General features: G+C 35.1%; 7 protein-coding genes and 1 long non-coding RNA gene across 12 annotated transcripts; 5 read left to right on the top strand and 3 right to left on the bottom strand.

Moving 5' to 3' along the window:
- The first annotated feature begins 4,780 nt into the window (after positions 1–4,780).
- Positions 4,781–5,722, top strand: LOC127835535 (uncharacterized). Its single transcript, XM_052361971.1, has one exon. The coding sequence runs from the start codon at positions 4,781–4,783 to the stop codon at positions 5,720–5,722; it is 942 nt and encodes a 313-aa protein (XP_052217931.1).
- Positions 5,723–18,138: 12,416 nt separating this feature from the next.
- LOC127834297 (uncharacterized) lies at positions 18,139–21,978 on the top strand. The gene is made up of 2 exons (XM_052360019.1): positions 18,139–18,283; positions 20,026–21,978. Exons 1-2 carry the CDS (start codon positions 18,269–18,271, stop codon positions 21,481–21,483), a joined length of 1,473 nt encoding a protein of 490 aa, XP_052215979.1. The 5' UTR covers positions 18,139–18,268; the 3' UTR covers positions 21,484–21,978.
- A 1,597-nt stretch (positions 21,979–23,575) lies between these two features.
- LOC127835534 (uncharacterized) lies at positions 23,576–46,622 on the bottom strand. Its single transcript, XM_052361970.1, has 15 exons — positions 46,576–46,622; positions 46,227–46,376; positions 45,075–45,242; positions 43,863–44,053; positions 43,217–43,288; positions 42,468–42,537; positions 40,844–40,969; positions 32,903–32,985; positions 31,431–31,590; positions 29,674–29,732; positions 28,724–28,824; positions 27,867–27,958; positions 26,920–26,988; positions 26,006–26,150; positions 23,576–24,396 (listed from the first exon to the last, which is right to left on the bottom strand). The coding sequence occupies exons 1-15, from the start codon at positions 46,600–46,602 to the stop codon at positions 24,320–24,322; spliced, it is 1,590 nt and encodes a 529-aa protein (XP_052217930.1). The 5' UTR covers positions 46,603–46,622; the 3' UTR covers positions 23,576–24,319.
- LOC127834298 (uncharacterized) lies at positions 35,309–38,841 on the bottom strand. Its single transcript, XR_008027868.1, has 4 exons — positions 38,744–38,841; positions 38,328–38,392; positions 37,085–37,126; positions 35,309–36,670 (listed from the first exon to the last, which is right to left on the bottom strand). It is a non-coding gene; the product is annotated as an uncharacterized LOC127834298 (long non-coding RNA).
- A 7,706-nt stretch (positions 46,623–54,328) lies between the features above and the next one.
- LOC127833861 (mediator of RNA polymerase II transcription subunit 30-like) lies at positions 54,329–69,070 on the top strand. Of its 2 annotated transcripts, XM_052359343.1 has the most exons (7): positions 54,329–54,368; positions 61,425–61,615; positions 64,436–64,567; positions 64,859–65,011; positions 67,408–67,503; positions 68,284–68,416; positions 68,462–69,070. In XM_052359343.1, exons 2-6 carry the CDS (start codon positions 61,442–61,444, stop codon positions 68,380–68,382), a joined length of 654 nt encoding a protein of 217 aa, XP_052215303.1. In that variant the 5' UTR covers positions 54,329–54,368; positions 61,425–61,441; the 3' UTR covers positions 68,383–68,416; positions 68,462–69,070. The 2 variants fall into 2 exon arrangements, with proteins under 2 accessions (XP_052215303.1, XP_052215302.1); XM_052359342.1 differs by having other exon boundaries at positions 68,284–69,070.
- A 2,780-nt stretch (positions 69,071–71,850) lies between these two features.
- Positions 71,851–99,867, bottom strand: LOC127833859 (DNA excision repair protein ERCC-5-like). Of its 4 annotated transcripts, XR_008027655.1 has the most exons (16): positions 99,808–99,867; positions 97,966–98,067; positions 96,535–96,710; positions 90,577–90,785; positions 89,439–89,508; positions 86,576–86,719; positions 85,002–86,064; positions 84,041–84,632; positions 83,492–83,573; positions 82,501–82,620; positions 79,526–79,713; positions 77,056–77,318; positions 76,698–76,800; positions 75,664–75,748; positions 73,173–75,066; positions 71,851–72,843 (listed from the first exon to the last, which is right to left on the bottom strand). XR_008027655.1 is itself a non-coding variant. In XM_052359339.1 (15 exons), exons 2-15 carry the CDS (start codon positions 98,051–98,053, stop codon positions 73,315–73,317), a joined length of 4,935 nt encoding a protein of 1,644 aa, XP_052215299.1. In that variant the 5' UTR covers positions 98,054–98,067; positions 99,794–99,867; the 3' UTR covers positions 71,851–73,314. The 4 variants fall into 4 exon arrangements, 3 of the variants coding, with proteins under 3 accessions (XP_052215299.1, XP_052215297.1, XP_052215298.1); XM_052359339.1 differs by having other exon boundaries at positions 71,851–75,066; positions 99,794–99,867; XM_052359337.1 differs by having other exon boundaries at positions 71,851–75,066.
- Positions 99,868–99,883: 16 nt separating this feature from the next.
- Positions 99,884–112,860, top strand: LOC127833860 (leucine carboxyl methyltransferase 1-like). Its single transcript, XM_052359340.1, has 6 exons — positions 99,884–100,210; positions 104,074–104,257; positions 104,622–104,863; positions 105,978–106,084; positions 108,689–108,772; positions 110,789–112,860. The coding sequence occupies exons 1-6, from the start codon at positions 100,010–100,012 to the stop codon at positions 110,907–110,909; spliced, it is 939 nt and encodes a 312-aa protein (XP_052215300.1). The 5' UTR covers positions 99,884–100,009; the 3' UTR covers positions 110,910–112,860.
- Positions 112,861–115,287: 2,427 nt separating this feature from the next.
- LOC127834352 (uncharacterized) lies at positions 115,288–122,453 on the top strand. Its single transcript, XM_052360114.1, has 2 exons — positions 115,288–117,820; positions 120,921–122,453. Exon 2 carries the CDS (start codon positions 121,085–121,087, stop codon positions 122,165–122,167), a length of 1,083 nt encoding a protein of 360 aa, XP_052216074.1. The 5' UTR covers positions 115,288–117,820; positions 120,921–121,084; the 3' UTR covers positions 122,168–122,453.
- Positions 122,454–128,758: the final 6,305 nt, after the last annotated feature.

Genomic DNA, 128,758 nt, shown 5'->3' with positions numbered 1-128,758 from the left:
TTTCAATGTTGGGGATATAATTTTAATAGCAGTTTATTTTGGAGAACATAAATGACTAATTAACTTCTCAATATAGTCGCCATTTCGGTTTCTAGAAACTACAACGTTTCTTATTGGAGGATTCTCATAGAGGGCGGGACATACGTGTCTTTTCCTGTCGTATTAGCCAATCAGCGTGAATATTGGAATGTCAATATTGAAATGTCAGTCGGGAGCAAGTGCATTCACGAATATCGATGGCAGTATAAAGAGCAAAACCAGAATCCGCTTCCGAATGCCAAGAATTACAGTCGATATCGGAAACATTTGGTCAAATTTGCTACGCAAATATTCGCAGAATTGGTGAGGAACATTTTTCCAATATTCCGATGCTCGTTAAGCAAGCAATTCGAGATACAAACCATCTTAAGACGTGATTGTTTAATTAAACAGTTGTGGTGTCCAGTTGTTTGTCCATCATTAAATACAAGTATAAACAGTACTCAAATATAGTTGTCATATAGTTGTCATATCATGGGCCAAGTCTGCAATTTTTATTGACATGGGATTTAACGCAAAATATATGTATTTGTACGCCAAATATTCTTTTATTATTTCATCAAAAACAATTATTTGAAATGACGAATAATAATTGTCAATTTGATTTTTACGAAAAATGTCGTTTACCAGCTCTCAAAATTGACCATTTCACAATGCCTTTCTGTGTGCTCTATGTCGTTTGTAAAAGACCTTAACATAAACTGATTTGATTCGAAAACCGTATGATATTAATGAACACTGAAATTTATACCCAGAACTGGTCACAAGCCTCGAGTTTTTTTCTCTATTATGTTAAATTGCACTTTGCGGTCTTAATTCGGTGCAGTATTCATGCTTAGCAATATAGCACTGTCTACATGTTTGGCATATTGTAACAAAAGTAGAATTTTGGTTTTATGTGTATACCTGTGTTTTCAAAAACAAGATATATATATTGTTTAAAACAACTGGTCAATTTAATAATGGCTGACGGGAAGTTATTGGTCAATCATTAAGTTCAACTAGGTCAGCAGCTACGAAATCAACGTTCAAAAGTATGTTACAACCGTAAGTGGCCGACTTCATTTAAATTATACACAACTTACCAATTTCATCGTTAAAGGCCCATAGCTTGTAATCAAAGTACTGACAGTACTGGTGTGACGATGCTTTTGAAGAGGATAGATATAAAAGCATCAATTTAAGTTTATCTACATCACCACAATTGTGTTTGTGGGTACGAAAATTTGGGTACGAAAAAAATTTGGGTATGACCATTTTGGGTACGAAAAAAATATGCCCCAAAAAATTTGGGTACGAAAAAAAATGTGGGTACGAAAAAAAATTGGGTACGGAAAAAAAATTGGATACGAAAAAAAAATGGGTACGAAAAAAAAATTTGGTACGAAAAAAAATTGTGTATGAAAAAAATTGGGTACGTAAAATTTTGGGTACGAAAACAAATTTGGGGGTACGGGGAAGTAGTACCCGTGGGGAACTTGACCCATTCAGCGAAACTGGGAGGCGGGTTACATTCTCGATCAAATCTAAAAATAACTACATTTTGGATTTTCCCAGCGTCACAGCGTTTGAAGTGCTACCTGGCAGTTTCGTGTCTGGTTCCTGACCCGAACCTCTCGATAAATTTGAAAGAGGACGGGGACCAAGTTGCCTTTACCTTTATCAATGATAATCAGCGAGGTATGCCGATTGAGAAAATTTAGCTTACTCAATCGGACTGGCTCGATCTTTTACATAGGTCGCCATTGTCAAGAATTTTTTCATGGTATGATAACTTAGACGATCTGCTTCGCTGAAGCAGCATCGTCAAAAATGAAACAAAAGAAATATCACAAAGCGAAACAATAACAGTCGAAGCGATTTCACTGAAATTTATTGACAGTATTCACCCATATGTAATAAAGAAACAGTCTTATATTTTTAAATTTTGTTTGATTTAGTATTATTATTATGTCATAAAATTCAATATGTAATAATTTGTTTGGGTCAATACATTTTATTTTGTGATAAAATGCACAAGAAGATAACTAAAGATTAAATATATAGTCTCAAGGATTTACGGTGTTCATTATCTTTCCAAAACGTAGTCTCTTTTTCCACGCGCACATTAGGTTGCTTATCCAATGTTTAATGAAGATTTTGGACTGTGTTCAATACTTATCAATATTTTGATTGATATATTAATATTTTGATTGATAGTGTACGCGTATAAAAATGTTTGCGTCATTACAATTGTAATTTGATTTTACTTTCTTACAAAATATAGAGAAATACGAAAATGTCCAATCTTTTTGTTGATTAAACACTGCGTTGTTTTCCGTATTTTATTGCACAAAAATATAATATATATATATATATATATATATATATATATATATATATATATATATATATATATATATATATATATATATCGAGCGGCACTATGTTTGTTAAGTGATGTAATTTACATTATATTTATATAAATCGAAGATTGAAACGTCTACTTTCCCTTTAAAAACTATGATAGCCAGCCTCTGATTTGTCGACTAAATCAGAAATAGCATAATACTTGGCGTGCTCAAATCTGTATGTGTAGCGTATATTATATTTTAATTTTTGTCCTAATGAGTCCACCCACATGTGTTTATAGAAAGTCCAAAACAACATCAACTATTAACTGTTATGGATTTCAAATGAAACCTATTTCCTTAATGTGTTGTCAATTATTGTGCACACAAAATGCCATGCTTTTGTATCGTTCACTCCGAGACACTTTCCATGCAAAATAGCAAAAGAGTCCAGTAAGACGATGTTAACAGCGGTAAAATAAATACTCTTTTTTTTTAAATAACGCCCACTTTTGAAAATACATTTGATGAAATATGTGCCATACTCGAGTGGTTTTAAATTTTACACCAAATTTTACAATACGGCGCCGGAGAGAAACAATTGATATTTTATTTAAAACAACACACACACACACAATCCAAATGATAGTTTTAATGGTAATCTGAAACTTTGTATTCCTCTCAAACACGAACAATCATCTCAAAGGCAGACTCTTTTGTATTTAGTTTGTTCGCATCAGTTAAAGTGCCTTACAATACTTACATACTAATTGGCTATTTAGTGAGCTATTAATTTGATGCTTTTTGTATTTGTTTTTTAAATAAAACGTGTTGAATCCATTTAATTGCTTGACAATTGAACGCGCTCGGCGACTCGGATGACTTATAAATCTAGCGTTACATAATGAATCGTGCAAGATGAAGTTTATTGTTTCTTGTATTAAATGCCCATCTATTATATATTTAAACAAGAAAATTGATATGAAACCGCAACATATTAAAACAATTTAATTCATTATTAATATATGAATTGTCGATAAACGTAAAGTTATAGTATGCGAAAATAATTATCCAAATCCTATACGGTAAACGTACTTGATTATGAAGAACAAAATACATCAACTTAAATATAAAGTCCATAAAATATCATGTAATACATCTTAAATAGAAAAATGCATTAACACGTTGTTCGTTTCCTCTTACTCGACAGTCCGTATTTTTTGTGCCGACTGAAAACGTGTTGTTGGTATTCCGCGTTAGTTTTCGCTTATTTGTGCTAAATTCGATCTTACTCACTAAATTTACTTATAAGTTTATATATGTGTCATATAGTCACTCATATTGCAAGTCTTATGCACATGTTTATTTTTACACCTATTTTGGCAATACATTTTGGTAGTATAGTAATTGATAGTGCTGCAGCGAATCCAAAAATTCAATCGGATCTGAATTCGAATCCAAGGGCCCGGATATCGAATATTGGTTCAAATCCTAATTTGAAAGTAAAAATACGCAAAATAAATTATAATTTATATTGCTATAACCAAAATTATGATTTGAAAAACCAGAACTTATATATTTCTTATGAACAGAAAGTAATTAACTTGTATTATTATTATGAACTTTACAGCTACTAATATTTATACTACTTTAGCCGCATTAGTAGATGCACATGCAGCCGCAACAGCAGTAGTGGAAGCAGAAATAACGACATCAAAAACAAAAACAAAAACTAAGTATATCAAAAAAATGGACTTACGTTGTTCGAACAAACCTTTATACCCGGGTCCAGATTCCGCAAATTTCTCAAAGACTATCAAAATCGCACATGCACGAAAAAGTGTAAGCATTTTAACGACAAACATTAATAATAATGTCTCATATAAAACACATATGGTAGGTTCTGGTTGGTCCGTGGGTTCTTGTTGAACCGTTGTTATAGAGATCGCGTGAAATCGCTTATTCGTTCGTTCGCACGCTCTGCAGTTCGTTCCGGTAAGAAAGTTGGCACAGTTGGCGTTTGTTTTCCGGTCGAAAATGCGTCATAAACAGGTAAATATCGCAATTCACCACAATCAGTTGCATTTTTTATCAAAAACACACACTTTTTCTACCTTAATATTGTTTCTAAGTAACACAAAATCCCTTATTTATGAGTATTTATCCATATACGTCGTCTGTTGACATTTTTTTCACAAATGACGGTCTGCGCATGCGCAAAGCACTTGCTGTAAATACGCTAAACATTTTCGGAGGTAACACTCTAGTAAATGTTGCCTAATCGTTTTCTAATTAAACTTTTGTAAGGAGATGATTTTTTTTATCAATTTTAAATAAATGTTGTGTTTATTTATATTTTTCAGAAACATCCTATCAGATTGAAGATCCTGAAGCAGTATACCGCGAATACCATGCTGGCAGATTATAAAGCTGTAAAAGAAAATCACATGCCAGTAGATAGAGCAGCCTTGGCTTTTGGTGTTCCAAAACAAACATTAAGGGACAGGGTTCTGAACAAAGTGAAAATAGGAGCAAAGAGGGGAAAGGATTCCTTGTTCACATTGGGCGAAGAGGAGCTGCTGGTAAACCATATTGAAACCCTGACACAGGTGGGCTATGGTCTGAATCGAGCACAATTGAATGTTCTTGCCGGTGAACTTGCTGTAAAGCTTGGTAGGCGCAATTCAAATGCCAAGCTGAGTAATGGCTGGTACTATAACTTCTTGAAAAGATGGAATCATAGACTTAAGGTAATAAAACCAAGGGCCCTAACATCAACTCGGGCAGCAGGAGTGACGCAAGAACACATTGACAATTACTATTGTGAACTGAATGCTGTTCTTGAAAAGACTAATCTCAAGTCGAAACCACATCTGATCTACAATCTTGATGAGACTGGAATACAACCTGAACACAGGCCATCAAAAGTCATCACTGGTGTTTCGTCGAGTAAAACGCAAGCAGAAACCTCACCAAACACAGGCACCACTACCATAGTAGCCTGTGTAAATGCAGCAGGTACTGCTATACCACCCTACTATGTCTTCAAAGGGAAACGGATAAACGACAAGTTTATGAATAATGCAGCAGCTGGTGCAGCCTACACCATGTCAGACTCTGGGTGGGTGAATGGTGAAGTTCTCATGAAGTACTTCAATGAACACTTCTTGAAATTCGTACAAAGGGGATCTGGTGACAACATTGGACCCATCTTGTTGAATTATGATGGGCATTCATCACATGAGTCTCTCGACATTGTAAAGTGGGCCAGACAGCATCATGTGGTCCTTTTTGTTCTTCCACCACACAGTTCGCATGCCCTCCAACCATTGGACATAGCATGCTTCGGTTAATTCAAGGCCACATTCCACAGTGAGTGCCACTTATATATGGCAAAGGAAAGGGGTAGAATAATTACGAAGTATGAAATTGCAGAGTTGTCAGGAAAAGCCTACTTGAAGTGAATGATACCAGTCACAATACAGGCTGGATTTAGAAAAGCAGGAATATTGCCGTTTGATGCAGCCAAGGTCCCTGTTGAGATGATTTTGCCATCGCAATGATTTCCGAAGAAGATTTGCATCACAGAAGCACCGAGAATGTCAATGAAAGAACTTTTAGATAACAAAATGATTGAGACCGCCCCAAAAACAACACAAGATATAACGAAACCAAATGAATTTCGGATCAAAGACACCATGCAGAAACCAAAATTCGGGGGGGGGGGGAAGCCCATTACTGAGGACGAGGTTTTCAATCAGATGATAGATTACCAACATGAAAAAAAAGAAATTAATAAAAAAGGAAAAGACAAGCAAACAGGGCGACGGAAAGGAAAAACTGATGACCAGACACCGGCATTCAGTAAAGTACCGGTACACAAAAGAAAAATCGCTAAAGTTGTTGCTGAAGTTGTTGAAAGTGACAGTGACATGGATGATGATCCAGCCAACAACTGTTGCGTATGCAACAAGTTTTCGCCACCAGGAATGGGCAAGTGTGATGGGATAGTTTTCGTAAAATGGGCACAATGCACAGGTTGTGGACATTGGTGCCACCTTACGTTCTGTACAGAAATCAGAGTTGTAAGAAGGCACGCAGATTTCTTCTGTCCACATTGTCAGGACCGTGAATGTTGAATAACAAGGTTGTGGCCCATTCATGGTGGCGAAAAAATGCTGTAAACACAACAGTTGTTGGCTAGATCATTGGCCATAATTATGATTCTTTACTTGTAAATTCAATTTGTAAACATTCCTTTTATTAGATATGTGTTGATATTATTTATTTTGATCCAAGATTGTTTTAATAATGTTGTATACTGTTATAAAGATTAAATATTTAATGATGTTATTACTTTTTTACATATTTTATATTATGAAAGATGTGCAATTGATATAATTGTTTAACTGTCCTCTGTTAATAATATTAAATACAATGAAATTGTTTACTTTAAAAACCATGGAGTTGATTATCATTTGTTTAAAACTTCAATCAGTACTCACAGTTTACTTCTATGCTAATGGCAATCACAAGAGAATGTAACCTCCTCTGTAATGTCTATGTTAAGAGTGATTACAGCATGCAACTCTCTAAATTGGTACAGCCAATCAAAACCCACGAAACAACCGGAACCTTAGTTTAAAGCTGGCAGTTTGACACTATCAACACAATCACTTATTTTAATGTTTAAAGACGATAAACATTTGGAAAAAGCAACAAATCTTAAAGAAGAAAGGTTAATAATTATTTTCATGATGATTCATGGTCATATATTTATAAAATATTTGAGATGCAACATCTTTATTAAAATTACCCACGACTTAATCGGCATATAGCATATATGTCAGTCAGATATAATATGAATAACGAGGTATTTTAACAAGCAATAAACGCATCACACGCAATCTGCAATAAGTATCAATAAAATACTTCGTAACGACCACTTATAAGCCAGAATTAGTATGCTGATAAAACCCGAAATGCTTCCACACCTGAGGATTTTAATTGTTTAGGTGCATCGTGAATTTTCTTTTGAGCCATTTTGCACCATCGAAAACGAAAGTAGATTATGTAGTACCATGTTTTTGTCGAAAAAGTAGCGATAATCGTAACAAACTATGTTCCAGTCAGCCTTTCAAACAGAAAGCAACACTTTAACGAAAAGTATAAGGGCGAAAGATACAATTACAGCAAAGGAAAGGTTAGACTCAAATAAGATCCGGATTCGAAACCAATTTTACCAATCACGGTTAGATCCGCGAATCCTCGTTTGGATCCGCGAATCTCGGATATTTCGGATACCCGTTGCAGCCCTAGTAATTGATATACATGTTACAGTCTGTGTTCTAATACGCACGGTAAGAATGCAATCTAAGCTAATAACCTGCCCCTGCCACTATGTAAGTACGGACTAATACAAATGTTTGTAGTAAGTATCTGCAGATGTATGTTATAGGTGATATTTAGTTAAGTTATGAAGTTTATTAAAAAAAATATTAAACTATACGATGTTGTGTTGTTTTATTGTTTAACCTTTTTCTTTATATTAAGTTAATTTAAAATACAAATCACGACTTTTCTATGGGGTAATAGTTGTAGTAAGTAGTTGACTGGAAACATGAACGAAATGAGATTGTGGGCACTGTCAATGTCTCTGTACTTGAACATTACAGTAAAGATAAAATTGACCAGCTTCAGCGGAAGATCGAAGCTCTTAAAAAGAAAAGGAAGTACTAGAACCTAGATTACCAGATGCTGACGGTTTAAGGTACAGTCTTAGGCTTATTAGACAGGACGGTATGAGAGATGCAAAAGAAATCGAATTGAACATCTCGTCATTCTCAGGAGAGGTACCAGTGCCAAGGAGCGAATCGGTCATTCGAAGATTTCAAACTAGAGGTTGACAGTGTCAAAGTGATATATGCTGAACACGTTGTCAAACAAGGCATTCGAATAGCACTTAAAGGGAAAGCTAAGAAAAAGATTCTTAATGTTCGTACTGATGCTACGGTTAATGAAATTATGACAGAACTTGAAGAAAATTTCGGAAATGTCGCCAGTACCGACACATTACTATCCCGTTTTCTCATTGAAGAAAAGGAAACTGGCGTGTCCGTTGCACAGTGGGGTTTACGACTCGAAGAACTGCTCCTGTAAGTGATCAGAAAGACCAAGATCGATGAAGGAGAGAGGCGGTCAAAGCTAAGAAAAAGATTTTGAAGAGGCCTCAGGAGCGAGACATGTCACCAGGGTTCACTTCGAAAATAATTCAACTTATAAAGAACTAATAAATAAAGTACGCGAAAAGGAATTCGAGATGAAGCTGTTGCTGGACAATAAGAACAGTCATAAAATAGGGAAAGTGAGTCAACTAGTAGCTGACACAGATGTGTGTCAAAGTATCGATTTCATACAACAGCTAATGAAGAAAATAAAGAGTCTCGATCGCAAGTATGAAGACTTGAAAAAGGAGGGATATGCAGATCGGAACATGATTAATGACAGAGCTACAATTATAACATGACCTACGCTCCAGGAGTGAAATAACGTAATGCTCAATTGTGTTTATTACACAGGTGTTATTACACTAGTTATATAACTGTGAAATGACGTCATTTTTTTGACGAAATGACGTCATTATTCCAACGAATTTTTTCAGTTAAACTCTTTTACAATGTGAATAAACGGTGAAAAGAGCAAACAATAAAAAGATAATTTGTTGGTCATGTTATAAATAGAATCTTAGATTCGTGGTCATTTTGTATTGACTTTATTAAACTCGTCATCTAAATAAAGACAAAAACTCGGCAATCCTCGTTTTTATCTTTATTTAGATGACTCGTTTAATAAATTCAATACAAAACGACCACTCATGCAAGATCCTATATATACAACATGTGAATAACGACCGAGAGGGTTTCAGAGAGGCGGTTACAGAAGACGCCCCAATTGTTTTCAGAATAACGGAATGTTGACAGAGCCGATCCTACTGCCAACCCCGATTACTCGATAAGGAATCAACAAGCGTTAACGGAACATTTCAACGAACAAATGTCGCCAGTTAGGGTCAAATAGACGTACGTTTCCGGTTCGGACCCAAAATAACGAAAATGTAATTTATTTGATAGATAGTGTTCCAACGAATCCGATATTTGTATAAATGGCTTACCTACACAAGCTTTGATTGACAGAGCAGCGATGGTAACGACTGTAAGTCAATATGTCATGAACAAATGGACCCAAAGCCATTCCTCTAGAGCTTAGAAGAGTTAAAGCTATCATTCACAGGAGATAACGGAACCGAACTTTGGTATATGATATATATCGCAACAGTCCATATCAGTTTCAAATATACGAGAGGAAACATTTGGATTACCCGTTTTGGTAGTGCTCAATACGGAGTACAATATCAATGTGCCAGTCATCATCGGTACCAATGTGATACGGCATCTTCGCTCACTGCCATCAGAAAACCTATTTGAGGAATGGACAGCAGCCGTAATTGCTACGTCTCTGGCGACGAACATTTGTAGAAATACTACAACCGTACGAAACAATGACAATATCCGATGTATTTCGTAAGTAAACACAGGATTCGGCCGCTGTTACTGAGCCGTATGAGAAGGCGTCAAGTCGAATTGGTGCATGTCCACGTGTTGTCCGCCTGGACAGCCAAGGAAACACTGCCAGAGTTCCTGTCCGAATTTTCCGTATGTATAACCGGCTTCATATCGCGAAAAAAAATATTATGCTACCGATTTTAATGCGGTTTGCTTAGAAATTTGATCGGTAAGATGCCATAAAAACTGCATTTCAACAAATCAATTTAGTAAAATGAATTGACTACAGCTTTAATGATCTATTTAAATGAAGTTCACCTATCCAAAATGACATGCAATTCTTGGTATAATTTTGGGTAACTAGTTAAGGATAATGAATTCCGCAAAGATGTGTGTATTGTGCAGCTTTCTGGAAGCCTACCAATGTATAGTCGGATGTAATCCGCGTCGCTATGTCGTACCGTGACACAATCATTGTCGTAATGTCAATACATCAAGTATTCATTATACAATAGGTCATGAAGTCAATTAAATCCGTTTTCGATCCCGGCCGATTCTAAATATTGTTACTCATAGTTATGATTGAATTGTTTATTCCATACTCTCAAAATCATTCAAAGCATCATTCATCATCATCAGTATTGTTCTTGGTTATTTTACCAAGTTTCTTTTCCTTAAAGTTATAAAACAATGAAACATTAGGCATGAGCAAAAACAATTCTTCTGTCGATCATATGTCTTAAATGTGAAACGTTGATCAAAATTCGTGGCACCGTTCAGTTGAACAAGAGCTGTCTCCATCGGAAGACATATGCCCCCAGAAAACGCTTTTTTGAAACATAAACGCAGATTTCGAAACCTAAACGCGGACCCGGAGTTCAAGGTCAAGGTCAAAGGAGTAAAAAAAATTGTATGGATAGGCCTTGTCCATATACACATGCATACCAAATATGAAGGTTACATCTGAAGGGACATAGTTGCTATGAGCATTTTTCGAAACCTAAACGCAGATTTTGAAACCTAAACGCGGACCCTTAGCTCAAGGTCAAGGTCAAAGGGGTCAAACTTTATGTGCGTATGAAAAGGCCTTGTCCAAAAACACATGCATACCAAATATGAAGGTTACATCTGAAGCGACATAGAAGTTATGAGCATTTTTCAAAACCTAAACGCAAAGTGTGACGGACAGACAGACGGACGGACGGACGGACAGAAGGACAGACGGACGGACAGACGAACGGACAGTGCGATTACTATATGTCCTCTTTCAGGGGCATAACAATCTTTAGAACGTCTGCAAACTTTGCGACATCCTTCTCCAGCAATTTAACCGAGTTAGGGTCCCATCCTACATAAACTATTATATTTAAAAACCAATGCTAAAATATTAGTTTAACAAACGAACATATGAAGGGATTGGATGGTATGTCAAGGTTCATGTTAAGTGTCAAAATGACCACACATAGAAGAAAATGAAACATATTAAAATGATCAGTAACACCTAAAGTAAATAAATGAAATTTACATATGGTTTCAATAATTACATATTTTTTCGATATATGTATACATTTTCCGAAAAAACACACTCACAAATCTTAGTAATGATGTCATTATTAGCAAAATACTCCAATGTATGGTAATTCTCAAATTCATTAAAACACACACACATGAACCAAATAAAACCACCAATAGTATAGGCCAGTTATATTTAAGGTACTACTACCATTGAATTGCGTAAATAAAGCCCCACAACGACATTATGCGTATTTCAAATGAACATATCTATCCCAAGAGTCGCTTTTTTTAGTTTTTGGAAACAGTCTAAGTTTCCACTTGCATAGCATGCGATCAAGAGGAGTTATGATGTTATAAAATATATTTCCTGAAAATATATAATTTTCAGATTGTCTCAATAACAATGACACTTACATGAAATGCACTAATTCAATAGAATATTGATACATTTAAGTCTCCTCCCGATTTGATTTCATCTGTCGTCCATCTTGGTCAGCAATTTGTATTTATCCGCATATACGAATTTGTTAAATATTGCTTAAATATGATATTCATTCGATTACATAACTTTCAATTACCTCATAAACAAAATATAAATATTTAAGAAAAAAGGATCGGCAATAATGTATCAATGATCGAATTTCAAAAGAAATATTTTCCGAATACACTTCCGGCAAATAACGCCTAGCTGAACAAGTGAACATGGCAAGACAATAACAAATGCATTTTTGAAAGATGACAAGGTTTTTATAGAAAGGTAAGTGTTCACTTGGTTTTATATGTACGTGTGCCCAACATGTGTATTCATTGTGCCGATCCCACAAATAGTATTGCTAGATCGTTAATTGAAATAGTGTTCTGTCGACTTCCTTGAAACCGGATGTTTTTATGCCGCACAAATTTCGAGCAGGACATACACATGGTCGTAATTTGTTTTAAGGTAGCCAATTAGTCGTCTTTCCGAGTCTTTTATATATATATATTATAGTATACAGACCATAAATTACTTTGCATGATAATTTATTTTAGCTCGATTGCGGAACAAGTTCTTTAAACTTAGATTAATCGCTTTCAAGTCCGTTTCCTGGTGTTCTTGTACTGAGCGTGGGGGGTATGGGTGAGATTCGAACATAAGACCCGACAGCTAGTAATCCTACGGCCGCTAGTCTGACGTCGTTACTACTGGGCCACACATGTCATAAATTATTCAGCTATAGTTTGACTTTCAATTGCTATTTAAATGGGAGAGGAATATGCAATACAAGACTTTACCTTGTGAGGTACTTTAAGAGTTGAAATTATTTATGTAAGACATTTTGTGGACACAGAAAGTATTATAATTCTTAATACATAAAAGTCTTTATAATTATCTGCTGCCATTCAAAATATTACTACATGTCAACATAATTTACCGCATACACAGATAATAAGCATTTAGGTTATCCTAGTACCATATTAATTGAATAATTGATTAAACATACAATTAAATTTGATTCTTTTTTTAAATCATATTAGCAACTACTGAGATTCTTGTTGTCCATAATATTAACTCAGAAATTTAATGTGGAGAAAACTATTATAAATTACAGGCGCAGAAGAAAGAAGGCTGGCCATAGAAAACAACTGTTTCCACCAAGGTGTTCCTGCTATAACAGTGGTAGCAGATGGAGCTTGGAGCAGGAGAACACATAAACACTCATATAATGGTTTAGGTAATACTATCATATATTTGTGTATGTGCCATAATTTGATAGGTTGTTTTATTTCTTAATCCATTTCAATGCGTCAATCGATAATTTATTCTCAATGTCAGTTTAGTGTAAATTTTTATTTAAGTATATTAACAATTTTAGCCATATCTGATCTTTCAAGTAATATATGTAAAAATCCATTCACTAATATGTTTCTGTAATTAAACCTTTTTCTTAGAAATAACATTCCTATGTCATACAATACATTACCCAGAGGACCACGCTGGAAATAACTATTTTCCATAACACTTTTTGTGCTTTATTTTCGATATATAATGTTGGTTGATTGGTTGGTTAGAAATGTTTCATACAGCTGACCCGCTTAGCCTCAGTCGGTAGAGCTCAAGACTGGTGATCTCGAGGTTGGAGGTTTGATCCCCGGGGTCGGACTCTAATAGTTAAGAACAGTCTTTTAGATGAGTCTTTAATTTTTAGAGGGATAAATGAAATGAAATAAGAACATATATTTCGTACATATTGTTGAATACTGTATGATTTATTTGTATAATAATTCCGGGTTATCTGAAACTTTCTAGTGAAATAAATATATATTTATATTTAGGTGGTATTGCCAATATTATTGGACAAAGAACTGATAAAATTGTGTTCATTGGTATAAGAAACAAGTACTGTTACATATGCTCACATGCTGAAAATATCATCAAACAGTACCACATCACCAATACTTCAAGAACTGGAACTCCAATTCTCAAGCCATGGAAGCTGATATCATCCGTGAGGGATTCCGTGTGGCAGAGAAAATGCATGGGTTACGGTATATGTGGTTAGTTGGTGATGGTGATTATTCAGTGTATGCCAAAATACATGAAGAAATTCCAGTTTGGGGAATGTCATGTTCAGAAATTGGAATGTTCTCATCATGTTTGTAAGTGTCTTCGTTCCAATTTGGAAAAATTAGTGGATGGGGGCTAATCCTCATAACAAAGGTAGGAACAATCTTACAAAAGCGTTTTGAATTCGATTAGTAAGTACTGTCAGATGTGCTATCAGGATCCAAAAACGAAAATCTACATCATGCCTACATCAAGTAAGAAAAAGACATCCAAAACTCAGTCCGCCACATTTTTGGAAACCGAAACAACTGTTCAGATTGCTGTGAAGCAAAATCCCCTCCACCTATTAACCATACAACATCCTACCCTAATGATTCCACTGAACTAGATGAACCTTCTGACTTATGTATTCAAACGAATTTACTTTGGAAAGAAGGAATATCTTTAAAAGATCAGGAACTTTCAAGATATTCTTCAACACTTTCGTATTCAGATCTTATATCAGATATGTTGAGTGACATTTCAGTATTGTTAGACAGAGTTTCTAGTAAAAGTAAATCTCATTAATAATACAACAACTAATTTGGCTGAGTGTTGGATGCACATGCGCACCAAATTTGACGGAGGCAAAGTATACAACTTGTGTTATCGTGGGTCATGGCATACTAGGTTTTATGTTGTATGTTTGAGAATGAATGTCGGACCACAGTGGTCTCCCACTGTTTGGAAACAGGTGACAGACTCCTCACAAGGATGCCACTTCATCAAACTATACGAGAAAAGGGAAAAGCAATTGTCACTTTCTAATAAGTCTAAATCCCATCCACAAGCACAAGCTAATAGGTGGAAATGGAAAGTGTCTGCTGCTGACGAGAGTACATCAAAGTCTGCCAAGTCATCTTACGGAAATGAGGCCATTCAGTGAGAAGATGATATTGCTGCTCCTTTTTGAACACCAAATGTGACCAGTACGTGTCTCATCGCATAAACATCTCAAGTGATAAACGTAATGCCATTACAACCCTAACTGAAGATCAATCAAATTCTCAAGTTTGGCATCAAGAAAGAAAAAAAGGATTAACAACATCAAATTTTGGACTAATTTTGAAAAGGAAAACATCAATACCATACTTTAGGTTCATGGGAGGGATAAAATTCATTAAAACTTTGATTTGGTTTTTCTTCATTCAATGTGGTACAATATGGTCAAACTATATATCATTTTAAGGTAAAGACGAACAGAATAATATAAACATATTTTTGACAAACAATATTTTTTTGCTTTATTTATATTTTTGTTTAAAACCAATACATTTTTACACTAATTTACAAAATCTCAATCTAAAGTTAGGAAGGATATACACTACCGTAAGTTGAATAAATACAAAGCTATATACATATACAAGGTCAAGTTAGCAACATTTCACTGAAAATTATTGTCAGAAAACAACAAATGAGTTATTATTCAACTGCATTTTTTGGATAATTTTCCTAAACAAAGTTCTAAAAATAAATAAACTGAACTACTTTTTAAAAATTCAGGTATAGGTGGATAATAAGAGTCCTCATTCTATTTCAATGGCTTAACAATTTTGCTATAACCAAATGGAAAATGTTAAACCATCTCAAATTGAAAGAAATTGCAGACGACATATAAAATTGTAAAAAACAATATAAAGAAATAGGTTTGGCTGGGTAGAAATCATTGTAATAAAAGGAGATATTGCTCATCAATAACAAGATTTTATGAGTTTTGTGCAGACGACTCTAGAAATCATAGTTTTACATAGAAATACACAGCTAGGTATCATGCTTTTTCTTTCTTCCTTCCTGAACAACTACTGTCCTTGTACCGTTTTGAATAATGTGTTCCTTTTGGCAAACCGAATCTTGTTCTACATTTGTATATCGATTCCTTCTACCCATTTTGAAAGCGTGGCACTCGCTGTGCTCCGTAGAAAAAAAAAGTGCATTACAAATCGGTCGAAATCACGTGAAGTAGTAAGAAAACCTGGTATGTGTATACACATACCTGAGAAAACACATCATTATTTTGACAGTTGGGTCGCGGCTAGTAAAACAACTGTTAACATTTATCAGGAAGAGATCGCGCTTAAATGATCACACAGAGATATAATCACTTACCCCATTTCAAATATTTTCCAGCTGAAAAATTTCCCCCACACGTCTTTTTTTAGTGTATTTGTATTGTTTATCTGGAGCCGAAGTGCATCTCAAATCAATCCGACTTCCGTTGTTTTCACTTTCGTTATTAAAAACTCCGTTTAAAAGAATTATTTTTACATTTAGGTTGTTGAATTGAATTATTATTCTATATAATCAATAAAATAGTATACCGTGATGAATTGAACGGAGTTTCGTATCGATCTTTCGGTCAGTCTGTAAGCGTACTATTGTGTGCGCAATAATACAAGTACATGTGATTCGACAACAATTGTAAACATTGGTGAAATGCTTCTTACAAAGTTTTTTTTTTTTTTTTTGGGGGGGGGGGTGTTTATGAGGTCTGATCAAGCTAGTTTGCACACATCAACGGAAAGATTACAATCCAATGCATTTGTCATCGTCAACCGTTTGGAATGTCAATTAGGCGATTAGTGAGTTTTTAGCATGTTTCTTTCAATTTTATGAATCTAAAAATGGCTGCCCCCATCGTCATGAAATGACATGTGTTCGAGTTTTGATATTTCTAGATATTTATTTTTTTACTATTTAAGCGTAACTTGCCCTCATAAAAGTCGATATTATTAACTAGTTATATAATTTTGCGCCGAAATACGTTGAATAAACACCATTCAGATTTTTGAAAATAATGTCTAATTTTGTGTTAAAATCGCTTTGTATTTTGATTGATTTTGTCGATGGTATGAGATTTTGCTGCACAAAATTGGTAGCAGTTTGAAGGGAAACCATCATTTTAAGCAAATATGTAAAAAAATCAATATGGCACTCTTCGTTTAGTCAAATTTTAGTTCAATGCTAGGGGTCCCACATTTTTCAAACTGAAGCCCTGTACATGAACCTTAAAGTAGTTCCCAATTCGTTTTGTTAACTTTGGCAGTTTTTGATGTTTTTCTTTTGCATGTTTTAGGATTGTTGGTGTGTGTTATTTGGACTTTTTATTTGTAGTACCTAAAAGTAAGTGTTATGCATATATTTTGACCAAAGCAATTTGTTCTATTTGTTATTTTGATAATTATATGCATGCGCTGTAGTTTCTTCAAAAGCAACATTTTGCATCATATTTTTATTATCATTTACTGATATGTTCTACAAGTATATACGAGCCCATTGACATATAAATTGAATTAATTGCAATAATATGTATCGAAGTATTCCTATGTAAAGAATACGCCGTTTTGCACTTTACATGAACCTTAATCAGCCTTTATTAAACCTCCATATCTAATCCACGTCAAATACACACATGGAACGGCGAATCAATACATTTACAACGCATACAAATGCCAAAACGATACACCGGTGCATTTTTTGCACTAAACCATTACCTTACTGTCTCTGCTCAATACTAGGCACAGTACTTACACAAAACCGTATTTTTCAAAACGACCCTAATATAATCAAATCAATAACGTGCATAATTGATACGTATATGTTAAGAGACCTGTTTAAATTCTATTAAAGAAAGTCCAGAACCCGTCGTTAGACGATAATCTTATGGTAACAACGCCAAGTCACTAACATGGTTTTCGCTAATTCAAGACTCAGAATGGACTTATTTTAAATGTTTTATGATATGCGAAAATCATTTGTTCTTAAAGTGCAATCATTTTCTTGATAACTATATGCAAAAAAAACTGCATTTACTAAAGCTTTGAAGTATATACTATTTCCGTTTTAATACCGATTCTACTCGCCAATCTAGCAAAGAACACGGGTGCATTGCGATTGAGTAATTTTGTTACTTGCTGCGCTATTATATGTGGGGAAAATGGGAAAAACTAGAATAACATTAACATAGAATATATATTTCAGGCTTAAATAAATTTCAAATAATTTACTTAGTATACTAATTGTAGTAAGTCAACACCTAGTAAGACATCGAATTGATGGGAAAGTTGTGTGTGCATTCTTAATTTGTTCACATTTTGTGTATGGTAAAGATAAGTTGTAAACTCGACATTTGAACCCAGGTCACAAAACTGATAACGAAGATACATGGTGAAAAACAGGAACTCTGATAAAGACACCAGTATAAAGTGAGGCCATATCTTCATCACGAGGACACGAAACATATGAGGATAAACATGGTAAGTTTATATTGATTTCATAGCTTAATTAAATTATCGTCGGTCAAGTGCAATCGTTCTAGGCGTGTACAAATGTAGACAGACCCGTTATATGTTGTAAATGTAGTCTGCCTTAAAGGGGCCTTTTCACAGATTTTTGCATGTATCGAAGTTTGTCTTTAAAAGCTTAATATTGATAAATGTAAACATTGGATCTAAAAAGCTCCAGTGGAAAATCAATTATAAAATTAAAGGAAGAAAACAAGTAACCCTCAACAGGGCTCGAACCACATACCTCTGGAGTCCTGGAGTAAAAGTCTGCCGCTAAGACCACTCGGCCATCCGTGCTCATACAATGAGCGGTGTATTTTATACTTTATATAAGCAATCCTCGTAGTTTCACAAAATTTAACGACAACAACGGAACTCTCCAAATTATTCAATCGTTTCGCGTTGCACCGCTTTATAATTTTCAGGTTTTTATAAATCGTCAAAAGATGCATATAATGGCTATTTGCGAGCATGGTTAATGCTCAGTATTACTGTTTCCTCACAAATATCAAAACTAAAACGAAAATTTGCGAATCTAACACAACTTTCTTTAATTTTGTCAATTTACCGAAACGTGAATAGGTCCCTTTAATATTCAATCAAATTTAAATTGACAACGTCAGAGTGTTTCTGAAATAAAAGACGTTTATACCTACCAGAATACCATGCTTCTGTCCACAGTGGCGTTTCAAATGTGTATATTCGTTTAATCGCGATTTTAAAATGAACACAGTACGCAATTTAACGTTACCATTATACTTGAGACGGTCAATCAACCATAAAAAACACACACATATCGAAGGTAATGCTTCAATATCGAATAAATAATATAAAACACATGTGTTGGTTTTTAACGTCATTTATTAGAATCGTGTTAACTTAATAACTTGTCGACCCATGGTGTAAATTCTATTATTTTTTTACAATATACAATCAAACACTAACCGATATATAGAAGTTTTTTTAGTGAAACCTGGTCAACTGATTTGACCTCCCATTTAAACCAGGATTGTTTGTCATTTAACATCATTTGTTTATTTCATATTTGAAATGGTTTAGTGCACGAATCGTAGTAGATATTGTTCTACTATTACTTGTGATACAATTATTCAATAAAGAACTCTGTTTTCTGCATGTTTGAAATTGATGTTGATATTTAATTGCAAGATATTATTATCCTAGAGTTCCTCGTATTGTTTTATTCATAGTAGTATCGTGCTTGTTAGATTTGCTTGCGCTTGTACTATCTCTTATTAACATACATGTATGACTTGTTAAAATACATTTCAACACTGTAATTTTATTCTATTGTTCTGTAAGCCTGGCGATCAATTCAATGATAATGTCCTTACAATCCTCTGCATATTTTCGTCATACGCTTGTTTGCATGTAGGATATGCTAGTTTTTATGAATAACATCGAAGATAAACCCATTTATGCCTAGTGGACTCTCCCATCCTTCTAATTGGATCAATGTATTTACAAAATTAGGGATGTCTAGTAGATTTATTTCTATATTTAGAATATTTCTTGCCGAAATTCCTTTAAGCAAACAACGCAGACCCTGATGAGACGCCGCATCATGCGGCGTCTCATCTGGGTCTACGCTGTTTGTCAAGGCCTTTTTTCTAGACGCTAGACATAAATGGGTTCATCCATTACGAAGACAGAATGTATATACCCATTGACGACTGTCATGCGTTCTTTTTCAGGGTGCGGTAAATATGCAAACAACATGGTTACTCTTGCTAGTAATAAGCTTTTCGGCTGGTAAAACGTACGGATTTTCGGATCTCGAGAATTTCATCAGGGTAATCGGTTCATTGAACCCAAACGAGACAGTGGTGAACTATTTAAATGGGTCAGTGTTTTGGAAACAACCAAAGTCGATTCTTCAAAAACTATTCAACTACGAAGGGTACAATATAAATCGCAAAATACGGCAATCTGATGGCACATTTCTGTCATTGTCTAGAGAATTTGTTGTTTACCGCCAACCGAATACATCTGAAATTCTGCAGGTGTGGATGAATCCTATTTCCAACAACGCAAACGAGGTTTTCAACGTTGCAAACGATCCAGTGAACGCTCACATTGGAAGCGCAACGCCAGCAATGCCTGTACCGCCTTCTTTACCAAAATTTCTGGTATATAATACTGATATCGTATTGGAATACCCAAATCCTTTGCAACCGGATAACTATGCCAATTACTCGGCTGGACCCATATACGATTCCGTAGAGTTATTCGGATTCTTTTCTAATTCAACCCTTGTAAATGCATCAAAAACAGACAGCGTGCCAATGACAGGTACGTGGATGCGAAAATCACAATACTTGCCCTGGATGGTACTAGGGACAACTCCTGGGTCTTTGTTTTACACAACACTCGCTTGGAAATGTTCCGATGGTCTCCAATGCGTAGCGGATGATATCATGCAGATTATCAAGCAAAACTTCCCAAAATATCAGTATGCGCCATCTACGGAAGAAGTCCCGAATGAAACGTCGTGGACGGCTTTCAAAAAGATTATAGACCAACGCAGACTTGCCGGTCTACCGGATATTATTATTCCCCAGGTTAACGCTTCCTCCGATGTAAGAGACATGACCTACGACGTAGACCAACGTGTGTTAGACATCCTGTACAAATGGCCGATAACTGTTCGCGTCAATGGAACTGCTTGGTCGGAGATTACAGGACAGCAAGGCATCGCCTTGTTCGACGTCGGTGGTTACGTGGGAGTTGACCTCGAACCTTTGTTTGATTACAGCGGCTACCGTCTCCAGCTAGATGGCGCGTTGATCTTATACAATAGGACAACGCACGCCGTCATGCAAAACTTCCACAATCCAATCACTGGCCGAGTTAACAAGGTTAAGCCATTGGAGGTTGCGATAGACCTTATCTTTCGCAGGGATTCCTTCTTCACTGTAGACATACCCTCGTCCGAAATTGTCGGTTTGATTGGGGCTCAGTCCACGGACACCGATAATGGATGGGCAGTGAATATGTTGAACATTTTGTTTCCATGGCAGCCTGGAACTGGGAATCTCTCGTCCACATTTTATGGAACGTGGTCTTCGTTTGCATCGTGGCCTGAGTTCATGGTAATGGGAGATACGCCAGGGAATATTGTGCAAAAGCTAACGGTTACCAACGGTATGTAAAACTGTAATGCAATGATGAGAAAGTGAATCAGGAGACAGGAACCACCTACTACTGGCGTGATTTTATGAACTATTTTGTCAGACGTTTATTCGTGCTGTCTATAAAAACAGACCCATGCTTTGAATTTACTTGCGTGCAAGTCTTGTACAAGACAGTTTCTTTGAAACACTGTTTCATTTTAATATTAACGTATATCGTATATAATCGCACAGATTGTTAAGAGCTAGTACATTAAAAGGCCTCTAGACCGAAACCACAATGCTCTATATACAAAAATACTATTCGACAACCGCCGTAAACGACCCGTGCACATCAGTGCATATGACTATGAAAGTCGCCTTAAAAACGAACTGTGTGAAGTCGTGTTACCATCAGGCAATATACAAATATCAGTTATGACTTAAGTGAGCACTGTCTACACAATTATGAATAATCTTTCTCATAAAATAACAAGATATACGTTCAACTATACTAATAAATATCCCTTTTAAGTATTATTATATTTTTATTCAATTTGCGATATGATTTATATATTTGAGCCGTGCTCTGTGAAAAGGGGGTTTAATGCATGTGTCGTCCGCACAGTCCGCACAGGCTTATCAGGGACAACACTTTCCGCCTAAACTGGATTTTTGCTAAGAAGATACTTTCTTTAAACCGCAAATATCATAACAGCGGAAAGTGTCGTCTAAAGTGTGGACTTCACAGGCTAATCAGGGACCACACTTTACGCACATGCATTAAACCCCCTTTTCACAGAGCACGGCTCATTTGTTTTTGGAAACAATTTAACCTGTTCTATTGTGTGTGTGTCTAAAAACATACATACACGACACTTCTCTTTGTAATTTGGATCTTTCGGATTTAAACGACGATGATCTAACGTTAAACTCTGTACATGTATGTCTCTCAAGCTTTAAAAAAAAAATAGACCGCGCTCTGTGAAAAGGAGGTGTAATGCATGTGCGTAAAGTGTCGTCCCAGATTAGCCTGTGCAGTCTGTACATGCCAGTCAGGGATGACACTTTCCGCCTTAACTGGATTTTTGCAATGAAGAGACTTTCTTCAAATGAAAAATACCATAAAAGCGGAAACTCGCACATTCATTTTACCCCCTTTCACAGAGCAAAGCTCATATCAAAGACGCGATGTAGTTTATACTCCTTTTGGTTTCATTAATCGTGATTCAGAAAGTTACAGATCGGTGTTCTGATTTGTATCAAACTACTGAGTAGTTAAATGATAATTTAATTGAAGTTTAATCTCTTTAATTGCAATTTACTTTGAATCGTGATGCTACGATAATGCATTTAATTTAATCTTAAAACTTGATGTGAATATTTCTAGGTCAACGGTAAGGTTTGAATCTTCTTATAAACCGTCATCCCCCCCCCCCCCAATGCTTTTGTATTGACCGTCCCTAGGCGGTGACCTCGGTTTATTTATGCGGGTTTGTTATGTGTGTGTGTGTGTGTGTGTGTGTGTGTGTGTGTGTGTGTGTGTGTGTGTGTGTGTGTGTGTGTGTGTGTGTGTGTGTGTGTGTGTGTGTGTGTGTGTGTGTGTGTGTGTGTGTGTGTGTGTGTGTGCGTGCGTGCGTGCGTGCGTGCGTGCGTGCGTGCGTGCGTGCGTGCGTGCGTGCGTGCGTGCGTGCGTGCGTGCGTGCGTGCGTGCGTGCGTGCGTGCGTGCGTGCGTGCGTGCGTGCGTGCGTGCGTGTGTGTGTCTTGTTTGAGTACATGTGTTTAGTACCTCGCTTTGCTTTGCAATTAGTTTCTTGCTATTAGCCCATTTATGCCTAGCGTCTAGAAAAAAGGCCTTGGCAAACAGCGTAGACCCAGATGAGACGCCGCATGATGCGGCGTCTCATCAGGGTCTGCGCTTTTTGCTTAAAGGAATATCTAAAAGAAATATTTTTAATATAGAAATAAATATACTAGACATCCCCAATTTTGGAAATAAATTGATCCAATTTAGAAGGATGGGAGAGTCCACTAGGCATAAATGGGTTAATAAACGACCGCATCATGTAAAGATGTTTCTCTCCTGCTGGTAAAACTGAAGTTTCTTTTTATCTTTATTATCAAAGCAAGCAATACAAAATTATAAAATTATAAAATGATTGATATTGACAATTGTGTTTAATGACTTGTAAAACACTTTGATTGGCATAGATTTTTAAACAATATTTATGGAAATGGCAGTTTAAACATTGTGATTTGAAGTTCAACTGTAAATATTGCTATGACAAATATATTGAATAATGTTATTTGAAATGAAAATTAAACATTGTGATTATGAGCTATACTTTAAACGATGCGATGCATGGAATCTGAGTGACAACGACATGCAGATATTGTGATAGGGGAACGCTCTGATAACTGATTGATCTTTAATGATAGATTATCGCACTTATATACAACAAGCGCTAGTGATTGTCAAAGACAAAAACTATCTGAACAATATCTAAGCAATAGTACGGGATACAACACCGTTACATTGACCAGTTAATTTCTATTTAACCTTTTTATGCCTAGCGTCTATAAAAAAAGGCCTTGGCAAACAGCGTAGACCCAGATGAGAGGCCGCATGATGCGGCGTCTTATCAGGGTCTGCGCTGTTTGCTTACAGGAATTTCTGTAAGAAATATTCTAAATATAGAAATGCATATACTAGACATCCCTAATTTTGGAAATAAATTGATACAATTTAGAAGGATGAGAGTCCACTAGGCATAAATGGGTTAAAGGATGTGTGTGGACAAGTGTGATCGGATCTGGTTGTAAGCAACTTAACATTGTGAACAACAAACGTAGCACCGTGCTTCTTTACCATGTCTGTTACTGAATAGAACACGTTTTGGACATGTTTTTCTTCTTAACTTCCGTAAATCCCTCCTTGAATACCGCAGCTTGACCTGAAAGTAAACATCACATGTTCTCATAAACATCACACTTTGTCATAAATTGAGCCTTGTTCTGAGAAAAACTGGGCATAATGCATGTGCGTAAAGTGTCGTCCCATATTAGCATGTGCAGTCCGCACAGGCTAATCAGGGACGACACTTTCCACCCTAACTTGATTTTTCGTAAGAAGGGACTTCCTTGAAACTAAAAATACCATAAGAGCGGAAAATGTCGTCTCTGATTAGCCTGTGCGGACTGCACAGGCTAATTTGGGACGACACTTTACGCACTTGCATTAAGCCCCGTTTTCTCATAGCGCGGCTCATATCATATTCCCTCATACATACATCGCGTTTTCCAACAACAAACACATCAAGTTCCCAAGGACAGTGTCCGTATAAACCGACCCATTATAAATTTCAAGTTCAAAGAATACAATACGAACGAGGAAATATTACTTCTGAGTATGTATAGATGCATGTTATTATTCATTCGTGAGTACATTATTCTATGTGGGGAATGGTGTGATTTGAGATGTCACGTTTAAACTTAAACTCAACAATAAAGATTATTTAGAATAAAACGGTTTGAGGAATATTCTGCTTTCTAAGACTTTACTCTATGAAATGTATGTATTTGTTTCGTATTGTCTAGTGAAAGATTCTCTATTTTGAAGGTCATAAAACAATTTAATCTTGCTTTAAAATCCTGATCAAACTTTCGTGACATTTAATTTGTCTTTCAAAGTCTTATCCTATTTTCCCTTCTTACAATAACGTTTAGTAGTAAATGTATTTTAAACAACTACCCCTTGTAGAAATGTATAATACAAATGTATCCGTATGAAATTAAAACTGGTTTTGAACAAACATGTAAGCCATTATCTCCCGTTCAAAGTAATTTTCTGAACGTAAGTTTAAACAACTATCTGAATAATATATGCGACAAAGCGGTCCTTTATTCGCAATGTTCTTTAAAAAATTTAATAGAACAACGACATTTGTTCATCATATATTTTGATCTACAAAAGGCTGTCGAACAGTAACATCAGCATTTCTTTTATACTGCAAGTCAAGATGCATTGTAAACCGACAATTTTGCACATAACACTTAAAACTTAAGCTTCGCGTTTGGTGTTGAAATGTATAGGCATTAACAAGTAAATTGGTTGAGTTAAAAACATATAACTTGCTGTAATACTAGCATGTATGTACTCATGGAAGGGATTTATTTTAAACGATACCCACTCGTCAACAAACCAAATAGTTCGCTATATACTTGAACGCATCAAAGCAGACAATTATATAGCTGTTCGGCGTTAAATAATAATTTAAGGGCCCCGCTCTGTGAAAACTGGGCTTAATTCATGTGCGTAAAATGTCGTCCCAGATTAGCCTGTGAAGTCCGCTCTAATCAGCATTAACACTTTCCGCTTTTATGGAATTCTTTCGTTCAAATGAAGTCTCTACTAACCAAAAATCCAGTTTAGGCGGAGATTGTCGTCCCTGATTAGTCTGTGTGGACTGCACGGGCTAATTTGGGACAACACTTTTTGCACATACATTTAGTCCAGTTTTCCAAGAAAGCGGATTATTATATGAGGTTTGAACCAAAACGCACCATTTCGTCTGTAGATGCCGTCAATGATCAGCATGTACTCGAAAAAGTCCAGGCTGTTGTTTCCATCCCTGTCTACCTCCTCCATGGCCTCCTGAAGTTCGTGCACATTAAACTGGAATCCCAGCTTCTTCACGCAATGCACCATCTGTAAACAAGTAATGTTGTATATGTGCCGTGCTCTGTGAAAATGGGGTTAAATACATGTGCGTAAAGTGTCGTCCCAGATAAGCCTGTGCAGTCCAAACAGGCTAATCAGGGACGACACTTTCCGCCTAAACTAGATTCTTGCATAGAAGACACTTTCTTGAAACGAAAAATATCATCAAAGCGGAAAGTGTCGTCCCTGATTAGCCTGTGCGGACTGCACAGGCTAATCTGGGACGACACATAACGCACATGCCTTAAATTCCTTTTTGTACAGAGCATGACCAATATTAAATCCGATTGTGTAAACAATTACTTATTCTTAAATGAAGCTGTGAACTAGTACGTAAATTTAATTTGAATTATTAAACTAGGTTGCATTTTTTTAAATATTCTTTCAACGAATCTGTAAACATTTTTGTACTGCTGAGTTGCATATGTAATCTTAGATTTTAATGAATCTGTAAACAATTGCCCACCAAAATATGCTTTAATGCGTTAACAATAACCGGACAAAGTACGTTATCTTCACCTGAGTACGTTACAATTATGCGAACGTTGCACATATGTCAGTTTGCGCTATCTTCGTTGTTCATGTATAACATTGTTTGCCTTTGTGTTTTGTTGTATAAAGGTGAAATACTTTTAGAGTAAAATGACCATTAATTAATGTCTTTATGAACGTAAAATCATTTCGATAATACAATTAACATGTAAACACGCTAATGGTTGAAAACAACATAACGAACGTATGCAATAAATCAATTTACCTCTTCTAGATCTAACGAACCGTCTCCATTTTCATCGTATTCTTTAAATCTCTCGTACTGGTCTTTGATCTAGACAAAATATTTTTTTACCATATTTATTTAAACATGGGACTAAAAAACACCACTACCAACGAAAACATATCATAGCGAAGAATAGTAAAGTCGAGGGCGCTGTCTTAGGACAGCTATTGTTAAATTGGCAGTATACATATGTATCATAATAATTTTCAAAATATTGAATGTTTAACCCATTTATGCCTAGCGTCTTGAAAAAAGGTCTTTGCAAACTGAGTAGACCCAGATGAGACGCCGCATGATGCGGCGTCTCATCAGGACCTGCGCTGTTTGCTTAAAGGAATTTCTGTAAGAAATATTCTAAATATAGAAAAAAATATACTAGACATCCTTAATTTTGGAAATATATTGATCCAATTTGGAAGGATGGGAGAGTCCATTAGGCATAAATGGGTTAAGTATCTATATATCTGCTGATACAATGTGAAATGGGGTGTACTGGAATAACTTTGGACGTCCATCCGTCCGTCTGACTCAATTTACCCATTTATGCCTAGTGGACTCTTCCATCCTTCTAAATTGGATCAATATATTTCCAAAATTAGGGATGTCTAGTGTATTTATTTCTATATTTAGAATATTTCTTACAGATACTCATTAAAGCAAACAGCGCAGACCCTGATGAGACGCCGCGTCATGCGGCGTCTCATCTGGGTCTGAGCTGTTTGCAAAGGCCTTTTTTACGCTAGGCATAAAAGAAGTAACCAACGATTCATAAATGGAAAAAGAACACGTTACATACATTCTGATTCATCAGTTCGAAGCTGAAAAAATATATATAGGAAAATATATAAAAACAATAAAAAAGAAATATATTGAAAAGAAAAACATCAGATGTAAATCAACATATAATTAAACTACTCAACACTTACAAACGCTGGCGACATGAATGGGAAGTACTTCAGCGGATTTATTGAGTGAAGACGTTTGGTACTTGGATCTATCAAAACAGGGTTCTTAGATTCTGAAAGAAAAATACTTTAATATGTATGAACGAGTTTAGTTTGCAATACACCTGAGAGAAAACTTTGAAAACATGCCTCAATGTTAGTCATGAAATATATTGGGCAAGTAAGATAAGGCAATACATATATAAGATTTCATACAGAATATTGCAAACAATAAACGTACATAATAAATGTGAATGCTATAAACTAGTTCAACAATGCGCAAGTCCGCGTCATTTCCTGTATGCCACGCGTCAGTAAAACTTAACATTTTTGATCGACGTCGCAGAATATCAACTGAAACGAAATGAATGCATAAATACACCTACAACAAATTGTGGCGTTTCTGGTGATATGTCCTGTTTATATCGTACATGAAATGTACACATTGTTCTGATTGTCGACAATATTTACAAAGCTGTCGTACGTTCTTCTTTACAGCAATCACGGCAATATATTGACAATACGTGCGCCTATACATGAGGTATATTGAAATGAAGCGTCACAATTACGTTACTTGCTTGGCCACGTAAATCTTAGATACGTATTGTGACGCATTTGTAGTCCCTTAGAAAGTTAAATTTAATTAAGACCTTTCTTAATAGATTCAAATTTTTAAGGCTTCATTTCCAACCCTTAGATACTGATGAGCAGCAAACAGCATAAAACCTGAACAGACTGCGAGTTACTCGCAGGCTGTTCTGGTTTTATGCTGTTTGCACATAGCCATTCATTTTCACTTTGCTTCTGGGTGGGAAAGGGTTAAACAGGTAATTCTTTACCAGGGATGTCATGAAGGTCTCGGGTTTCTATTGGCGTGTGCTCACCGGAACTGGGAATCGGCGATAGAACGGGTTTCCTGTTATCCAAATGAGAGGGCACTCTGTAATAAACAGAAGGTCTAAGTAAGATTTAATTTCATTATAATAAATATGAGTCGCGTTCTGAGAAAACTGGGCATAATACATGTGCGTAAAGTGTCGTCCCAGATTAGCCTTTGCAGTCCGCACAGGCTAATCAGGCACGACACTTTCCGCCTAAATTGGATTTTTGCTAAGAAGAGACTTCATTTTAACGAAAAATGTCATAAAAGCGGAAAGTGTCGTCCATGATTAGCCTGTGCGGACTGCACAGGCTAATCTGGGACGACACTTTACGCACGTGCATTATGCCCAGTTTTCTCAGAACACGACTCATATGATTAATATATCCCTTTTCATTGTTTCCTTTAGTCTTTTAGAGGTTGATTATATTCATGTGCATATGCTTTGGGACAACTGTGAGCCTTATTACCATCGGGCGTCGGCGTCAAACTTAGTTTTGTTATCAATACCTTCACGCGGACCAATCTTGATGAAAGGTTGCATGCAGCAAGCTTGAAATACAATCAAACGTGACATAAATCGCTACCCGCTTACAACTTGAGTTGGAATACGGTACTGAACTAAAATGTTAAAAATTTAGCTTAATGTAGACATAGCTTCAGAATGCATTTGATATCAGCTGTATCAAGGTCAATGTCGCTGTTTCTAAACAATAAAAACGTGTGTCCGTTCAAAAACTCGAGTTTGTATGGAAATTATTAACAGACAATTGGTGTTTGAAGCCAACATGATGACCTTGCGTGTGATTGCAATCTGCATGTAATTCAATTAACTAATTCGGAGGTATATCGTAGCATGCGTTCAATAGTGCACGGTCTTCTTGTGAAATGTATATCGATCATACATACCTGGGAGGTATTTTAGCAGGCATTGATAAACGGCGTATTCTTTTGACTTTTATATTCTCCTGAAATGAAATATGGTTGATAGTGTTGTCACATTTAATAGAAAGGCATGCAACAAAAATCTTGAATGTTTAATGATAAGACTGGATTTGTATAAAAACCCTGTATTTTTAAGTATTTCTCTCCAGCAATTAAATTGACTAATTTAACACCTATACTCAAGTATCCATGATACATTTAGTGTGGAAGCAGTACGTTTGACGTTTGTGGACTTTCAACAACAACACTGACAGTTGTTGATTCAAATTAAGGTAGCAGCACTTGTTTGTAAAGTAAGATGGCACCACTTGTTTGTAAAGTAAGATGGCACCACTTGTTTGTAAAGTAAGATGGCAACACTTGTTTGTAAAGTAAGGTAGCACCACTTGTTTGTAAAGTAAGATGGCAACACTTGTTTGTAAAGTAAGATGGCACCACTTGTTTGTAAAGTAAAATGGCACCACTTGTTTGTAAAGTAAAATGGCACCACTTGTTTGAAAAGTAAGGTAGCACCACTTGTTTGTAAAGTAAGATGGCAACACTTGTTTGTAAAGTAAGATGGCACCACTTGTTTGTAAAGTAAGATGGCACCACTTGTTTGTAAAGTAAGATGGCAACACTTGTTTGTAAAGTAAGGTAGCACCACTTGTTTGTAAAGTAAGATGGCACCACTTGTTTGTAAAGTAAGATGGCACCACTTGTTTGTAAAGTAAGATGGCAACACTTGTTTGTAAAGTAAGGTAGCACCACTTGTTTGTAAAGTAAGATGGCACCACTTGTTTGTAAAGTAAGATGGCACCACTTGTTTGTAAAGTAAGATGGCACCACTTGTTTGTAAAGTAAGATGGCAACACTTGTTTGTAAAGTAAGGTAGCACCACTTGTTTGTAAAGTAAGATGGCACCACTTGTTTGTAAAGTAAGATGGCAACACTTGTTTGTAAAGTAAGGTAGCACCACTTGTTTGTAAAGTAAGATGGCACCACTTGTTTGTAAAGTAAGATGGCACCACTTGTTTGTAAAGTAAGATGGCACCACTTGTTTGTAAAGTAAGATGGCAACACTTGTTTGTAAAGTAAGGTAGCACCACTTGTTTGTAAAGTAAGATGGCAACACTTGTTTGTAAAGTAAGATGGCACCACTTGTTTGTAAAGTAAAATGGCACCACTTGTTTGTAAAGTAAGGTAGCACCACTTGTTTGTAAAGTGAGGTGGCACCACTTGTTTGTAAAGTGAGGTGGCACCACTTGTTTGTTGAGTGAGGTGGTACCACTTGTTTGTAAAGTGAGGTGGTACCACTTGTTTGTAAAGTGAGATGGCACCACTTAATTGTAAAGTGAGATGGCACCACTTGATTGAAAAGTGAGGTGGCGCCACTTGTTTGTTAAGTGAGGTGGCACCACTTGTTTGTATTTTATGCAACTTTAAAGAATTTATCCTACAATTCTGCTTTCATATTGATTACTTTTTATTTCACCACTTGTTTGATGTTTGAGGAACTTCACAAATTCACTCACACTTACCACATCAATATTGAGTAATTAAATTAGCAAAACCTATTTGACGCTTGTGGAACAAAAAACACACTTGGAATTGCTACGTCAATGTTGATTAAGTGATGTGGAAACATGTGTTTGACGTTTTTGGAACGTATACAAAATATTTGCATTAAACTCCCTTTTTCACAGAGCACGGTTCATATGTTTACTAGTAACCACACTCACGTCATCAGTAAACTTGTAGTGAGGTGGCAGCACTTGTTTGACAGTGTCTATACTGTTCTCTGCAATGGCCTTGTGCACTTTGTCCATCCGTGATGACAGTTTCACGAATTCTTCATCGATGTGACCATCCGAAGGATCAATGAACTTTTTGGTTAGTTGGCTTAAATGGAATACATACGGAATATAACGCTAGTCAATTGTTCCATGTGTTTGTATCAGTCTCGTGGCTTGTGTGATGACGTATCTCACGAGAAAATCATTTAAGTTAAAAAATGAGTTAAAGCCTTCATAATTAACCAAGAATGCTCTTATAATTTTCTGCATTCAAAGAGACGTCATTAAAAGTAGTCCGGCTAGTGTGGTAAAACAGAATTTTTGAAAATCAGCGAGTAGCATAATACGTGAATTATTTCTGTGCAGTTGTATTTTACCGATGGATACAACTTGTATTTTTGGAATATAAAGCAGGCATATAATAAATACGGTTATACGATGACACAGAAAGGCGTATCTTTTGTTTCAAACAAACATCTTAGTATCCAAACATTCCATATGCAGATATCGTAAACATTCCATATGCAGATATCGTATCATCTAAAATACAAATGCATCATATTGTTAACAAAGAAAATACCAAAATATGTATTGTATCTCCAAATGTATGTATTAATGAAGGAACGATTGTTACCTATCGCTTATTTTGTTTAGGAAAGTAACCAATACCCTTAACATGCGGAGTATTTGTATGTTAATGTTTTGTTAATAAAGTGTTTGAGGTACGTTATTATTTTGATTGTTTAACTTAGGTCGATTTGGGTTGGGTTTTATTTAATAAAATGTAGAAATAGCTTGCTATGATTTGCGAAAAACATCTTTATGATATGTTTGAATTAGTATTAATACGATCAGTATATCCCTTTCAGTGCGGGAACCGGATTTTAAAGGCCAGAACGTGGCGTCTCATCAGGATCCAAACTGTTTGCTGTTCTGATAGTATTCTTTGAAAAAAATCGAAGAAAATGCTAATTTTAGACATTATGCAGACGACATTTTAGCAGACGACAAATTTCCCAGCATGCAAAGGGATATAAAACAAACGCGTAAGTATGATTGTTTTCATAATTGCCGGCTATAGTTGAATGTGATGTATTTCAATCATAGATCGAATAAAAATAGTCTTCACAAATCTCAAAAACGTTTTTTTTTTCAACTAGTTGTAAGTAAATGAGTCGTGTTCAGATAAAATTAGGCATAATGCATGTGCGTAAAGTGCCGTTCCAGATTAGCCTATGCAGTCCGCACAGGCTTATCAGGGACGACACTTTCCGCTTTTATGACATTTTCGTTTAAATGAAGTCTCTTCTTAGCAAAAATCCAATTTATGCGGAACCACTTAACGCACATACATGTACATTAAGCCCAGTTTTCTCAGAACGCGACTCAAATAAAGTTTACACGTGTACACTACTCACTGGAAATCGGTCTTCATTCCGCCTAGTACGCCTACAGTGGAGGTCTGAAGGTCATATAGCTGCTTCTCTAAATACATGATGTCCTGAAAATACACGGAGTTTACACCTATGTATTTGAGCTAGATTGCATCGAAGCCGAAGACCCGTTTGCCACGGCGACCCCACAATAAATTTGAACACAGGGCACAACATTACATAGCGGTGTTCAAAAAACTTGTTCACAAGATGGACGTAATTTCAATTTTGTTTTCAAATGCTCAATTGCTAAAAAAATATTGCCGCAATATTACGGAAGTTTCCAAACTTAAACTCAGTCTCGACTTCATATATTGACCACGGATAATACATGTAGTATGTGATTTTCTATTTGCGTTTGTTAAATGACTATGATTACGTCTGACACAAGACTGAACAATATTTTGTAGTCATGCGGCCTGGGCTTAAAATCGAATGCACGCTCTGTACAGCCACTAAAGGAAGCGGAACAGAAACATGACCCTATCATAGCTCGGTCCCACGACCTTACCGTTGACCTTCCGATGAACGTATGACGCGCAACAGACTAGGTTTAATTGTTTCGTATACATGGGTGACTTTTTATAATCGATTAACAAGTCGCTTTTGGCATTCGTGATTTTATTGTTTGTCTGCTTTAGAAAATTGATTTCAATCGTTTTAAAGGGATCTTTTCACGCTTTGGTAAATTGACAAAATTGAAAAAAGTTGTTTCAGATTCGCAAATGTTCGTTTTGGTTATGATATTTGTGAGGAAACAGTAATACTGAACATTTACCATGCTCTAATATAGCCATTATATGCATCTTTTGACAATTTTAAAACCTAAAAATTATAAAGCGTTGCAACGCGAAACGATTGAATAATTTGGAGAGTTCTGTTTTTGTCGTTAAATTTTGTGAAACTACGAAGATTGCTTATATAACGTATAAAATACGTCTAGCATGTGTACCCGGCGGAATAGCTCAGTAGGTTAAAGCGTTTTTACTTCAGGACTCTGGCAGGACTCCAGGAGCCGTATTCACCAATGTACGTAAGTCTCAAATCTTAGACTCAGCTCCAGTTTCTGACTCAGACTCAGACTCAGCCTTACAAAACTTAATTCACGAAACATAAAATGGTTAGTTTTAGACTCAGACTCAGTAAGATAAGTCTCAAATGCTAAGTCTACAATGTTTAGACTTACGCTATACAATCATGACGTAACGTCGTTTGAGCGTTTACTTTACAAAATGGCCGCCGCACGAGCTCCTTGCGTAATAATAATATTATTATTGAAAGAGTGTATCTAGATCGTACCAACCCTTGGGAGATTTATAGGAATATTGAATTTTACAAACGGTATCGTTTAACCCGACCGGGAATCGTATTTCTTTGCAATATTTGCAAGAAATAGTTGAGCCGCAATACGATGCGGATTCTGCAAGTTCCGGTCGCCCTGGCAGTGTGTACTTTCCCGAGCAACGTGGCAAAAATCATAAAAAAAGCGGCATTTAAAGTTATGGTAGCCAGAACTATGTAGACCTGTGCACAGGTCAATAATATTTTGACAGCTAGAGAGTTGAAGTTGTCAAATTTCCAGCTGGTACGACGCCGTTCGTGCAAAACAAGAACTTGGTGCGATCGCTGATACGTGAGTCATTTGCGATGTGTGCATTTTGCAATTGTTCTTATTTATTGTAAACAACTGTCAAATTCATATTTGTCCGCGTTTGTTTGTTGTCTTTTGTGAAAATAATCTCCAAACTTAATGAACGTGAACATGCACTAATTTTATGGATAATACTTGTTGTTTGAGTGAAAAAGTAATAACATATAATTTGCATGTATCATAAACTATAATAATGGATATTCTCTAAAAAGGGAAACCTATTAGAAAACGTTTACAAGACATTTACTATGCATAAATTTTGATTTCATTACTATTACAAATCTATTTATAGATGTAGGAATTTACCTATAGATATGTATATGCCGAAAAAAGTTACACTGCCATGACGCAGTTGGTAGCGCATCGGTGCTCGTAATTATATTTGACCGACTAGTCGGTGGTTCGAAATTTCATCGGGGACTTTTTTTTTCTCAACATTTTCAAAATAAATTATGACGATTATTTAGTTATTTTTAAATTCTTGATCTTAAATGTAATGTTAATTAATGTTTATTAATTTTAAAAAAGGTGCTATAATTAATGTGTATATTATACACCCTGTTAAGAAGATATAGGGTACACCTGAATCCATATGTGCATCTGTCCTTGTGTCTGTCTATGTTGTAATTGAGTTCCAATACAAAATGTATTTTTGCGACAAATGCTGTAGAATATGCATTTGTTGATGGCAAGTGCATTGTTGTAATGCACTTTATTTGTAAATTAATAAAACACTCAACAACAGGAATAATATTTTATTCTCAAATGCACATATTATTGCATTTTCAATCAATAGTAAAACGATGACATTAAATTTGATTATCAAGTTAAGACACATCAGCATATTGCATCACTTCTGACATAAGGCAGAACTTTCATTCAATATAATGCACATAAATGCACCGATCATAATCCATTTATATCAATATCTATTTACTTATTAATATTGTAATTTTTCCAAAAAATGGGTCAATTTTAAATGATCAACTTTCAGGTTTTACAAGTACTTTGGGGTGCATCGATTGGACGCATGTGCATATCAAGAAGCCAGTAAACCATGTAGAAGGCTACATAGGGCGAAAGGGCGTTCCCACCATCAACGTTCAGGTATGGCTTAACAGTCAGTTATGTGCAAGTCTAAATGCAATCCTTTTTATTTGATACAACTTTATTTTAAACACAAATATTTAATGAAACAACTGTATGTTAATTTTAACAGTTTGCCATTAGCAAAATAAGAAACATTTTATCAGCATTTTATCAAATACCTAAGAAAAAAATTACAAAAATATGTCTTATTTTGTTAGTGTAATATAACATGTTTTATGTTTACAGGCTGTGTATGATGCCAGCTACAGAATAACGAGCTTCACTCAAGTTCACTGCCAGTTGGCCAGGGCGAAAGCATGATGCCAGGATTTGTTGATGTCTAATTTCAAATTCACATAACTGTATCTACCATTATTCTGGAATTTCATTCAGTTAATTGAATGAAGAATTTTATTATTATCAATGATGGATATCTTGTAAGCAAATAATATCAAGAAGTGTCCCAAGACAACTAATTCAACTAATATTCCTCTTTGAATGTAGAATGTATTTTATATGTCAGTAACATAATACAATGACCAATGTAATATTTAACCTACATTTCTTAAAGCACACAAATATTGACTGAAATTTTAAAAGTACAAAAAGGGATAGAATCATATTTTTATCATAGAAATAATAGTATGCCCCTTTTTGAATTAAAAAAAAATCTTATTATTTTGTGTGCAACTGCCCCATAACTATTATTTCTAATATAGACTATCTATTTTAGAAATAATAGAGTTATGAAGTAGTTGCACAAAAAATAATAAGATCCTTTTAATTACAAAAAGGCGAATAAATCTACTACTAGTATATTACATGTCAGAGTTATAGCACTTGGTCACGTATGGACACTAAACACATCTTTTTCTCCAAATGTATTATTTCAATTTCTACAGTCAACTTTTTTATTTCTTATTCTAATTTTTCTTAGTTATTTCCCATCTGTTTCTCTGTAAGTTTTGTTAAGGTATCGGCTTGTGATCTCTTGTCGTTCTTCTTTGTGAGCGCTGCAAAAATGGATAAAAAGTGTGATTTGTATAAATGGACTTGTTCTCATATTATGATCTTCAAAGGTTAAAAAATTAATACATATATATCACATAATCTATGTATGCATTGGTACTATGCATTGGTACTATGTTTTAACATATTTGATGCTTATTATGTTTCAACAAATGCATGACTTTTGTTGCATATTACATAATAACATTATACAGTACTTGCTTTGTCAAATGGTATTGTCAGTATAGTTCTAAGAACTGGAATTCCATCCATGCAAGTTAATTATTAACTCTAAATTAATTGTATGCACTGCAATACCTTCAATTAGAGCTATCTAAGTGTTAAATTTATTAATATTTAATTTTCAAGATTTGTTCCAGACAATTTGAAATCTAAATTTAAAGATATCCAAAACTTACATTCTTTACACTTAATGCCTCTACTTTCATGACTGGTACACTCTGAAATCACATGAAAAAATATAGTGTCACTTAAAAAATCTAAATTAATTTAATCCAGTGATGTTTTCAATGCAATAAAATTGACAACTAATGTTAATATACTATACTTAAGTTAATGTATAATAATCCCAGTGTTAACTTTCAAACACAATGTTTAATGTTAATTTAATGCATGTTTTTTTCTTTTATTTTGTGTTTATATAAGGGTGAATTTCTATTATATTGTATACTATGTTGAATGTGATGCATACAATATAAGTCATATGGTTTGCATTTTCAATGTTCTATACATATGGTTAATGGTTTGCATATAAATGATAATCTATTTATTTACCATATGTTTTTCACTGCTGGCTGTTGTGGCACGCTCACTGCTTTGTAACGCATATGAAGAAGCTTCAAAAATTAAACGCAAAAATTAATTCAAACATATAACTTTGTAAAACACTTACGCACATACACTTATGCTCATTAATAATAATAATTAGTTGATTACCAAGAAATACAATGTCTGTATTTGCACTCATTCCTTGAATAAATGAACTCAACAACAAAATTGAAATAGTCAAGAGATTTAAAGTATCTAACAAAAAGGAATAGAAATACTTCCTTAAATGCACAAACTTCATTAGCCGATCTAAATTAATGATCTTAATGTTTTATTTTAATTGTCCTTATACCAAACCCTGCTATATTTACAACAAACAAAGACTCTGATAAAAGTTGCCATTTCATACCATATTTCTGTGAACGAGTTCATGAATATTGTTATTTAGTGCACCTTTGGTGAGCTTACCTACATATTTCCTTGATGAGTTTAATCAATAATCATATGAATTGACAAGTGTCAGATCTTTTTTATAACACTAATTAAATTACGCATTTAAACAATTATTATTAAGTTCAATTTAACGAAAAAAACTGAAAATTGTTTTCAATGCGTGACGTAGCTGTATATATTCTAGCACCATTTCAGCAAAATAATACAGTATCATATAACATACATTAACCAATGAAAATGCTCATAAGCTTTTTTACAAATTTAAACAATATAAGTAAGTAGGTATTGTGATTATATCACATAGAAAACACATATTAGGTTCGACATGTAGTAATATTGAAACAAACTAATTGCAATTGATTATAGTTTTTCAACAAAATTAATTAAATGAAAGCATAACAAAAAAAGTAATTAACTTACACCGAGCCTTGGAATTTTGGTTCTTCTTCTGGCACTGTTCACCAGTTTTTGCGACCCCAAATTTTCTGAAAGTTTAATAAAAACAATTGTATGATGTATAGCGGTATTTATGAAACACATTACATTTCATGTTTGCCATCATAACTGTCGATTAGTTTAATATAAACGACATACAGAGTAATTGTTATCAATGTAAACGTGTAGTAAATGAAAAGTTCGTTTGGAAATGTGCAGATTGTAATCAGATACGAATAAAACACACATGGGTACGAATCTAACAGGGTACGAGATGAAAACTAAAACAATAGACCTCCTTAAATGGTAAACTTATCCGTGAAACCACAAATATTCATTATTAATACTTAAATAACAATTCACTTGTGCAAATTTTGGAAACAAAGAACGTGCAACCGTACCATAAATTATAACAAATGTTTGAAACTAAAACACATTCCACAATCACATCCGAAATCCGTAAGTACAATTTGCTGAGTGGTTATGCCCCTTGTTTACATAGTGCATTATTCGGCGCTAGTAAAAACGACATCGGTAGCAAATCAAAAAGTAAGCTATTAAATAAAATATTACAACTATAAGGCAGATACGATAATAACATGTAACTTACATTGATATTCTACTCGCCACCTCGTCCCATTTTTTTCTTCGAATAACCAATATCTTTTCGGCTCCGATCCCCTTATACTCGCGGATAGAAGGTTCCAGCGGTCCCGAACCAGCGCATTAAAAACAATCTCTGGCTCGGACCAATCTGGACCTGCTGGCGCTTCGTTTCGCTGTCTTCAACTGCCAAACACTCCATTCAATAAGTTATAGCAAACATGTCCGCTACTATTTTTGACACTATTTGGCGCGTTTTCCCTACTAGAGAGTTCGCTTAGTCGTGACGTCATTAAAAAAACACAATCTTATTGAAGTCTATTTCCAAATGCGTTCGTGAATACGAATCCTGAGTCTGTCTTTAGTAAGTCTAAGCCTGAGTCAAAGTCTGAGTTTGAGTCCAAGTTTGAGTTTATTATTGATGAATACGGCTCCAGGGGTCACTGGTTCGAAACCTGCTCCGGGCAACGTTCTTTTTTTTTTTTATTTTATTCTTGATTTTTTACTGGAGCTTTTACGATCCAATGTTTACATTTATCAATATAAAGCATTTAATGAATAAGTTAAAAAAAATGCCAAAATCTGTGAAAAGGCCCCTTTAAATCAAGTTCTGGGGTGAGTGTGTGCTTCGTAAAGCACTCAAACCGGTTTAAACCCCCATTTTTGCATTGACCGTTCCAAGGCGGTGATTCCGCTTTCGATCATGTTATATTTATAGTTGGTGTTCTGTTCTAAATATAGCAGATAAGAGCAAGAATTTATATCCTCATAGATTATCTGAAGTTTCATTATCTGATATAATGTTTATGTTAATTTACTGATTCAGTATGCAATTGTTGTTTGCGTTCTGTTTATAATGACGCAAGCCGCTCCAATTCAACGATATTTGTTATTTCACATCATAATATTCCCCTTTACATCAAGCTCAAACATGTACATTTGGATCGGTACATACATGTACTTGCAACGTAGTTTTTCTTTGAAATAAATGCGACACAGAGTTTGATAATGCAAGCATTTTGGAAAAATTGCAACTCACATATTTTATTATTATAAAGAAGTATTATTGTGGAAAGTGTATCCATGTGAAGTGGTAAGGAAATCAATGCAATTCAGACACTCATAGTAAATAAAAGCTTAGATGAATTTAATCTTTACTGTGGTATTAACAGTAATTACATGGGTTGCTTAATCCGCTTATTTGCGGTAAAACTGTTATTCAAAGGGAGTTGCAAACAATTTTCAAATCTTTCAAATGGCGACCCGAAAAGCTCATTATGCGTTGTTCCTTCTTTAGATTCCACTGTGTTTCATCGATTAATTATGACCTTTAAAGAATTGTTACTTGTCTGCTTACATGCAAGAAAACTTAGTATATTCGAAAATTGTAGGTTTTTCAATCAATAATTAATTGAATTACAATTGCACATTTTATCGAATTTATCCATTTCTCTTCAAAACCTGTTGCAATTGTTTGCAATCTTAATTGTGAAAAAGACATCTGTTGGTTCACCCTCACAATGTAAACACAATATTGCAACATGTTACGAGGTTCTATCAATTTTAAGTTGTAATTTTAAGCGACGATGTATTTAATGTGATTCTCACTTCTATAATGCAATCAATCAATCAATCAATCAATCAATCAATCAATCAATCAATCAATCAATCAATCAATCAATCAATCAATCAATCAATCAATCAATCAATCAATCAATCAATGAATCAATCAATCAATCAATCAATCAATCAATCAATCAATCAATCAATCAATCAATCAATCAATCAATCGATCAATCAATCGATCATTCAATCAATCAATCAACCAATCAATGACTATGCTTTCAGCCCGTTTTTCCCACAACGAGGCTCGAAGGTTGCATTGTTCTCAGTCGTACCTTGTCCTGCATGAAGTTCTGTTGGCCAAGCTCTCTGGTGAGATTGTGCGTCTGGTCCTCGCTGTTCCCCTTTTCTGTCATCAGCTGGTTCTTCAGCTTCATCGCCTTATATGATGTATCCGTCGTCTTAATAGAGAGGTATCAACGACAGATTTAATACGGAGCTTAAGGCTTGTGCGTCGAGTGTCGTCCACGATTAGCCTGTGCAGTCCGCACAGGCTAATCAAGGACTACACTTTCCGTTTATATGGATATTTTGTGTTTAAAGGAAGTTTTCTCAAAACGAAAATTAAACATAGACGGGAAGTGTCGTCCCTGATTAATATGTGTGGACTGCACAGGCTAATATCAGACGACACTTTACGCAATTGTATTAAGCTCTGTTTTCCCTGCGCGAGGCTCACATAATTAAGACGATGTTCAATTGACCATAAATTCATTAAAACACATATTGCTGTTTTTAATGTTGAGCATTGTATATGTATACTCATATATATCTTAGATCATGTTCAATTGCCATTGTCTTCATATTGAAACATACGAGTTTTTTTCTACATTTCTTCATTTTCGTCGCCTTAGAGAGCTTTCTGCCACCTAAATAAAATATCGATTACGATATATAAAGATACATAAACCTTAACAAATTTAACTTTATATGCATATGCTGTGCATACGCTATAACGCACTACGGACTAAACAGCCGTGTAAGTTAAAATATAAAATGACATCATATAAAATGCGTATTGTGATTGGAAAATTATCACTTTCAAAGCGATGTACTTTTTATGATATATTAACGAAAATGTATTTGCGTTTAAGGGTGAAATGCTAAAAAATCGCAATAACTTATGTGTTCCTGTAGATCAATAATATATTTTTTGCATGTAATGCAATACTAAGAAACATAACATGTAGATCGAAATATGAAGTATGTACGTAAGTCTTAATCACATAAATATGATTGATATGTCCGTTTGCAACACACAATATATCTATCTATCAGCTGTGTAGTATATGTGCAGTGGGCGGACAAACCAACTAGTCAATATTTAATATATATTTTGCCAAGTGTATGCAAAGACAGGCTATTTGTACTTTAATATCGAACGTGCTCAATTGCCTATGGCTGTCATTTAAAACATAATGCTGCCTATGCTCCATTTTCATCGCCTGGTCAGGGATGACTATCATGTATGTGAGTAAAAAACCTTACTGTATGCTAAAGCAAAATTTGATAAAAACAAAATGAGCCGCGCTCTGTGACAATGGGGTTCAATGCATGTATGTAAAGTGTCGTTCCAGATTAGCCTGTGCGCACAGGCTTATCATGGAAGACATTTGCCGCTTTCATAATATTTATCGGTTCAAGAAAGTATCTTCTTAGCAAAAATCAAGGTTATGCTGAGAGTGTCGTCCCTAGTTAGCCTGTGCGAACTGCACAGGCTAATCTTGGATGACACTTTACGCACATACATTAAACCTTATTTGCACAGAGCGCGTCTCAAATATATTTTTAAAGCGTTCTATGCTATGGAGAACTAAAAAATGAGTGTATTTAAAATGTTTGCAGGCTATTCATTTTCACAGATACGAGAGCCCAAGCCTACTCTGATATGTGACTTACAGACGCTATATTTTTATGCAGATCGAGGCTTCTCTTTAAATGTTCAACTTCCTTTTCGAGTTCATCTATTCTGTAATCAGAAAACAAGGTGTTCATGCACATTCTTAATATATTAAATACCTTTAAGTTCTGCAATAAGAACAGATACATTACATATTATAATATTATTTATTTGGTCCAGGAATTGTATTATTTCATTCTACGCTGTAAAATGTCTGGTTCTCGAAATTATTTACGCTGTTACGTTGTGTGATGGGCAGGCAACTCCAGACAATATAGTACTTAGTAGACACAAAAACTAGTTGAACACTTTTCAATCGATGGGCAATAATAATTCAACGTGAAATAAATTCTACTCGGCCAACGTACGTAAAGAGTTGTTAAAATACGTTTTAACAGCGACATATATTAAACTATGCATGTCCCAAATGCATACTACATATTAGAAAATAAATGTTATAAAACAACGACAAATAGTCATAACACGCTTTCAAAGAACAATGAACAACAGTTGAATTGAATACTTTTAAAGACACATATTTCTTTCAATTATTATTCAGGTAAGTAGCTACCTCGCAGCAGACTGTTTCAGTAATAATTTCTTTCAATTACTATTCATGTAATTAGCTCCCTCGCAGCAGACTGTTTCAGTAATAATTTATTTCAATTATTATTCAGGTAAGTAGCTACCTCGTAGCAGACGGTTTCAGTAATATTTTCTTTCAATCATTATTCAGGTAAGTAGCTACCTAGCAGCAGACTGCTTCAATAATATTTTCTTTTCCTCCTCCCAGCGCGAGACACGTTCAGACTTCTCTAATCTGAAAACAAACGAAACGATTTTTTATATATTGACTTGTATTTAATTGTAATTGTGTTTAGAGTCTTAAAATCTGACAGAATTACTTAAATGGTACTGATGTTGTTTTCGTTAAATATTTATATGCTGATGATATTGATGATAGTGATGCTGATGATGATGAAATTGATGATGATGGGAATGTCGACGAGGACGACGACAATTTTGATGACAATGTAGTTGTTGTTGTTATTGTTGTTATTAATGTTGTTGATGATGATAATGATGATGGTGATCATGATGTTGATGATGATAATGACGACGACGACGATGACGATTACAATGATGATGCTAATGATGATGATGATGATGATGATGATGATGATGATGATGATGATGATGATGATGATGATGATGATGATGATGATAATGATGAAGAAGAAGAAGAAGAAGAAGATGATGATGAAGAAGAAGAAGAAGAAGAAGATGATGATGATGATGATGATGATGATGATGATGATGATGATGATGATGATGATGATGACGACGAGAAATAAGTAGTCAAGAAGTATAAAATATTCGAAGAAAATTCTCACAATCGTATCCTTTCGTTTTTCTCCGCGATCTGCTTTAGAAGCTGCTGGTTCCGGTCCACGAGGGCGGTGATCTCTGCATGCCGCTCCTTGTGGACCACGTGACTGTTCTCTAACAGCTGCTCGGTCGTCTTCAGCCGGTCCTCGAGCGAACGGATCTTCCCCTCCAGCAGGCTGGTTCCTTCGTTGTAGTCCTGGGAATATAGCAAACACTATTAGTTTAGTTATTTTAAGCTCGATTGCATCGAAAACAAATTCCTTATTGTAACGCGTTTGAGTCCTGTTCCTGTGTAGAACCAGTAATTAGTGTCTTAGGGGAAGGTGTAAAGAACTCCCCCACAGTGGGAATCGAACCCACGACCTCGCGGTCGCTAGGCGGACCGTATCCTCTACGCCACGGCCAACACTATTAAGTTGGTTTATGTATGGGTCTAGTTAAGTGACGACATAAAGTGTAGTTTTTTGTTTGCTGGGATTTTTGCTTTATAAATTATGTCAGTTTACCATGTTTAAGGTACCATTCACTGATACTTTACTACTAGCAAGATAACTGTCGGAAACATGTCGAGCCGATTGTAAATAAAACATAATAAATTTACACGTTGAACCATGTAAATGTTTGACCTGTGATTTTGATTGGCCTTCACCTTTGCCAAATGGATGACACAACTTATCCACATGGCTGGCACTTAAGCTTTATTTATTTTAAATTGTCTTGATGAATGATAAAGTCACAGCCTGAAAGTGCCGTTTAAAACACAAATATATAATGTAAACTTGTATACGTGACCTTGACCTATGATAGAGGGACGGTTGTTACACATGGAAATCAGTCTTTACAGGGACAACATTTGTGATGAATCGATTTATAATTGCATTGTGAATGAGAAAGAAACCGCCCGAAAAAGCTGTTTTATGGCCACATTGACCTTGACTTCGAAATGTTACCTTGACCTTTGAGTTAAGGAAACGGTTTTACATTTGAGCCGTGCTCTGTGAAAAGGGGGTTTAATGCATGTGCGTAAATTGTCGTCCGAGGTTAGCATGTCCAGTCCGCACAGGCCAATCAGGGACGACACTTTCCGCCTAAACTAGATTTTTGTGAAGAAGAGACTTTCTTTAAATGAAAAAATATCATAAAAACGGAATGTATCGTCCCTGATTAGCCTGTTCATTCTTTAATAAAAACGTGTTTTAGAAAAAAAAAGTGCTCACTTCAACTTTGCCGACTATTGCTGCTACACAGTTGTCCATCATTGCCACAAAGTCGAGGAGGATTTTCACGACACTGACAGTCTCGTTATCGGTAAATTTGCCTTCGTGGTACCCAGCCTCATCATTCAGAAGATATTTACTGCGCACGTTGGCTAGACGACCTTCCCGCTGAAAAATGGCGATTGACATGGTCAATATCCGTTAGGATTTTCTTATTTTCGATGAGTTTAGCAAAAATTAAAATGTATGTAGGTCTCGGAACGTGTAAATGAGATATATAAGTAATACATCATATACGACAATACTGTATCAAATACTCTTTAAAAGATAAATAGTACAGCTACAGTATGAAATCTTCGAACAATTCTTTATAACAAACAGCAAAGTCCCAGGAAATGGTCGCATAAATGTACATCAGCTCCATGGACTCCTCCGGTATATAACATGCGTATTGATGGGCTTACAACTAAAAACAAGCCGTAAGTGATACAGAGATTTGAGATTTGGCCGGTTCCGAGCAGGGCGTCTGGCAAATCCAATCAGCATCACGAAACAGGAGACGATATTGCAAATTCAATTGATAGCATGTATGGTTGTTATCAGGTTTTTTACTCTTAACTATAATTTAAATGACTATTTTTCTACCAATGTGTACAGATTTTCATTAAACGAACCACACTTTCGGAAAAAGGTTGTTTAAAGTGTGGTCTCAGATTATAATGTGAAGTCCGCACAGACAGAATTTTCATTTAGAAGAGACTTCCTTTTATTGAAAAATTCCATTAAGCGGAAATGTCATAGATGATAAGTCATTGCGGACTATTTGGGGAGTGACGGTACTTTACGCACCTGCATTAAGCCTCGTTGTCAAAAAGGTCATATACAAAAAAATAGCGCTCGAAAAACTCAGATTAAATGATGGCGCAATATCATAATAGCGGCCATTTTCGGCCCGATTTTCAGGTTTTTTGGTCTTCAAATTCTTTTTTCTCCAGTTTGCCTTTTAAAAATCGCATGTGCGCTATACATGGGGGCGCTATACATTGGGGCGCGCTATACAAGAGAAAATACGGTAATGATTCTTTTATAACTGAAAGATTGTACCTGCGATTGCAGTGTATACAACTCGAGATATATGTCATTGGAACTTACTACTCGGTTGACCCGGTCCATGAGGTCGGAGTAGGTGTTGATTGGGTTGGTGAGAATATCGTCGAAGAGTTCGAACAGGTCAAGAATGGCGTTCCGCAGCTCCGTGAGATGCGTGCACGTGAACACGAATTTCGTCATCCGGTTGAGACGCTATGGAGTAGACACAATGGTCCACATGACAACATAAGGCGTCGTATGAGGAAAAATGAAAATGATGCATATGTATTTTTCTTATTTCAAAAATTGTTGATATTGAAAAAGTAATAAGATTAAGTGCGTAATTTGCCATTAACTATTTACAATTGAACCAGTACACATTTATAACGATATTTATGGCGTATTTTCTTACCAGATTCTCCTTTGAAAGATCGCCCATGTTGGCACCAAAATGGTCGCCTTTCTGAAACCATCAGCAGATACTACTACTAATAATCATACTCATCATCATCATCATCATCATCACCATCATCATCATCATCATCATCATCATCATCTTATTATTATTATTATTATTATTATTATTATTATTATTATTATTATTATTTTACTGATAGTCGTTTTCATGGTGTGACCGGACAATTTTATGTTTATTGTTAACAATCGGAGCGCAACGACATAAATGCTATTGTCCTATAGATTTGTTAATGTGATATTAAGCCATTCAATTTCTTTCTCGTTTGTATAACAAGGTCAGTGTGCTTCTTGTTTTATGATGTATATAGTCGGCAAAATTTCTCCAAACCGACTAGATTCTATGCAATTATGAACGGTTCCAAACATCTGAATTATTTGTTTTTGAAATTTGCAATCAAATTTCAGCTACCAGAGTATTCAGTAAGCGTATTTTTGTTATTTTGACCACTTTCTTGAACATTATGTGCTCGTATTTATAAAACGTAATTTTGCCACTTAAATGAAAACAACATATCTTACTAATTACATACAATTAAGATGGTATGCATTAATGTTTTATTATTGTTTGTGTCCACGATATAAGGTTACACGTTGTTATGGAAATGCGTAATGAAACAGACTTCATTTGATTTACATTCCCATATCACAAATAACAGGATATGTATTCCTAATATGTCAATCATACGTTGGTATGGACAGTAAATAAAACGTATGAAAAAAAATTTTTTTGGAAACGTTGTGTTTCTACAGTCCAGCTCATGTTTTATTTAGTCCTAATTAGTAAATTATATTTTAATTTGGGCCCATATACTCGTATACATGGTAACATAATAGTGATACAAATAAGTGCTCAAATAGCATTAATATTATTATTACTTAGAATCTCACAACCATTACGTAGTATCTCCGTCAAGATTTGGACCGTGTTCTATGAAAAGGGGTTTTAATGCATGCGCGTAAAGTGTCGTCCCAGATCAGCCTGTGCAGTCCGCACAAGCTCATCATGGACGACACATTTTGCCTAAACAATATTTTTTGGTAAGAAGAGACTTTCTTTAAATGAAAATATCATAAAAGCGGAAAGTGTCGTCCCTGATCAGCCTGTGCTAATTATTCAATCGTTTCGCGTTGCGACGCTTTATAATTTTCAGGTTTTTAAATCGTCAAAAGATGCATATAATGGATATTTAGAGCATGGTAAATGTTCAGTATTACTGTATCTTCACAAATATCATAAATACAACGAAAATTTACGAATCTGAAACATTTTTTGTTTTTAATTTTTGCAGCAGCATGATAGAAGATGTAAAAAAAAATTGGTATGAGCAAAGGTAAAGATTTGTTTCAGTAAAGTTAGTAAAATAATAGCATTTCAAAATATTAAAATATTGAATATTAAAAATTAACGCATACATTCCATTTAGACTCTTAAAGGAATGGTGAATAAACAAGCGAATACGTATTAAATACGTATATATAATCGTATCGAAATATTTTACTGCAAAAATGTATTAAAAGAAAAAAATCGAAATATAAACTTAAGTTTTACATAGTGTTTGTAACACTTCGGTGGCTGTAAGCTAATGAAACCGAAACACAAATATTTTAACTCTAACGAGTTAATTGATTTCTTTGTTCATATGTCTATATTTACGTTTTGCAATAGCACAATTAAGCTGCCATAGCGACATTTTTATCTTATCGGTATTACTTTCAATCCATGGGTTTAATGTACATGTAATTGTTTTGGGGATTACTATTTTTTAATTGAAAATACCGGTAGTACTAGATTTAGTTTTTTTCGTGTGAAATATCATTTATTAAGATTGTATACACCATTCATGATTTTTAAAATTGGTGAATACAATTATTGGAACAATTCATTAATGAAATTTGTGACATCGATACCCCCGATGTTCAAATTATCAGTGTATGTGTTTAAAGTTGTACTTTTTTTTTATTTTCACATTAAAGTATTGCTAATTATGAAAAGGGTTAGAAAGTAATTCTCAATACTTACATTTCACGTCTTATTCCTCACTTATATATTTTATATTTTCTTTTCTTAAAAACAATTATCCACATTAACTACTTTTGTTTAAAGAAAACTCCGTTTTGTTTTATTTAAAGTTTTTAAGTCTTCAACCCGTCATATGTTCGATGTTCGCGTGGATGTCCAAACTGAACCGTGTCAAAGTCGTTCACTGTAGTTCTTACACTTTTTTTTCTAGATCTAGTATTTTGGATAAAATCCACCATGTTCTGCCAAAACTAAGAGAATTTAAAATCGCCGTTGGCGTTAAATCGGTGTTTCCCGATGAGTTGATTGTAACCTTTCACGCGACTGCTTTTTCTGATGTTATTTCGTCTGACAAGTTTTTCAATTTGGTGAAGAGCATAACCTTTCTCAGTATTGTGGTTTTACGATCAAATTAAACGAGTACATAGAGGGATATAATCTTCTTCAATGCGGATTGAAAACGATTATAGTCTATACAAATTAATTAGGCATAAACTCTGATCGCGACTTATAATCTTTGAATTTGTTTAAGTAGCACAATAAGTTTATCTATTGCTGTTTTGGTTTAACAGAATCAGACAAACCAAAGTGAACCATTGTTCATTGATTTCACCATTAACAGCATACATAACAATAGTTATACCATGGATAAAGCTAAATAAAACTAAAGGGACATGATTTTATCGCATATTGTGTTATGTGTTTAGATTTGAATATCGATGAACTTGGTACCAACATATTGGATTTACAAATAATTACTTATCATGAACCCATATTTATTGGTAAATAATTAAACGTTAACATTTTATCCGAGCGAATTACAAAAACATTCAGATATAACTACGATACAAGTGTTGGGTGGCTTGAATGACCGAACGAAAATGTTGATACCGAATTCATCTAAATTTATTGATAATTAACCCATTTATGCCTAGCGTCTAGAAAAAAGTCCTTGGCAAACAGCGTAGATCCAGATGAGACGCCGCATAATGCGGCGTCTCATCAGGGTCTGCGCTGTTTACTCAAAGGAATTTCTGTAAGAAATAGTCTAAATATAGAAATAAATATACTTGACACCCCTAATTTTGGAAATAAATTGATCCAATTTAGAAGGATGGGAGAGTCCACTAGGCATAAATGGGTTAATATTCAGTTATGCATGTATTTTGGTACAAGTACAAGTAGATTTTATATGCCCTATCTTGAAAGACTCGACTACAGACCCTCGAATCTCAATGAACTATCGTGGAATAAGCTTGCTATCGTGTGTTAGTAAACTGTATACGTCGTTTATGAACATGAGACTGACATCATACCTTGAACAAAATGACATGCATGCTGATGAGCAAAACGGCTTCCGTAAAAACGGTCATGTGAGGATCATGTGTCTACGTTGAACAGTATAACAAAGAACAATAAACAAGTGTTCACAGCCTATATAGATCTCCGCCGTTGTTTTGATTACATAGATCGGGATATGTTACTTTATAAACTTCTGTTGAATAAAATCGACGGAAAGCTATACAACTCTATAAAGAATATATACTAAAGCACCGTATCAACTATACGCATCAACAATAAACTTACCGACTGGTTTGATTGTGCAACTGGCGTAAAACAAGGCTGCAACCTGTCGCCGACCTTGTTTGCAATTTTCGCGAACGACCTTGTGAAAGAGGTAAATGATCTTGACATTGGTATGAAGGTTGAAGAACTTAAACTGTCAATTCTGATGTATGCAGATGATATAGTGCTGATTAGCGACTCGGAATAAAAACTTCAAATTATGCTTGACACAGTGCATAATTGGTGAAAGCGTTGGAGAGTGTTAATAAACAGCAACATATCCAAATGCATGCATTTTCGTCAAGGTAGAACACAAAGAACTACGTTTACCTTCAAAATAGGAGACAATTTTCTTGAAACAGTCGATAAATACAGATACCTTGGTATACTGTTCCACGAGAATAAATGACGATACCCATAATTGTGACACCCTAGGCCAAGCAGATGGACGCGCATTAGGTGGCATTACTAATAAAGTGCACCATCTAAAGGACTTGGGTTTCAAAACGTTTGATAAACTATACAGCTCTTGTGACATACCGATTATTGATTACTGCTCTTCAGTTTGGGGATATAAACAGTATCAACCAATTGACAACGTCCAACACAGAGCCATGCGATATTTTCTCGGCGTTCACCGTTTCACGCCAGTTCTCGTAATGATCGGAGACACCGGATGGATTCCAAGTGTATACCGACGCTGGCTCTCCATGCTACGGTACTGGAACAAGCTCATACAGATGGACGATCACAGAATCACAAAGAAAGTGTTTATTGCTGACTATAATAGTCACACAGAAAAAAACAACTGGACACAAGATTTGAAAAAGATCCTCAGTACGATCGGTCTCGCAAACAATTTTGAAAATAAAACAGTGGTAAATCTTTCACAAGCAAAAGATCAGATTCATCTGTATTATGCCAATAAATGGAGCCAGGATATCCAGCATGTTCCTAAATTAACGACTTACCGACTTTTTAAGAGTACATTCAAGACAGAGGAATACATTGAACTTAACCTAAAAAAGAATGAACGATCAACGTTGTGCCAATTAAGAATGGGTATACTGCCATTACGAGTTGAAACTGGGCGATTTGTTGGAGAACCTTTAGAACAGAGGACGTGTAGATTGTGCCACGCTGATAGTATAGTAGATGAAGTACACTTTTTGTTTGAATGTGATACTTACAATGATTTACGGCACATACACTTGGCAGATATATCACCTGAGCTGACGAACCACAATTATATTAGTAAACGTAATATACTTATGTCTTTATGTCCGCGAAAACTGGCTAAATTTATTGTAAAAGCATATTTAAAACGACGAATTGTTATCTATGCATAGTCCTTAATGAGTATACCATCGACATTAATTCCTGTACACAATTTTTCGTTTATATTCATATTCGTTAAATATTATCCATATGCACCAGTGTGTGTGTTGCTATTGTACATAGTTTGAAATATTCTTACTTACTATTCTGTTTTCTGATAACTTCTGTTTTGGTGACTTATAGACCCATCGGGTCGGGTGCAAAGCATATTTGTATATATATATATTAATATGATGTTTTGTTATATTGCACATGTCACGATAATAAACAACTTACTTACTTAGTAGAGGTAGCAACATCAACAGTAGTATTAGTAATAATAGTTGTTGTAGTAATAGTAGTAGTAGAAATAGACGTAGTAGTAACAGTATTAGTAGTAGTAGTAAAAGATGTTGTAGTAACAGTAATATTAGCAGTAGTAGTATTTTAACTATTAGTAATAGTACTCTAGAAGTAGTTGTATTAGCAGTACTAGTAGTGGTATTGCTAGTGGGGGTAGTGGTGGGTTGGAGGTGGTAGGGGTAGTAGCGGCAGTCGTAGAAGTAGTGTTAATTGCAGTAGTGGTAATGGTTGTCGTATTGGATGTAGTAGTAGTAGTAGTAGTAGTAGTAGTAGTAGTAGTAGTAGTAGTAGTAGTAGTAGTAGTAGTAGTAGTAGTAGTAGTAGTAGTAGTAGTAGTAGTAGTAGTAGTAGTAGAAGTAGTAGTAGTAGTAGTAGTAGTGGTAGTAGTAGTAGTAGTAGTAGTAGTAGTAGTAGTAGTAGTAGTAGTAGTAGTAGTAGTAGTAGTAGTAGTAGTAGTAGTAGTAGTAGTAGTAGTAGTAGTAGTAGTAGTAGTAGTAGTAGTAGTAGTAGTATTGTTATTGTGTGAAACATTTGTTGTTGATCATATCCTAATAAATCGCAAAATTACAATGATCACTAATCGATAAACTGTATTCATCGTCCAATTTAACGCTATTAAACATCATAAATATTTTTTTAAATACTAAAGTGCGTATTTTCTCTGTTTGAAACTTAAATTGCGGCAATAAATATGTTATTTGCACAGTCAAGTATACGTTTAACAATTGTTTGTAAATAATAGGAGTTAAGACTTAAATCAGTTTTAAAAGGTCAGCTCTTAAGATTAATTGCAACATAATTTAACGATGTACATGGTCCTTAAAGTCGATCGTGTTGAAAGACCTCTTGACCTTCAAATGAAGTATTGGTCGAATAATAGCAACACAAATATGACACTACTGATTGGTATTTCGTACTGTTGTTGTTGTTGTTAGTGTTTATAATCATATTTGCTGCTATCATGCAGCTTCCTTTACAACTGCTACTGCTGTTGAATTTGCTGCTGCTAATACTGTTGTTAATGCTGTTGTTGCTACTGATGATGATGATAACGATGGTAATGATGATGGTGATGGTGGTGATGATGATTATGATGACGACTAACTAGACGACAACGACGAGGAGGAGGAGGAAGAAGAGAAAAAGGTAAAGGGGAAAACAATGCACGATGTAATTTCAATGGCCTTTATGTTTCACTGAGATTTGTTGCAAGCAGAAACTTCATTTTACGCATACATATCAGTACATAGTCATTTATAAATGAAAAAGGTTATCAACTTAATATCCTATGGAAATGCGTCGTGCGACACATCAAATCACATACATGTATAACAAATACTTATCAACACATATTAATTGTTTCGATATTTACATATGTCGTTAAGTTACTACCTTTGATGATATGATAAGCCGCTACCATCTAGCCTCTGGCTGGGGTGGGGTGATTGTATTATGAAACGGATTTGGAGCCAGTAAATCATATTTTGTTTTCCCACCCATCCAATGCCTAATCATGTCAATAGCGTCTGCCATGGTCTCGTGTATCTTATTCTAACACCGTAATATGGAGAATTTTCCAGTTGATACGCAGATACTGAGTAACTCTAAAAAATCAGTCAAATCGCAACCATACTAACACATAATACTAAGTATAATAACATATTTTGTTTAGCTATATATATTTAGGTATATGTTTTATGTTGTAAAACAATTATTCATACTACGGAAAAATATGTGAGCATAGAAAATATCCATTAGATTAGATTAATCCATAGATTAAATGGTCGAAAACTACATTTAAAAGCAGTTGATGTGACTGTTAACTTCCTGAGCCTTTTCTTAGACGCTGATGCATCGTAGATGGGTAACATAAAAAAAGTTTTGTATCTAATAAATTAGAACAGTTATTTGTTACGTGTGACTTTTGATGGACATCAAACCCGGGATCCACATCGACTTCAAAACTGCAAACTGTTTTACTTTTTAGCAAAGCAATTGAAATTGAAAAACTCTCACTCATACACAACAACCTATAGTTGGTTGTCTCATAATGATCATCACATAGGACAATTAACAAACATTAAAACTAAAAATGTGTTTACCGATATTTAGACGTTACACGGACTCAGATATTAAGTTTTGATGTTAATTGTGTTGTGAGAATAACATACGTAACTTGAGGAAACCCCACCTGTCCAATGTGGTGACCTGCACCCAAACTCCCTTTAGCCGACACGACGAAAACATTTAATAATTTTGTATTTACCGTATTATGCTTGAAAGACATGTTGGTGCATATGTATTGCGTCTGGTTATGATAAAACATGCATCATACGTATGGTTCGGTTATTAAAATGCGCTGTGTGCACCCCGCGTATCCTTGCTCTCTGGCTCCTTACAAATCTAAAACTACGGTAATAGTCATGTGTAGCCATAACAGTTCGGTTGCGGTTAAGGCGAAAGTAAGCTTGAATCATACAATATTGGCAAATTAATGAATGTTTTGCGATTCAAATTTGTTTCTCAATCTAAATGTAGTTTCATTGTACTTTTTGCTACATCTCTATTTAGTCGCATTGTCTGTTGATTGACACAAAGTGCTATTTGAGAGCATTGTTTATAGCTTACTGGTATTTGGATGTCACACTCTTTCGGACATTTACAATGTAGTCCAAATAATTAGACGTAAGCTACCCCGCTTACGTCTAAACGGCTTCCGTCGTTTTCCTATAGCAAATTGAGTTCAACTTAAACTTCAGTTTTTCTCGTTAAATCTTTGCTAATGCATAAAATTATCATTAATTAGACATAAATGTGAGCGATTACCTCTTAAATGTGTAAAAATTGTGCTTTTAAACCAGTTATGTACATTTTTAAAAATAAACATACACAACACACGAAGTGTGTTTGTCGTTTATAGAATTACATTGAATTATCTTGAACGAAATTATTTTTTGAATAGGTTACACATAACCAATTGTTGTTGTACAACAAACCACATCACTTTTTAGCTTTCTGTACTCTTTAATTAAATGAAACCTATATGTGTGTGTTAAAACTACCAGTTGTATCGCGGAGTGTATATTGATAGGAGATGAATCGAGTATTTGACCCTTACTGTTGTAAATTCAATCTTATGCAAAAACTATTCATCCGATTTTATTGGTTTATACGTTATCTTGTTGCTTATTAATTCCCTTTTCAAAAAATATACGTTTTAGTATATTCCCGTTGTTATTAATGGATTTATAGCGAGATAAACACAAGAAATACACATTTTATGTTTTACCACCGCGCGTTTTACCGTGTTGTGGCTATCGATCTTGTACAATTAGCGTACAGCGAAGCGCCGAGGTTCTACATTTTGATGTACCCACTCACGTCTTTTGTTGAATTATAGTTTCATTTCTCGGCTGATTTTGACAAATTATATATCATTAGAAAGCTAACGTTACGTAGTAAACAGATATATAAATATATATTAAGTTTTTCTTTTGATTTCGACAGCCCGGCGAGTTATAACTTTAACTTTTGCAAATATCATACCGTTTTGGAGTTTTAGAATCTAGATTTATGGTTGACATGTTTGTACTTAATACCAATTTGTAGCGTTATTCTGATTTCGACAGCCCGGCGAGTTATAACTTTAACTTTTGCAAATATCATACCGTTTTGGAGTTTAAGAATCTAGATTTACGGTTGACATGTTCGTACTTAATACCAATTTGTAGCGTTTATATTTGGAGTTCAGTTTTAAAAATTAGATCTTGCTTAGGAGAATAGAATTCTGTATACGATAGAAAAAAATGTTTAAAAACGAAAGTAATTAAGGAATGAAGGCGGAAGAAAGTAGCGCGCGTTCCTAACGCACTGAACTGATGCTACGGTCTTGGCGATTATGCTTTTGTTTAGAAACCGGCCATTGATTTTCCTTTGCCATGATTATTATATTTTTTATGGAATATATTGTAGTATTTTGTTCACGAAACATATCAATAAAGCTTATTATAAATTAATCTTAATAAATTAACGATTTCAGCTCTTGTTTATAACACAGAAAGGGTGTTAAATTTATGATGAAACAGCGTATATAGCGGACCCTCTCGATTTTATTCGGCTTTACATGCATACTTGAAATAAAATGGGTGTCAAAAACATTCATCGTTTGCTGTTAATTATCAACGAGGGAATTATGTATAATTATATGAAATGTTATTTACCTTAAATTATCAATTTATTAAAGATTCTTGAAAATCACGGTCGGTGTTACGCGGGTCATTTCGTATTTTGACATCAGGGCATCATGTCCAAATATTCAAAATCAGATTTTTTTTCACTGGGACGATGACGGCTCAGATTTAGACAGGCAGACAGATAGTTTATTCAGACTTATACAACAATACATCGTGTTCAACTCAAATATATAAATTATTTTTACTTTTAAACGAATTGTTAGGTGATTACACATATAGCAGTGATGATTCTGAGAATGTTGCCATGTTTCTTATCCGTGTAATCTAGAGTCCGTGGTTTGAGCATTTTCATCGCAGTGTTCAATAAAAGATATCTCAATAATCTTGTTTATTGATAGATCTGTGGTTTTATTGCCCCTGTGTTCAGCACAAACCAATTATCTCGTTATGATCAGACACTGTGCCGACCAATACTAAATAACACTATGGTGTCATACGCCACAGCAGGGACCTATACTTGTGATCATGGAGTCTAAGTGCAAGACTTAAAAAAGTATGTTGTTTCGCTTGCGGTTGTTAAATCCAAAACGGGGCTTCCCAGCTGGCACAGCTGCTGATATTCGAATCTGAATACTTAAACTTATTCAGACCTTATTCTTAACCGTTGCGCGTATTACGATATCGGATTTTAGGCGTGAATACAACTCAGTGAAACTATTCAATTTCTTATACAACATTAAGCATATTAACAGTTATTGAAATTAACAATATCAGCGACATCTTTTTAAAGACTAAGCACCTTTTCAAGTATCGAATTTAACATGTCAATAAAATATATTAATACCAAAAAAGGTTTCATTTAATATTGTTCACATTAAACCTTTAAACGAAAGTGTCGCTTTAACTATTTTCCGTGTCTTATTAAGCCGCGAATCGTTTGCTAAAAACAGTTAACAAAAAGGGCTACACGTTCTAATTCTTAATGAAATACAAAAAAAAAGTATGACATAATTAATAACGTCCATAAACACACACGGCAAGATCAAAGTTTTAATGGAAAACTAATATGACATTCCACGTAAATTATTATTTTCGTCTAAATCGAATACTATATATATAGAAACAATGTATTTATAACCGACCAATGAGGTAACATTATGCAACTTTCAATTTACACAGTGCTATATGGCAACAATATGGAATTTGAACAGTGGTAGTGTTTTAAGGTCTGGACTATCATTACTTGTAAGTTTGTATAAACATTTTTCTAATGCAATTAGTAAAATAATGTTTATATTTTATGTTTAATAATTTATTGCATGATTATTCTGTGCTGTTATATGAATTTGATGCCGTTAAAGCTTTCGACATGAATTCATGTCGGAACGATGCTATTGCAAAATAACGTTAAACGATATGAGGTCGATGTAAATCGACCTCATATTTATAGGAGTAATTTACAATGAAGCTACCATTACGGCTTTACCGGATCATTTAACATAAATTAGGATTCAGTTGAATTTTAAATATTGCGTAACGCATCTATTTTATGAAACAATAAGCAAATGTATTATTTTATTTTTATAATGTAAAATAAGGCTTACAACATTTCTGCCAGCACAACTTAATTACAGTTAACAGGGGTTTTTATCTGATTTTGGGGAAAGGGCCTGGCCTTTTTTGAGGGAAAAAAAATCGCGGGAAACGCCAGATTTTGGGGGAAAAAATCACACGAAACGCCGGATTTTGGGGAAAATAAGGAAAGTCTTAAATAATCAATTAAGCATATTTTACTGTTTTTAAAACAAATTCAAGGAAACAGAAAATTTAATTATGCAATAATTTTCTTTTTTCTACACTGGATCAGGTGAACTTATATATTTAAAGGTTTAAAAAAAAAAAAAAAAAAAATTATATTATTTTTATTTTTTTTTGGAGGGGAAAATGAAATCTAGGGGAAAATTTACCAGCTGAGGGGAACAAAAAATCGGAGGGGAAAGGGCCGATGATCGGCGGGTCACAAAGAAGGAAAAAAAACCCTGGTTAAGTCCGGTAATCTTGCGCATCAGGTAATCTTGCGCACTTCGCATTTGCGAATCTCGCAGACGACAAATGGTTTTCTTAAGTGATGAAAGATGGAATTTCACATTTTTAATAATTAACAGATTTAAAAACAGGGGACAAAAATACCACTCGTCCGCTTGTATTGACTAGTGAAATCTTGATAGGACGAGTGAATTTCCCTAAAGCTCTCGTCCTACAGGACAAGTGAAAAAAACTGATGTTAAAATATGTATTTTCTGACCAGAAATACTCGTTTTGATTCAATAAAATCATTTTGTTAAAGCATATCTTTTCCGAAAGAAGAATGCGAATGAACCGGAAATTTTAATTGTAAATTTCAAACAGCAGGTGCGCGTCGTTATGTGAGACTGTTTCCCGAGTAAATATTGGCTTTTTGGTGTAAACTTTGTGCGTCCATGTTGACAGGGAACCATCTGACTGCATTCACTGTTAGTATTGATCTTTAAAGATTTTTTTAACCGTGAAGTACGGTTTGAAACCAGTCTAAATTTCGTCTGAAAATGTCTGACATACGAGCGTTCTTTAAATTTGGCGGGAGCGATTGTTCAAACGTCCGAAAAGGAAATTATGCGAGCATTAGTAAAAAGGAAAACACAAAATTGTCTTCATTTAGTTATTTTGTGTTCCTCATAAATAAAGTAGATCTAACTTATTTCACTGCTTAACATTTCTTTTGTGATCAGCTGGCATGATGAATAACTGAGTAAGCAGCATTTTAGCAGTGATTTAGGAAACTTTATTAGTCATATCAGCAATCTTTATTTCACACATACTTTGAAGGACAAGTGCATGTGTTTGCAGGACGAGTGAAAATGTTAATGCACTTGTCCTGCAGGACGAGTGCAGTTTAGAAATATTTTTGTCCCCTGAAAAGATACGTATTCCATGCAAAATAACATTCGAGCATTACATTTAAACACCGGTTGCGTCATCCCTATACATCATAAACACTGGCCTATTTACGAAAAATTCGAAATGAATCACAAATTCCCTGCAGTCTTTAGCGTTTTCATACTTTAAATTAAGAATTCATAAATCCAACGTGTAATTTAGCATTCCATTGCACAATATCCGATCATTTATGGTATTGTTGGCCATGAAAATATATCGCATCAGACCGACATAGTCATTATTTCCCGTAGTCATTATTTCCCGCCATTCTGTCAAACCAATTTGGTATGATCTCCGCATGCGCAATGGCCTAGTTTTGATATTTTCTGTAAACTATGGAAGCATGATCGTGGTAAAGTCAAACCCGTTATGCATAAACATTTTTTCACGCATACCGTTTAAAAAAAAATTAATTGTACACTATTACTAGTGACTATATTATTTGTTGATTTGTGGTGAACAAAAACTGCACTAGAAATCCACATTTAATTTCAATGGTTTTACAAACTGACTTTAAAAATATTTTTTTTAAAGGTTTTTTTGTAAATAATTGGACACCATATGTCTACAATTTTGCCTAAACAAGGTCATTACAGAAAGTGCGCAAGATTACCGGACACTGTGATAGTTTGAAAATGAGCTGAGTCATGTTTGTTTTGAAATCAAATCGGACAGTTCTTCCCTGAATTAATCAGATATTTTTGTGTTAATAAGCACATGAATTTATTATTTCCATAATAAATTTAGATATTATGTTGTCAATTTATAAAAGAACGTGTTTTTAAACCAATTGACCCTTAACTGCGCAAGATTACCAGACAGCATCGTATGCTACTGATTGGTAAAATGAAGCTCGACTGTGTATTGTCAACACGACTTTGGCGTACTGAATAATTAAAATATTTATACTCTATATTTTTTATTAAACATCTGATCAATTTGCATTTGTTCTGTCTTAATTGGGCTCATCTATTTTACAATGTTGTTGTCTTTTATTAATAAGCATATTGTTTTACTTTTGCTTGCTTTTTGTCACCAGAGGTATATTGCAACACTTTGGAGTCAGTTTCCTGGGGAAAAAGAATGACTTCTTGTCACCAGTGTTTCCTCAGGCAGTATGCGGTCTCTATACATAGTGCTGGACCCTTTAAATTTTCCAATCTGTGCATTTTGTCAGTAACTCACTAACTGCAATGTATAGCCATTCTTAAAATCATAAGAGATATTGACTTTGCCAGAAATATCAGGAGCCAATTTACGATCTTCTGTCTATTACATTTAACTATTTCACTCTTATAGAGCACACCTAAAAGAAGAATGTTGTTGTATTAGAAAATCGATATTTAACAATGAGATCTCAGGCTTAGCATGAGCAACAGCGCTTGTAGTCAGTCAATCTCGGCAGTAAAATCGTGCAGACAAGGCATGACCACATTGCCATGAGCATGTGGTTTTATAGCAGTTTGTCGAATTTGGTATACCTACAACACTCATGGGCCCTACAGTGTACACCTTCACAATGATATCTTGGCCATTCACTAAGAAGACTGATAATAGCTACAGGGTGTAATCCTCATGGAAATTGTGCATTCTATGCATAATTAATATTGTCAAAACATTAGTTATAACCTAAATCATCAAAACAAATTATCCTTGAATTAATTACACACATTTGTAAATGTTTTGTTGATTTTTCATATAAGCATAATTAAATTTGTAATAAAATAAAAAACAAACACTTCTGAATCTAAATTTGAATGCTACGTACATTAACAATTTCTAGCTTTAAATAAAAAATGATTTTGTATTTTGTGTAGATCCTTTTTCTCAAATAAAAGTGTGCAAAATTTATGCAGCACATGTATAACATCACGTCATCCGCATGGAGAGCGTGGGTATATTGATCATTCTTTAAAAATTCACACGCGCACACATCAAGTGATATACGCATGTTTAGTGGGAATACCCAAATTTGATCGAACATATATTTCATCAAATCCTTGAAAGTCACATTTGCCAAAATTCATTGGATACTTGATTTATTTGAAAAATGGCAATCGTTTGTGTTAATGAAATTCTTGAGCACTTTTATTGTAAATATTTACAAGTATTGGCTTTAAAAAATGGAATGTTTAGGATTATCTGCAGGTAATTAATAAAGACGGGAAAAGTAGTAAGTACACAGTTATATTAAGAGTCTGGTTGATACCCAGATACTTAAAAAAATAATTTTGGTCATTATAATAAGGACCAAACAATTTTTTTTCAAGTAATAGATCAAGTAAAACATCTGTTTCCCTGTTTAGAGTGGTATTCCTCACTTATTGCATATCTTTACAATGTCTTCAGATTCTCACATGTGAAAGATGGCAGGGTCAGGCCAGCATTTCCCCATGAATGTGTCCAATACCCTATCAGGGGACATTATCTCAGTTCAGGGGCCGATACTGGGTTCAGGGTACAGCCATTCCCCAGGGTCAGCTCCCAGTGTTGACACCAGTTCCATGTCACAGGCAACCTTTTCAAGCAACACAAGCCAGGTAAGTGTTTTATTCCATACTTGTTACCTCAGTTCATCATTTACGATGTGTCTGTTTTTAGCTCATGGTGAGCTTTTGTAATTGCTTTTTGTCCGTTGTGCGTTGTGCGTCGTCTGTCGTCAACATTTTGCCTTGTGAACACTCTAGAGGCCAAATTTATTGTCTGATCTTCATGAAATTTGGTCAGAACATTTGTCCCATTGATACCTCGACTGAGTATGAAACTGGGTCAAAAACTAGGTCGCTAGCTCAAAAAAAAGAAAAACCTTGTGAACACTGTAGAAGTAACATTTGATGCCCAATCTTCATGTAACTTTGTCAAAATGTTTGACTAAATGATATAATGGTTGAGTTCAAAAATGGTTCCGGTCCGTTGAAAAACATGGCCACCAGGGGGCGGGGCAGTATTCCTTATATGGCTATAGAGAAACCTTGTGAACACTCTAGAAGTCACAATTTTTTCCCAATCATCATGAAACTTAGTCAAAACATTGGTTTCATTGATATCTCGGACGAAATCGAAATTGGTCCAGATCGGGGAAAAAACATGGCCGCCAGGGGGCGGGGCTATTTTCCTTATATGGCTTTTGTAAAACCTTGTTAACACTCTAGAGGCCACATTTATTTCCAATCTTCATGAAATTTGGTAGGAAGATTGGTCTCAATGATATCTTAGATGAGTTCGAAAATGGTTATGTTTGCTTGAAAAACATGGCTAAATATGGCTATAGTAAAACCGTGTGAACACTCTAGAGGCCACATTTATTGTTCAATCTTCATGAAATTTGGTCAGAAGATTGGTCTCAATGCCAAGGGGCGGGGCATTTTTCCTTATATGGCTATAGTAAAATCTTGTTAACACTCTGGAGGCCACATTTTTATTTTCCGATCTTCATGAAACTTGGTCAGAAGATTTGTCCTAATGATTTCTTGGATGAGTTGGAAAATGGTTTCGGTTGCTTAAAAAACATGGCCACCAGGGGGCGGGGCATTTTTCCTAATATGGCTATATATCATGCTTACCGGTAAGTAAAACCTTGTTAACACTCTAGAGGCCACATTTATTGTCCGATCATCATGAAACTTGGTCCGATGATTTGTCCCAATTATTTCTTGGATGAGTTTGAAAATGGTTCCGGTTGGTGGAAAAACATGGCCGCCAAGGGGGCGTCGCATTTTTCCTTATATAGCTATAGTTAAACCTTGTTAACACTCTAGAAGCCATATTCATTGTACGATCATCATGAAACTTATATTTTGGACAAGTTCAAAAGTGGTTCCAGTTGCTTGAAAAACATGGCCACCAGTGGGCGGGGCATTTTTCCTTATATGGACTTATGAATCATCATGAAACTTTGTCAGTATATTTGTTTAAATGATATCTTGGATGTGTATGAAAATGGTTCTGGTCTTTTGAAAAATGTGGCTGCCAGGGTGTTCACTAGTCATGAAAGTTGGTAAGAACATTTTGTTCTAATGACATCTTGGGCTGCACAGAACAGGTCAGTTCCTTTGAATCTCAGGTAAGCGACTTTGGGCCTTTCAGGCCCTCTTGTTTCTATATTTTCTTTTTTTTACAGAAATATTCAGTAAACTGAAACTATCAAAAGGAAATCTATTGAGATTTTAGACACAGTTTATTCCTCTAATTGACCCCCCTCCCAATCCAGAGTATCATTCCCTTTTTAAAGTGACATTTGGCTGTTGTCACAGGTTGTGTAGCTGAACTTTATCAGCCTATTGCAATGAGAGATTGCTTAGTTAGTTGAGATATGTGATTAAAGATGAAGTAAGATATTTTATAGTAGACCAATTCACTCAATGGAATACTCTCTTGAAGACATTCCTTAAAATAGTCCTTGAAGATATGACTTTTTATGTGCTCCATGTACAGTATTCATTCTAAATAACTGTCTCTCTGGAACTCTTAACTTGTTACTTCACAAACAAGTTTACTGATGGTAGCGTTCTCATGGTTAATGACTTGTAGAGACACAGACTTTTTGTGATATCAAGACTGTCATGACTGTAAACTTTTAGTTCGACTATTAACCGAATAGTCCGAGCTACGCTACTCACCCTTTAATTAATCTCCGCCTGTGTCGGCACCTACATCATGCTGTTGGATAAGGTTAAATTGCCACATCTCTATATCACTGTTTCTTCATCAGGTATTCTATTGAAGCTTCACACATTTTTGGGGGTCACTGTGTGACATCAAGTTACATAACTGTAACCTTCAATTCAGCAGAGTTATGCCTCTGTTTGTATTTATGAAAATCTGTTTAAGGTTTGCCTGTAAAAACTTCATCTCTTTATCTTCTGCAGATATATATATATATATATATACATCAGAAAATTTACATAATACTATAAAAGCAGGAAGATAGCAATTGTGTTGTGGTACAGCTCATGTTTTTGTTCATTAGTATTGCATAATATTATAATGGAAAAAGTGTGAATTTTTGGTCAAATATGGGGCCGTTTTCGGCCCCATTTTGTATGTTGAAAAGTATTTATTTTTCTCAAATGAGTTTCTAAAATTTCCATTTTGTTTGATGTATAAATTGCACCCGATAGTTATTTCCATATGCATATCTATGGGTTGAACCCTCATATACTTAAATATAATATTAAAAACTTTTATTCTTAATTTAAATTAATTTTGAAGTACTTGAAAGAAAATAACAAACATTAAATACACAAATTCCCCAAATTTAGTAAAAACAATGTGCTTTTTCCCAATAAAAAAGGCCCCGGTCCCATTCCCAAAATGGTGAGAAAAAAACAACACTAGTGAACAAATCATTTATCTTCCAGCCACAAATGATGTCCCCAACAAAACCGTTCCCCAATATCAACCTGGTACAGCTGTGCAAGGGAGGCCAGGAGACCAATCAGGAGATCCTTAACAAGCTACTGGACCTGTTCAGGCACTTCAAAATGCTCCAGGTAAAATGAAATAAATTGAAAATAAAATGAAATTTTGGCTTAAAATTATATTTTTCCCCTGAAAGGTCACAGGGGCAGGTCAGCCCATAGATGCAGTCATGATGACTCAGCTGGACCTGTTAATAAACTCTAAAATACACACACATGATAAATTTAAAAACAATTAGTGTATAAGTTTGTTGATTTCAAAGTATTATAATATGTTGAAGGATATACCACACTAACTTTCCTCCTTTAGCGATAGAAAACAAGCAGTGATAGAATAGTCTATTATGCATGGTAAACTTGCAGCTGCCGAATGGCACAGCAAATCAAAACTGCATGGAGCGCAAGACGAAGGTGGAGGAAATCCTGATGCTGTTGAAGAAGCTGTTCCAGAGACTGAGGTTCATGTATGACCGGGCCAATCAGATGATTCCTGACCCTGATGATAACCCTGAAGAGGTAGTTGGGGTCTTCGCTAGGGTTGTGTAGTCTTCACAGGGTTTAAGGGTCTTCCCGAGGGTTGTGTGGTCTTTACGAGGGTTGAAGGGTGTTTATGAGGGTTGTGTGGTGTCATGATGGTTGAAGGGTCTTCGCTAGGGTTGTGTGGTCTTCATTAGGGCTGAACGCTCTTCCCAAGTGTTGTGTGGTCTTTATGAGGTTTGAAGTTATTCCTGAGGGTTGTGTGGTTTACACTAGGGTTGAAGGATCTTCACGAGGGTTGAAGAGTTTTCTTGGGGTTTAAGGGTCTTTACGAGGGTTGAAGAGTTTTTTTGGGGGGTTTAAGGGTTTTCACGAGGGTTGAGAAACTATTTCCATCAGGATACTGAACCTTCAAAAATTAACGAAACATTTAAGTTATAATTGAATTTTTTAGGCTTAAAAAAATAATATTTTTTTATCAGCATGTTCCAATAATAAAGGAAATGCAAAGGATTGAAAGGAAATGGGTAGAATTACTAAAATTTACATAGTGGTTGTTGCTTAGTGATTATACTTCTGCGAACTTTGCATCATAACTAAAAAAAAAAAATTTGGTATACTAGTCAAAATAACTAATGTTGAAATGTGAGGCATGTACATTTGTTTTACTCGCCTCCATTGTTATCCCCACGCTTTTTTAAAAGGGTGGGGATATTGTGGTTATCTCTGCCGTCCGTCTGTCCGTCCTGGCCACTATCTCCTCCTACACTTTAAGCACTAGAACCTTGAAATTAACACACATGGTAGCTATGAGCATATGTGCGACCCTGCACTATTTGGAATTTTGATCTGACCCCTGGGTCAAAAGTTATGGGGGTTTAGGTGGGGCCAAGTCAGAGATTTATACTTATTTTTATGCCACCCGGTATGGTGCATTGGCCATAACTTTTGCAATATTGAAGATCGCAACTTGATATTTGGCATGCATATGTATCTCATGGAGCTGCACATTTTGAGTGGCTAAAGGTTAAGGTCATCCTTCAAGGTCAAAGGTCAAAAAAACAAATCCAAGGGAAGTAATAAGCTTTAAAGAGAGGTAAGTAAATAACCTGCCAAATGATATAATTTTTTTAAATAAATCAAAGCGGTGCACAGTAGTGGCGCAGAGATGTATTAAGTACTCAATTGTTTGTGATAACTCATCTGTGAAATGGTTTAGCTCATCCATCTAATTTTTATGCAAGGGATTTTAAACTATTGGCGCAAAGGGACACCTATATATGAGAGAAGAGATAGAATGCAGTCAAGCATAAAAAGCATGAGAAACTCATGGAATAGAGCCTCAAGAATGTATAACAGGGCTGAAACTTTCACTTTGTTCAATTACAATTTTAGACTCATTACTGAAAATCTGTCAAAATGTTCAAGTGGGAAAAATGTGAGAAACAGTTTAAAGGAAGATGGACTTTGAACAGGCACATCAAAGACAGACATGAAATTCAACATAATATTCATTGTTGTGTACAAGATTGCGATAGAAAATTTCTGAGACGCTACTATTGAGTCAACCATTTAACCTTAAAACATAACTTTTCCAAAACAGAAGCAAGAAGATTGGCTATAAGAGAGCATGTTCAGCCATCTCATAAGTCATTCCAATTAGGATGACATGTACATAATTGACTACAGGGAAGTTATTTCATTATTAGATTTGTTAGGAGAGCAGGATGAGGAGGGGAAATTAGGGTATAGATTTTCACTCATTTTAAGGTTATTTTACATTAACTTCTTCATTTCTACAACGAATTTATACTGAGCATCTCTTATGACAATACGGTCAATCTCAACTATGCATGGCCCCATTACCAACCCAGGGGCGCCCCTGAGTCAAACATGCGGCGTGGGGATACGCGTCGGCCTCTGCCAAGCCATTTCTAGTTTAATATCTTGTTCTAATAGAAATATTCATTTATTATGTTTTAACCAATATTTGAAAAAGTTTGGGACAATTTAAAGTGTCTTGATTTGGCTTTATAATTGGAATATTATCAAAACCAAGTTCAGAATGCTGCTTTAAAGATGGAAATAAGAAAGGGCCCATTACCATTAGCAAATGGCCTCTAAAACTTGTGGCGCAAACCTACATTTTCTTAATGCATTATACACCATCTGTGCAATAAGCTTTAAAAGACCAATGGTGGCTTAAATTGAAGTTTTTTCTAAAAGACCAATTGTAGCAAAAAATAATGTTTCTTTTAAAATAACCTTGGTGGCCAAAATTGAAATTTCTTTTCAAAGAAAAAAATTGGCCGAAATAAAAGTTTCTTTTAAAAGATCAGTTGGGCCAAAATTGATGTTTCTTTTAAAAGACCAATGGTAGGTAGCCATGGGTCAAATTAATGTTTCTAACCTGTCTATTGCTTCATGGTCACCAGGTGCTTGTACCACTGAAAGGGGATCCGCTCTCGGAGAAGAACACAAACACAGACATATACAGAGCGGCCTCTGAGGAGCATCGCCAGCTGGTAGAGGTAGTTATCGTAGCGCAGCATGTAGTAGCATGAATCATAGTGGAAACATTTGAGTGAAATATTTTGAATACCATTTTTCAGTATTTTTGAAATTATTACACTTATAGTAAAGTGCATCGGATTGTATGGCCCCCGTACGTTTAGGGCATAGTGAACCATATTTGTCTTCTTTTATCTTCAATAGTATTTAAGGTATTTTCTTGAAACACTTAAATAACTCTATTATATAAAGCAAAAACGCTAAGTAATTTGTCAAATTAATGCTGTTTCTTTTTATGTATAAGTTGTTTGTAACTTTGTTTAGAAAGTCCAAAGTTAATTTTAGGATAGTTCATAATTTTTGTTACCTTTTATCTACCAAATACGGGGTCATTGTGACACTTACTGAAAGTGTATAAATGTTACCTTTGCAGCATGTGTTTATTTTGCTATCCAGTAATTCCATACTGAAACATCATCTTATTAATTCTGGCTTTAAATAGGATTTTGAACTTGAATTTAATGGGAAAACAAGAAACCTTTTTTTTACTTTATTCATTTAAACAATAAAACTAAAAATGGTGATGGCTGCTCATCTTTTCAAATATCGGATACAATACTTTTACAGTTTAACTCTCTTATTTTGAAATTGTTCTTTTTGTATAGAAATTTTAAATCGTCTGTAAAAACATATGCTTATCTGACATCAGGAAAACATCATTTTAGTAATAATAACAAATTAATTGGTTCAAACCATTTAATGATAACAAATTATAATTAGTTTAACCATTGAATTTTCAGCAAATACAGCAAAAGAACCGCCAAATCAAGGAGATAATAGACAAGATACGCACCATTATGTGGGAAATCAACACCATGATAGTCATGAGGAAGACGTGAAGTGGGGAACCAGCTGATTGTGTACATGGCAAGAAGATGTGAAGTGGGGAAACAGCGGATTGTTTACATGGCAAGAAGATGTGAAGTGGGGAAACAGCTGATTGTGTACATGGCAATCTCATACTGCAATCTCACATTAAACCCTTTGCATGCTGGGAAATTTGTCGTCTGCTAAAATGTCGTCTGCTGAATTTCTAGAATTAGCATTTTCTTCGATTTTTTTCAAAGAATACTATCAGAATAGCAAACAGTTTTGATCCTGATGAGACGCCACATTCTGTGGCATCTCATCTGGATCCAAACTGTTTGCAAAGGCATTCAAAATTCGGTTCCAGCACTGAAAGAGTTAAACTGACTGACTCAGTTTGAGTGGGAACTAGACAGAAACATGACCTGAAAAGTAAAGTGGTTAAGAGTGTGAATTCATCGCCGTAAACACTGTGTGTTGTTTGTTATACTAGGGGCATGGGGATTAAGGCCTGGATATGGTAACTTAGGTGCAAAGTTTGTAACAGTTACCCTGAAGGTCTGATTATTAATGTTGGATGCTGGTAATTTTTCTCTTGGACTGTTTTGTATACAAAGTACATTACAAATATACCAGTGAAATGAACATTTCATGCTATTGACAATTTTAACTGGAAAAAAGGTCATGTTTAATATTCATTCCACACAAAAACATTTGACATGTTAATTACTATGGAAAATCTTGGATTAAAAACAGTTACATGGGGCTTTTTTAAGCGGGGAAAAGTGATATTTTCTTTATTTTACTTGATCCAAAGAATTTCCAAGTCTAACACTTTTAAATATTTTCATTTTGTCCTTTTTATTGCCATTATGTGTTTTCTAAAATGTATTAAATTAATATTATTTACTCTTTGTGTTGACCTGTTCAAAGGGGAAGTGAAAAGAAGAAGGGCACAGAACTCTATTTTGCTCTAAATCTTTCCCTACAATCTGTATGCAACTGGCACACTATTGTTGGTGAATTGTTGTTACATTACCCTGTATGACAATAAATGTATTTAGATAGCAATTAAAATATTATTAAAGGGATAATATATTTTGTTTTAAGGATCTTTGATAGTTCTGGAAAAAAACCATGATAAAACTTGGAAGTGCAAAAAAAGCTGAAATGAAAAAAATACTACCAATTAATTAGTTATTTTAGTTTAAACCTATTTATTTTAGCTCGATTGCATCGAAAGCCTAGGGCTTATATAAACGCTCTCGAGTCCCTTTCCTGGGCCTAGAACCAGTACTTGGTGTCTTTTGGGGAGATCTAAAGAATGCTCCCACGGTGGGGATCGAACCCGTGACATCCCGGTCGCTAGGCGGACACCATATCCATTACACCGCGGCGACCTGCTGAATTAATTAGTTATTTTGCTTTATAAAGTTTTAGTTGTTAAATTACATGTAAATGTAAGAACTCTCTTGGTCTATAGACCACTAGTTTCCCTCTAGTTGTATGATAAGCTCAATGTTGAGTTCCATTTTTGGGGATCGTTCATTAGCACAATTTACTATATAACTAACACTTTTGATTATGCTTAAATAGACTTGCGGATTTTGATGTTAAAATCTAGACACAAACCAAAAATCATTACAACACTGTTTTAAAGAGATGCCGTTGTCAAATATGTCTAGTTGTTTGTCAAAGAATCAACTGAAATTGTAGTTATTGTACAGTCAACACGCTGAACATGAATTTTTCAAGTAAAAGATGGAACTTTGAGGCACAATGGATGCTGTATGGAAATTTCTGTCACCTTTGTAAAATCTATGAACTTCAGAATCAAGACAAAAGCAACTTAGTTTAACAATTGGGCAATAGTTTGTTAAACAGTGAATATTGTAGTGCAAGTGTTTAGTAAAATTGAATGATACTTTAGCGGCGCTATGGGAAACCCTGTCTTATTGCTTGTGCATAAAGTGTTGTCTGAGATAACCTTGCAGTCTGCACAGGCTACATAAAGTGTTGTCTGAGATAACCTTGCAGTCTGCACAGGCTACATAAAGTGTTGTCTGAGATAACCTTGCAGTCTGCACAGGCTACATAAAGTGTTGTCTGAGATAACCTTGCAGTCTGCACAGGCTACATAAAGTGTTGTCTGAGATAACCTTGCAGTCTGCACAGGCTACATAAAGTGTTGTCTGAGATAACCTTGCAGTCTGCACAGGCTACATAAAGTGTTGTCTGAGATAACCTTGCAGTCTGCACAGGCTACATAAAGTGTTGTCTGAGATAACCTTGCAGTCTGCACAGGCTACATAAAGTGTTGTCTGAGATAACCTTGCAGTCTGCACAGGCTAATCAGGAACAACCCTTTCTGTATAGACTGGATTTTCATTTTGAAGAGATTTCCTTTGAACAAACAATTTCATGTAGTTGAAGTGTCGACCCTGATTAAGATTAGCCTGTGCGGACTCCACAGGGTAATCTAGGAAAACAATTTACCCAAAGAATAAATATATAGAGAATAATAGGTTAGTGTTGATTATAGATCAGGTTTATCATGTGAGGCTTTCGTTCAAGTATGATAAACCTGATCTATAATCAACACTAACCTATTATTCTATTTATCTCACTTTTTATTCAGTTAACCTTTTAATTTAAACAAAATTAGTTTAACTGGATAATTTCGCTCGATTTATGAATTCATTTTTGGCGAAAAAATGACGTCAGTTCGTGCCGTGGTTTATAGAAAAAATTTGATCAACGGGGGCTCTTTAATCAACCCAATTCGCTGTAAAAGTTGGATAAAATGTTTTTTTCAGAGAGCGGCTCATTTGAAACTGGACAGACGGACAGATGCAGTCATGATCATTTACAAAACGACCATTGAAACGACAAAACTGTCACTCAAGTTATTGCAACCACTTAGTAACAATCATTCTTGGCAAGTACAGGTATATACCAGATAAGATTTGAAATGATGTTGATAGAAATTTTAAATTATGAATTTTAAGAACACCTCTCATATTTTGATAATTTTTTGTGCAGTGCATATGTTTAAACTTTGTATGGGATATAGTTTCTGACTTGTTTACGATTCTGGTTGGTTTCTTGACTCCAGTTCCTGATGTCATCTTGGAGTCTTGAATTTTCCACTGTGTTGAAGGTATACAAATTAATGTGTGCATAAAGTAATCAAATGGCAACCATTCTAGTTGTTGTAATTGCTTTTTAATCCTTTCCCACTTAGATACATATTTTGACGTGTTTGTAGTCCCTTACAAAGTTATATTTAATGGAAGACCTTTCTTACTAGATTTAAGTTTTAAAGTCTTCATTTTCAACCTTAGATACTGATGAGCAACAAACAGCAAAAAAACCTGAACAGACTGCGAAATACTTGCAGGCTGTTCTGGTTTTATGCTATTTGCACATAGCAAGTTTCACTTTGCCTCTGAGTGGGAAAGGGTTAAACTTATAAACTATGCACAACAATACAGCAAAAATATCTACAGAAGTTATTTATTCAACAATTCTATATATATTAAATCTGATGTGTTGATCATGAATATCACAGTTGAAAACTTAAGCACTAAAGTTCATTAACAGCACGAAATAAGAAGCAATATAAAATATAGTTATTTGAACCATTAATTTTGTAAACTGACTCATGAAATAAAATTTATCCCAGATGAATACAATACAAATATAATTTCTTTAAAAAAAAATGTTTCAATCATGTTCATCATGTAAACTGACAAATACAGTGTAATTGATAAAGGAATGTGTTCACTAACAGAAAAAATATCACCGACAGATGAAATTTAAAACATTTAAAGAATGAAATAAAGTGCAACTCGTTTTGCATGCAAAATCGTTTCATTTTGTTAATTTCTTTCATATACATTTAGGATCTAGCAGCTGCACGAGTTGTCATATCATACCATATTTTATTAAACTAGTTCAGGAATTTTGTTAGTAAGCGAGCCTTTGGCAAGCTTACTAACGAATTTCCTGGACAAGTTTAATAAAATACAGTATGATATGACGAGTGTCAGATCTTTTTTATCACATGCTTTTAAATGAGCAAATTAAATAAATATTTACGCAAACATAATGATAAATCACTTATGCTGTTTACATTTTGTGACGTCTTTTGACCTTGCAACGTCATTTCAGCAAAATAACAAAATGCGATTGGTCAATAAACGAAAACTAAGCCAATGAAAAGGCTTAAAAATGTTGTATTACACATGTGTAATATAAACAAGGGCTGTCACCATAGGATGACTTATGCCCCCTATAAACGCTTGATAGAAGTTATGAGCTTTTTTCGAAACCTAAACACAGATTTCGAAACCTAAACGCGGACCCTAAGTTCAAGGTCACAGGGGTCGACTATTTTGTGCGTATGGAAAGGCCTTGTCCATATGCACATGCATACCAAATATGAAGGTAATATCTCAAGGGACATAGAAGTTATGAGCATTTTTCAAAACCTAAACGTAGATTTCGAAACCTAAACGCGGACCCTAAGTTCAAGGTCAAGGTCACAGGGGTAAATTTTTGTGTGCGTATGAAAAGGCCTTGTCCATATACACATTCATACCAAATATGAAGGTTATATCTCAAGGGACATAGAAGTTATGAGCATTTTTCGAAACCTAAACGCAGATTTCGAAACCTAAACGCGGACCCTAAGTTCAAGGTCAAGGTCACAGGGGTAAAATTTTTGTGCGTATGGAAAGGCCTTGTCCATATACACATGCATTCCAAATATGAAAGTTATATCTCAAGGGACATATTAGTTATGAGCATTTTTCAAAACCTAAACGCAAAGTGTGACGGAAAGACAGACAGACGGACAGTCAGATCACTATATGCCATCTTTTCTTCGAAAAGGGGGAATAAAAAATATGTAATGGTTGTATTACATGAGAAACAGGGTATAGCATGTGATAAATTAGTATTCAATCTGAATCACTCTCTGACAAGTTACAGAATCCTATGTCACTTTTGGACTTCTGAGCCTTTGAAGCACTATGTGAAAGAAGTTCAACCGGTATTTTCTTCATCAAAATTCCCTTTGTTTTTCCTTTTGATGACGCCCCCTTTTTTGTCTTCTTCCCAGTGTCTGCCCATGGCACTCCTTTTACAACTGGTTTGATAGGATTCTCAGAATATATTGATGGTTTCTTAGTGGCCCGTTGTGGTCTGTTGTTCCTCTTGATGCTTTCTGATTCTTCTTTCAATTTTTGGTCTCCATTTGAAGCATCCGTATTTTGTTTTTCACATGCAATTTTATCCGTTTGTTTGTTTGACTGCACTGATAAATCAACTTTGTCCATTCCTTCCAGATTTGTTCTTTTTACATCTTCTTTGTTCAATTTAGAGGATATGCCTTTCTTTGTCACATGTTTACCAGTATTACCCATATTACTTGTATTTTCCAGAACATTTTCATCTATATTGATTTCTTCCCTTATAAAACCACCTTCATTTGAGTAATCAATAATATTCCTGATTTCACCTTTAGTAATATCATTTCCCTGTTCCACACCATTTTCATCATCATCAGAAGGTTCTTTTACATTTCCATTTGTGTTTGTATCTATCTTAGCTTCAGATAAGATACTGACCGCATCTTCATAAGTATACAGATCAGATTCCATGTCATTATCTGATGCACAATTCCCTGGTTTTAGTCTTAATATATCCTCCACATTGAACTTGGCTTCAAACACTTTTTCTTGATTTAAATCCAGTTTATTTCTATTTATCACCATACGGTCTTTGTCTGCAAGGGATGGATCATCACAACTATCCCCCATTTTAAGACTCAAAATTTCTTCTATGTTCAATCCTGAAGTAACTACCGAGAATTCAGATTCAGAATCGTCTGTCAAGTCAGATTCTGTGTTGGAATCACTGTCAGAGTCAATTGAACTACCTGAGGAATAATTAATGGCTCTTTTACTTATGTCAGTAATTTCCTCACAGCCACTGTTAACAAGTTTAATTTCTTTTCTTGGATTGTCAGCTATGCTTCTAGAAATTGTTGACTTTCCTTTCTTATTATTGGTCGCCTGAACACTTATCTCAACATTTTCCTCACAGCAAGTTTTAACAAGTTTGATTTCATTGCTTGGGTTTTCAGCTACACTTTTAGCAACTCTTGACTTTCCTCTCTTTTTATTGGTCACCAGAGCACTTTCATCTTCCGCTTGTTTATCTTCAATCGTACTAGATAATTCCTTTGTAGTGTTCTGGTTTTTCCTTCCTCTTAAATTTCTTTCCACCTTAGCCTTCTTTTCACTAGCACCACAGTCCAAATCATCGGACTGTATATCGTTATTATTCCCATTTGACATATCACTTGTATTCTTTCGTCTTTTTTTGGCCTGTTTATCGAGCAATTCAACATTAGTGTCACAATTTACCTTATCATGTTCGGGACTGGTATCTTGTTTCAGTTCATTTTTGGTGTTTGATTTCTTCCTTCCTCTTACATTTCTTCCCACCTTGGCCTTATTTTCATTAGCACAATTGTCAAAACAATCAGATTGTGTATCTTTATTATTGTCATTTGAAATATCTTCTGGACTTGTTGCTTGTTTCGGGTTTTTCATTTTCTCCACCACGTTTTGAACCCTCTTGCTACTGTGTCGTGTGGGCTGTATGAACACCTCGGGTTGGAAGAAGGAGCTGATGCTCCTCTGGGCCTACAATACAATAGATCCATGCTCTGGAAAAACAGGCTTAATGCACGTGTGAAAAGTGTCGTTCCAGATTAGCCTTTGCAGTCTGCACAGGCTTATCCGGAAGGACACTTTCCGCTTTTAAGGAATTGTTCATTTAACCCTCTATAAAAATTAATTTGTATTTGAAACTTTCTCAATAGCGATGGAAGCTTTCTCAATGAGGATCTGAAACACTTTGAATCTGCTACACATAATGGCATTGTTAAAATATATTCTTTAAATCTTCTACCATAATGGCATTATTAAAAGATACAATTTGAATCTGCTAAATATAATGGCATAATTTAAACATAAGCTATGCTACACATGATGGAATAATAATGGTAAGCTTTGAATCTGCCATACATAATGGCATAATTAAAAGATATTCTTTAAATCTGCTAAACATCATGGCATACTTAAAAATAAGCAATGGATCTGCTAGACACGATGGCATAGTTAAAGATAAGCTATATATAATGGCATAATAAAAAGATACACTATGAATCTGCTGTGCAAAATGGCATAATTACACTATATTACATATAATAACAAAGGTGACAATGAATTATGACGTACCTGCTTTTCCTCAAGTCTTTTAATGACTGGAGTCAAATTCTCATCTGTTTTAGCCTTGTCCCAACGAAGCTTTGCACTAGCGAATGTAACTGATGTTAAAGAAAGTATAAGTTCACTTCACGCATGATCCCCATATGATGACTGACCTTCTAAACAGGGCGTCATTCTTTGACATCTAACAAGGTTTAACCCTTTACCACTTAAGATACATTTTTGATGTATTTGAAGTCCCATAGAAAGTGACATTATATTAAATACCTAAAAGGCTTTCTTACTAAATTCAAGTTTGAAAGGCTTCATTTCCAACCCTTGGATACAGAAGAGTAGCAAACAGCATAAAACCTGATCAGACTGCGAGTTACTAGCAGGCTGTTCTGGTTTTATGCTGGTTTCAAAAGCAACTTTCACTTTGCTTATTATTAGGAAAGGGTTAAATCAAGGTAAGACAGCAATTGAGCTTCTTTACAGATGCATTATAGTTGTATATGTTATCATTAATGCTTTTAATTGTGTAAATAACATGACATTTTAGAACTCTATAATAACTTTCACAAAAATAATTAACGTAATTGCAACACAAAGAGCATTGTGTTGACCATGTCAGTGCATTATATAAGTATGGAGTGGAGTCAATAGTTATTCTTGTTCCTTCTTTTAAGAATAGATGACAAAGTCATGTACATCAAATAAATAGACATATATGTATTTGTATATGCAACTTCCTCTGGAAAAACATGGCTTAAGGCATGTGCATAAAGTGTTGTGTCAGATAAGCCTGTGAAGTGCAAACAGGCTTATCAGGGACAACATGTCATATTAGCCTGTGAAGTCCAAACAGGCTAATCTAGGACGACATTTTCCTCCCAAACTGGATTTTCCATACTAAGCGACTTCCTTTTAATGCAAATTACCATTTAAGTGGAAAGTGTTGTCCCTGATTAGCCTGTGCAGACTGCATAGGCTAATCTGGAACAACACTTTATGCATGTGAATTAAGGCCGTTTTCCCAGAGCGAGGCTCATACGAAAGGATATTGTCGTAACAGGTCGACATCAGGAAAGCCCCAGCTGAATTTCTCCTTGGATTCATCCACTGTGGGCTTCAAATATGCCTCCACCACCACACTGCTCGGGAAATCTAGAGTTAATTGAATAATTCATTCATTTCATTTCATTCAAGTTTTTAGAAGAAAAATTTAACATGCATGCCTAGATCTACATTCCTTTAATGGACAAAAAAAAACACAAAATTGCAATCTTATTTTTTTGGTGCAAATAGGACAATTTCAATATGAATTTCTTAGGCATGTTTTCTCTTCTAATCACGTTGCATAAATAATTGGGGTAAATGTCCTATTTACACAGGGATAAAACTTTTTTGAAATGAGCCTACCTTCTCTTAATTCCAACTCTCTGAGTTTTGCCCGCAGTTTCGACTCGTACTTTGGTACAGTGATCTGCTTCTGACAATTGTCCCACCACTCCCTGAACTTTCCGAGCCCTGAGACTCCCGGCCCCAAGAACTCGGCCAGGATTTCCAGCCCCAGCACGGGTCCAACCCCTCTGATCCCCGGCGTGTAGTCGCTGCCACAGAGCAGGGCAAGGTTGATTAGAGACTCCCTGGACAGGCCCAGCTGACAGGATATGTTCACATCCCTGGCAATAAAAAAGAGAGCCTTGTTCAGGGAAAACTGGGCTGAATGCGTATGCATAAAGTGTTTTCCAAGATTTGCCTGTTTAGTTCACACAGGCTAATCGGAAATTGAAATTTGTGTATAATAAAAGTCTTTTCTAAACAATAATCCAGTTTAGGCAGCAAGTGTCTTCTCTGATAAGCCTGTGTCAACTGCACAGGCTAATCTGTGGTGACACTTTCAGCAGCCCACCTAGAACGAGGCTCAGAGAGATTATAGAACAGTGTCATGACTAGACACTGAGCCAATTAATTGGTTAAAAGTAAGATAAACTCTTGCTTTAGCAGGAGGGGAACAACATTTTGATGACTTATCTTACAAGAAGCAGCCCCTATAAACATTGTGGGGCAATCACAATACATTTAATAAAATTGCTTGTTTTCTTTAATAAAGCCGACACCAGTATTAAAGCATACATGCCATACGTCCCGGATTGTCCGGGACAGTCCCGGAAATAAAGAACTTGTCCCGCTGTCCCGGAAATCTGTCAAATGTCCCGGAATTTACAAAATCCATATATACATGTACCTTATCTTAGGCTTAACTGCACCTCGAATCTGTGTATATCTGCAACGTCTCCATGACAATGCCTACCCGAATAGGCAGACTACGCTACGTGTCAAAATCGATCAATTAACAGGGGTCCTGTTATCATATCGATTGTTTCACGTTCGCGGTCAAACCGAAAAGGCGGCATTGTTTAATGTGGTTGTTAATTGACTTTAATCTACTACGTCATTATTTCCCGCTGCGTAAGGGCAAAGGATAGTTGTTCACACATCTGAAGTCTAACATCGCTGAGTGAAAAATTAAAAGCAGTTTATGTTCGCACGTTTAACCAACAAAGAAGTTGAGTAAAAAACTGTCCGGATTTTAAGTTGACGATCTACCGGTACGGTTTTGATGTATTTGTTTTATTGTGATTGGTTGTATGTATTGTGAATTGATTTGAGTTGACGATCTAACGGTACTGTATTGTTGTATTTTTTATTATATAAATGTTATAAATGAATAAAGGCGTATCAACAACTACGCGTTACACACCGGTTTTAATAACAATAACGCAGTGACGTCACCATCTATGTTTAGAACGCTTACACTAAAAACACGTGGCTTGTATCTAGTAACGGAAGTAGTAATGTTTAATTTGACGTTAATAGATCAAGTGTATTTCGGATAGGCTTTCGAACTTTTGCAATTAACGGTGCGAAACAAAACAAAAACGTACCAAAAATGCATATGTCTATAAATATCGCTACATTTTATACATGTCCCGGAAAATCGGCAAAAGTCCCGGACAATTTAACTCAATGTCCCGGAATTGGTCTGAAAAATTATGGCATGTATGATTAAAGGATCACACTTTCCCCAAAATGAGAGTTAAATGTAAAAATGTAGTATCCGCTGAAAATAACTATATGAGATACAATACTACAAAAGTTTATGTCAGGCTTAAAAATTTATACTTTCCTTCCCAATATCATAACTGTTGTCACATTTGTATGGTAAAATGGAAAGAAATCGGCTTAAAACTGGGGTTTGAATGAGAATCACACAAGAGATTGTCACAGGCAAACAATATTCCCTTACAGTCTTAATGTTGTTAGAGTAAAAGCAGGTTACAGTATCTCAATTATTTTCATCCATGTAGCTTAAGCACGATAAAGATGTGGCAGGATCCACATAATAACCATAGCAATTCTATAACCATAGCAAGCACAATAATGTCTGAAGTAGAAAAAAGTAATAACATGAATTTCCCCATAAGAGGATGAGATGCCTTGTAAAATCCGTTGAAAACAGTTGAAAACTGTCAACAAGATTGGTTCAAATGTGACCTAAGCAGGTCAGGTTATGAACCCCATAAGCCACAATCAATTGTTGGAAAACTGCCTCGGCTTCACAGGGGCCAACAGTTTCTGTGATTCTAGCTCATCTACATGTACAATAACCTGGAACTGACCATTCTTCATGCATATATGAAAACAACTGTTATGACCAAAAACATTATGTTTTAAACAGAGCACATTGACAGTGACTTTCATTGTCTACCGCCCCCCCCTCCCTTACATACCCAAATCTTATAATCAGAATTTTAATTTTCATTATAAAACCTGTATTAAACTAACAACAAGGGCTAAGCATCAAAACAATACTGATATCACTTACTTAAAGCACTCTACATATTTCTTCTGGTTGAAGAAGTTCTTGAAGACGCATTTCCCGCCAAACAGCCATATGTCGCTGTCGTCTGTGATGGTTCCGTGTGTGAGACCCGCCATCTCGAGGTACGCACACTGAGCCTCTGCCTCTGTTGGACTCACCACGTATGGGATCCCAAACAATTGCAGCAACTCCTGAGTTGTATCAAGACAAAGAGACATTAATCACCCTTTTATCCTTGCCCACTAAGATACGCATTTTGACGCGTTTGTAGTCCCCACAAAAATAAAATTAAATTTAAACCTTACTAGATTCAAGTTTTAGATGGCTTCATTTCTAACCCTCAGGTACTCATGAGCAGCAAACAGCATAAAACCTGAACAGACTGTGAGTTACTCACCGGCTGTTCCAGTTCTATGCTGGTTGCATATAGACATTTTGACTTTGCTCTGAGCTAGAAAGGGTTAACTCAGCACGTTGGATGTATTGTATGAAACTTAAGATAACAGCATTTACTGTGCAACCTATGTTATTTGTCTAACATTTATTTTACTTGGAATTTTTGTGGGTCTGTTCAGCCTCAAATTAATATGTTCAACAAAACTGTTTAACAAATGTTTAAGTTTGATCTGTTTTATAGAAAATATACAATATGTATACATTAAAATAAAAAATCGGCGAATTTAAGATCCTACATTATGCCCAAATTTAAGAATCCATACATTCATGTCAATGAAATTCAATGAATTCACAGCATTATATACCTAAAGATATTCTGACTTGAAAATGAGGTATTTCCATTATAAACAACAACCTACAGGATCAAAATCTTTAATTTCACAGTTTTTCTATTTATCAGCAGGAAAGAACGACACATAAATGATGTCAAAAATGTACGTTTCAAAATGACATCATGATAACATGTAAATGCTTTCAATATATGCTTATTTTTATGTTCGGACTATAAATATTATTTGTGACATAAGTGACTTGTAATGATTTTAAGAACAAGGTAATTGTTAAGCAATATAGTCCCCTACCAGCTCCAAAATTTGTCAGAAATTCCACCATTTTCAGAATATTTTTTTTGGTTGCCATAGCAACCACACTTTCTGACGTAGGAACAAAATGAAATGACGTGCATAATGTCCATATTGCCATCTATCCATGTTGCAAGTTTCATGAAAAAATATTAACAACTTTTAAAGTTATCTCAGGATCCAGAAAACCACCATTTTCAGCAGTATTTCTAGTCTATTTGTTGCCATAGCAACCATAATTTTTGACGTAGGAACAAAATGAAATGATGTGCATAATGTCAATATTGCCATCTATCCATGCTTCAAGTTTCATGAAAAAATATTAAGAACTTTTAAGTTATCGCAGGATCCAGAAAAGTGTGACAGACAGACTCAAAGACAGACAGACGGACAGACACACAGAGCGCAAACCATAAGTCCCCTTCGGTGAAACCGGTAGGGGACAATAAAAGAGATCGGTGTGTCGTTATGTTGGGTTGTATCACACTAATTGATTGTTTGAAATAAAACGTTACACATCAAACTCATACAATACAACCAATGGGAACACCACATTCTTCTAATATTTCATATTTTAATTAATCATCAGTAAAGATAATCATAACTTAAAACTGAGTGAGCAGCCTTTCATGGCAAGGTAATCACATTTTTGTCTAAGATGACTCTTGCTGAATTTTCAAAAGACAACTACCATAACTATCATTTCAAAACTTTCTAATATGCAACATCAAACAATAAAAAATCAAGTCCTAATTACAGCAAAGCAAAAAAAATTGAACATGATAATACAAATTGTCACCAGACCATGTGCATATTGTTAAATTACATTTTCGGTACAATAGCATCTCAAAGAGTGTTTATCAAACTTTTGTACACATAATTTGGACATTACTGTATAATTAATCGTATACTCATAATTAAGGGCTTTAGTGGATACCAAAAATTTAAAATGGTACATGTAGTTGTTGGGCTAATAATGATAATTTAAATTAAATGTAAATTTTACTTTACATGTCTTGTTTTAGTCATATTAACCACACTTTATCTTGACCACCTCAGACAGTCTAAAGGGTTAACTTACACTAGTACTTATATCCCATATATATAAGGCATATTTGTTGCTGAAAACTGTTCAACGAGAAAAACAGTTGGACAGAGTATTTCTATTCTGAGAATTTCATGACCAGTAACCACACAAGTTATATGGAATAACTGTGATTTGAACTCAAAAATCCTTTATTAACCATTAAGAACTTGCAGATCAATACTCTGGGAACCAAATCATGGGTTCACATGTGTACCAGTAAACAAAAGCTGGGTTCACATGTGTATCAGTAAACAAAAGCTGAGTTCACATGTGCAACACTAAACAAAAGCTGGGCTCACATGTGTACCAATAACTTATCATGGTTTCACATGTGTACCAGTAAACAAAAGCTGTGTTCACATGAGTATCAATAAACAAAAGCTGGGCTCACATGTGTACCAGTTACTAATCATGGTTTCACATGTGTACCAGTAATCAAAAGCTGGGTTCACATGTGTACCAGTAACTAATCATGGTTTCACATGTTTACCAGTAATCAAAAGCTTGGTTTACACGTGTACCAGTAACTTATCATGGTTTCACAAGTGTTCCAGTAAACAAAAGCTGGACTAACATGTGTACCAGTCAACAATCATGGGTTCACATGTGTACCAATAAACAAAAGCTGGGTTCACATGTGTATCAGTAACTGATCATGGTTTTACATGTGTACCAGTCAACAATTCATGGGTTCACATGTGTACCAGTCAACAAAAACACAACACTGCATCATTCAAGTTATCAGCTGTGTTAAACACATGGAGAAACAACAGAAAGGAGTGTCTATAACTTGCTGTTTTTGGTTAATTGTTAGTCAAGTGCTCTACCAACTAAGCTAGCTGTGGTTGATCTACCTGTGCCTCAGAGTTCATCTGATCTGTGATGGACACTGCCAGTCTCTCCTGTCGGCCCTGGTCTAGACGTAACTGACGGTTCTCCTGAGTCATCGTGTCCCGCAAAGCTCGAACTCGATTCTGAAATAAAATTCTTGGCCATTTGGTACCTCTCTCTATGGGATCCAGTAAAGGGGTTTATGTGAAAGGTGAGAGGTATCATTTGCAAAATTATGTAATTAAGAGTGCAGCACAATTAGAGCTCATCATAAACTTAACAATAATTTTGCAATTCTAACATATTAATTCCTACAAAAGTCAGAATTGGCTTATCAGCCTTGCTTGTACATCATTATGCTTATGATACCTTCTGGTTCACAATATGTTAACAATATGCTTTGTTCGAAATAAAGCTGAATGAAATAACAATACATGCGGTAAGAAGTTGTTGTAATGTCTTTACATTCCTCTGTTTCCTCACAAACATGACTACTTCCCAGCACCACTTTGTTAGATATGTTCAAGCGCAAATAACACATGAACATGAAGATAATTGTCTAGCACATCTTCACTAACGTCATGACATATTTGAAGTTTAATCTTGATAACTCGAGAAAAGTGGATGTAGTTAACACCAAAAACCTTGTAACATTTCATGCGAACTTACCGTCCAAACAACAGAGTGACTTATACATTTAGACCTAGAGTCTGCATGACTTTCCAAATATATTTAAGCTTCTTTCTGGGAAAACAGCGCTTAATGCTTGTGCATAAAGTGCCATCCAAGATTATCCTGTGCTGTCCACACAGGCTAATCAGGAAATCTCCTCCTAAACTTAATTTTCGATAAGAAGAGCCTTCCTTCAAACGAAAAATGAAGACTGCACAGGCTAATCCCGGACGACACTTTATGCACATGCATTTAGCCCAGTTTTCCCAGAGGGAGACACATACGCTACAATGTAGAGTCTAAAACCCAAACAAACAGTTGAAGGTCCTTGAACAAATTTACCTCTCTCAGACTCTCATACTGTCTCACCAGATCAGATTTTAGAGGGGCAGCTGTTGAAGATGTTTTCTGAATATCATCGTCACTGAAATGTAGACATATCTAGGTTTATCTTCAATAATTAAGTCATTGTTTAATTTAATTCACATCTTATTATTATTATGTAATTTATATAAGACTTATTTTATTTCAATGTTTCATTGTTATTGTTATTTTTATTGTATCAGGAATAGGAAGTTTCATTGCAGCTATACTTTAACTATCATAAACAAATATCTTTGGTGTGTAAACAAATGGATTTCAAACAACCTTAAATTAAAACAAGACAAACATACAAAAATAAAAAAACAAACATACTAGCACTTTGCAAAATGGTGACAGAGAGACTTAAAAATAACAAAAGACAAACATTATAAAAATTTGCCTAAAAAATATGTTTTTGGCATTATTTCACCAAACTTTACCCCTTCACTATGATACATTAAATTCTTGTGAAACAAACTGTGAATCCTCTTAAGCAATTATCATGCAATAACATTAAATTGCCCACACCTTAGGTTACTAGCATGATCTTCAGGTGAATCTACTCTTTTCACAATGTCATTGTCCGAGTCTGAGTTTTCCATTTCGTCCAATGCTCCAGTATCGCATACATCATCAACATGTCCTTCAGCAAGTTCAATACACTCTTGGTCAGGTTCATCATTTTCATCAACTATATTTGTCTGTGATATTACACTTTCGGACCTCTCAGCTATTGATTCTACTCCAATGTCAGCTTTAGCTAGTACCCTATCATTTTGCACTGATGTTTGCTCAGACAGGGAGGATTTGGATTTACTAGAGTTTTCTAAGTGTTCCAAGACAGATTCTTTCTTCTCATGGTTCAAATGAATCTTTACTGATGATTTTTCAGCAATATCTGGTTTTAAAATGGCTGAAGACCTCAGGTTTGGTATGATGTCAATTGCTGACTCAGATCTGGCAGACAATCTTGAACTTTTGTTCAAAACGTTTATTTCGCTGTCATCGTCCATTGCTGGACTGTCTTCTGTGTCAGGTATATTTGTCTGAAAAATGCTGACTGGGAACAACTCATCCTCTTTAATTTCATCCATGTTGATCTTAACTTCAATGAAATCGTCTGGAAAGAAAAAGTAAAAATTATCTGACAATAATCAATATGTGAGTGATGCACTATGAAGTAACACTTAACAGATATGTTTCATTGACTACTAGCAGTTGGAATAATTCATTCTGTAACAGTGTAACTTATTTTGAATTTCAAAATAAGAAAATGTAGTCTGCTCATGTTAAAATGAACATAATATTTGATTTATTATTGTTTTATCTTAAAATACAATTTGTTACCATTTGTGTATATTGCAAAACTAGCATGTTCAGGGTTTTAATCTGTAACAATCTGAACAGAAAATCATGTTTAATGTAAAATTATATAACTTTATTTACAAATAGACTGCAAATAGAAAAAAACATTCTCAAATAACATTACCATCTGACTCTGAGTCCTTGTCTAAAGAGAGTTCATCATCTCTTGGAATTTCCTCGACCAATTCTTCATCATCAGACTCTCCAATGACCTTGATCTTTTTAGCTTCGGTATCACTGGCTACAGACTTATCAGAAAGGCAGGAGATTTTCCTCTTAAAGATATCTCTGGTTGGTTTTCTGCCATCAGACACTGTCCTTGTTCCCTTGTCAGCTCTCTTCGACTCTTTTACCACACGAGAAACCTCATCAGTAACAACAACTGATCCCTTGATTTTAGGAGTCATATCTTTGACAATAATGACCGCCTTTGAGCTCTTACCCGTAACAGAAATTTGATCAAGTTCATCGACTTTATTAGTTCCCATTAGGCTACACAGCCCACTGCTTTGATCCTGGAATGACTCCTGAATTGCAAGCTGTAGATCGCTATCCTGATCCTCTGCTTCAGAGTCACCGTCCATTGCATCTTTGGCTTTATCAGTAATGTCAACATACGGTCCAATATCATCATCATCATCTGACCCTGAGTCAATCTCAATGATAGGCTTGAACTTATCTTTTTTCTGTCTTACTTTCATGTAATTTGAAGCAGGAAACTGTTTTTTAGCATCTACTCTTCCTTTTCCACTTGTGCTTGTTTCGCCATTTCCTCTGCTTTTATCATTCCTAGTTGCCGACTGACTTGCTTGAAATGTAACTTCCCTGATTTCAAAGTCATCTTCATTACTTTCGACGAGTTCATCAACAAATCCCTTAGCAGGTTTAGAAACAGTGTTAACATCATCAACTTCTTTCACAGTGGAGAGAGTAGATTTCTCATCCACACTTTTACCCTGGAAATGAATTGCAGCATTCCGCTTGGCTAGAATATAATGGGAATAATCTTCAGAAAACACACGTGATGAGTAGACTTCATCGGAGTCACTGAATTTCGCTCCATACTTGGTTGCTAAGGACTTTGTCTGCCTCTGGTTCAGATCTTTTCGTAAGATGTCAAGTCTTGTATTGAGTCTGTTGTGTTTGACGAGTTTTGCCAGCTGGAAACTGGAGAACTCTTTAGAATCCTGTAAAGAGTTGCAACTCCAAATAATAATGAAAAAAGCCAAAACACTCACAACTCAACAAACATTCTGGAGATTTTTTTACTAGTTTTTTTCTGTTACATTTAAATTATTTAAACTACGGCAAAGATGTTTTTTTCTGTTACATTTAAATTATTTAAACTACGGCAAAGATGTAATTCTATTCACCTAATGCCAACCAACATGTATAAAATTCTAGAGAAATCCTATTTTTCAATAAAAAAATTAGTAACTATTTTTTACAAAAAAGCCCCAATTGAAACAAGATTTCTCATGCCTCACACTGGTCTAAATTTATAACCTTGTTTTGTGATAGTATCATACAGATTGAATGCTCTGCTCTTGTGAATCTGTCAAAAATAAAAAAGGCACTAAGCATTTCAGCAAGCCAATATTCAATTCATAACTTACAAGGTTTGAATATTTCGTAAAGTTTAAAAAATGATTCTGCCATGTTGCTCAAAACATGATATGATGTCTATTAAAAGCATACATCCGGCAGATCTATGATCTTGGAGAGGTTGTAGTTCTTGCGGCTGAGTCGTATGTCAGTGATGATCTCATGCTGCAGTTCCAGTGGCAGGGACTTGAACCAGTCTGACTCTACATCTATTGATTGTAGGTCCCCAAACTGGTCCTGAATGCATATTATAGTTTATATACAGACAGTGATTGGTTTAATACTTTACCACTTAGATACTTATTTGACGCACTTGTGGTCTTTTAGAAATTTAATTTCTTCTTAGACCTTCTTAGATTCAAGTTTTAAAGGCTTTATTTTCAACCCTTAGATACTGATGAGCAGCAAACAGTAAAAAATCTGAACAGACTGCAAGCTACTCGCAGGTTGTTCTGATTTTATGCTGTTTGCACATAGCCATTTTCACTTCGCTTCTGAGTGGGAAAGGGTTAAGGCTTATTTGGGGCGGAAATTCAGCGCCATTCGCATGCTCCAAATGAATAGTTTTTTTACCTTAAATGATTTTAAAATTACCCACTTTTAAAGAGAGTTCACAATTTGGAAATATGACGATTTTCAAAATAGGCGTCAAAGATTAAACGAGAAAGTTAACAAGGTTTTACTAAAGTCATATATAGCCATATAAGGAAAAATGCCCCAGTCCCCTGGCGGCCATGTTTTTTTTAAGCAACCGGAACCATTTTCAAACTTGTCCAAGATATCATTGGGACAAATCTTCTGACCAAGTTTCATGATGATCGGACAATAAATGTGGCCTCTAGAGTGTTAACAAGGTTTTACTATAGCTATATAAGGAAAAAATGCCAATCCCCCTTGGCAGCCATTTTTTTCAACCAACCAAAACCATTTTCAAACTCATTCAAGATATTATTGGGAAAAATTTTCTGACAAAGTTTCATGAAGATCGGGCAATAAATGTGGCCTCTAAAGGTTTTACTAAAGCCACATATAGCCATATAAGAAACAAGAGGGCCTGAAAGGCCCAAAGTCGCTCACCTGAGATAACAAGATATTATTGGCACAAATCTTCTGACCAAGTTTCACGAAGATCGGAAAATAAATGTGGCCTCTAGAGTGTTAACAAGGATTTACTATAGCCACATAAGGAAAAATGCCCAGCCCCCTGGCAGCCATGTTTTTCAACCAACCGGCATCATTTTTTAACTAATCCAAGATATTATCGGGATGAATCTTCTGACCAAGTTTCATGAAGATCGGACAGTAAATGTGGCCTCTAGAGTGTTAACAAGCTTTACTATAGCCATATAAGGAAAAAAGCCCCGCCCCTTGGAAGCCATTTTTTTCAAGCAAACATAATTATTTTCGAACTCATCCAAGATATCATTGAGACCAATCTTCTGACCAAATTTCATGAAGATTGGACAATAAATGTGGCCTCTAGAGTGTTAACAAGGTTTTACTATAGCCATATAATATAGCCATATACGGAAAAATGCCCCACCCCTGGTGGCCATGTTTTTAAAGCAACCAAAACCATTTTCAAACTCATTCAAGATATCATTGGGACAAATTTTCTGACCAAGTTTCATGATGATCGGAAAGAAAAATGTGACCTCTAGAGTGTTAACAAGGTTTTACTATAGCCATATAAGGAAAATAGCCCCGCCCCTGTAGTGGCCATGTTTTTCAACCAACAGGCATCATTTTTACACTCGTCCAAGATATTATTGGGATGAATCTTCTGACCAAGTTTCATGAAGATCAGACTATAAATGTGGCCTTTAGAGTGTTAATTAGATTTTACTATAGCCGTATACAGCCATATAAGGAAAAATTCCCCGCCCCTTGGCGGCCATGTTTTTCAAGCAAATGTAACCATTTTTGAACTCATCCAAGATATCATTAAGACAAATCTTCTGACCATATTTCATCAAGATTGGACAATAAATGTGGCCTCCAGAGTATTAACAAGGTTTTACTATAGCCATATAAGGAAAAATGCTCCGCCCCCTAGCGGCCATGTTTTTCAAACAACCGGCATCATTTTTGAACTCGTCCAATATATTATTGGGATGAATCTTCTGACCAAATTTCATTAAGATTGGACAATAAATGTGACCTCTAGAGTGTTAACAAGATTTTACTTTAGCCATATATAGCCATATAAGGAAAAATGACCAGCCCCTTGGCAGCCATGTTTTTCAAGCAAAGGTTACCATTTTTTACTCATCAAAGATATCAGTGGGACAAATCTTCTGAGCAAGTTTCATGAAGATCGGAAAATAAATGTGGCCTCTAGAGAGTTAACAAGGTTTTACTATAGCCATATAAGGAAAAATGCCCCGCCCCCTGGCGGCCATGTTTTTCAATCAACCGGCATCATTTTCGAACTCATCCAAGATATCTAAGACCAATCTTCTGACCAAATTTCATGAAGATTTGAGAAAAAATGTGGCCTCTAGAGTGTTAACAAGGCAAATGTTGACGCCGCACAAAAGGCGATCACAAAAGCTCACCATGAGCACATTGTGCTTATGTGAGCTAAAACAGAATGCATAAATTATGTTAAAAACAAGCAAAATGAACAAGAGCTGTGTTTGTGGAACACAGTGCTCTGTAATGCACTTTGACGCCCCACAGCAGCTTTTTCCCAATTCAAAGTTCCGGAAAAGTTTAATTTTAGGTAAAATTGTTTAGTCCAAGAAGTGCAAGGCGTGTAAATTTATCAATTTCAATGGACAGACACAAAACTTAAACTTTATCTGTAGGTCATGTAGGTAGTCACTAAATCTATGCAGCATCATTTACATTTATCAAACAAATTGCATTCAAAATATCAAAATCAAAAACATTTATAATTTACAAATATTATACCTTGAATGTTCATAAAAAAAGGTTTGCCGACAGATCATACCTCTACAATCTCTCGTAGTTCCTGTCTTTCTGTAAACATATCATCTGTGTCACTCTTCTGGGAAAGGAACCTGACAGAAACTACCAGCTGTTCAAATCTGTGTAACTGTTGGTTTAAATAAACCTTTACCACTTAGATACGTATTTGACGCATTTGTGGTTCCTTACAAATTTAAATTTTAATTAAAGACCTTTCTTACCAGATTCAAGATTCAAAGGCTTCATTTCCATCCCATAGATACTGCTGAGCAGCAAACAGCATTAAACCTGAACAGACTGCGAGTTACTCGCAGGCTGTTCTGGTTTTATGCTGGTTGAAAAAGCCATTTTCACTTTAATTTTGATGGGGAACGGGTTAAAACAAGGCTGGAGACACTTTTCTTTAGTTAACTGGCATGAACTTTGCTAAATGAAGGCTTAATTCTGCAGTGAAAATCTTTGTGTTGATTTAGGCCAGTTATAAGTTCACTGAGAAATATCACAGCTATGTACATTAGAAAATTAACCAACAATATTGTTAACAATTGGTTCCAGTAGGCTTAAATACTTTCTGCGGTCATTTAATGTTGGTTAAAGATATGTTTTAACTGTGACTTATTTACGTCTTACTTAAGTTGATGGATTAATATATTATTTTTGTAACAAAATAAATAATTGGCAGATAAAATAGCACAACAATAAATGTGTTATTTGTTATCAAAGTATCTGTATTGGATAATAAAAATGTGATGTTTTTGGGAAACATGATGTCAAGATTTCAGTGACCCAAACAAAATATAAAGTAACATACATTATAAAAGTAACATTATGTCAATATTATTTCATCATAATAAAATCTCCTTAGGAATATGTCTTTGGAAATTTGATTGCTAGTTTCCTCGGATTAACATTTTAAAATCAATACATATTGGCTAGATTGCACCTTAGGCTTATAGAGAAAATCTTGAGTTTGTCCTGGAGTCATTATCAGCAATCTTAAGAAAGGTGCCTGAGTTGGAATCAAATCCAGGACCTAATATACCATTGCAAAGCCCAACTACTGAATTCTTACTGGATACATAATATAGCATAAGTTAATGCTTACATTTAGGTTTAACATCTTTTAAAAAACAAAACAAGAATATGATGGTTATTATTACATTTTGGAAGATTCTGGCAGAGGAGGCAATTCAAAAATTGCATCTTTGTTTCCCTTTGAAGAGCTCTTCACTGCTGGAGGTACAATTAGTGCACTTTCAATGCCATAAGCCTCCTGAAGAGCCTGACTGCGAATCAGATTGGTCAGAATCTTCTGCTGCATCTGGAGGCTTGCTTGTTCTGCATCTTCACGCTTGCCGCGCCTTGCAGCCTGAAATTTAGATTATAAGACCACCAAACACTTATTTAAAGCTATGCACATTAGGGCTACACCTCAAGTGAATCTATTTTTGTGATTAAAGTCAAAATATCAACAAGAGGGCCTGAAAGGCCCAAAATCGCTCACCTGAGATAACAAGATATTATTGGGACAAATCTTCTGACCAAGTTTCATGAAGATCGGAAAATAAATGTAGCCTCTAGAGTGTAAACAAGGTTTTACTATAGCCATATAAGGAAAAATGCCCCGCCCCCCGGCAGCCATATTTTTCAGCCAACTGGCATCATTTTTGAACTCTTCCAAGATATTATTGGGATGAATCTTCTTACCAAGTTTTATGAAAATTGGACAGTAAATGTGGCCTCTAGAGTGTTAACAAGATTTTATTCTATAGCCATATAAGGAAAAATGCCCCGCCCCTTTGAAGCCATGTTTTTCAAGCAAACATAATTATTTTTGAACTCATCCAAGATATCATTGAGACCAATCTTCTGACCAAATTTCATGAAGATTGGACAATAAATGTGGCCTCTAGAGTGTTAACAGGGTTTTACTAAAGCCATATATAGCCATATAAAGAAAAATGCCCCGCCCCTGGTGGCCATGTTTTTAAAGCAACCAAAACCATTTTCGAACTCATCCAAGATATCATTGGGACAAATCTTTTGATTTAGTTTCATGATGATCGGAAAATAAATGTGACCTAGCTCTAGAGTGTTAACAAAGTTTTACTAGAGCCATATAAGGAAAAATGCCCCGCCCCCATGCGGCCATGTTTTTTAACCAAAGGTCATCTTTTCTGATCTCATCCAAGATATTATTGGGATGAATCTTCTGACCAAGTTTTACGAAGATTGGACAATAAATGTGGCCTCTAGAGTGTTAACAAGATTTTACTATAGCCATACATGTATAGAGCCATATAAGGAAAAATGCCCCGCCTCTTGGCAGCCATGTTTTTCAAGCAAAGGTTACCATTTTCAAACTCATCCAAGTTATCATTGGAAAAAATCTTCTGACCAAGTTTAATGAAGAGCGGAAAATAAATGTGGCCTCTAGAGAGTTTAAAAGGTTTTGCTATAGACATATAAGGAAAAATGCCCTGCCCCCTGGCGGCCATGTTTTTCAATCAACCAGCATCATTTTCGAACTCATCCAAGATATTATTGGGATAAATCTTCTGACCAAGTTTCATGAAGATTGGACAGTATATGTGGCCTCTAGAGTGTTAACAAGATTTTACTATAGCCATATAAGGAAAAATGCTCCGCCCCTTGGCAGCCATGTTTTTTAAGCAAATGTTTCCATTTCTGAACTCATCCAAGATATCATTGGGACAAATCTTCTGAGCAAGTTTCATGAAGATCGGAAAATAAATGTGGCCTCTAGAGTGTTAACAAGGTTTTACTATAGCCATATAAGGAAAAATGCCCCGCCCCCTGGCGGCCATGTTTTTCAACCAACCGGCATCATTTTCCAACTCGTCCAAGATATTATTGGGATGAATCTTCTAACCAAGTTTCATGAAGATCAGACAATAAATGTAGCCTCTAGAGTGTTAACAAGATTTTACTATAGCCATATATAAATGGCCATATAAGGAAAAATGCCCCGCCCCTTGGCAGCCATGTTTTTCAAGCAAACATAACCATTTTCGAACTCATCCAAGATATCATTGAGACCAATCTTCTGACCAAATTGCATGAAGATTGGACAATAAATGTGGCCTCTAGAGAGTTAACAAGGCAAATGTTGACGGCGCACGACGGACAAAAAGCGATCAAAAAAGCTCACCATAAGCACGTTGTGCTCAGGTGAGCTAATAACCTAAAAATATAATATAGTAATGAAAAAGAAGGAACTGGCATTTGGTAATTAACTGCTCTTATTTATTCTTTCTACCTCCATAAACATTTTGTCAGATGCATGCATCTATCTATATCTGTGCTTTACCCAGCTTACATAGAAATCAATTTACTGTCGGCTAAATTATTTGCTGAGTGCATTATCATAATCATATCCTTTTGCATTCATGTTGTTACTGGACATAGAAAACACATTGGGCACACCTTCATAAGAAGGCGGCTACTTTATGAAACTGTGTAATACCAGAGTTAAATAAGAATGATTGTATTGGTAAACAATTGGAAATGCAAAAATTATTTCGAACTTAACATGATGGGACTTATATTGTAATAAATGAAATAATGTAAGTTTACTTTGCTGTGATCTTCAAGGCCTGATATATAACCATTATTGGGTAATATTCACAATGGATTTTTTTCCCAGAATCCAGAACAAAAATTCCCAATAGATCATTAATATAAGTTTTACCATTAATAGTTCACAATTTATACATGAAACAATAAATTATATCATTTTATGCTTTCCAATGGTTTATAGAGAAATATCAGTGAATTAAAACTGATATTTCACTGTTTCAAACAGTAAAAAATAACAGTAAAAATTATTGATAATTTTCATTGTTTGACCGGAACTATTTTAAGATATCTTTGGTTTCCCCATTGTGACCCCGCCAATGTTACCAAGGGCGATTGAGCTTCCCATTAACATACATGGGGCGCCCAATGGTAAATTATATTGTCCTGAATGGCAAAAATACAAAAATAATCATTTGTAAGCATAAAATTAAAAAAAAAATTGTTGGATTTGGTGGAATATCGATTTTAATTCACTCGTGATCATACATGTAGAAATAATATTTTCTATGATCACTGGTTAATTAAAATCGATATTCGACCAAACCCGACAAGTATCATCTATATTTTAGAGAAAATTAATGCTACAATTCCTAAGTTGATGGGTACATGTCATATTCCCAAACTGATGAGAACAAGAAACCGTCGAAGACGGGTGATGCTCCCCAACGTTTTTTTTTTGTCACAATATTGCACTATATATTCAGATAAAAGGAAACGTCTTGAGGGGCAAAACTTTGGACAAAATAATACGATGGATGGTTTAGCAACTTAAAAATTTCAAAGGGCCATAACTCTGTGAGAAATAATCCGACTAGAACCGGCTGATAATATACACATCTCCTCTTGGTAGTGAAGCTTCCCATGAAGTTTCATTGAATTCCAGTCGTTAGTTGCTGAGAAATAGCCCGGACAAGAATTGCACTATATGTACAGTTAATGAAAAATTTCAAAGGGCCATAACTCTGTGAAAAATCATCTAACGAGAACCAGCTGATAATATGCACATCTCCTCTTGGTAGTGAAGCTTCCCATAAAGTTTCATTGAATTCCAGTCATTAGTTGCTGAGAAATAGCCCGAACAAGAATTGCACTACATGTACAGTTAATGGAAAATTTAAAGGACCATAACTCTGTGAAAAATCATCTGACCAGAACCGGCTGATAATATGCACATCTCCTCTTGGTAGTGAAGCTTCCCATAAAGTTTCATTGAATTCCGGTCATTAGTTGCTTAGAAATAGCCCGGACAAAAATTGTGCATGGACGGACGCACACACGCACGGACAGACGAAGCGGCGACTATATGCTACTCCCCAAATCTTTTGTAAAGATCAGGTAAACAAATCTAAAAATTAACAAATGTTTTTTTTTCAGTGCCACTAATAGCAGTCTAACCAATTATAATATTTTTAAAACATGAAGGCCATGATGGACATGAAGCATTCCAACCCTTGAGTTAAAAGTACACCCGGTGGCCTAGATTTCAACCCTGATTGAATCGGATTAAAAAATGACCTTAAAGTGATATTATGGGCATTTTGCACTGTTGAATTGAGCTGAAAAGAATTAACAGGTCAAAAGAGTTAGTTAAAATGTGGTTACTGATCAATTATCTGCAACTCATCGTGCTGCTAGTTGTTAATAAAAATATATTTATATTCGATATTCTTACGAGACTCACCCAGTCCTGTAAGCTGAAATGATCCGTAAAACAAGATAGTGTCTTTGTGTCGTATGAACGAATCTGCACTAAAACTAAATTTAGGTTAGAATCGTTCATGCATGATCAGTTGTCAAACGAAAGTACGGTTTATATTCAAATGCAATATTTTTATCTTTCCGGTATATTGCTTTAGTATGTTGATGCTGCATTAACAAATATAAGTGTATATGAAGTGAAAACACCAAAAATAAACAAAGGTTGCAATGGACACCTATAAACTGTTAGATGCCCATAATATCACTTTAATATAACAAAGATAAACATAACGACTAAGTTGTTAACAGGCTTTTCTAAAATTTGACCTACTTTTTGGACGCATGTGGCCAGTTTCTAATTTGAAATGGCATAGATATTGTGAAGAAAACATTCTGACCATGTTTCTGAAATAAGATTAAAGGGGCCTATTCATATTTTGACGAATTGACAAAATAGAAACAAAATTGTTTTAGATTTGCAAATTTTTGCTTTTGTTATGTTTTTTGCATGAAAACAATAATACTGAACATTTACCATGCTCTAAAATATCCATTATATGCATCTTTTGACGATTTAAAAACCTGAAAATTATAAAGAGTTACAAACATGAAACAATCGAATAATTTGGAAAGTTATATTGTTACATTTATATTTTGTTACATTTTAGGATTGCCTATATTAAGTTAAAAACACATCATGAACTATAACAGCAGTACTACAGCACGGATGGTCCAGTGGTTAATTCGCTAGACTTTTACTCCAAGGGCATTGGTTCAAGCCCAGAAGTGGTTTACTTTTTTTATTTTTTAATCTAATTGTTTTATTCTAGAGCTTTTTAGGTTCAATGATTACATTTATCAATTTAAAGCATTTAATGACAAACTTCAAAACATGCCAAAATCTTTTAACAAGCACCTTTCTAAGTTTTGCCCTGTTGACATTGTTATTGGATGCACCTGACCCACATTTGAACTCCACCTAGATATTTTCAAGACAAACATTCTGAGAAGCTTTCATAAAGACTAGATGAACAAATGTGCCTTCTAGAGTGGTAAAATTATTTTCTAATATATGACTGTAGCTTACAGGTAGATTTTTATTAACTAACCCATATTTTCAAGTTTAATCAAGATAAGGTCATAAATAAGGCTTCTTGAGTGGTAATAATAATTTTCTATCATTAACCGGGTGACCTTTGACACATGTTCATCATATGTGAAATTGTACTAGATATCATCAACATAAATCTTCTGACCAAGTTTGATAAAGACTGGATGAAAAATGTGGGTTCCAGAGTGTTTTCAAGGTGTTGTCTACGACTTAACTAAGTAACCTATTTTTTGAAGCACATGACCCATCTTCAAAATCGACCTAGATATTGTCAAGATAAATGCCTTTAGCAAGTTTCACCAAGATTGGTGGCCTCGTTATGAGCTGAAAGCTTACAAAAGTGACGACAGATACCACACAATGCCTGACATAAACTGACCACAAGAGTTCAACACGAGCACAAACACTTGTTCTCATATGAGCTAAAAACAGTTGATATGTGCCGTGCTTTGAGAAAAGGGGCTTTAGTGCATGTGCGTTAAGTGTTGTCCGCCTACACTTTCCGCCTAAACTAGATTTTGGTTCAGAAGAGACTTTCTTGAAACAAAAAATATCCTTAATGCTGAAAGTGTTGCCCCTGATTAGCCTGTGTGGACTGCACAGGCTAATCTGGGACGACACTACTACGAACATGCATTAAACCCCTTTTTCACAGAGCACTGCCCGTATATTTTTGAGCTTCAGAGATGTCTGCAACAGTAACACCCACCAAAGTTTGCTTCTTTAGCACAGGCACACCACCATCAAACACAAACACAGGCTTGATCCGGTAGTACAGGAGCTTGCAGATGCGAGTGAAGAGTCCGTGGAGGTGAGCGTTTGGCAGAGGGTTGCCGGAGCTATCACGCATGCCTTTGGAGAGCTGGTGCAGCCATACGCTGACATCTGTGTAATAATAAATGTTTTTGTCAATATATATAAACTGGCGTAAGGTCCATACCCGGTCGTATGGTAAAGCCTCCTTAAAAGCATTTTTTCTCTAGGAATAAGTATTGTTTTCAATAAACAGGCGCATTTATATGGATTTTTTAAAACGTATTTAGAGCAAGTTAATTAAGAAACCAACCACATTGACACAAACATTTTGACAAAGTCTTATAGTCAATCTCCTTTAAAATCATGTAAATACTAGTATGTGTGCTAGAGAAATGAAAGGTTAATATAAATACACAAAGTAAAAAAACATTTCTTAAGTATTTTTATACTATAAGGTATGAAAACCAGATCTAAGCTAAAAATCAAATATGTGCCGATAAAACACAGAGGTCCCCACATTTGTCTTTTGTTTTGAAATTTGACTTTTAAGTTTGACCTTGACCTTTGAGGTCTGGAGACAGGTGTTACATACAAAAGTTATCTAATGATGATAAACATTTGTGCCATGTTATTAAAAGCCATCAAAATATGGAAAGGGTATGGCAAAAACTTTAAAGCTCTTTATGGCCACTCGTTGTCTTTAAGGGTTTTCATTTGTGCAAAGTTATATTAAAATCCATCAATAACCAGCAAAGCTTTTGCTGAGACAGGAATTTAAGGATGAGAACATCTGGACAGAATGATGTGAGAAGACACAGACAGACAGTGCAAACGCTACACTCCGCCTTTGTTGTACGGTGCGATAACAATTAATATTACAAACACTCTATACTTTGTTTTGTGAACATACCCCTTTAAAGGAAAACTTTCACTGTGACTGTGAACATGTCCCTTAAAAGGAAAATTATCACTGTGAACATGTCACTTTGAAAGAAAACTATCACTGTGAACAGATTCCTTCAAACTAAACTATCACTGTGTACAGATCTCTTCAAAGAAAACTAAATTCATAGGTCATGGTGTCCTCCTAGCGACCAGGTCATGGGTTTGATCCCCACTGTGGGAGCGTTCTTTAGATCTCCCCCAAAGACACCAAGTACTGGTTCTTGGCCCATGAAACAAACTCGAGAGCCTTTCAATAAGCCTGAGGATCTCAATGCAATCAAGGTAAAATAAATAGGTTTCAACTTAAGAAAACTAAATCACTGTGAACAACGGTAAACTAAAATCCATAACAAAAGTCCCTTCAATCGAAATCTTAAATCACTGTGAACAGATCCCTTCAATGAAAACCACAGTACAGTAACTGTGACCAAGTACCCACCCACAGCCAGCACTTTCCCCTCCAGTGACTCCAGGGGTACAGGCTTGCCAGTGGAGTTGAGCAGCTGCCATAGCCCATGCACTCCCATACTGGTCTCTTAAGCTGTAGAAATAAACAATACAATACTGTATTTCATTTTTTGAAAATTCTAAAAAATCATATGATTTTTCAATGTATCTTTTCAATGGAAATTGGTAGATATTTCATTTAAGACCAATATTTGCACTCAATTATAATGAAGTATTTGCTCTGTCATTCAATTAAATATACACATATTATTTAACATGATTTGTATTTTGAACATTAAACTATTAAACTGTGAAGCCTAAAAGAAAAAAAACTTGTGTATACCGTGTTTTCAAAATCCAAATGTCAAAATTTTGCATTTGAATTAATGAGTTATAATCAAAATTAAAAATCTGAAAGACCCTTCATTTGTATTTAACAAAAAATAAATGATTTTAAAGGGATCTTTTCACGCTTTGGTAAATTGACAAAATTGAAAAAAGTTGTTTCAGATTCGCAAATTTTCGTTTTAGTTATGATATTTGTGAGGAAACAGTAATACTGAACATTTACCATGGTCTAATAGAGCCATTATATGCATCTTTTGACGATTTTAAAACCTAAAAATTATAAAGCGTTGCAACGCGAAACGATTGAATAATTTGGAGAGTTCTGTTTTTGTCGTTAAATTTTGTGAAACTACGAAGATTGCTTATATCAGGTATAAAATACGTTCACCATGTGTACTCGGCGGAATAGCTCAGTAGGCTGAAGCGTTTTTACTTCAGGACTCTGGCAGGACTCCAGGGGTCACTGGTTCGAAACCTGGTCCGGACAATGTTCTTTTCCTTTTTTTAATTTTATTCTTGATTTTTTACTGGAGCTTTTACGATCCAATGTTTACATTTATCGATATAAAGCATTTAATGAATAAGTTAAAAAATGCCAAAATCTGTGAAAAGGCCCCTTTAAAAGCTGCACAGTAGCCTATTTTTGAAGTCTGTGTGGGTTCTAAGAGATTTACATTTCTACTCAACTCCACACAAAAGTTCATATTCATTAGAAACAGACTTTTTGCATCAACAGTTAAAGAATAACGATGTCCTTTTAAGCTTTTCATTTTTGATTTAAAACACACTAATCAAGACCAGCGCTTTTTTCGAGTCAAATGAATACACGTCAAAAAGCTCCAAATGACCGCCTTAAGTAATTCACTACAACAAAATAAAAAATCACAATGTTTCAGTTTGAAGAAAAATAAGTACAACTAATTTGTAGCATTCAACTCAAGTGAATGAAGCTCTAACATGTATCGAAAAAATGAGATAAGAATGAGGTGTCTTACAGGGCTCTAATTTCTATTTTGATTTTCTTTTTGTAAGGGAATTTATAAACAAAAACTCTTCATCTAACATTCCAATGTATTCAATAAACAACACTTCCAGTTGCTAAGAAATATCAAATGATCTCTTTGAAGTCTTATTTTATTGCGCATGTATTTTTTGTTTCATATTATTTTATTTGGGCTATAAAATGTCAGATAAATAACTCTGTCATTCCATCATTAACAATATTTTGTCTGATTTTTTAATAATTGCATTTTGAAATGAACATTATACAATCATTAATAAGTCCCCAACTTGACAGGTTATTACAATACAATTAATTTATGAATTTGTCCAGAAAGTTTATTGTCCGAAATATATAGTAATGCACAATCGATATCTACAAGTTAAACAGTCGAACGAAAATTGAGTGTAACATTCTGTCTATTCCACTATCAAAAAATAACATATGCATTAGGCCTATCTATGTTAAATACTTTTTTAAACACACCAATGAACTTAATTTTAGAGATGTAATTGATATTGTTGATGTTGTTGAGATTAATTTACCTCAGCACCGTTTTGCGATTTTCATGACATATTTATTTTCAGGAGTTTTACTTGTGCAGACCAAATTATTTGCATGTTTTTTATATTATAAAGTTTTTATCAAAATTAGATGTGATCGAATAAGGTGCCATTCGATCTAAATAATGTCCACTGAAGAAGGGATACGGGCGACAAACGATGACGCGGCACAGTGCAAGAGGTTTGCGGTGGATAAAGGGTATTGGCAGGATCCGTTTATTGCCTTGTTTACTTCAAAAGCTCGACAAAGTCATGCGCCAGAAATCAGCATTGGCTACTATGCGAGAGTTAAAGCCCTGAAACTACTTCTTAAGAAGTTTATTACAGTATGCATCTTTTTTTATATGTTTTTAATTTTACACATTAAGCTTGTGTAGTTTATATAAAATCATTATTAGCATGTATTTTTTTAAAGATAAAACTACTTGTAGTCATGACCCCTGTCAATGCTGTATTAATAACATGGTTTAATAAAATGGCGCCTTGGGACAAATTGAGGTGCTTTTTAAAGGGATTTCCCCTCCCGACGTGGTAATGCGCTGTGGTGAAGTGGATATGGTGTCCGCCCAGCAAGCAGGAGTTCACGGGATTGATCCTCACTTTGGGTATGTTCTTTAGATATCCTCCAAAGACACCCAAGTTCTGGTTCTACCCTGGTCCATGACTCATTTTATAATCAAATTTCGTCGATGCTTCAGAGGAGCCCTGCAATTAAAGGAGAAGAACATATCACTTGAATTTCATTATCCCCACGCTTTTTGAAAAAAAGGTGGGGATATTGTGGTTATCTCCGCCGTCCGTCCGTCTGTCTGTCTGTCAGTCCGTCCGTCCTGGCCACTATCTCCTCCTACACTAAAAGCACTAGAACCTTGAAACTTACACATATGGTAGCTATGAGCATATGTGCGACCCTGCACTATTTGGAATTTTGATCTGACCCCTGGGTCAAAAGTTATAGCGGTTGGGGTGGGGCCGCGTCAGAAATTATCACTCATTTTTTTAGGTTATTTTACATTTACTTCTTTATTTCTACACCGATTCACTTCAAATTGATACTGGACCTCTCTTATGACAATACGGTCAATCTCAACCATGCATGGCCCCATTCCCAACCCTGGGGCGCCCCGCCCACATAGGCCACACCCACCAAAAATTTCCATTTACTATCATTTTTTCATTTCTACACGGATTCACTTCAAATTGATACTGAACTTTTGTTATGACATTAGGGTCAATCTCAACTATGCATGGCCCCAATCCCAACCCTGGGGCGCCCGCCCACATAGGCCACACCCACCAAAAAATTCCATTTACTATAATTTTTTCATTTCTACACGGATTCACTTCAAATTGATACTGAACTTCTCTTATGACATTAGGGTCAATCTCAACTATGCATGGCCCCATAACCAACCCTGGGGCCCCGCCCACATAGACCACACCCACCCAAAATTGCCTTTACTATAATTTCTTCATTTCTACACCGATTCACTTCAAATTGATATTGAACTTCTCTTATGACAATACAGTCAATCTCAACTATGCATGGCCCCATTACCAACCCTGGGGCGCCCCGCCCACATAGACCACACCCACCCAAAATTGCCTTTACTATAATTTCTTCATTTCTACACCGATTCACTTCAAATTGATACTGAACCTCTCTTATGACAATACGGTCAATCTCAACTATGCATGGCCCCATTACCAACCCTGGGGCCCCGCCAAAATAGACCACACCCACCCAAAATTGCCTTTTACTATAATTTCTTCTTTTCTACACCGATTCACTTCAAATTGATACTGAACTTCTCTTATGACAATATGGTCAATCTCAACTATGCATGGCACAATTACCAACCCTGGGGCGCCCTGCCCACATATGTCACACCCACCCAAAATTGCCTTTTACTATAACTTCTTCATTTCTACACCAATTCACTTCTAATTGATGATGAACTTCTCTTATGACAATAGGGTCAATCTCAGCTATGCATGGCCCCATTACCAACCCTGGGGCACACCTAGGTCAAACATTCGGCGTGGGGATACGCGTCGGCCTCTGCCGCGCCATTTCTAGTTTGACTTGGTTTGTAATAACTCTAAGAAAAACAGTTATGAAGTGAGCGTTATGGTGGATCAATGCAATGAATTGAAATCCCAATGAACTTTAACGGTATTTGTGATTGGCTGTTTTAGATGCCTGGTTAGCTCACATGCCTTGAAAGCAGTATGTCCTTAATTAGAGTCCCGGGCTGGCTTCACACTATTGCAGTTCTCCGTAGAACCTGCAATTGGGTTCGTTGTTATACACTGTTCCATGTAGTGCTGCAACAATACGCCAAAAACCGTATTGCAATATATTGTCAGTTCAAAAACCCGTATTGCAATATATCGCAATATATTGCTAACTTGTACCAAAATTATAACTTGCCAATTACCCAATAATCCCATAAATTCCAATTTTAAAGCAAATTCTGGTAAATATTTACTATAAATGTGCTCAAGAATAATAAGAAACACAAACATTTGCAAATTTTCTTAAGTATCAAATACATTTTTGCAATTGTTACTATTTAAAGATGTGATGAAATAACGTCCAACCGGGGCGTTTTTCCCACTGAACACGCGTAATTCAGCTGACGTGATGTTCCCGTTTTTATACAACACAAAATACACCCACACTTTCCATGCGACGTTCTACATGTCTGTATAATTTTCGCGCGCTTTTTATTGAGACAAAGGATAAAGCACTTTTTATTTGACGCTATAATTTTTTATTGTCGCGTTAGCATTCAAATTTGGAAGCGTGTTTCCGAAATTCGGATTTCAAATAATGCTCAAATCAGAATCGAACGAAACATTTACAGCTGTGCGCAATTAATTCAACGATAATCTGTTCAAAAGCATCGAATGAATGCTCCCATGTAACAACGCTACTCCGTATAATACACTTTTTAGAATGCTTTTTTTACGTAAAAAATAATTTACACTGCTTTGTTTTGTTTACCTTTTTATCATTATTTCGGATGGCTTTTCTGGACGAAATGTGAATGAATTTTTGAAAATTTTCGTACCGGTATGATGAAAATCATATCGCAATACAATATGCGGATTGCGTATTGCAATATATACCGATATACCGGTATATTGTTGCAGCCCTAGTTCCATGTGACTCGAAATCAATGATGAATTCCTATTTGGCAGGGGAGAATTTCTTGGTACCAAATTAAAGCTGGATTGGTGATAAGCTGTGTAATCAGCCCTATTAGCTCACAAAGTATAGGTCTTGCCTTGATAGTGGGGTGGTGTGTTAAAGTCCCAGACTTGATGCACACTTGTTCGCATCTGTCAAAACCTTTGTAATGTCTTTAAACTCGTCCTTTAAACATGTCCAAATTAAATGCACATGTTATGCTCATGTTAAGAATTGTACATCTTTAGTGCAGTGCTAAAGCCTTTTACGTTTAATGTGCTCTATATCAATTTTCTTTTTATCCCCCGCCATAGGCGGAGGGATATTTTTTTGGCCTTGTCCGTCCTTCAGTCCGTCCGTTTTTCCATCCGTCCGTCCGGCACTTTTGTGTCCGGAGCCATATCTTAGAAGTGCTGTGGCGGATTTCATTGAAACTTGGTATGAGTATATATATGGATAAGAGGATGATGCAGGCCAAATGGAATTGTACACCATTGGATAATAACGGAGTTATGGCCCTTTGTATCTTGAAAAAATGCTTTTTTGTGTCCGGAGCCATATCTTGGAAGTGCTTTGGGGGATTTCATTGAAACTTGGTATGAGTATATATATGAATAAGAGGATGATGCAGGCCAAATGGCACTGTACACCATTGGATAAAAACGGAGTTATGGCCCTTTGTATCTTGACAAAATGCTTTTTTGTGTCTGGAGCCATATCTTGGAAGTGCTTTGGCGGAGTTCATTGAAACTTGGTATGAGTATATATATGGATAAGAGGATGATGCACGTTGGCGTTTTTCATCCGTTCAGAAATATTTGTGTCCAGAACCTGAAGTATATTGGCGGGGGATATCAATTCAACGAATTTGCTTTTTTCTGTAATATCTACATATTAAGTTGAGCTCAGTCTAAAAAATTACAGTAAGTCAAGTAGGTATGGCTTCCAACTAATACCAATCAAACATATTATTTATTTACGTGTTATTTACAGGTAACAGATGGCAAATGTCAGGTAGTCAGTCTTGGTGCCGGTTTTGACACTTTGTTCTGGAATCTCAAAGATGAATGTGTAAATACAACCTCATACATCGAAGTAGATTTCTCAGCTGTAACTTCAAGGAAGATTCAATGCATACGTCGCTCAGAAAAACTTCTGAGCAAGATCACATCTGACGGTAAATTACATGAATGTACTTGTGTCAGTTTATTACATTTTGTTTCTTTTAACTAGCTCAAATGTTTCATGCCCTGAGACCATGTGTAGAAGGCATGATTAACTGTGTCTAAAGCCTTTGAGATCACACTGAAATGTCCATTTTGTGGAATATTTCATGGAACGTTGCTATTTTTTAAGGTAAATTAGACAATTTGCAAAATGCTTTTATTTAAGGTAAAGGTCAAGGTCATACTTGAATTTTACATTTTTGAGTCTCCATTCGTGTGTCCCCTCATTTCCAAAATGGAAAAATCGTTTTTACTTTTAATTGCTTTAATTAAGCAACTGTTGCTACTGAAATTGCCATATTTATTTCATTTCAGGAGAGGAGGTGAAATTCAATGCAACAGACCTTCATGGTAAAGACTATCACTTGGTGGCTGCAAACCTGAAAAATCTTGCAGAACTGGACCAGAAATTACATGAGTCTGGAATTGACAAAACTTTGCCCACAATTTTCATTGCAGAGTGCGTGTTAGTGTATATTGAGAAATCCAACACGGATGCCATTCTTAAATGGGTCACAGATAATTTTTCGACAACTTTCTTTGTCAATTATGAGCAGGTTAGTTTTGGTATTTACATTAAATTATTTATAATTAAAAATATGCAGAACTTTGTTTATGTAACACATTCAGAATCATTCTAAATAATGTCATTTTCAAAGAATAATTTTTAAAACATGTCTTGTTATTTGTTAACATTTGTAGCTAAACATCTTAAAATTTAAATTTATTTATGTTTTTACAATTTGCTTAAATAATATCTTGTAATCCATGTTAAAGTAACAATCACGCTCAAAAATATCGAATATTTCGTTAAATAAGCTAACCGATAAAAAAATCAATGTTCCTTTTAGCAAAATGCAAAATTTCAACGTTAGATGTTGTCTGGTAGAATTGATTTAACGAGATACAAAATGCTCGTTTTTATTTTTTTGTGGCCACAAATAATTCCATTTATATCTCCCGTGATATATCCGAACATTTACGGGCGAACACGAGATTGGATAGGGTAAGCGTCGGAAGCATGACATAGCTCTCATGAATAATCATTCTGTGAAATCAAAATGAATTCTGCGTAACTGGAACTGGAAAATGGCTTGTATAAATTATGCAAATGAACGCAACCCGAATGAATCCGATCCTGACTCGAAAGCGAAAGTAGAACGATATTTAGATATTTAGATGCTTTAAACTTGCCGAATGCTTGCAATATAACGTTTTTACATCAATGTTACTTGTTTTTAGGGTCTTCCTATTGTAATTAACCATCATATGGTACTACTTGTTGTCGAATGTTTTTATATAGCATAATACAGTAGCCGTATGTATTGGTGAGCGTGATAGTGACTTTAAGTGATGCTCCAAAGATGGTAGAGAGTATCTATTAGCTGATGTTGGTTAGTTAGTTTGTTTGCTCTGTAAGAACAGCCACGGATACCTTTCATAAAAAATACCTTATATACTTAATAGTGTCATAATAAAACAACTTTTATTTTGCTTAAGGTCCCAGTGAGTTTGACAGTTTTCATAAAATCTTCACCAAACTGAATATGTTAAATATTACTTTGTATTTAGACTTGGCATAGCTATTTTTATTTAGCACTTTTTACACTCGTAACAAAAACATGATTCATTTAACTATAGACAAAAATTGACCGGTTTTCCTATTTTTAGGTTAACATGGCAGACAAATTTGGGGAGGTCATGTTGGATAATTTACGATCGAGAGACTGCATGCTGCATGTGGAATACTGTCAGAGTCTGGAGTCACAAAAGCAGAGGTCTGTTTCACTAAGTAAATACTTCCTCAGGATGAGACACCTGAATCAAGGTTCATTACATTTAGTAACAAGAAACCGTCGGAGACGGGTGATGCTCACCAAAGGTTTTTTTTGTCACAATATTGCACTATATCTTCAGATAAAAGGAAACGTCTTGAGGGGTATAACTTTGGACAAAATAATACGATGGATGGTTTAGCAACTTAAAAATTTCAAAGGGCCATAACTCTCTAAATAAATCATCTAACCAGAATCCACAAATAACATGCCCATCTCCTCAAGGTAGTTAAGCTTCCCATAAAGCTTCATTGAATTCCAGTCAGTAGTTGGGGAGAAATAGCCCGGACAAAAATTGCACTTTAAGTACAGTTTATAGAAAATTTCAAAGGGCCATAACTCTGTGAAAAATCATCCGACCGTAACCAGCTGATAATATGCACATCTCCTGTTGGTAGTGAAGCTTCCCATAAAGTTTCATTGAATTCCCGTAATAAGTTGCTGAGAAATAGCTCGGACAAGAATTGCACTATATGTACAATGGAATATTTCAAAGGGCCATAACTCTGTGAAAAATCATCCGACGAGAACCGGCTGATAATATGCACATCTCCTCTTGGTAGTGAAGCTTCCCATAAAGTTTCATTGAATTCCGGTCATTAGTTGCTGAGAAATAGCCTGGACAAGAATTGCTATATATGTACAGTTAATGGAAAATTTCAAAGGGCCATAACTCTGTGAAAAATCATCCGACCAGAACCGGCTGATAATATGCACATGTTGTCTTGGTAGTGAAGCTTCCCATAAAGTTTCATTGAATTCCGGTTATTAGTTGCTGAGAAATAGCCCAGACAAGAATTGCATTATATGTTCAGTTAATGGAAAATTTCAAAGGGCCATAACTCTGTAAAAAATCATCCGACCAGAACCTGCTGATAATATGCACATCTCCTGTTGGTATTGAAGCTTCTCATAAAGTATCATTGAATTCCGGTCATTAGTTGCTGAGAAATAGCCCGGACAAAAATTGTGCACGGACGGACGCACACACACACACACACGCACGGACAGACGAAGCGGCGACTATATGCTCCCCCCCCAAGATAAAATTTGGGGGAGCATAAAAACTGTTGAGTCACTATAACAGAGATTTGTTATATGTTTTTGTGAACACTGCCAGAATGCGGAGTCACTAAATCAGGTTTGTTATGTGTAGTAAACGTTATTTGAGCAAAACCAAAGGTTTGTTTTGTTTAGTAAATACTAGGGCTGTAACGATACATTCGAATATTCAAATTCCTCGAATACGGCTGTTGACGAATCGTATTTGTTATTCGCCACCTCCCAAACTGAATATTTGACGAATACAAACAAAGTGGTTTCGAGTGTGAAAGTTTAATCATCTCATCTTACCTTACAAATGAAGGTTCATACAATAAACCCCTATATTTAAATGTTCTTCTCCTTATTCCGGCGTTTTTCATCATGTTCATCCCACCCACTATGTTACACAGTGAGATTATCAACAAAAATGGCGGGCACGGGTTGAATATTTGAGTTGTGGTCAGTATTTATGGGGTAATTAAAACTATTTCATGTGCAATACTTTTTCTATTGTCACACTGTTTTTATTCAATATATCAAATGAGCATATGTCAGATAGGTGACATTGAAATATCATCTACATCACCTATCTGGTATATGCTCATTAAAAAAATGTGAATGGGTACTGTCACTAATGTGTCAACTTTTGACGCTTATTTGTTTTACTCAAGGATTTTATTGGTGCTAGTCATGTTTTCAAAACTGTGTTCAAAGTTTAAGCAGTTCTAGTCAGTGTTTTGTGATTTCAAAGTGTTATATTTCATATTTTCAGTATGCAATGATACTCAATTAATCAAAATTTTGACAAATACTCATCAGTTTCATACTATATAAGGTCATGTCAAGTTGTCAGTATTACTTTTGTTCATTAAAATTCATATTCGCGAATAAATATTCGTATTCGCCACCCTGTATTCGTGATACGCATTGTATTCGTCAGCTAGTGTATTCGTTACAGCCCTAGTAAATACTGTCACAGTCTTGTGTCCCAATAAAGAGTTTGTTAGTTATGTAAATACTATCAGAGCATGGAGTCACTAAAACATGGTTTTAGTATGTTTAGTTGATACTGCCTTAGCGCGGAGTCACATAAACAGAGGTTTTTTATGTGTAGTAAATACAGTGCAAGTCTGGAGTCACAATATACAGGTTTGTTATGTTTAGTAAATACTGCCTCGTGATGAGTCATTAAAACACGTGTTTTTGTGTTTAGAAAATACTGGTACTGCTTGAATCTGGAGTCACAATACAGAGGTTTCTTATGTGTAGTAAATGATGCCACAAGATTAGTCACTTAAATATATTTCCAGTATGATTATCTTGCAATTTTTTTAAGATTTTAAGTTTTAGTTGTGTATGCAAGTTTGTTTTGAAATGGCACAGATGATGAATTTGAATACTGGTATGACTCAAGTCATTCTTTTTATCAATATACCCTTGTACATGAATATTTACACCGACAAAGTATAGTTTATTATATAAAATCTCTATTATTTATCACAGAATGCTGACTCATGGTTTCGAAGGGGCTGATGCGATGGAGATGAGGCATGTGCTTAGTTCCCTCCCACAGGATGATATGCAGAGGTAAGGGGCCTTTAATTGATTGATTTTGTCTGTAACCTAGATCTCAAGAAGATTGTGTTACGATATCAGTGGCCCACTGATCAATAGCCTGTGTTGATGGAACAATGGCTTTTATCCAATCTTCATAAAACTTAATGTTATGTTTATAGGACAATATCTCAGCAGATTATGGTATTCACACAAAGTTATGGCCCTTGCATTTTCATAAAATTATCTTATTATTCAAATGAAATTTTTGGTTGTTTTCACTTTAATTTATCCACAATTTTTCATCCTTTTTGTAACTAATTTGATTGAATATTGTATGGTTATAATTTTTTAGCCAAGATTGATTATTATTAATAAATTGAACTTCCCTGTAAGATATTAGTTAGAGCCATTGAAATTACCTTTTTGGCTGATTCATCTGTCATTGGGAAATAGTTTGTATCCTATCTTTACTAAACTGTAATAACATATGATGTGTGTTCATTAATTTTTCACCCAAAATTATCAGTAAACCAAATAGTTGAAGGAATTGCTGAGTTATCGTTCCTTGTTTATCCCACCTTGTTTTTGCACTCCTGTCCAATTGATTAAATTCATTTTACACACACCACTTAAATTCGCAAGTTAATCCCATAGCTCAATATACACATGTTCCCAAGTAAATATGAACATTTTCCTTTTCCACAAAGTGGGAAAATTGCTTTCCTTACTCAAAAATAACTTAATGCTATATGTTTCCTTCCTAATTTCACAACATTGATCAGGGTCTATAAAGCGTGCTAGTAAAGAGGAGATGTAGCTAATTCTGGTTTTGGTTTCATTTCGTCATGCCTGAGAAACTTGCGGTTCTCGTACTCTGGTCTGTATATAACCATTGAACCCAGCAAATGTTTTCCTTCTTTATAAAGTACCAGAAAACGGCACTTTCCCAATAAGGAAAAAACAACAAATTTCCCAATTGCTGTCAAAAGTTCCCAATTGAAGGTTTCTAAACAACAAAAAGATATATTTAAAAAAACATTTAGTTAGTTTCCCTATGCAGCTCTATGGCTTGAACCTAAGTAAATATAATATTGACAACTTGACACCATTTAGTTATCAATTTGTAAGTATTTGAGAACAAAAAATCAAACACACCATTTTCCCAAGATGAAGACATCACGACTCAAATTGTCCCAATTCCATGTTTGTTGCACACAATTTTCCCAATTGGGCTGGTAATGGTACTTTTCCAAACTGGGCAAAAAAAAAATCGCTGGAACCATAATAAAATTGAAATGCATTCTCTTCTATTGCTATTTATTTTAATTTAAAAAGTGGTGCTTTGATGCTTATTTATATGTCCACTTAAATGTTTTGTGAATAATCCTGAGGTTGGGAGATCCTTTAAACTGGTTGTAACCCCCAATGATTGGCATGGACAATTACAAGGCAGTGATCCCAGTTTTGTTCATTTTTGTGTGTTTGTTGTGGACGCTGTGACTTGTCTACTGCATTTATTTTGTGCCTTGTACTGCAATTGGTTTCTCGCCATAAATACATTACCCAATTGTGTAATGAGGTTTGTCTCCAGCTAAGTATTCACTTTGTATATGTTTGTTTATACTTTATAGTTAAGGATGCAAAGGTCCAGCTGTTTGTCAAAATTAGCCTCACTCCTGGAAAGCGGGGCCTAATACATGTGTGTAAAGTCTCATACCAGATTAGCCAGGGTAGTTTGCACAGGCTAACCATGTGTAAAGTCTCATACAGGCTAACCAGGAAAGACATTTTGGGCGTTTATAGTATTTTTCATTAAAACTTAAAAAGGAAGTCTCTTCTTTGTGTAATTCCAGTTAAGATGTGAAGTGTCATCCCTGATAAGCATGTGCAAACTGCAAAGGGTAATCTGGCTGAGACAACACTTTACGCCAGGGATCTATACATTTGTTTGTATAGGTCCCTGTTTACGCACATGCATTAAGCCCCGTTGTCCCAGAGGAAGGCTCATACAAAGGAATAACATGAGACTTATGAATGTGTTTTCAGGATACAACAGATAGAGTTTCTGGATGAAAGGGAGTTGCTTGATCAGCTGATGAGCCATTATTGTTATTGCTGGGCGTTCAAGGACCCCAACAATATTGGGCTTTCACATATCAATATTTAGAGACTGTTCATCATCTCCTGTTATCTTTGCCTGTGTTCCTGTCTGGAACATTTGCCGCCGTACAGCTTCATCCAATGCCTATAGTGTGGGCAACTCCCTTTAGCTGTCCCCAATTCTTGCCCATATGCTGGGCATCTAACTCCAGGTTTCGGCGCCATATGTTTCTAGGCTGCTCTCTCATCAGTAACATTATTGTATACTTGTTGACTTGTTGTTGTTACTTTGCTTTTACTGATGTATCAATGGGATTGCATTTACCTATACATGCAACTATTATATGCATTGCTTTGTGCTCTGTACAAGTCAGCCATACAAGCATGAATACATTGCTTATGAAGCTGTAGTTTTGTGTCATGAAATCATGTTTGATAAAAATTGAAGCAAAATCAATGAATCAAAATCAATACCTACTCAATTATTCCATAATTTATTATGTAATGCACTGCAAAATTTTGTTGTTTTTTAGCTCGACTATTTTATATGAAATATTTATAGTGGAGCTATCCTACTCACCCCGGCGTCGGCATGAGCGTTAGCGTGAGCGTGCAAATGTTAAAGTTTGCGTACCAACCCAAATATTTCCTATGTCTCATGACATATTGCTTTAATATTTTGCATACTTCTTTACCAACATGACCCCAAACTATAAACAAGAGCAGACAACTGTATCAAGCATTTTGTAAGAATTATGGCCCTTTTTTCACTTAAAATATGCATATTATTGATAAATCTATGTTTAAGTTTGCTTACAGCCTCAAATATTTTCAATGTCCCTTGACATATTGCTTTCATATTTAGGCAACTTCTTTACCAATATGACCCCAATCTATAAACAAGAGCAGACAACTGTATCAAGCATTTTGTAATCTTATGGCCCTTTTTTGTCTTAGTAACTGAATATTTTGTTACATTTTGTGTTCAGATCCACTTGACTTCTGAAGTATCAAAGCTATTGCTTTCAAACTTCAAATATTTTCTTACAATCATGAGGGTACTGTACCTGGCAAGTTCAATTTGATCTTGACCTTTGAATGACCTTGACTCTTGAGGTCAAAAGAATAAATTATAGTTAAATTGCCATAACTTCTTTATTGATGATCAGATTTTATTAATACTTTGACAAAACAACACTTACCTGAATACCACAATGGATTCCACCCAAACAATATCCCACGCCCCAACCCAGAATCCCTGCCCCCCCCCCAAAAAAAAATGACACCACCCCCACATTATACCCCCTTCGCACCCCCCACCCCCCCATACCCAACCAACAAAGAATATTTTTTTCTTTGAAACATGGTTAAAAAAAAACAAAACAAATATTCACTTTTTTTTGAAGGGCCGTCCAAACTTCCCACCCAAGCTATTGCAATCAAACATGAAATAAAATCTTATTAGTTTGTTTTTATATCTTTACAAATTTTCAGTAGATTGTGGAAAATATACCTGAACTATTACCTTGACCTTATTGAATAATTTGAACAATTTCCTTATGATGGCTTACGTTATACTGTCAAGCACTCAATTAGTTGAGCACGCTGTCCTCTGACAGTTCTTGTTTGTTTTCCATTCCTATTTATGATAACTCAAGAACATGTATACATATGTTGAATGTTATATCCTTATTTACATAGTCTTATTTTGTTTCTTGGTATACACTGCTGTCTGAGTTTTGAAATTTGTGAAAATAACTCGAAAAATTGTAAATTCCTCAGTCTGTGAAAAATGACGAACAACAGCAGATCAGTTGCATAGGCTTAATGGATTTTAATGAGAAAGTTGTGTTGGTAATTAATTAGTTTTGTTAAAGATTTTTTTTAAAGATTAGATTGTTTTCTTAGTATTTTTTTGTGTGAGGCCACCAGTTTGGTGAATTCACATTCATATGCGGATTATCGTAAAGGAATATGAGCATGTTCACTGCTTATTTTTAAATACAGCGCTTAATACATATGCGTCTCAGATAGTTCCTTAGAAAGGCTCATATACCGTTTTAAAAGGACGTTTAATTGGTCGGAATTAGGTCGTTATGACAGATTTCAAAGTGCTGTTGATGCTGCTCTTAGATACAACAAAATATCCAGTCTTCAGAGTAATCATGACTTACTTTTTAAAGTGAAACAATGCAGTTATGATGCTATTTACCGGTAAGCTATTGTAAATACGACGAGTGTTGTTTATGATAGTGGAGTGATGATTTGCTCATTCAAATCGATTGACTTGAAATGGGTTATGTTGAATTTGAATTGCATAGATTAATTTTGACCACTGACGCCGTTTGTTTATTATTCAGTGTAAGTGGTATTCACTGAAAATGTTTGGAGCATAAGAACATTCTATTAGTTATGAACGTCCTAAACAAAGTGTTTAACTTATAAATAAGTGACTTTTCATTTACGTGATATAACTCTAGTCGCATAAAAATATTGTTCAGAATGCATATCATAAAAACTACAGGCTGCATAAGGAAGGGCAGCATACTCCATGATTGCCTTTATTGATGTATTAACTTAATTGTGATTTTTAATGTTTATAAATATATACATCGAACGATTCGCTAATATCGAGCGTCTCCTGATTTCGAGCACTTAAAGAACATTAAGAACGCGGCTCTCTTGATGACGTTACACGCAAACGCTCCGAGTATTTTGTCTCCCTAAAATCTCTACGCTTGAAAATAAATACAGACTCGACCAAAATGAGGAAAAAAAAAAGGATTTCAATATCTTACTTCAACTGAAATAATCCAAATGTATCACTATTCCATTCAATCTTTTGGTCAAAGACATTAAACTTCCACATAAATTGCAAAGTGAGACAGACGACTGCGCTAGTGTATTTGATTTATTTTAAAGAAAAAATCTTTTGCTTTTCCCCCCGATTCTCGGAAAATGTTGCATGAAACAATCTAGCATAAGAGCATGTTCGGTGGTATACCGATTGAATGCTTTATAAATTCTTGTAATAGTACCATTTATGAAAAAATGGCGAACGTTTGTGTTTTTGCAATTCTTGAGCACTTTGATGTGTCCATATTGCAATAAAAGACAAATGACCGATAAAACAGAAACTTTAAATTGTAAATAGAAGTTATACAAAAAGTTTTATAACTGCTTCAGTTTGTACAAATATGTTCAGTGAATCGATTTTTGACGATGCTGCGAAGTCTTCACAATGGCGACCTATCTATTAACCCTTTTTATTAGAGATAAAACTGTTTCATGCTGAACACGCAGTTAAACAGTGTTACAAAGACGCGGACATGTTTCCAATGTTCTAGTGGTATTATCAAATCAGCCAATGCAGTCAATGAAGTGTATTCATCTGTACTTGGCCGCGGGAAGTTTTATTTGAATTCTATTGGACGCTAACAAAGGTCAGGATAAGGTGAAAAGCTGGCGTATACAGCTAACGCCGAAAAAAAAATTCACAATGGCGACCTATGTAAAAGACCGAGATTGAGATTGTTCGATTTTTCTACCGTACCCGGGAAATGCTAAGTCAGTTGTTGTCGGCTATTTCTTTTATTAATTATAATTATACAAGCGATTTTGACCCATTTGGCGCTGACGTAATTTCAGAGAAAAACCAGGAAGAAGTTGACGTACTGTTTTGCGCGATATTTTCTCGCATTTTTTTTCTAATCGGCATACCTCGCTGATTATCATTGATAAAGGTAAAGGAAGCTTAGCTATAAATAGGATAGCATATTCTGGGAAAACGATTTAATAATATTTGAAAACGTTAATTTTAAATCAGTTATATTCAATCCTATACATGTTTATAGATCAATGAAACAACTATGCATATTCTGTATTGTATTTGACATTTGCCGTACTTCTGTAATTAAATTGCGAATGAAAACGTGTATAATTCACGTTTAACGCCATCATGAGTGTAAAGAAAACGAATTAGTTCGAACCTTCCATTTGTAAACGTTATAGCGAGTATGGTATATAAACCGCATAATAGCCGTGCGACATCTATGAAACTCGCTCTTATGCGTGCTCTCTCATTTTGCATATTTAATAAACTTTTCAAATAGAAATTACAGAGCCACATCAGTGCAAACACTATGTTTGATAATTCATTCGTTTGTTGGATATATTTTTCTGTTCTAAACACATATTAGGACATATCGCGGAGATTTAGTTAACCTTACCATGTGTTCATGGGCGAACGCACGTATTCAAGTCGTTTTTTTCGTACCCATTTTTTTTTCGTACCCAAATGTTTGTTCGTACCCACATTTTTTCGTACCCATTTTTTTTTTCGTAACCAAATTATTTTTCGTGCCCATTTTTTTGGCATAATTTTTGTACCCAAAATTTTCGTACGCATTCTTTTTTCGTACCAAAAATTTTCGTACCCACATACACAATTGTGGTGATGTAGATTAACTTAAATTGATGCTTTTATATCCATCCTCTTCAAAAGCATCGTCACACCAGTACTGTCAGTACTTTGATTTAAGTTGTTTTGGCCTATTGCAATCGAGTTACTCTCCCATTTTGGATGTGATGTCTTGATATCAGGTAAACAACGCGCGTAGTGGATGTTTTTGCGGATGTGTATTGAAATGTTGGCTTTGCCTGGTAAAAACGCTGTAAATAAACGATTCTGACATGGATTTAGTGAGAATTTAAGAAATCTCTGAATATAAAAAATAGTTTATTCCTTTCCTTTACCGCTCGATACACGGTATTGGTAATATTTCCCTCCACATACTTTTACAAGGGCCGTTTTCACGTTTAGGTATTTACAAAATTAAAAAAAAATGTTTAAGATTCGCAAATTTTTGTTGTATCTATGATACTTGTGAGGAAACAGCAATACTGAACATTTACCATGCTCTGAAATATCAACTATATGCATCTTTTGACGATTTAAAACCTGAAAATTATAATGCGTTGCAACGCAAAACGGTTGAATAATTTGGAGAGTTCTGTTGTCGTTATAATTTGTGATACAACGAGGATTGCAGATATAAAGTATAAAGTACGTCATTCATTGTATGAGCACGGTTGGCCGAGTGGTCTAAGTGTTAGACTATTACTCCAGGGTCAGTGGTTCAAGCCCGGTTGAGGGCTACTTTTTTTCTTTCTTTAATTTTATTCTTGTTTATTTTTACTTGAGCTTTCTAGATCCGATGTTTACATTGATCAATATAAAGCATTTAATGACAAACTTCAATATCTGCCAAAATCTGTGAAAAGACCCCTTTAAGAAAGTTATCACGATACGATCATTCATCCGTGACGATCGGACGCTTTTGCACGTGGTGTAAACTTGTATGGTTTCACCGTTTTGCACGTGGAAATGGGCTTACGCGATGCAATTCTAATTTTATTGCGAGTTTATCATTATAGGTCGGTTCTTACACCAGTGAATTTTAATTTAATTATTTTTAAGAAAACATTATGGTTCGAAAGAATATTCGGTAGCCCCACTGCGCAATTTGCATGTTGTAGGCTAACGACCCCACGCGCTAAAGCGTCCGATCGTCACGGATGAATGATAGTATCATGAGCTTGCACAAATGTAGTCAAAGGATCTCATATTCAATATTTAATCAAAATCTTTACTCATAACTAAGGTATACAAGATAAGTATTGATGCAAAGCATCAAAGGGCGTCGGGAATTTCAGTGTAAAAGGCACTCACTGAAGTTACATGGAACGATTTTTTTTCTACTGAAAATATTAATATATTGGCCGATTATTTTAAACAAAATGAAAAAAAAAGATACTGGTATAACCATTATCTATGATTTTGTGTTATAACCCCCAAATAACCATTATTTATGATGTTGTGTTATAACCCCCAAATAACCATTATCTATGATTTTGTGTTGTAACTCCCAAATATTTCATAGTTCATTTTATTTACATTGGTTTCCTTTTTTTACTGGTATCCGTGTGAAGTTTTCATTAATGGAACAGAACTGTGTAGGTTTTAAAAACTCTGCTTCATTTTGTAAGCTTAATTTCATATTTTTCTCAACTTCAAGGGGAGATGATTCTGAACTTATTTTTACGTTGCTCATTTACGATAGGTGTTTAGTACTCATTGATATGAAAACACTGTAAAAGTTTGAAAAAAATTGAATGAAAACTGTAAATTGTATAAAGAAGCTGCATTTCACAATACTTTGAAATTCAGTAAAAGATCATAATAGATTTATTGCTCCGATATTCATCATTTTCAATAGGGTTCGAGTAATACTGGTATAAAAACACTTAACAAGTTTGGAAAGATTCAGACGAAAGATGTGAAATCTTTTAAACAAGTTGAAATTGTTTATTTTGTCAAATTTAATAGAAAAAAAATATTCTGGACTTATTGTCCCGATGTTTCTCATTTTAAATGGGGTAAATGCTCATTGATATGAAGACACTGTAAGTTTGGAAAGAACCTGATGAAAAATGTTGACATAATCACCTAACCAAGCAGTGTTTCACGTTTATTTTTAAATTCAAAGAGACATAATTCTGGACTAATGGTCCGATATTGCTCATATAGAGTTTGGGTTGGGTCCTCATTGATAAAAAACCTGTGAAAGTTTGGGAACAATCTGATGAAAATTTTGGACTTCGAACAAGGATTTCAAAATTTCTCAACTTCTTAGGAAGATAACTATGGACGTAATGGTCGGATAATGCAAAGGGCCCATACGTGTCGCGCTTCGCGCTCCATATGTGGTTCTTAAAAAAAAAACTCCGAGGAGTGTGTCGTGTCCCCCAGATACTGGGAGTACCTCTTGTCGCTATTTAGCTCTTCGCTTCTTATCGATAGTTGGTTATCTTTTCTGTCGATTGTTTGCCTCGTGTATTTTTTACGTCAGCAATGTTTGAACAAAATATTGTTCCATCAATTTTAATATAAATGCAGCGTTATGGAGGTTGCATGGTGTAAGTCATTGAAGTTTTTAATTATTTCTTGCTCAGGAGCAGCCAGACTCTGGAACTTCATGCCACAACATTTTAGAGATGAGGGCAACTACAATCAGTTCCGGAGTTTGGTTTCATCATTGGACGGGATGGGCTGTGCCTGTAGATCCTGTAAGCAAAGTTGAGCTTACTGTTTGCATGTTTTGATTCCTTTCATTCGTTTTATTTGTTTTCATTGTGTTGCCTTTCTGCTTTTTGCTTTGTCTGAGAAATTTGCATTTTGATTTCTTGCATTTGCTTTAATAGGTTTTCATTATGATACCTTTTTGCTTTTTGTCTTTGTTTGCTTTAGCTTAACGTATATATATAACACTAGTGACACTACAGCAGTTTGTTGTTATTGTGTTGTTGTTGTTTTTTTTCGTACATTTCACTTGAAATAGTGCTAGTAACATTTGCGGTAAATCACTTCAGCATTAGTATTGTATTGTTTTTGCTTGTATAGTGATATTTTATTCTTCATTCATCATTGTTGTATTTTGTTGCTTTTTGTGTGAAATTTGCTGATCAGTTCCCTTCAAATCGGATTTGAGTGATAATTTCCTTTAAGCCATTTTTATTTTATTGCCCCTTTTTTCACCTTTTCTTTTTATGGTAGGTTAGGCCTCTTCCTTGGGTCAAGATCAGGAATCTTTTACACAGCTTTTAATTGTGAATGTATAGTACTGATTTATATTTCAGCTTAGATTTTAATAATGTGCTATAGGAGTTATGCTTTAGTTATGCTTTTAGTGTGTTTTATTATTATAATATTTCTTATTTATGCCATGTATTTATGATGTGTTGAAATTTGCTACTGTTTGTATATAGGTCGGTCAAAAGCTATACATAGCTTATGTTATATACATGTTATTCTCATACCGACAATAAATAAATTTGGATTTTATTTGATTTGATTTGTAATCGTTAATTTAGCAGTAATACTTTCGTGTTTAACTCTCTCAACTTCGGTTTTTATACGAACGTTGACGAGTGACGTCACGCGCACCTGCTAAATGACCCGAGTTTCTACTGGAGGGCAAAAAGCGCATATACAGAAGCTCTATCTCAATATCTATCTCATAGTACTGCCTTGACAAAATCAACGTTTTTGTTGATAATCATGCATAATATCAAATATAATTTTAATTATGATGTCTGAAAAGACATAAGCATGCAAGGAACTTTATTTTTGAATAATATTGTTATTATTTGTTTTTACTTCAAACGAACTCGGGAGTGGAAAACCATTTAAGAGCACATACGGTATATGGTTACCACAAAATTTCTCTACCTGCACTTCTTTGCGACCATTTGAAGTTAAAACAAGTCTCAGAAATTGTAATTCTTTCAGAATAAAATAGATTTAATGAACGAAAACAATTGAGGATGAAGACAGACAACAAATAGATAGATTTTATCTTAGCAACATACCTGTATGCATGTAGTAACCTCTATATGTCTAAAAAAACTAACCTTGTTACACATTAAATAAATTTTATCGATTAATGTAATTGATTTATTTCATTGTTACACCAGTTTTGACACTCTGTGTTGCAGCATAGGTGTTAAATTGCACCTTTGTTCATCACAAATCGATTATCTCGTTATGATCGGAGACCGTCCAGACAAAGACAACAGGGTGTCATAAACCAAGGCACATTGGGTCCATGCCATAAACCACATGTTGCAGACGATTGTCTGTTCATTAAACACAATTCACGATACCTCCATGACATCTCTTGGCATTTTGAGAAATCAGTAAAGCCAAATTTTAAAGCAAAAAAGAAAAGTGGCTTCAATAAAATATTTCAACATTACAAAATGACGAAATCTGTCAGAAATGGATTAACAGGAACTAGTGCATTATATTAGCCAGTTAATTGAATCATTATAATACAGTGTTCAATAAATATAATTTTAACATATTGTGCAGTATTACTGCTACGTAATTAAGGGATCCGGCAAATGTAAACTTCGCTAGTACGTGTAAAGATTTTACGTTACCTCAGTGTACACAATACCATCATGAAAAGAAGCTATCACAATATGGTAAAAAATACTTGCGTTAAAGAAATGAAATTTATAATGTGTTTATAATAGAATGCTAGACTTTAAATTATCACTAATTATCACTAGCACGGACTCTAGATGACAATATACGCTCCGTGTCACTAGTAAAGAGATTTCAATATACATGCAAAGACAATTCAATTTGCATAATATGCAGGGTTTTTCCGCGTTTGTATGATAAAATTTATTAACATTGGCATTCAATGTTAACGAAACGAAAATTTATTGATTGGAAAAGTATATAACCATAACATTTAAATTTTTTATGTATTCCGTTTTTGGCTTTGTTTGATAAATGATTAAATGCACCTCTTACAAGCTGATGAAAAAAAACCTATCCATACCACTAATAATTATTATCAAATTAATAAGTGTTTCATTATTTTTGCAATATCATTTATTAAAGTCTTACTATCAGAAACAATAAGGCAATTTCATTGTTTTGTTTTGTGGGATTGTCAGTATTTAGTATTCCCACCACGTTTACTCTGATGCTTATAACTACATTGTTTTTATGAAGAGGGATCGATATATATATGTGAATATACATTTATTGGTACTAAATATAGTATATTAGCACTATTTTTTTAAAAGATATTCATTTTTATTTCGCATTTGTTATCAAAATATTGACGAAGCAAAAGCTCTTTATACATGCTTTACGTTACTGTAACCAGTGTTTTTGCCCTCCAGTCAATGCGCATGCGCGGAAATATCGAAATGTAAACAATAACAATCAACGTTCGTATAGATTTCTGGATTCGTACCCAAATTTGTTCGTACTAGTGCTCATTTCGTATTTTAACCTTTAGAGCTTAAATTCTTCATTTGTATAACGATTTTTATAGTTTTCTGAATCTTTAATAGTCTAGTTCCTGAATGCAACTGCAGTATTTGTACTTTTGGAGTCAATATGTGTTTATACGTCGATGTTAAATTGTAAAATTAAAAAGGTCCTCCGTCAATGTCTTAGTAATATAGCTTATTTAGTTTCTTTGTCTATTTTCAGTATTTACCGCATGTAATACCATCTTACATCATCGTATGTCATTGTGGAAAATAAATCGCATAAAGGACTTTGTGTAGTTTTCCGGTGGTATTAATAAATGGTTCTACTTGCTGGCCTTATCCTTGTTCCAGTACAGTAAATAACCTACAGCTTATAACGTTTGCATGGAAACAAGAAAGTTAAGACAACAAACATATAAAGCCATGGAGTTGTATCATCAACGCAGCGGCGAACTGACCAATCAGTACAAATATCATGTTAGTGGACTAGAAGAATTTATCTTGTCAGACTTTCATTTATCGGCAAGCAGTTCCATAACCAATTTAAATAGTTATAGGGACGATTGTGACAAATTGTTCAAAAACGTTCAAGTCGCATATGCGACTCTTTTCAAATATTTGGACGGGGTAAAAACAACTGAAAGCCAAACCTTATCAACATGGCTTGAAAATTCATTTGTACAAGTAGAGGCTAGAGTAAGTGACTGCCTTAAGTATATAAGGGCGCTCAAGGACCAGAAACTGGAAACAATGAGCAATAGTGATAAATCTTCGTCACCTAGCTTGGCCTTATCGAAGGCCGCCGAGGCAAAGGCTGCTATAATTAGACTTGAATTTGTCGAAAAGAAGATCAAACTGATGAAAAAGCAGGCGAACATTAATGCTGATCTCGAGCTCTTAAAGTATCAAAGGAAAGCAGCAGCGTTGGCTACTGAAGCTGAGGAGCTAGCAAATCCATCTAGTACGTCACAGAATGGATCGGTTAAAGGCGATTTTCTACCAGCAGAGGACTCTGTTGCAAAGATAAACCGCTTTATAGCAGCCAATCAGACTGAATCAAATTCCATATTAAAGCAAGAAAAACCTGTAAATGAATCGAGTGTTACAGCACAATTTCTCCTAAGGAAAGACCTTATTCTGTCAAGACTTACAAACTTTAATGACACATGTGCAAACTATCAAGCATGGAAATCTAGCTTCCAGTCCGTCAGCAAGGAAATGGTCATAAACAGCAGTGAAGAAATAGATCTACTCATCAAATATCTGGGTCCCAGTTCTAGGAAGCACGCGATAAGCCTAAGAACAGCTCATGATACAGATGAAGCGTTGAATCAGATCTGGCGGAGGTTGGACGAAAGATTTGGCACACCAGAAAGTGTGCTGAATTCTTTGTCAAATCGACTGCAAGCCTTTCCTTGTTTGACAAATAAAGATAGAGCTAAACTCTATGACTTAGCGAACATCTAACAAGAGATAGAGGGGTTGATGACTAACCCCAAATACAGCAAAACGTTATCGTACTTCGATTCTTCGATCGGTGTAAATCCTGTGGTGGGCAAGTTTCCCCACAGTCTTCAGCAGAAATGGATAACCCATGCATCTCACTACAAGGAACTTCATGGAGTGCCATTCCCACCGTTCAGTATATTTACGAGCTTCGTGAAAAAGTACAGCGTAATAAACAACGACCCTAGTTTCTTTTATGAAACCCAACCAATAAAAGGTTCCAGTACTTGTGGTAGACAAAGGGATCACGATTTATAATGACAAAGCCTTAATGTTTGTTTTTCTTCCTTTTATTCATTATGTCGCCCCGGGGAGCCAAGGTAAAAGACTGAAAGTATACAAATAACGCTAATAAGTCGACCATACAGAATTCATACATGATCATAATATGAATATCATACATGTATGCCTAATAAACAAATCAGAATGTGAAATGCCTTAATCTATTAATCCTTAAACTCAGAAAAACATGTGCCTTAGCTGAATTTCAGATAAACTGAAAGAACCTAACTTTCCCGGACGGACCTGAAAGAAACTAATTTTCCCGGACGGACCTGGAAAAACCTAATTTTCCGGACGGACCGGTACTATATGCATGCATAAACGAACCATGAACCCAGGCAAAAAATATATGCCTTGGCCTAAGACCTATAAACAGCAATAATGTACTGTCCTATTCATAAACAGCAAAAATGTACTGTCCTATTCATTATATAATATCAGAATGTCTGAATAACAGATAGATTTACATACAAAAGGAATAATCACTCTCTTAAACAAATAGTAAAATTTAACGTGACGTCACAACCATTAAAACACGACAAAAAATAACCTCACAAAGAAAATACAGCATTGCGACTTTCATAATGCAAAGTAATCATATAATAACATCATATAAAACACAAACTTACACTGTGGGGGCATAAAGGGGACCTATTTTGGGTGAAAATCACTTTGCCTGCAAAAAGCCGCCTAAACGTATATGATTTTCCAGTGGTGAACATTTATCTAAGGGGAACAACTTCTACAACGCGAAAAGCTAAAACCCGGTATAGACCGTACCAAACCCGTACTAAACCGTACATATCTGCGCCCTCCGCACCTAGCTCTAGCCCAACTTCATAAATAACAAAAGTGTAACAGCACATAACCCGTCTGATTTTGCATAGCAAAATCACTTCATCAAATTAAATTCTAAAATAGTCATTATTAATGACATTTCATATCAAGTTTTTAAGAACACTTTGCATCAACCATTAAAGTTACAAAAAAATATCAGTACAGACTTCACATGAACCTTAATAATAATAAAACAAAAGAGTACAACAACAAAAAACTATTTACAAAGATTAACATGAATCTTAAAACACAAGTTAGAACTAAATGCATGAAAGCATTACAAGAACCTTAAATAATGCTACACAACAGATCAGTCTTTAAATGCCACATAACAGAAGCATCTTGAATTCAAACACTTCTACTGAACCTTAAATCAGCATGATTCAAAAAAAAAAAAAAAAAAAAAAAAATACTTTACATTACTATTGTAATATAACTTGTTAAGTATAGCATTTATAAGTACTAAATGTTTTCAATCAACCATTTACAACAAATAAAATTGCATGGTAATATTGCTTGAAACATAAATTGTTACTAATGTTCAATGAATACATAAATTCAAGTACTTGTCTATGAAACGTGGATCTGCATCAGGTGAGAGTATCTACAGATATATTGAATCAACTGAAAAATGATAAATTAAGAATCAGTGCTATGCTATATACACAAACTATCATTCAAGCTTATGATGCAACAGTAAATTGGTTGACACAATTCCAGTTCAATTTTCAGTTATTCGGTGTACAGTAATTATTGCGACAACAACTGCACTATTTTTGATATTGGTCGCATATAACATACAGTTGTGTCATCCTTCACAACTCTGACAGATACTTTACGAACGAAGCCATCGGAACTTGGAAAAACACTATCGACAACACCAACAAGCCACTGAATACGAGGTAAGTCGTCATCAACTAACAAGACTACATCTCCAATTTTCACATTGGTACGGTCATTTTGCCATTTTGGTCTTGTTTGTAAGTTCTGCAAATACTGGCTTTTCCAGCGTTTCCAAAATTGATCAGCGAGTACTTGAACTTGTCGCCATTGGGACCTATACATGTCTTTAACACTCAAATCTTTACGCGGTACTATATCAGAGTTCTCTTTGTGTAGCAACCCCAGCTAATTTTTCATCAACCTCTGTTTTAAAAGACAATTGCATATTTGAAAAGAGCTTTTAAAGAGCTTTTCAGAACAGTTTTTCTTTTTAAAATATCTTAAGAAATAAAGTTATGATAATTTGAATATTGCTAAAATGCGAGCAAATTCTGAATTTTCTTGCTATATAAAGTGAATAAAGAAGCGCGACATTCGCGGCACCGGAAATTTAAGTTCATACATTTTTACTTAGTAAAATTGCCATAACTTTTTTATTTTTAGAGATATCTTCATGAAATTTGGAACATTTGTAGATCAATGTATACTCTGTTTATTAAAGTATTATAAACATTTTTAGTTATTAATACACACAAGGTAATGAAGAACACATTTAGGTAGTATATACATAATTTTATTAGAAATTTAAGTTCATACATTTTTACTTAGTAAAATTGCCATAACTTTTTTATTTTTAGAGATATCTTCATGAAATTTGGAACATTTGTAGATCAATGTATACTCTGTTTATTAAAGTATTATAAACATTTTTAGTTATTAATACACACAAGGTAATGAAGAACACATTTAGGTAGTATATACATAATTTTATTAGAAATTTAAGTTCATACATTTTTACTTAGTAAAATTGCCATAACTTTTTTATTTTTAGAGATATCTTCATGAAATTTGGAACATTTGTAGATCAATGTATACTCTGTTTATTAAAGTATTATAAACATTTTTAGTTATTAATACACACAAGGTAATGAAGAACACATTTAGGTAGTATATACATAATTTTATTAGAAATTTAAGTTCATACATTTTTACTTAGTAAAATTGCCATAACTTTTTTATTTTTAGAGATATCTTCATGAAATTTGGAACATTTGTAGATCAATGTATACTCTGTTTATTAAAGTATTATAAACATTTTTAGTTATTAATACACACAAGGTAATGAAGAACTTATTTAGGTAGTATATACATAATTTTATTAGATATATTACCTTTTTTTTACCGAAAGGCATCAGGCTAAAATATCTACAATGAACACATTTATTTATTCAAAAAACAATATTGGAATAACTTAAAATGGATATTAACATTTTAAAGCAAATTTAACTTATTTATGATACAGCAAATTTAACTTATTTATGATACATTGAAAATAATTATCAGTCTAAACTTTCAAATCAAATTTTCACAGGTGTTTGGGGGGGACGGAATGTCTTTTCAACATCTGGGGAAGAATATATACACACAGTCTAAAACTTTTTAATCCTTGAAATAAATTAATGAATATTTCTTATAGATGTTGTCTATTGTTTGTGCCTCTTTAACGTTCCATAACCGTCCAGAATTTAAACAGTCGGGCACGAATCCAACAGAAATGAGGAATTTTTTCTGAACGGTCTGGATGTCTTCTCGTAGAGGCCATTTGTACTGGCCAAGTGTTCTAGTGGGAGTCATGAATGTGACCACAAAGTGTTCTTTGTCTTTAACATCGACAACCATACCAGGATACCAAGCATCCTGGTATGCAATAGCCACATATTCATTGCAATTGACACATTTGTCTGTCAGTATCATTTCTAACAATTTGGCTTCATCTTCCGCTTCTGAATAACCATCCTCCTGTTCGTCTAAGCAAACACTTTTGTCTCTATCACTATGTAGATTTCCTTCCGCCTTTCTTTTTTTGCTGTCTTTTTTTTGTTTGTTTAGAATTCGTTCTTCATTTATTTCAGATAGAACCTTGCGATCTTGTTGTTGATGTTTTTTTCTCATTGTTTTCCCACCAAGACGTGCGGATTTTAATAACTTCGTTTTATCACTTTCAGGTATTTCCTCTATCCATTTCATCATTGGAGTTCGGCTTTGTTTTAAGAGCTGGACAGATGTATGGTGGTGAAGACTTGCTCCGGGTCGTTTCCGCTGACTGCTGTCTAGATGACCAAAGTGGTGCTCGCATGTCAAGTTTGTCAACAGAGCGAAGCTTGTTCGATCCAATTGCTTTTCTTCGGGTTCTTGCCCGAATTTACCACCATCAAGAAAGTCTGACAACTGCTTCTCCACAGTTCTTTTCATAGCTTTGGATGTCATTTTCACCATTTCATGAAACAGTTCTCTGTATTTACTTTCCTCGCTAATTCTTTCAAGTTTTTGTTTCAGTAGGTCATGATAAGGGACTTTTAAAGCATCTTTTTCGCGGAGGGGGACATCTTGAAGTAAATTGGCGGGATTAACTTCTAGTTCCTTCAGGTAGCTGTGAATAATTTGTACATCTTTGTACAATTGTACATACGGTACTTTATTGTTCACCATAAGATTCCAGTAAGGACCGGTCAGCTTTAAATAGTACAACCCTAGGCACTGTACCTCTGTCATAATCAGATCAGATTGTAAATCAGCTAAAACAGACTGAAGGAGAAGATTGTTTGACTTTACACTTTGGAGGACCTTTATGAAATCTTCCCGGTGAAGATACACTTCCGCAGCTGTCTGAAACAACGCATTAAATCGGTTGTCTTTGTAGTTTCCGATAACGGATTTTATTCCGTTTTCAGCGCAATATGCTTCCCATGCGTCCCGAACACCATGATGATCACCTGACGGTCCAAAAACTTCTGATGTGGTGCGTAGAGTACGTTCCAAAACGGTGCCCTTTTTGCTCCAGTACTTGAAGACAGGCAAAGAGTCGCGACCGAGAGGGCCATGTTCTTCCAGCAGTTTGTTTTCGTGTTCCTTTAAGTCTGATGCACATATGTAATTGTGGAACCCAAGTAACACGTGCGCCATACAGTGAAAATGCAGGACTTGTTCGTGGTTATTTGTGTGCTTCAACACTTCTGAACGCCACTCATCCAGCAGAGCATCAGCCTTTTTCTCATTTGCAGCGCGATCACTCATTGTGTACGATAGTTTCTCAAGAGAGTCCTTGATGTATTCTTCCGAATCAGCACTTGTAATGTTGGAATTCAGAGTCGCAAGTTCACTTAGATGATCTTTAGTCACATTGTTAATTGTAACTGCTGTCTCGTGTGACACTCGGTTAAAACCCAAACTTATTCTTTCACCGGTGGCTAACGACACTGACGTATCCAAGAGTTTTTGCTTTCTGCGTGTTGTTCCATCTCTGTGAAGCCCCCAATTTTCAGTTTCGACAATTTCTGCGAAATGTAGGACTTGGCCAGATAATGGCCCTCGTCAACGATGTTTTGTGTTGTAGTGCTTGAAGGCAAGTCCTTTCTATCAATAGTCTCGTTAAATAAATGTTTTGAGATGGTTCTTATGACTGGCGACATTTTTTCTACTGCAACTTCCAATCCACACAGTTCCATGATACATAAACGCACTTCATTTGTGTTACTCCCGTCACTATTTCTCAGTTTCAGTTTTTCCGACTTAAGGTTCTCGATGCTTTCTTTCAATTCAAACACTTCATTTTCACGCTCGGCCAATATAGAATGATTTTTTTCACAGTTGTTGCAGTGTTTCTCGGAACTCTGTTCTTTTTCTTTCAAATTATCCCTTATGGTTCTAAGTTCACTTCGTATGTACGAGTTGTATTTCTGGGCAGAGCGCTTCTTTGTTTTTTTAGAGTTTACTTCATCCTTCAACGTTTTTACTTCTTCTTTCAACAAGTTGAGTTTGTCATTTAATTGCATGATTTCATTTGCAAAAGCTGTGTTTTCTTCTCTACATATGTTCATTCTTTACACCAGGCACTTTTTTTTATTGACAAGTTTTTTTTTTCTGATCACATGTCCTTGACACTTTTGCTTTTACATATTTGGCTGTTGATGCTTTGAATTCAGGGTTAAGCTGACATAGTACATTGAACAAAACAGTTGAGTTTTCTCCATTTTTTTCTAGAAATGTATTAATTTCAAGAATTAGTCCATTCTTCAGCCCATTTATAGGTTTCAATGTTTCTGGCTTTTTCAAATGAGAGGTTGTTATACCATTTTCCTGACAGAATGGTCCTAGGTGGTCTGCCATGGTCTGACAATATTTACTGAAAAAAAAGAGAAAGAAAAGTCAGACCTCATTTTATATACATGTAAATATTTTTTATAAATCGTGTAAATAGGCAACTTTTTAAGTGCAATAACATTCTCACGGGCCAGTGTTGATATGCACAAATTGGACAATTTCTACTACGACGGGGCAAATTTATCGATTTAATTATATCAATTATTGTTTAAATACTTGATAAAACTTATTTTCATACATATAATTTACGGATAAAAACACCTTTGAGGGCATTTCATAACAATAACACAGGGTTGGTTTTCCTCCACTTCGATCGCACGAGCAGATGCC

The sequence above is a fragment of the Dreissena polymorpha genome, chromosome 6, assembly GCF_020536995.1.
Source record: "Dreissena polymorpha isolate Duluth1 chromosome 6, UMN_Dpol_1.0, whole genome shotgun sequence".
In the NCBI taxonomy this organism is placed as follows: domain Eukaryota; kingdom Metazoa; phylum Mollusca; class Bivalvia; order Myida; family Dreissenidae; genus Dreissena; species Dreissena polymorpha.
Note: the sequence above shows the minus strand (reverse complement) of the source record. Positions and strands in the feature narration are given on the sequence as shown.

Bases quoted from the DNA above. Each gene is read 5' to 3' on its own strand.
- LOC127835535 (XM_052361971.1), top strand. From the start codon at position 4,781: ATGCTGGCAGATTATAAAGCTGTAAAAGAAAATCACATGCCAGTAGAT.
- LOC127835534 (XM_052361970.1), bottom strand. From the start codon at position 46,602: ATGGGCGATCTTTCAAAGGAGAATCTG. The intron at 44,054-45,074 runs GTGAGCACTTTT...CTATATTCCCAG, and splicing joins CAATAGTCGGCAAAGTTGAA to GACTACAACGAAGGAACCAG. The intron at 42,538-43,216 runs GTAGCTACTTAC...TTCTGATTACAG, and splicing joins TTGAAGCAGTCTGCTGCTAG to AATAGATGAACTCGAAAAGG.
- LOC127833861 (XM_052359343.1), top strand. From the start codon at position 61,442: ATGGCAGGGTCAGGCCAGCATTTCCCCATGAATGTGTCCAATACCCTA. The intron at 61,616-64,435 runs GTAAGTGTTTTA...TTTATCTTCCAG, and splicing joins TTTCAAGCAACACAAGCCAG to CCACAAATGATGTCCCCAAC. The intron at 67,504-68,283 runs GTAGTTATCGTA...TTGAATTTTCAG, and splicing joins AGCATCGCCAGCTGGTAGAG to CAAATACAGCAAAAGAACCG.
- LOC127833859 (XM_052359339.1), bottom strand. From the start codon at position 98,053: ATGGGAGTGCATGGGCTATGGCAGCTGCTCAACTCCACTGGCAAGCCT. The intron at 86,065-86,575 runs GTATGCTTTTAA...AACTCTTTACAG, and splicing joins AGATCATAGATCTGCCGGAT to GATTCTAAAGAGTTCTCCAG. The intron at 75,749-76,697 runs ATATCCTTTCGT...AACATCAGTTAC, and splicing joins GATGTCGACCTGTTACGACA to ATTCGCTAGTGCAAAGCTTC.
- LOC127833860 (XM_052359340.1), top strand. From the start codon at position 100,010: ATGTCCACTGAAGAAGGGATACGGGCGACAAACGATGACGCGGCACAG. The intron at 100,211-104,073 runs GTATGCATCTTT...TGTTATTTACAG, and splicing joins TTCTTAAGAAGTTTATTACA to GTAACAGATGGCAAATGTCA. The intron at 104,258-104,621 runs GTAAATTACATG...ATTTCATTTCAG, and splicing joins GAGCAAGATCACATCTGACG to GAGAGGAGGTGAAATTCAAT.
- LOC127834352 (XM_052360114.1), top strand. From the start codon at position 121,085: ATGGAAACAAGAAAGTTAAGACAACAAACATATAAAGCCATGGAGTTG.